At 47.6% G+C, this 142374-nt stretch overlaps 1 protein-coding gene, 1 long non-coding RNA gene, 1 other non-coding gene and 4 pseudogenes across 8 annotated transcripts; 4 read left to right on the plus strand and 3 right to left on the minus strand.

Moving 5' to 3' along the window:
- Positions 1 to 2230: 2230 nt before the first annotated feature.
- LOC118155371 (uncharacterized) lies at positions 2231 to 7644 on the plus strand. The gene is made up of 4 exons (XR_004745826.3): positions 2231 to 2350; positions 3744 to 3836; positions 4029 to 4156; positions 7176 to 7644. It is a non-coding gene; the product is annotated as an uncharacterized LOC118155371 (long non-coding RNA).
- Positions 7645 to 24644: 17000 nt separating this feature from the next.
- LOC100407573 (mitochondrial import receptor subunit TOM22 homolog pseudogene) lies at positions 24645 to 25077 on the minus strand (annotated as a pseudogene).
- A 6196-nt stretch (positions 25078 to 31273) lies between these two features.
- Positions 31274 to 75777, plus strand: RPS6KA1 (ribosomal protein S6 kinase A1). Of its 6 annotated transcripts, none has more exons than XM_035308267.3 (22): positions 31274 to 31490; positions 38058 to 38102; positions 47622 to 47738; positions 48505 to 48586; positions 52870 to 52950; positions 53106 to 53185; positions 54345 to 54451; positions 55493 to 55530; positions 55875 to 56017; positions 56422 to 56492; positions 57435 to 57523; positions 58548 to 58612; positions 58898 to 59000; positions 60351 to 60481; positions 62579 to 62704; positions 62902 to 62991; positions 63363 to 63521; positions 72248 to 72409; positions 72643 to 72719; positions 72953 to 73070; positions 73981 to 74118; positions 74833 to 75777. In XM_035308267.3, the coding sequence occupies exons 1-22, from the start codon at positions 31428 to 31430 to the stop codon at positions 74953 to 74955; spliced, it is 2208 nt and encodes a 735-aa protein (XP_035164158.1). In that variant the 5' UTR covers positions 31274 to 31427; the 3' UTR covers positions 74956 to 75777. The 6 variants fall into 6 exon arrangements, with proteins under 6 accessions (XP_035164158.1, XP_078186954.1, XP_035164159.1 ...); XM_078330828.1 differs by lacking the exons at positions 31274 to 31490; positions 38058 to 38102 and adding exons at positions 44491 to 44600; positions 51676 to 51910; XM_035308268.3 differs by lacking the exons at positions 31274 to 31490; positions 38058 to 38102 and adding an exon at positions 44491 to 44600.
- Positions 75778 to 82479: 6702 nt separating this feature from the next.
- Positions 82480 to 82591, minus strand: LOC118143452 (U8 small nucleolar RNA; annotated as a pseudogene).
- A 23204-nt stretch (positions 82592 to 105795) lies between these two features.
- LOC118143448 (U7 small nuclear RNA) lies at positions 105796 to 105834 on the plus strand (annotated as a pseudogene).
- Positions 105826 to 105891, minus strand: LOC118143449 (U7 small nuclear RNA; annotated as a pseudogene).
- Positions 105892 to 118708: 12817 nt separating this feature from the next.
- On the plus strand, positions 118709 to 118820 carry LOC118143316 (U5 spliceosomal RNA). Its single transcript, XR_004727543.1, has one exon. It is a non-coding gene; the product is annotated as a U5 spliceosomal RNA (small nuclear RNA).
- The last annotated feature ends 23554 nt before the right edge of the window (positions 118821 to 142374 follow it).

Genomic DNA, 142374 nt, shown 5'->3' on the forward strand with positions numbered 1-142374 from the left:
CCAGGTCCACAGAACATACATTTTTTTAGTATCACATTACACCAATTTTGAAAGTGACCACATAAATGGAAGCAAATCACTCTTCAGCATTTGCATAGCATTTCACAGGTTTAAATGAAATACTGGTTGGCTGTTTGTTATTTTCTTTCCTTATTCCTTCCTGTCTCCACTGTTAAGCACAATTATCGGCATAAAAGAGGTTTTTAATATCTACTTTTAGATTGCATTCCAGCCTGGGCAATAGAGCAAGACTCCTGTTCTCTCTCCCCCTTTTCTCTTTCTCTTTCTTTCTTTAAAAAAAAAAAAATACAAACATTAGCCCAGGCATGGTGGCACACGCCTGTGGTCCAGCTACTCTGGAGACTGAGGCAGGAGAATCACTTGAACCCAGGAGGTGGAGGTTGCAGTGAGCTGAGATCACACCACTGCACTCCAGCCTGGGTGACAGAGCGAAACTCTGTCTCAAAAACAAAAATCGTTTTTTAAATACAATTCAAATAATACAGGCATCCAGGAAGCCAGAGTGAAAATCTTCACCTCTCCAAGCCCACTCCTCCCAGAGGCAGATACCACCACTCTGGTATGGGCCCTTCCAGGTTTTTTTCTATTTACAAGCACAGAGGCAGTCTAGAGATCCTCCAAGGTCCCTTTGCCTCTCTGGATGTGACAGATTGGCTCAAACCTCCATCTCCATGAACCATGGGAAGTCCAAAGTTGCCTCCATATTTATTTCAGTCCTAAGAAAGGCAAGGCATGGGTGGGGGGTCTGTGTCGTGCCTCCTCACCTCCAGACCTTTGGTTCTGCTCTTTCCTCCCTTCTCTCTGACCCAGATAAGAAGCTCAGCCCCTTTCCAGATTCTATCTGAAAACATGCTCACTGAGCATTGGTGAGTCAAGTAGACTTTGCAGGAATTTTTTTTTTTTTTTGTAAACTGTGCTGCAATGAACATTCGTGTGCATGTGTCCTTATAGTAGAACAATTTATAATCCTTTGGATATATACCCAGTAATGGGATTGCTGGGTCAAATGGAATTTCTATTTCTAGGTCCTTGAGGAATCACCACTGTCTTCCACAATGGTTGAACTAATTTACACTCCCACCAACAGTGTAAAAGTGTTCCTATTTCTCCATATTTATTGTTTTGAGACAGGGTCTTGCTTTGTCATCAAGGCTGAAGTGCAGTGGCATGATCACAGCTTACTGCAGCCTCTACCTCCCAGGCTCAAGTGATCCACTTGCCTCAGCCCCTCAAGAAACTGAGACTACAGGAGCATGCCACCACACTTAGCTCTAAATTCTTTTTATTTTTTTTGAGACAGAGTTTCGCTCTTGTTACCCAGGCTGGAGTGCAATGGCGTGATCTCGGCTCACCGTAACCTCTACCTCCTGGGTTCAGGCAATTCTCCTGCCTCAGCCTCCCTAGTAGCTGGGATTACAGGCGTGTGCCACCATGTCCAGCTAATTTTTTGTATTTTTAGTAGAGACAGGGTTTCACCATGTTGACCAGGATGGTTTTGATCTCTTGACCTCATGATCCACCCACTTCGGCCTCCCAAAGTGCTGGGATTACAGGCGTGAGACACCGTATCCAGCTAAATTCTTAACTTTTATTTAATTTTAATTTAAATGTAAAATCAAAAATTTGGTTTTTTTCATTGAGACACAGTCTCACTCTGTTGACCAGGCTAAAGTGCAGTGGTGTGATCGTGGTTCACTACAACCTCCTGCTTCCGTGTTCAAGCGATTCTCCTGCCTCAGCCTCCCAAGTAACTGGAACTAAAGGCATGTGCCACCACATCTGGCTAATTTTTGTATTTTTTAGTAGAGATGGGGTTTTACTATATTGGACAGGCTGGTTTCGATCTCCTGACCTTATGCCACCTCGGCCTCCCAAAGTGTTGCAATTACAGGCGTGAGCCACTGTGCTCAGCCAAAAAATATCTATTAAACACAACTATAGGCAGGGCGTGGTGGCTCACGCCTGTAATCCCAGCCCTTTGGGAAACTGAGGCGGGTAGATCAGCTGAAGTCAAGAGTTCGAGACCAGCCTGGCCAACATGGTAAAACCCCATCTCTACTAAGAAACACAAAAATTAGCTGGGTGTGGTGGTGAGTGCCTGTAGTCCCAAGTCTGAGGTCATAAGCAGGGCCACAGGTGGGACAATGAGAGACATAAGCTGGGGGTGGGGCTTGGCTGGAAGGCATTGAAGAGACCATAAATAGCGGGCAGGAGAGGGCTGGTTTGTCACAGCAGCAGTGCCTGGTGGCAGTGGCCCAACAGGCTGAAGGAGGCATGTGGGATAGGACTGAAGTTTGGAGAGGAGGCTGCATGAAAGGTGCAGCACATGGTAAGGCCAGACACCAAGTAGAAGCACAGCAGGAGCCCCTGTGAGCCAGGCCCTTTGCTAACAAACCTCTAACAGGCATTTGGTCAGCCAGCCAGTCACTCAATAAATACAGGCTGAGTGTCTATGAGGCACCAATCTCAAGTCAACAACCTCAGAAGAGCTAACAGCCTAAGAGGGTTTTTCCCACACATTTTACAGCTGAATAACATGGGGATCAGAAAAGTGAAGTGACTTAGCCAAGGTAAATTAGTGAGGTAGTGGAGATCTGAATGCACCTGAAGCCACCTGGTTCCAGAACCCTTACCACCTGGGCCTGCCTTTGTGCTCCGACTTTCTCTCTCTGGCCATCCCGAGTCTACTGGAGGTTGGGGTGGAGTTGGGTCTATAACTAGCTACTAAGCTGCAGTTGCAGGCAGGCTCTGGCCCAGCATGGGAGATGCGAGGAGAGGGGTGACCCTCATTCCTGAATTTCTGGTTTGCTTTTTTGTTTTGAGACAATATCATTCTGTTGCCCAGGCTGGAATTCAGTGGTATGATCTCAGCTCACTGCAACCTCTGCCTCCCAGGTTCAAGCAGTTCTCCTGCCTCAGCCTCCCAAGTAGCTCGGATTACAGGCGCCCACCAGTACGCTCAGCTAATTTTTTGTATTTTTAGTAGAGGCGGGCTTTTACCATGTTGGCCAGGCTGGTTTTTGTAGTTTTAGTAGAGACAGGGTTTCGCCACGTTGGCCAGGCTGGTCTTGAACTCCTGACCTCAGGTGATCTGCCCGCCTTGGCCTCCCAAAGTACTGGGATTACAGGCATGAGCCACCGTGCCCGGCTGTTTTTTTCTGTTTGTTTGTTTTGAGACAGAGTCTCTGTCGCCCAGGCTGAATGCAGTGTCGCAATCTTGGCTCACTGCAACCTCCACCTCCCTGGTTCAAGCAATTCTCTTGCCTCAGCCTCCCCAGTAGCTGGGATTAGAGGCATGTGCCACCGTGCCTGGCTAATCTTTTTATTTTTAGTAAAGATGGGGTTTCACCATATTGGCCAGGCTGGTCTCAAACTCCTGACCTTAAATGATCTGCCCGCCTTGCCCTCCCAAGTTCTGGGATTACAGGCATGAGCCACCACAGCTGGCCTCATTCCTGGGTTTCTAAGGGAGTTAAGTGCATATCTTAGAGTTGGAAGAAGAGCATTGTGAATCTCCTGGTGAAGGAAATGTTCCCAACCTACCTACAGAGGGTTGGACAGCATGCTAGAGGCATAGTGGGAAGAGCCTAGGCTCAGGTTCTAATTCTGGCTCTGTCCCTGACTGTGTGACCTTGGGCAAGTCACCTCTCCTGAGGCCTGACTTCCTCATCTATTGAATGAAGATTGTAGGAAATTGTATTTCCTCTTATCTTCAATTACAGGCCAGAGCAAAGAAGAACCTCTACTTCCTCATGCCTACCACCGACCAGTCAGAGAAACAGTGGACCCTGACGGAGCAGAGAGGCTTCCGGAAGGTAAGCAAAAGCACTCAGAGCTTCTGCCCCTCATGCCCGGACTATGCCCTCTCTCTCCCGGGTTGTGACCATGCTGTCTCTGTGGTCTCCCCTCAGCCTCTTCCCTGTCCTACCATTTTTGCAAGATGACACTTAAACGTTTAGTTCACTCAACAACTATTTATTGAACCCTCTTCTCTGTGCCATGTCAAGTCCTAGGTGCTGGGGACACAAAGACAAGCAAAACAGGCAGGTTCCTTCGCTTGTGAAGCCTACACTCTATGGGGAAGTCTGACATTCAACACAGAACCCCACCAATGGCTGCACAACTGCAGACTGAGGTAAGAGTGCTGCAGGAAAAGAGCAGGTGTAAGAATTTGACTGTGGCCTCCTGAGGCCAAGACAGGCATGTGGAGTGGCCAGGGTGAAGGAGTGGGGCCAGGGAAAGGAAATGTGAGGCAGAGGGAAGTGCTTGAGTGGGGAGGTCAGAGTGGGGGGTGTGGTGGGAGACAGGCCAGAAAGTGGAGGGGCCTGATGACACAGGAAAGGATCTGCTGTCACCTGGTCATTCCCCTGCTTCCACACTCACAGCCCTCAGAGCATCCAGTCATCCTGGACTCCTCTTCCTCACCTACCATGCTCATTCCACAAGCATTTTGTACAATGTCTGTGGTGGCCAGGGACCATGTTAAGCTCTGGGTATGGGAACATCAGGGAACAAAATGGACATGGTGCCTGTCCTCCTGGAGGTCACAATCTCTCTAAACCCTAAATGGCTCCTTCTAGCTTTATAGCCATGACCTTTCCAACTGACCCCTCCCTCACCTTGATCTCAGTGGCTTCCTCACTGTCTCCCACAGTCCCTGCTTGTTCCTGGACAATCTCTTCTCTGCACAGCAGCACGATGCATATTTTATCTATCTATCTATCTATCTATCTATCTATCTATCTATCTATCTATCTATCTATTTATTTTTGAGTCAGGGTCTGGCTCTGTCGCCCAGACAGGAATGCAGTAAGACACATATTTAAAGACACAAATCTGCATTTCTCAAGTCTGAGTCATCCTGCCTGTTCTCATCTTGGCCCCCTATTTGTTTCCTTTATAGCTCTCACAGTCTGTAATCACTAATCTGTGTATTGGTTTAGGCAAGAATAGAGGCTCTGCAAATTATGGTAGATTGAACATACACATTCAATTTCACTCCCTCCCAAAACCTTGCTGGAACTACAGTAAAGACATTCTGTTTAAGGCATAAGCCCACTAACATGGGGAGGAGACCAGAGGGCAGCATTTGGAAACTGAGAAGCAGATGGTCAGGTGGTCATCACACAGCAAACCCATGAAAACTGTACCCTAAACTGGATGTGGGGAAGAGAAGAACCCATCCAGTCCAGATCACAGGCTCCCCCAAAGGCTCAGGCACCTGTTTATGAGGGTGAGGAGGAATAAAATAAGGAGGAGTTAGATGCTGCTGTTTAAGGGTGAAAATTTTTAGGTCCCTGGGTGGCTTCCCTAATCCTGGCAGAACACTGGAGGTTTCTTCTCTGAGAGGAGAAAACAGGATCACTGGACTGAGAGATCATAAGGGCAGGGGTATCCTCCCCACATCAGGTGACGAAGCGAACACACACACTGTGAATGCTGAGACCCCATGCCAATGCTGTTTCCCAAATTGGCTATCAGAGAGCTGGCCACCATGGCTTTGCTCCCTAGGCAGGAGAACAGGAAGTTTTGTCTAAAGGAAATCTGACCAGGCCAAGAGGAAAGACCTACTGTTAACATCATCAGAGATATAAGAGAAGATATTCCATCTATGATGCAAGAAGAGAATGTTATTTTGTTTATTTATTCTTTGGAGACAGCATCTTGCTCTGTTGCCCAGGCTGGAGTGCAATGGCACCAACTCGGCTCACTGCAACTTCCGCCTCCCAGGTTCAAGTGATTCTCTTGCCTCAGCCTCCCAAGTAGCTGGGATTACAGGCACATGCCAACACAGCCAGCTAATTTTTGTATTTTTTTTAGTAGTGACGGGGTTTCACCACGTTGGTCGGGCTGGTCTCGAAATACTGACCTCAGGTGATCTGCCCGTGTCAGCCTCCCAAAGTGCCGGGATTATAGGCATGAGCCACCACATGCTGCCGAAAAGGATGTTATTTTAGAAAGAAACAGTTGGCTGGGCATGGTGGCTCACACCACGTTCGAAACCAGTCTGAGAACATGGTGAAAAATACAAAAATTGTCTCTACAAAAAAATACAAAAATTAGCCCGGCATTATGGTATGCGCCTGTATCTCAGCTACTCAGAAAGCTGAGGCAGAAAAGTCGATTGAGCCTGGGAGGTCCAGGCTTCAGTGAGCCAAGATGGTGCCACTGCACTCTGGCCTGGGCAACAGAGCAAGACCCTGTTTCAATAAAAAATAATAACGGCTGGGTGCAGTGGCTCACGCCTGTAATCCCAGCCCTTTCGGGGGCCAAGGCAGGTGGATCACAAGGTCAAGAGATCAAGACCATCCTAGCCAATATGATGAAAATCCATCTGTGCTAAAAAATACAAAAATTAGCTGGGCATGGTGCTGCGCACCTGTAGTCCCAGCTACTCGGGAAGCTATGACAGGAGAATCACTTTAACCCAGGAGGCGGAGGTTGCAGTCAGCTGGGATCATGCCACTGCACTCCAGCCTGGCAACACAGTGAAACTCCATCTCAAATAATAATATTTTTTTAAAATTGGTCCTTGCTGGGCATGGTGGCTCAAGCCTATATCCCAGCACTTTCAGAGGCTGAGGTGGGCGGATCACCTGAGGTCAGGAGCTCAAGACCAGCCTGACCAACATGGTGAAACCCCGTCTGTAGTAAAAATACAAAATTAGCCAGGTGTGGTGGCTGGTGCCTATAGTCCCAGCTACTTGGGAGGTTGAGGCAGGAGAACTCGGGAGGTGGAGGTTGCAGTGAGCCAAGATCATGCCATTGCACTCCAGCCTGGGCAACAGAGAGAAATCCCGTCTCAGAAAAAAAAAAAAAAAAAGGCTTTAAAAAATTTTTTAAGAAAATTCCCAGAACTGAAGGACATGGGTTTCCATGTTGAAAGGTACCTGCAAGTGCTAAGTGTGACGGATGAATATAGTTCCATAGCAAGGCCACCATCATGAGATGTCAGGGTATACCCTGGGGACAGAGAGAGCATCCTACCGCTTCCAAAGTAGAAAAGAAATTCCATACTAAGCACCAGGAGGCAGGATGACTTTGGACTTCTCTATAATAACACTAAAGGAACATAATCTCCAGCCAGAACTTTCCATCACACTTCCTATGTGCCAGGCACTGTTCTAAGGCTTTTTCATATATTCTCTACCCAGCCAAATTATTAGGCGTGAGGACAGAATGAATAAGTCTGCAGATATTCACAGTCTCAAAACTGTCACCTCCCACACCCTCTTTCCAAGAAACTACTGGAGTAGGTGGTCCACCAAAAGAATGGAGCAAAATCAAGAAAGAGGAAAAGAAATCCAACAAGAAGAGAGGTGAGGAGAACCCTGAAGTGATGATGAAGGAGAGCCCAGGGTCAGAGGTGGACTCACTGTGAAGCCCCAGAAGCCTCATCAGGTTCCTGCACTTCCACAGGCCCCTGGAATGAGTGCATGAGTACTGGGGTTGTAGCAGGTCCTAGGCAGAAGCCAGGCTGCAGGCCAGACTGCCTGAGACCTCAGAAGAGAGGTTCCTGAGCTGCCAAGGGACCTGAAAAGCCAGGAATTTACTGATTTATCGTATCAAAATAAATAAAATATACCTAATTTTTTCTTTTCTTTCTTTTTTTTTTGGTCAATCAATGAGAGCATGTAACATTGGTCAGGTTGGCCTTGAACTCATGGCCTCGCCTCCTCAAGCGCCAGGACAACTGGCCAGAGCCACCATGGCCCCCCCTTTTTTTTTTTTATTGAGATGGAGTTTCGCTCTTGTTGCCCAGGCTGGAGTGCAATGGCGCGATCTCAGCTCACCTCAACCTCTGCCTCCTGGGTTCAGGCAAATCTCCTGCTTCAGCCTCCTGAGTAGCTGGGATTACAGGTAAGCGTCACCGTGCCCAGCTAATTTTTTGTATTTTTAGTAGAGATGGGGTTTCACCATGTTAACCAGGATGGTCTCGATCTCTTGACCTTGTGATCTACCTGCCTCGGCCTCCCAAAGTGCTGGGATTACAGGTGTGAGCCACCGTGCCCGGCCCTTTTTTTTTTTTTTCTGAGACGGAGTTTCGCTGTTGTTACCCAGGCTGGAGTGCAATGGCACCATCTCGGCTCACTGCAACCTCCGCCTTCTGGGTTCAAGCAATATTCCTGCCTCAGCCTTCCGAGTAGCTGGGACTACAGGCACGCGTCACCATGCCCAGCTAATTTTTGTATTTTTACTAGAGACGGGGTTTCACCTTGTTGACCAGGATGGTCTCGATTTCTTGACCTCGTGATCCACCCGCTTCGGCCTCCCAAAGTGCTGGGATTATAGGCGTGAGCCACCGTGCCCAGCCTCTTTTTTTTTTTTAAGGACCAGACACACTGGCTCACACTTGTAATCCCCGCACTATGAGAGGCCAAGGCAGGAGGATGCTTGAGCTCAGGAGTTCTAAGCCAGCCTGGCCAACATGGTGAAACCCTATCTTTACTAAAAATGCAAAAAACTAGCTGGGTGTGGTAGTGCATACCTGTGATCCCAGACACTCAGGAGGCTAAGGTGGGAGGACTGCTTAAGCCCAGGAGTTTGAGGCAGCAGTGAGCAGAGATCGCACCACTGAGATGCTGTCTTAAAAAAAAAAGGCCAGCAGTGGGTCACACCTGTAATCGCACTTTGTGAGGCTGAGGCAGGCAGTTCACTTGAGGCCTGGAGTTAAGAGAACAGCCTAGCCATCATGCTGAAACCTCATCTCTACTAAACATACAAAAGATTAGCCAGGCGTGGTGGTGCACGCCTATAATGCCAGCTACTTCGGAGGCTGAGGCATGAGAATCCTTTGAACCATGGAGGTGGAGGTTGCTGTGAGTCAAGATCCTGTCACTACACTCCAGCCTAGGTGACAGAGCCAGACTGTCTCACAAAAAAAAAAAAAAAAAAAAAAGACTCAAAAAAGTAAAAAAAAATTTTTTACTTTTTTGAGACAGAGTCTTACTCTGTCACCAGGCTGGAGTGCAGTGGCGCAATCTCGGCTCACTGCAACCTCCGCCTGGGTTCAAGCGATTCTTCCGCCTCAGCCTCCCGAGTAGCTGGGACCACAGGCGTGTGCCACCACACCCGGCTAATTTTTGTATTTTTAGTAGAGACAGGGTTTCACCATGGCCAGGATGGTCTTGATCTCTTGACCTCATGATCTGCCCGCCTCAGCCTCCCAAAGGGCTGGGATTACAGGTGTGAGCCACCACACCTGGCCTAGTAAAAACTTTTTTCTAAGAGACAAGGCCTCACTCTTTCACCCAGGCTGGAGTGTACTGGTGCAAACACTGCTCAATACAGCCTTGACCTCCTGAGCACAAGCAATCCTCCTGCCTCAACTTCCACCACACCCAGCTAATTTTGGATTGAGTGATTGATGGTAGAAAGGGGAGCTTGTTGGCTGGGCACAGTGGCTCACACCTGTAATCCCAGCACTTTGGGAGGCCAAGGCGGGCAGATCATGAGGTCAGGAATTGGAGACCAGCCTGGCCAACATAGTGAAACCCCGTCTCTACTAAAAATACAAAAAATTAGCCCAGCATGGTGGTGGTCACCTGTAATCCCAACTGCTCGGGAGGCTGAGGCAGGAGAATCACTTGAAACCAGGAGGTGGAGGTTGCAGTGAGACTCCACCTTAAAAAATAAACAAATACATAAAAAAGAAAGGAAGGGGGTCCTCCCAGAACTTTGGGAGGCTGAGGCAGGCAGATCACAAGGTCAGGAGTTTGAGACCAGCCTAGCCAACATAGTGAAACCCTGTCTCTACAAAAATTAGCCAGGGGAGGTGGCGGGTGCCTATAGTCCCAGCTACTCAGGAGGCTGAGGCAGGGGAATCACATGAACCCAGGAGGTGGAGATTGCAGTGAGCAGAGATTGCACCACTGCACTCCAGCCTAGACAACAGAATAAGACTGTCTAAAAAAAAAATAAAATATATTAAAAAAACATAAAAGTGATAGAATATTGATGTGGTAGTCATGGAGATAAGCCTCCCAGCCACCCCGTTCGAGTAAGAGCCTGCTGCCCAGATGCAGGAAGACAGCTGTCAGCTCCAGAGCTGGCCTCAGATACAGATACCCACCTCAGCCAAGGTCACATCCTTCCCCAGGGCAGCCCCCATCAGGTGACTGAGCCAGTCAATGGTATAAAGGCCTGGCCATTCCAGCCAGGCTTGGCCTACTCTGATGGGAAAAACTCACTCCAAAGCTCCCTGCTAGGTTGGCCTAGGCTTTGCCAGGCCTCCTCTGTAGTTTGACTTCTGCTCTAACCTGCTTCTGCCCACTTCCTTTCACAGGTGTCGATCCCTACAAACCTCTCCCTCTCCATACCTTCCAGAGAGACCAACCTGAGATACCTGATTTGTCTGACCGTCTTCCATCTTTTTTTGTACTGACTATGCTAGGCACTTATGGAGCATTTTATATTCATGATGTTACTGAATTCTCATCATAATCCTCTAAGGGTAGGCACTATTATTCTCATCTAACAGATGAGGAAATTGAGATTCAGAGAGGTTGACTAACCTGTCCAAAGTCACACAGTTAGCTAAGGATTGAATCTCTTTTTCATTTTTTTCTGAGACAGAGTCTTGCTCTCTATCACCTAGGCTGGAGTGCAGTGGTGTGATCTCGGCTCACGGCAACCTCCACTTCCAGGGTTCAAGCGATTCTCCTGCCTCAGCCTCCCGAGTAGCTGGGACTACAGGTGCGCACCACCATGCCCAGCTAATTTTTGTATTTTTAGTAGAGATGGGGTTTCACCTCGTTGACCAGGATGGTCTCCATCTCTTGACCTCGTGATCCACCCGCCTTGGCCTCCCAAAGTGCTGGGATTATAGGTGTGAGCCACCACGCCCGGCGCTAATTTTTTTTTATTTTAGTAGAGATTAGGTTTCACCATGTTGCCCAGGCTGGTCTCGAACTTCTGAGCTCAGTCAATCTGCTCGCCTCAGCCTCCCAAAGTGCTAGGATTACAGATGTGAGCCACCATGCCTATCTCTGAACATCTTGAGAAGACATTTAGATAGCTAGTGGGGAGTGAAATACACTAAGCAAGTGACAAAACAGGACAATTATGAGCTGCAGGGAAAACAAAAAGTTGCAGAGGAAAGGAATCACAGCGCCACAGAATAATGTAAACAATGAAAATTGAACAAAAAATTATGTTGGCAGTTTAGGAAGATGGGGATCATGTGTATGGCTGGTGAAAGGAAGAGTTAAAACTATCTTCCTCCAGCCTGGGCAACAAAAGTGAGATGCCACTTCTACAAAAAACAGAAAAAAATATTAGCCTGGCATAGTGGTGCACATATGCTGTCTCAGTTTCTCCAGAGGCTGAGCTGAGAGGATCACTTGAACCAGGAAGGTCGAGGCTGTAGTGAGTCATGGATGGCACCACTGCACTCCAGCCTGGAAAAAAGTGAGACCCTGTCTCAAAAAAACCCCAAAAATAAAACTATTTTCCAGCTGGGCGAGGTGGCTCATGCCTATAATCCCAGCACTTTGGGAGCCTGAGGGGGCAGATCACAAGGTTAGAAGATCAAGACCATCCTGGCTAACATGGTGAAACTCCGTTTCTACTAAAAATACAAAAATTAGCTGGATGTGGTGGTACATCCTGTAATCCCAGCTATTTGGGAGGCTGAGGCAGGAGAATTGCTTGAACCTGGGAGGCAGAGGTTGCAGGGAGCCAAGATCACACCACTGCACTCCAGCCTGGGCAACAGAGCAAGACCGTCTCCCAAAAAAAAAAAAAAAAAAGAAATTCAATTTATTGCTAGCTGTGTGACTTTGGACAGGTTAATCAACCTCTCCAAATCTCAATTTCCTCATCTGTTAGATGGGAATTATAGTGCCTACCCTTAGAAGATTATGGTGAGAATTCAGTAACATCATGAATATAAAACACTCCGTAAGAGCCTAGCATAGTCAGCCCTCCTTACAGTTACCTGTTGTCTTCAATAACCACAAATACAAGAGGGATTTCCCTACTTATTCACCTTTGTATGCTTGCCTCCTCCAGTGGTGCTGCCTCATAGTTAGGTGCTTAGAAAAGCTGGCTGGGAGGCTGGACGTGGTGGCTCACGCTTGTAATCCCAGCACTTTGAGAGGCCAAGGCGGGTGGATCGCTTGAGGCCAGGAGTTCAAGACCAGCCTGGCCAACATGGCAAAAACCCATCTCCACTAAAAATACAAAAATTAGATGTGTGGTGGCTAGTGCCTGTAGTCCCAGCTATTTGGGAGGTTGAGGCAGGAGAATTGCTTGAACATGGGAGGTGGAGGCTGCAGTAAGCGGAGATCATGTTGTGCACTCTAGCCTGGGCAGAGTGAGACTCTGTCCACCCCCCTTCCCCCCCCAAAAAAAATAAAATAAAAGCTGTTTGGGGCTGGGTACGGGGTCTCATGCCTGTAACCCCACAACTTCGGGAGGCCAAGACGGGAGGATTGCTTGAGGCCAGAGTTTGAGACCAGCCTGGTCAACAGAGAGAGACCTTATCTCTATTTTTTTAAAAAACAACACAACAAAAAAAAGCTGGTTGGTAATAGGGAGGCCTGGCTGCTTTTGGGAAGGAATTATAATCCTCGTTGACACCGGGTGATTCAGTGAGCAGGGTGGAGGCAGATGCTGGGTGTCCAAGTCCCGGCCCCACAGCAGCCAGAGGAAGATACCAGCCCATGCATCTGTCGCCATGGCAACCTCAACCCCACTCCTGGACCCTAGCTCGGAAGTGGGCAGGGTCTCGAAAGCCGATCGCTCAGAGGCTCACCAGTGCCGGTCCCATAGGGGTTCCCACCGTCAGCCCCGAGGAACTTCCCCGCGCCAAGTAGGCGCTGCCCCCTTCGCCCACACGGTGGCAGCTCAGAGCCGAGCTCCGCGCCCCACCTGGGAGGCAGCGCCCGCGGGATGGGCCTCCCCCACCCAGCTCCTCAGCCTCCACCAGGACAGGGCCGGACATCCAGGCCGAGAGGGCCGCTGGGGCTGAACCGTCGTCCCGAAGGCGTCCCTCCACTCCTAGAGCGGGGTCCCACATCCGCCATCCTCCGCCGGACCCCAACCCCTGCTTTAAAAGTGACTCTCCCGCCACCCTCGACGAACTCTCTTGGGGCCGCCCCGGCCTGCCGCAGGTCCCGCGCTGCGCACCTGGAGGGCACCAGGCCAGCCACCAGCTAGAGCCTGTCCCTGCTCAGGCTCGGCTCAACCCGGGACCGTCCCTGCTCCGAGCCCAGGCTGAGCGTCTGGTCCCGCTCCCAAGTGCGCCGGCTCGCGGGGAAGGAGGCAGGAGTGGGCTCCAGCGGTGTGGCCCTTGCTCTCCCGGCCCGGGGCCCTCTCCACCAAGGGGGAAGAAAGAGGCCTATGTCTCCACCTCTTTCCCTAAGCGGTGCCACCTTCATCCTAGCCCACCGACCGTGCGTCCCTGGGATTGCGCTTAGGGGTCGCCTTGCAGGCCCAGAGAAGCCGGGAGAGCACGCGCGCGCACGTGTCGGGGCGGGGCATCACCTGGGGCGGGGCCTTTGAGGGCGGGGTCGGCGGGCTCGGGTTCCCGCGGGGCGCGCGCGGGGTGACGGGAGCCGGGACTACGCGGAAATGGGGGTGGAGGCCGCGGGACGCGGAGGGGTGTACCCGGTACCCGCGAGTGGCCTGAGGGAGCACAAAGCCAACTAGGCCTGGGCGCTGGATGGGCGGCCTTTGCATTGGGTCCAGATTTGGGTCCCAGGTACTGAGCACAACCGGCCCGAGGGGAGGGGGGAAGAGACAGGAACTCCGCCCATTTTCCGGACCACGTTCTTGGAACCAGCCCGGAAATCCTGGGACTCAATTTGGGGGCCAGATTAGGAGGCGATGGATTTTCTAGAGACTGTCTGATGCAGCCCCAGTGTGTCATCGCACTCATTCCCCACATTCCAGGAGCGGTCCAGGCCTGTCCTTCAAGGGTTTGGGAACTCCGCGACTCCCTCTCTCCACATCTGCTGGGTGGACCGCACTCTGAAAACCCGGCAGGGCGATGGGAGTCCCTCAGAGCCCCTCCTTCATCTTCAGTTTCAACAGGGTGGAGCATTGGGGAGACCTTGGGACAGCAAGTCACATGGAGAAAGAGCCCCAGGTCGCAGGGCCTGGACTTGAGGGCAACTCGGCTGGCTTCTTTCTCGGGCAGTCTTTGCAAGTGAGGACCGGGTGGTGGCCAGGAGGGCACTTTGAGGGTTGAAGATCTCACACTGCACAGGGATAGGACCGAGGGGCAGAGGCCTTGGGGCCCTTTTTTCCCCTGCCGTGTCTTGTTCTGCCATCCGGCCTGGAAATAACCGGAAATTCTTCCTGCCTGTTTTCCCCCTCAAAAAGGTTTTTTGTTTTGTTTGTTTTTTAATGTAAAAGTGGCCAGGCACAGCTGTAATCCCAGCATTTTGGGAGGCCGAGGTGGGCGGATTGCTTGAGGCCAGGAGTTCGAGACCAGCCTGGGCAACATAGCCAGCTGCTATTTTCACTCAATGTATACTGTAGAGTTTTTTTGTGTGTGCCATTTTAATATTCCTCATGATTTTTGAAGGGTTCAGAATATTCCAGAAACTGGATACCGGTGGAATTCATTTAATCCTCTACTGATAAACATTTAGTTTATGCCTAGTTTAATCTCTAAGGTGTTTTTATTTTAAATTATAAATATGTGTTTATTGTAAAAAATTTTTTAAATATTGATAAAGTCAAAATGAAGCTCACTATATTCCTACCAGCTAGAGATAACTCTTATTTTGTAAGCTGTGCTTAATGCAACGCTTAGTATATGCCAGATACCATGCTAAGTAATTCATGGATCAGAAATCTGAGGTTTAGAGAAAACTCAAGTGAAGCTCAAGGTTGGACAAGGCTTGCTCAAGGTCACACAGCTAGAAAGGGGTGGAGCCAGGACCTGGGCCCAATTTTATCTGATTCCAAAGCTCTGCTGGCCTCTTACTGTTAACATTCTGGTGAATTTCCTTACAATCTTTTTTTTTCTATGCAGCAGGACAAAAAATATTCACATGGTTTTTCCTGCTCCCCAGAGCAGGAAAAATTCTAAGGAGTAATTCTAAGGAGTCTTTGTGAAGAGAGCAGAGGGAGAAGGATAGACCTAAGCAAAAAATGGAGTGACCCCAGGGGGATTTCCTCCCTGTCCCACCCCAGGAAAACTGCTACTGAGAGTGTCTGGGTGGTCAGGAAACTGGAAGAGAGAGAAAGGACAGGTTTGGAAGATACTCTGATAGCTTGGAACTCAGGATGATTTAGGATTTTGAAAGGATATCTCAGGCAGGCTCTGTGGCTCATGCCTATAATCCCAACACTTTGGGAACCTGAGGTAGGATTGCTTGAGGCCAGGAGTATGAGTCTAGTCTGGGCAACATTGCATGACCCTGTTTCTACAAGAAACAAACAAAATTTGCCAGGTGCTGGTATGCACCTGTAGTCCCAGCTACTCTGGAGGCTGGGATGGGAGGATCGCTTGAGCCCAGGAAATTGAGGCTGCAGTGAGCAGCCGCCACTCTATCCTGGATGACAGAGACCCTGTCTCTAAGATATGAATGAATGAATGAATGGACATCTTGTTGTGAGATATGTTGTGCAACCCCTTTGCAGAGTCCTCCAGAGAACTTTGGTAAAGGCTTTTGCTTTTTTTCAGTGCTTTTTGGAGTTGAATTGAGTATGTTTGGGTGTATGTGTATGTGTGCAAGAGGGAGAAAAAGACTGATATCATACATTTTGTATATTTTTCTTTTTGTGAGAATAGAATAGCCTCCCTGCCCTTGCTCATTTTGTACCCTCTACCCTGAATGCCCTGCCTTTTGATTCCTCCCCATCCTGTAAGGGCCACCTTTCTCCACCTCTTTTCCTTCCTTCTGTTGCCACCAGCTCTTTTCCAGTCCCTCATTATAGCCAAATAACAGGTGACTAGCCTTTCTACTGGTGAGCCAGTAGACCATATTGAGTGGGAATTTTGCTACCACCAGGATCCTTTTTTATTTATTAATTTTTTTTTTTGAGACAGAGTTTTGCTCTTATTGCCCAGGCTGGAGTGCAATGGCACGATATTGGCTCACTGCAACCTCCACCTCCCAGGTTCAAGTGATTCTCCTGCCTCAGCCTCCCGAATAGCTAGAGTTACAGGCATGTGCCATCATACTCTGCAAATTTAATATTTTTAGTAGAGACAGGGTTTCTCCATGTTGGTCAGGCTGGTCTTGAAATCCCAACCTCAGGTGATCTACCTGCCTTGGCCTCCCAAAGTGCTGGGATTATAGGTGATAACCACCACACCCGGTCCCAGAATCCTTTTGATTACGAGAAACTGCTGGTTTGTTGGTTTTATGATCTCTTGGCCAGCATGATTCTTGTTTCCCTCTTCGTTTTTGGTTGGTAAGAAGCTCAGAACTTTTCTGTATCTTTATTATTTTCTTTTTGTCCCAATTTTCTTCTTTTTTTGAGATGGAGTCTCCCTCTGTCACCCAGGCTAGAGTACAGTTGTGCAATCTGGGCTCACTGCAACCTCTGCCTCCCAGGTTCAAGCAATTCTCCTGCCTCAGCCTTCTGAGTAGATGGGATTACAGGCACATGCTGCCATGCCTGGCTAATTTTTATATTTTTAGTAAAGATGGGGTTTCACCATGTTGGCTAGGCTGGTCTCGAACTCCTGACCTCACGATCCACCTGCCTTGGCCTCCCAAAGTTCTGTGATTACAGACATGAGCCACCATGCTGGTTTTCGTTTTTTGTTTTTGTTTTTAGCAGAGGAGTCTTGCTATGTTGCCCAGGCTAGACTCGGATTCCTGGGCTCAAACAGTACTCCCAACTCAACCTCCCAAGCAGCTGACTATAGACACACACCTGGCTTGGCATAATAAAAATATTTTTTAAGGCTAAAAGTAAAGAATAAGCTCGATGCAGTGGTGCATGCCAAGAGTCTGATTATAGCCTAGGCAACATAGCAAGACACTGTCTCTCAAGAAATAAAAATAACACTTTTTGTTATGGAAATTTTCAAGCATGCATAAAAGTAGAGAAAATATAATAAATTATGATGTATCTATCACATACCTTCAATAATTAACATTTTGCCAATCTCATTTCATCTACTTCCCCACTTTTTCCTGTCTTTGAACCAAATACCAGACATCATATCAATTCACCTGAATTATTTCATTACCAATCTCAGATAAGATTTTTTACTCGGGAGGCTGAGGCAGGAGAATTGCCTGAACCCGGGAGGCGAAAGTTGCAATAAGCCGAGATTTTGCCACTACACTCCAGCCTGGGTAACGAGCGAAACTCTGTCTCAATTTTAGACACCGCGCCTGGCAATTTTTTTTTTTAAAGATGGAGTTTCACCATCATGGCCAGGCTGGTCTTGAACTCCTGACCTCAGGTGATCCACCCACCTCGGCCTCCCCAAAAAAAGATTTTTCAAACATAATTCCAATGCTTTTGTCACATCTAATTGACAGAATGTATGCAAATTCCCTAAAATCATTTAATACCTAGTCCATGATCAAATTTCTTTAATAATTGGTTTGTTCCAGGCCGGGCTCGGTGACTCAACACCTGTAATCACAGTACTTTAGGAGACCGAGGCAGGTGGATCACTTGAGGTTGGGAGTTCGAGACCAGCCTGACCAACATGAAGAAACCCTGTCTCTACTAAAAATGCAAAATTAGCCAAGCATGGTGGCACATGCCTATAATCCCAGCTAGTTGGGAGGCTGAGGCAGGAGACTCACTTGAACCCGGGAGGCAAAGGTTGCTGTGAGCCGAGATGGTGCCATTGCCTTCCAGCCTGGGCAACAGGAGCAAAACTCCGTCTCAGAAAACAAAAATAGTTGGTTTGCTTCAATCAGGATTCAACCAGATCCACACACATCACTTGGTTGATGTATCTCTTAAGTAACTTTCGATCAGTTCCACTTTTCTTTCCATATTTTAATGCTATTAATTTGTAGAAGAAACCAGAATATTTGTCCTGTTAAAGTTCCTGAATCCCAGATTTGGCTGATTGCTTTCCAGTAGTGTATTTTTTTCCAATTTTCTCATTATTTTTGCATTCATTAGTTCAGTATGAAGAACTTTTTGAGAACTTTTTTTTTTGAAACGGAGTCTTGCTCTGTCTCAGTCTCTCTCGAAATCTTGGCTCACTGCAATCTCTGCCTCCCAGGTTCAAGCAATTCTCCTGTCTCAGCCTCCCAAGGAGCTGGGATTACAGGCACCTGCCACTACGCCTGGCTAATTTATTGTATGTTTAGTAGAGACGTGGTTTCACCATGTTGGCCAGGCTAGTCTCAAACTCCTGACCTCAGGTGATCTACCCTCCTTGGCTTCCCAAAGTACTGGGATTACAGGCATGAGCCGCCGAGCCCAGACTCGGTAGTGTATTTTGTTTTTCTGTCCCTTGTATTTCCAGTAAACTGAAAGTTAAATCCAAAGGCTCAATTCGATTCAAGAATGCCTGAATATTTCTTTTTCTTTTTCTTTTTTTTTTGAGACAGGATCTCGCTCTGTCATCCAGGCTGATAGTACAGTGGTGCAGTCATGGCTTCCTACAGCCTTGACCTCCTGCATCAGCCTCCCAAGTAGCTGAGACTACAAGCACGCCATCACACCTGGCTATTTTTTTTGAGACGGAGTTTCGCTCTGTCACACAGGCTGGAGTACAGTGACGTGATTTTGACTCACTACAACCTCTGCCTCCTGGGTTCAAGCAATTCTTTTTTTTTTTTTTAATTTTTTTAAATTTTTATTATTTATTTATTTATTTTGATATGGAGTTTCACTGTTGTTACCCAGACTGGAGTGCAATGGCATGATCTCGGCTCACCACAACCTCCGCCTCCTGGGTTCAGGCAAATCTCCTGCCTCAGCCTCCTGAGCAGGTGGGATTACAGGCATGCGCCACCATGCCCAGCTAATTTTTTGTATTTTTAGTAGAGACGGGGTTTCACCATGTTGACCAGGATGGCCTCGATCTCTTGACCTCGTGATCCACCCGCCTCGGCCTCCCAAAGTGCTGGGATTACAGGCTTGAACCACCGCGCCCAGCCTTATTTTTCTTTTTTTTTGAGATGGGGTTTTGCTCTGTCACCCAGGCTGGAGTGCAGTGGCATGATCACCACTCACTGCAGCCTCAACTGGCTGGGCTCAAGCAATCCTCTCACCTCAGCCTCCCCAGTAACTAGGATCACAGGTACGAGGCACCAGTCCCAGCTAATTTTATTTTTTGTTTTTTTGTGTGGAGATGAGGTCTCTCTATGTTGCCCAGGCTGGTCTTGAACACATGGGCTCAAGCGATCCTCCCATTTTGGCCTCCCAAAGTGCTGGGACTCCAGGAATAAGTCACCATGCCCCACCAATATTTTGTTTTTAACAAATTGGTTTGTGGCAACCCCATGTTGAACAACTACAGGCGCAATTTTCTCTACATCATGTGTTCATATCATGTCTGTGTAATATCTTGGTAATTCTCACAATATTTCAGATTTCTTTGTTATTATGGTATCTGTGATCAGTGAGCTTTGATGTTACTATTGTGATTGTTCTGGGGTGCCACAAACTGTGCCCATATAAGATGGCAAACTTAAAAAATGGTGTGTTTTCTGACTATTCCACCCACCAGTGCCCTTCCCTCATCTCTCTCCCTCCCCTCTGGCCTTCCCTGAGATAAAACAATATTGAAATTAGGCCAATAAAAACCCTACAGTAGCCTCTAAATGTTCAAGTGAAAGGAGAGTCAAATGTCTCTTATTTTTAATCAAAAGCTAGAAATAATTTTAGTGAGGAAGGCCAAAAGCTAGGCCTCTTGTGTCAGTTAGCAAAGTTGTGAATGCAAAAGAAAAGTGTTTTTTTTTTTTTTTTTTTAGATGGAATCTCACTCTTGCTGCCCAGGCTGGAGTGCAGTGGCGTGATCTTGGCTCACTGCAACCTCTGCCTCCTGGGTTCAAGCGATTCTCTTGCGTCAGCCTCCCGAGTAGCTGGGATTACAGGCATGCACCACTACGCCTGGCTAATTTTGTATTTTTGGTGGACATGGGGTTTCTCCATGTTGGTCAGGATGGTCTCGAACTCCTGATCTCAGGTGATCCGCCCGTCTCTGCCTCCCAAAGTGCTGTGATTACAGGCATGAGCCACCGCGCCTGACAGAAAAGTTCTTAAAGGAGATTAAAAATGCTACTCCAGCGAACAGACGAATGATAAGAATATGGTACAGCTGGGCACCGTGGCTCACGCCTGTAATCCCAGCTCTTTGGGAGGCCAAGGTGGGCGGATTACTTGAGTCCAGGAGTTGGAGGCCAGCTTGGACAACATAGTGAGACTCTGCCTCTACAAAAATAAAAAGTGGCCAGCAGCTGTGGCTCATGCCTCTAATCCCAGCATTTTGAGAGGGTGAGGCAGGCAAATTACGAGGTCAGGTGTTCAAGACCAGCCTGACCAATATGGTAAAGCCCTGTCTCTACTAAAAATACAAAAATTAACTGGGCGTGATGGCATTCACCTGTATTCCCAGCTACTCTGGAGGCTGAGGCAGGGTAATGATTGAATCAGGAGGCAGAGGTTGCAGTGAGCCAAGATCTCACCACTACGCTCCAGCCTGGGCAACAGAGCGAGACTCCATCTCAAAAATAAAAAAAAACAAAAAAAAAAGTTGCCAGGGCCGGGTGCACTAGTTCACGTCTGTAATCCCAGCACTTTGGGAGGCCGAGGCAGGTAGATCTCTTGAGGTCAGGAATTCAAGACCAGCCTAACATGGCGAAACTCTACTAAAAATACAAAAAATTTAGCTGAGTCTGGTGGCGAATGCTTATAATCTCAGCTACTTGGGAAGCTGAGGCAGGAGAATCATTTGAACCCGAGAGGCGGAGGTTGCAGTGAACCTAGATGGTGTCATTGCCCTCCAGCCTGGGTGATGAGCAAAAATTTGTCTCTCAAAAAAAAAAAAAAAGGATGGGTGTGGTGGCTCACACATGTAATCCCAGCACTTTGGGAGGCAGAGGCAGGCAGATCACCTGAGATTGGGAGTTCAAGACCAGCCTAACCAACATGGTGAAACCCTGTCTCTACTAAAAATACAAAAATTAGCCAGGCATAGTGGTGGGCGCCTGTAATCCCAGCTACTGGGGAGGCTGAGGCAAAAGAATCACTTGAACCTGGGAGGCAAATGTTGCAGTGCTCTGAGATTGCCCATTGCACTGGAGCCTGGGTGACAGAGTGAGACTCCATCTTAAAAAAAAATACAAGGTGAAGCAGCAAGTGCTGACAGAGAGGATTCAGCAATAATCCAGAAGATCTAGCTATGATCATTGAGGAAGTTGGCTACACTAAACAACATATATTCTTTCCTTTTCTTTTTGTTTTTTTTGGAGACAGAGTCTCGCTCTATCACCCAGGCTGGAGTGCAGTGGTGAGATCTTGGCTCACTATAACCTCTGGCTCCCAAGTTCAAACGATTCTCCTGCCTCAGCCTCCCATGTCACTGGAATTACAGGCATGCACCACCATGCCTAGCTAATTTTTGTATTTTTAGTAGAGACGGGGTTTTACCATGTTGGCCAGGCTGGTCTTGAACTCCTGACCTCAAGCAGTCTGCCCACCTCAGCCTCCCAAAGTGCTAGGATTACAGGTGTGAGCCAGCCACATCCAGTCAACATATTTTCAATGTAGGTAAAACAGCCTTCAGTCTGGGCACAGTGGCTCATGCCTGTAATCCTGGCACTTTGGAAAGCCAAGGTGGGTGGATTGCTTGAGACCAGGAGTTCAAGACCAGCCTGGCCAACATGGTGAAACCCCGTCTCTACTGAAAATACAAAAATTAGCTGGGTGTGGTGGCAGGTGCTTGTAATCCCAACTACTGGGAAGGGCAAGGGAGGAGAATCCTTTGAACCCAAGAGGTGGAGGTTGTAGTGAGCCGAGATTGCGCATTGCACTCCAGCTTAGGTGACAAGAGTGAAACTACGTCTCAATAAAAAAAGAAAGAAAGAAAAAGGAAAAAAGAAATAGCATTGTATAAGATGCCATCTAGGACTTTCATAGCTAGAGAAAAGTCAATACCTGGCTTTAAACCTTCAAAGGACAGGCTGGCTCTCTTGTTAGAGGCTAATGCTGCTGGAAACTTGAATTTGAAGCCGGCACTCATTGACCATTCTGGAAATCCCAGGGACTTTAAAACTCACACTGAATCTACTCTTGGTGTTCTCTATAAATGTGACAACAAAGCCTGGATGACAACACATCTGTTTACAGCATGGTTTATGGAATAGTTTAGGCCCACTGTTGAGATTACTTCTTAGAAAATAGATTTCTTTTAGAATATTACTGCTCATTGACAATGCACCTGGTCACCCAAGAGCTCTGATGGAGATGTACAAGATTAATGCAGTTTTTGTGCCTGCTAACACAACATCCATTCTGTAGCCCATGGATCAGGGAGTAATTTTGCCTTTCAAGTCTTATTAAGAAATACATTTTAGGCTGGGCGCGGTGGCTCACACCTATAATCCCAGCACTTTGGGAGGCTGAGGAGGGTGGATCACAAGGTCAAGAGATTGAGACCATCCTGGTCAACATGGTGAAACCCTGTCTCTACTAAAAATACAAAAAAAATTAGCTGGGCATAATGGCACATGCCTGTAATCCCAGCTACTCAGGAAGCTGAGGCAGGAGAATCGCTTGAATCCAGGAGGCGGAGGTTCTGGGTGGTGAGCCGAGATCGTGCCATTGCTCTCTAGCCTGTGTAACAAGAGCAAAACTCCGTCTCAAAAAAAAGAAAGAAAGAAAGAAAGAAAGAAAGAAAGAAAGAAAGAAAGAAAGAAAGAAAGAAAGAAAGAAAGAAAAGAAAAGAAAGAAAGAAAGAAAGAAAAAGAAAGAAAGAAAAATACATTTTATAAGGCTACAGCTGCCATAGATAGTGATTCCTCTGATGGATGTTGGCAAAGTAAGTTGAAAAGGTTCTGGAAAGGATTCACCATTCTAAATGTCATTAACAACATCTGTGACACATGGGAGGAGGTCAAAATATCAACATTAATAGGAGTTTAGAAGTTGATTCCAACCCTTATGAATGACTTTGAGGGTTCAAGACTTCAGGGGAGGAAGTAACTGCAGATGTGGTGGAAATAGCAATAGAACTAGAAGTGGAGCCTGAAGTTGTGACTGAATTGCTGCAATCTTATGATAAAATTTTAACAGGCACTCCAGCCTGGGCAACACAGAGACTCTGTCTCAAAAACAACATTTTTTTTTTTAAATTAACAGATAAGGAGTTGCTTCTTATGAATAGGGAAAGAAAGTGGTTTCTTGGGCCAGACACGGTGGTTCATGCCTATAATCCCAGCACTTTAGGAGGCCGAGGTGGGCGGATCATGAGGTCAGGCATTCAAGACCCAGGCAGGACAACATAGTGCTCTACTAAAACCATAAAAAAAACAATTAGCCGGGCGTGGTGGTGGGCACCTGTAATCCCAGCTACTTGGGAGGCTGAGGCAGGAGAATTGCTTGAACCTGGGAGGCAGAGGCTGCAATAAGCTGAGATCGAGCCACTGCACTCCAGCCCAGATGACGGTGCAAGACTCCATCTCAAAAAAAAAAGAAAGAGAAAAAGAAAGTGGTTTCTTGAGAAGGAATCTAATTCTGGTTAGTATGCTGTAAATGTTGTTGTTTTCCGTTGGAATCATTTTTAATATTTAAATACAAAAAGTGAGCACTGACTTCTGGTTTTTTAAACCCATACACACAGGTCTAACAGCCAAAATGTGCAGAGAAAATCAGCCCCTGCTCCATCTTCCATAGTCCCCATTCTGTGGCTGAAGCTGCAGCCAGCCTCCTCTTATGCATAGGGATTCATGGTGGCCACTTTACACTACAAGTGTAATGCATTTTGTCTGTTTCACATTGTGTGCATTTCCCTCCCCAACAGCTCCATTCTTAAAAAAAGAAAGAAAGAAAGGCCAGGCACAGTGGTTCACGTCTGTAATCCCAGCACTTTGGGAGGCTGAGGCAGGCGGATCATGAGGCCAAAAGATTGAGACCATCCAGGCCAACATGGTGAAACCCCATCTCTACTAAAAAATGCAAAAATTAGCTGGTGTGGTGGCGTATGCCTATATTCCCAGCTACTTGGGAGGCTGAGGCAGGAGAATTGCTTGAACACAGGAGGCGGAGGTTACAGTGAGCCAAGATCATGTCACTGCATTCCAGCCTGGTGCCTGGTGCCTGGTGACAGAGTGAGACTCTGTCTCAAAAACAAAAAACAAAACAAAACAAAAAAGAGTCGTTAATGGTCAGGGGCACATCCCTCTCACTGGCATCGGTTCCTACTCCACAAAGGGAAAGTGAGATCTTCCGGTTAGGAGCAATTTGGTGAAAGGAGTGGGGTGGTCAGAGCTGGAATAACTGTCTGCATGGCTGCACTCTGGTATCAGAGTGAAGACAGAATAAGTCAGGATAGTGAGGAGGGCACGGTTGCAAGTTGAGTCTTTCCATGAGACAATGTGGGGACAACTCTCCCCACCAGGTTTAGGTAGATCAATTTGCCAAAGTTTAAAAAAAAAAATCCAAATAATCAGCAGTTCAAACACTATTGAATTTCAAATTTCTCCCACTGAGACAGCCCAAAGAGCAGTGACAATCTAGATCTTTCAAGGAAGTAAAGGTAGAGTCCCTGGTATTCCTCCTGAGAGTCCTGTGTTAGGCCCTAGAAGTATTTGCCGCTGCTGCAGTTGCTGCTGTAGCTCCATTTGCAACTTCTCAGGTCTCAAAGACAACTGGAAGAACCAGGATCATAAAAGAAGTGGTCCCAGTTCCCAAGGCTGCCCTGGAAAACCTGTACATTTTTTGAGCTACAAAGAGGGAGAAATCAAAAGTGGCTTCCGCCGCAGACCATACCCTCTCCAGAAACATCTCTGTCAGGCCCCATAGTGTCTCCAACAGGGTCTCATCTAGCTCCTCATCGGCGTCCTCCTCCTCCAGCTCCTCCTCAGTCTTCTCCCCGTCGCCTTTCGGGAACAATTTGTCTGGGGATGGGGGTTCCCCTGCACTGGCAACAGCGACGGCAGCAGCCATCTGTTTTTTTGTTTTTTGGAAACAGAGTCTCTCTCACCCAGGCTAGAGTGCAATGGTGGGATCTCAGCTCACTACAACCTTCACCTCCTGGATTCAAGCGATTCTCCTGCCTCAGCCTTCTGAGTAGCTGGGATTATAGGCGCACCACCATACCGGGCTAATTTTTTCTATTTTTAGTAGAGATGGGGTTTCACCATGTTGGTCAGGCTGGTCTCAAACTTCTGACCTCATGATCCTTCTGCGTTGCCTAGTACTGAGATTACAGGCATGAGCCACCGTGCCTGGCTATCAGCTTATCTCTTTAAGTCTGTTTCCTCAGGGTGGGCGTGGTGGCTCACAGCTCTTTGGAGGCCAAGGCGGGTCAGGAGTTCAAGACCAGCCTAACCAACATGGTGAAACCCATCTTAAAAAATAAAAAAATAGAAAAAGTCTGTTTCCTCATCTGGAAATGGAACTAACAATCCCTACCCATGCCTTAGCCCTGTGAGGACTTCATGAAGCAGTGGGTGAGAAGAGTGTTTTTAAAGAGGGGGCACCACCCAGGTGGCAAGTACACAGATGGCAGGCCTTGACAACAAAGGTGATCATGTTCCTCTGAGGTCACAAGCTGTTCCTGGATCCAGGATCTGGGAGAGGGGAAGGGGTCTGGTGAGTGCTAGACTTTGCAAATCAGTGAGTGAGGCTTTTTTCCTTCCAGAAAAAGGCTAGATCCTCTTGGCCAGGAGGCACGGGACTGATTACCATGACCTGAGCTGTTCTGCTGCTGTATCAGAGCCTGGCTGGATAGAGAAGTTCTCTTCCAGGGGAAGGTGGCCAAGAAGTAGGGTACAAAGAAACACTGAAACCAGCTGGCTCTTGTCCTGGGAAGCACCCAGAAAAAAGCTCACCTGCTTGTTCAATTGTCTTCCCCAAAGAAAATGTAACTTTTTTCTTTTCTTTTCTTTTCTTTTTCTTTTTCTTTTCTTTTTTTTTTTTTTTTTTTTTTTGAGACAGGGCCTCATTCTGTCTCCCAGACTGGAGTACAGCGCCATAGTCATTGCTTAGTGCAGCTTCAACATCCCAGGCTCAAGCTATCCTCCCGCCTCAGCCTCCTGAGTAGCTGGAACTACATGCATATGCCACCAGGCATTTTTTTATTTTTTGTAGAGATGGGGTCTCACTATGTTGCCCAGGCTGGTCTCGAACTCCCGGGCTCAAGCAATCTACCTGCCTCAATCTCCCAAATTGCAGAAATTACAGGCATGAGCCACCGTGTCTAGCCAGAGAATGTAACTTTCTAGAGTAGGGGTCAATAAACTTCTTTTTCTAAAGAGCCAGCTAGTAAATATTTTAGGCTTTTCAGGCCATATGGTCTCTGTTGCAACTATGCAACTCTGCTGTTGTAGTGAGAAAGCAGCCATAGACAATACGTAAATGGAGCATGGCTGTGTTCCAATAAAACTTTATTTATGGATACTACAATCTGAATTTCTTTTTTTTTTTTTTTTTTGAGACGGAGTTTCGCTCTTGTTACCCAGGCTGGAGCGCAATGGCACGATCTTGGCTCACCGCAACCTCTGCCTCCTGGGTTCAGGCAATTCTCCTGCCTCAGCCTCCCGAGTAGCTGGGATTACAGGCACACGCTACCATGCCCAGCTAATTTTTTGATTTTTAGTAGAGACGGGGTTTCACCATGTTGACCAGGATGGTCTCGATCTCTTGACCTCGTGATCCACCCGCCTCGGCCTCCCAAAGTGCTGGGATTACAGGCGTGAGCCACCGCGCCTGGCCTACAATCTGAATTTCATATAACTTTCACATGTCATGAAATATTCTTCTTTTGACTTTTAAAGTGATTTAAAAATCCAAAAACCATTCTTAGCCTGCAAGCATACAAACATAGTAGGCCAGATTTGTAGTGTGAGCCACAGTTCATGGGCCTCTATCCTAGAGGGCAGAGACTGTCTTCTCTGCTGTATTCCCAGTGCCTGGAACAGTGCCTGGCATGCAACTGGTGCTCAGTAACTATTTGTAGGTGACCAGCTGCTCCCTCTTCTGCCCCTTTTAACTCCAATTCCATCCCCAACTCTTCCTGCTACTGTGTCACCTCTGCTGTCACCTCCTATCCTCTCTAATGACAGCAACCAAAGTCGGCGTCATCCCCAGGCTCAGGTCAGTGGCACTGCTCTGTGGAGGAGCTCACTGCCCAATTCTCTGCCTTGCTCTCTTTGACCCTCTGCAGTCCCTGGACCGTCCCACCTGCATGCTTCTGTTCCTCCTCTTCCTCTCTGACTGCTCCTTCTTTTTGTTTGCAGTGGCGTCTCACTCTATGGCCCAGGCTGGAGTGCAGTGGCATGATCTCGGCTCATTGCAATCTCCACCTCCCGGGTTCAAGCAATTCTCCTGCTCAGACTTCCACGTAGCTGGGACTAAAGGCGTGAACCACCAAACCCTGCTAATTTTTGTATTTTTAGTAGAGATGGGGATTCACCATGTTGGCCAGGCCTGACCACTCCCGCTTTTGGCTTCATTCTCTACCGGCCCCTGATCACAGTCTGGGGAGTTATTCCAGGCTGAGGCCTCATGTCTTCACTGCACACGAATGCAGAACCCACTCAGTGAACTCCAGGCCCCAGTCTCTGGCTGTCCCCCTTCTTTGCGGGGGAAGAATTTGGAGGCAAGGAAGGAAGTCTGTGATTGTCACCCACCATTTCTATGGAGCACCCATCGTGTGCCAGGCACTGCACGAGTATTTTATTGCCTGATCTCACTTAATACTCGTAACCAGCTCTAGTTTTCCAAGGCATAAACTGAGGCTCAGAGGGGTTAACTGAAATACTGAGAGTCACACAGCTAGGAGGTAGCCGGACCAGGATTAGAGCCCGGGTTGGTGTGGCTCCATTCACAGGTATATTTTGAGGGCCTATGACATGTCAGATGTATCCAGAGAAATAGCAGTAAACAAAATAGACAAGTCCTGCCTCATGGAGCTTTGTTCTAGTGGGAGAAACAAACAGGCTACTAGCTAAAGAAAGCCATCCAGCCAGCCGGGTGCAGTGGCTCACGCCTGTAATCCCAGCATTTTGGGGGCGGATCGCGAGGTCAAGAGATCGAGACCATCCTGGCCAACATGGTGAAACCCCGTCTCTACTAAAAATTAGCTAGGTGTGGTGGAGCGCGCTGTTAGTCCCAGCTACTTGGGAGGCTGAGGCAGGAGAATTGCTTGAATCCAGGAGGTGGAGGTTGCAGTGAGCTGAGATCGCACTACTGCACTCCAGCCTGGCGCCTGGCGACAAAACAAGACTCTGTCTCAAAAAAATAAAAAAAGCCATCCAGCTGCAGTTTTTATTCTTTTCTCAGATTTAAATCTCTTGGTTACTCTAGGTGGCAATAAAGAAAGTTTCCAAGGACCAGAAGTCAGGCTTTGGTCTCTGCCTCCCGAGTTCAAGCAATTCTCCTGCCTCAGCCACCTGAGTAGTTGGGATTACAGGGTCATGCCACCATGCCCAGCTATTTTTTAATTTTTTGTAAAGATGGGGTGAAATATACAACAAGATTGTTAGTAGAGAGGAATGCCATGAAAAATAAAAAGATAACATAGGTTATAGCACTGATGGGGAGCAGTTTTTTTTTTTTTTTTTTTTTGAGATAGTCTCACTCTGTCACCCTGGCTGGAGTACAGTGGCACAATCTTAGCTCACTGCAACCTCCGCCTCTTGGGTTCAAGTGATTCTCCTGCTTCAGCCTCCTAAGAAGCTGGGACTACAGGCAGGCACACATGACACCACGGCCAGCTGATTTTTGTATTTTTAGTAGAGACGGGTTTCACCATGTCAGCCAGGCTGGTCTCAAACTCCTGGGCTCAAATGATCCATCCACCTGCCTCAGCCTCCCAAAGTGCTGGGATTACAGGCATGAGCCCCCATGCGTAGCCAAGTGGAGCTATTTTAGATAAGAAAAGAGAAGGCCGGGCGCAGTGGCTCATGCCTGTAGTCCCAGCACTTTGGGAGGCCGAGGTGGTTGGATCATGAGGTCAAGAGATTGAGACCATCCTGGCCAACATGGTGAAACCCTGTCTCTACTAAAAATACAAAAATTAGCTGGGCATGGTGGCACGTACCTGTAATCCCAGCTACTCAGGAGGCTGAGGCAGGTGAATTGCTTGAACCCAGAAGGCAGAGGTTGCAGTGAGCCAAGATCCTGCCACTGTACTCCTGTCTGGCGACAGAGTGAGACTCCTCCATCTCAATAATAATAATAAAAATAAGTGTTGGCTTGCAATACATGCTCACAAAGAGGGTCTGGTGTGTAATATATAGCCATAAATAAAACAGGTGTGGTGGCTCACACCTGTAATTCCAGCATTTTGGGAGGCAGGTGGATCACTTGAGGCCAGGAGTTTAAGACCAGCCTGGGCAAGATAGTGAGACCACATCTCTACAAAAACAAAACATATAAAAAATTAGCTGGGCATGGTGGCACACACCGGAAGTGCCAGCTACTTGTAGAAGGTGGGAGGATCGCTTGAGCCCAATAGTTCAAGGCTGCAGTGAGCTAGGATCTCACTGTAGCCTGGGCAACAGAGTGAGACCTAAAAAAAAAAAACTTTATATATGTATATGTATCCGTAAATAATTTATTGAATTAAAATGAATCTTGTCCTCACTATATACCTGAAAGATTGAGATTATAATACCCATTTTACTGATGGAGAAATTGAGGTTTAGAGCTATAAAATGAGTTTCCCAATGTTAAGGAGGTAGCAGAGTTGGAATTCAAACCCAGATTTCTTGGGTTCCAAAGTCCTTTCCACTCGAAATTCAGTTCAATGGCTGAGGTTGAACTGAATTTCGAGTGGAAAGGACTTTGGGAAAGCCATGGAAAAGAGGAAGCATGTGGATCAGGCGAAATCCTTATCCTTAACTTGGATTTTTAAAGCCCTAGTCTGTTCTCAACCTCTTATGTGACCTTGGGTAAGTCACTTCATCTTTCTGAGCCTGTTTCATGATTTGTAAACTAGGTGGTGATAATCACTCAAGGAAATCACATGGCTTGAAGGAAGCTTTTGATAAACATTCCTTCCCATCCCCCTGCCTTAGAACAGCTTTGCAAATAACTGACCAGTCTTCCTGCCTGCGAAACCAGAAAGCTTGTCCCTCCAGCAAGCTCGCTTCTCACACCTGACTACATCTCACCACACCTGGACCCCTAAGACTAAATCTCTCCTGGGGAACCAGTCTCCCTGGCCTTTCACTCCAAGTCCCACCAAGCCTTGGTTTATCCTGAGAGACTGATCCTCCTCAGAGAGTCGCAAACCCAAACCAGTCCAGAGCTGGGGCTGCAGGTGACTCCAGGGAGACCTGAAAGGACCCCCATCAAGAGATAGGGCAAAGCACAGATTGCAAAAACGTATATTAAGAAATCACTCTTGGCCAGGCGCGGTGGCTTATGCCTGTAATCACAGCACTTTGGGAGGCCGAGGCAGGAAGTTTGCTCCAGCCCAGGAGTTTAAGACCGGCCAAGGGAACACAGCGAAACTTCATGTCTCTCTCTCTCACTGTATACATACATACATATATATGTAATATTTATATATGTATATATGATAACATTTATATATAATATTTATATATGGATATATAATATTTATATCGATCAGTCAATCACTCTGTGGTGGCGCTGTGGGTCCTGATGGTGGTAACAGAACTGCTGGAGCCTGTCTGGGCCTGGGGCACAGTGTTAGCTTCGGTGTGGGGTAGAAATTAGTAGAGGACAGGGGATTTCCAGGGCTTGGTGAGGTGAGGGCCTGAGGGGGGCGGGTCCCAGGCTCCTTCCAAGCCTCAGCCTAGATCGGGCCCAGGAACCCAGTGAGAGGGTGTGTGCTGGGGGTGGGGATAGGGGGCTTCCCTTCCGTTGGAAGGAGAAGGAACATCTGGGCTGCGATTCCAAAAGAGCTGAGCGGGGGAGAACGGTGGCCCCAGCGTGGTGTGCGCAAGGGGACACCGCTGGGAGGGAGGAGCCAGCAGGGCCTCTCGGGCGGAGCCGAGCGCGGGCTGGGGGCTCGCAGCGGGGGCGGGGCCGGCGCTAGGGGCGGGGGTCCGCTCTGGGAATGCCGCGCCGCGGGGGCCGGGGCGGGGCTTCTCTGGCTCCGCCCCCGCGCAGGTAGCCAATGGGCGCGGCGGCTCCTGGTGACGGAGGGAGCCGAAGTGCTAGTACCGCGGCGGCGGCGGCGGCGGCGGCGGACGGCCCAGCCGGAGCGCTAGGGGCTCGGGGGGCGCGGCGGTTCGGGTTGCAGAGCCGGGGACCCCAGGACCCGGGAGGCGGCGCAGCCGCGGCCGCCGGAGGAGCGCGGGCGGCCCAGCGGCGGCGCGATGCCGCTCGCCCAGCTCAAGGAACCCTGGCCGCTCATGGAGCTGGTGCCGCTGGACCCGGAGGTGAGTGAGCGGGGCGGGGGACGCGCGCCCGCGGCCGGCTAGCCCGGATCCTCACAGGGGCGGGGCGGCCCGAAGCGCGGCTGCAGTCTGGCGGGCGCCCGCGAGGGCGCGAGTGCCCTCCGATCTCTTGCCCACTGTCCGGCTCCACCCCCCTATGCCCTGGGTGTGCGTGTGCCAGGGACAGTTTCGCCAAGCGCCGAGTACCTCCCCGCCATAGCCAGGAGAGGGGATCCTATGGGGCGCTGAGATCTGGCTCACTTCACCCTGTACCTAGGACCCATCCCAGCATCTGTCCGGAGCTGTCGGAGCTTCCTCCATTAGTGCAGACCTGGAAATCTTCAGTGCCAGATGTCTGGGTTTCTATCATAGACAGGGGTCATGGGACCCCCCACTTCTCCCGGTGACATCCCTCAAGAGATCCCTGCTTCTCGCTTCACCGCTGCTGAGCCTAGAAGGATTGCCCCTCTTGACCCCTGGCGGTTGTGGAATGTGGGATGGCACCACCCTTCTGGGGCTGGAACTCCTGGTTTTCTTTGCCCTGAGGCCAGGGCCAGAGGACACCTGTGTCCCCTACCCCGGGCTGTGGAGAAGAGAGTGGGAAAGAGCCCTTAGACCTTGTGAAGATGATTCCTGGCAGGGCGTGGGGGGACCTTGGTGCCTGCCTCCTTTCTTATGCCCCTTCCGGTAGGAAGGGCTGGGCCTTTGGGGGAGTTTGGCTTCTGCCAGCCCAGACTCCCCAGACAACCCAGTTCCTTCTCTCCCAGAAGCAGCTCCTGTCCTCCCTTGAGGGCTCTGTGGCTCCAGTCGCTAAGTGTGCGGAAAGCCAGCTCTTCCTGTGCCTTTTGACCCCACAGTCAAGGTCAAGCCCTGAACTAGCTCATGGAAAACTTCCTCCTTAGCCTCTTGCTGGGAAGGCGGCAGGTGATATTCCCCTTCCCAGGTGGCTGTTGGGGGTATGCAGGGAGGGAATGGAGACCTCATTTGAGCCCAGGAGCGGAGATGACTTTCTCCCAGCTTGGGCCTGGAGCTCCTGCCTCAGTCCCCTCCTCTGCCTTCTCTTACCTAGGGCAGCCACCACATGTCCTGTCTCTCAGGACCACAGGCTAAGATCAGAGTGAGCACTCAGGGTCCCCAGCCCCCAGGGTGTGCTGCCCCTTTAAAGGGATGGCGGACACTGGCTATCAGAGGGTGGGCGCGGCAGGATTAGGTAACCAACCTGAAGGCGCAATTTGGAGTAAATTGCTCTGGGATTCCTGCCATGGGGATTTTACAGGCACTGCTAGGCTGCTCAGAGGTTCTCTCGCTGACTCACCCTCTGAGGTGAGGAACACTGCCCTCTGCAGCCCCTATACTGCCACCCCCCTACTAGGACTGGGACACCAGGGCCTGGGGGTGGTGCTTAGAGTTGGATTCCTTTGCCCAGGCAAGCCCCTGGGACCAGGCCTCTAAAGGGAAAGGTAGGGCTGGGAGAGGCTGGGGAGAGACTTTATGCTGATAGGGAGGGTGGACACCCAGAAGCTCGATCCTCTGTCCAGGGCACCACTTCCTGTTTCTCCCTAGGGAATCCTGAAGCAGCTTCACCAGGAGCCCGGGTTTAACTGGGAAACTCATCTCAGTTTTGAGTTCTGTAACACCTGAACTCTGGGAGAGGTGAAGACCAGCAGACTTCCTGGGATTGGTGGGGCAGGGAGAGGCGATTTCCTCAGGAGCTTTGCCCCAGAAATGCTGTGTGATCCTCAGTCAGTCCTCAGCCTGTCTGGGCCTCTGCTTCTCCAGTGGCAAGTGCTAGGTTCTAGCCTCCACTTCCTGGGCCTGACAGGGTGCAGAGTGCTGAGTACTGTGGTCTGGTCCACTCTCCCGCAATTCTGGAGGTGCCAGGTGACTGGGTGTGATTGTTTGGGTAACAGGAGCCCCAGGGCAGCCATGGTGCAGGTTGGGCTGCTCTCACTGGAGAACAGGGCCTTGCTGTTTTTAGCCCAGGTGACATGTAAGCGATACAGCCACCTGACCTGCAGGTGTAGGCACCACTGCTGCTGGCAGCTCCTAGCCAGGAAGGAGGCAGGTGAGGGGCTGGTGGGGGGCTTTTCGCAGAGACCTAGCATTTGGACTGCCCTGCCCTCCCATCATGCTGCTGAAAATGGGCTGCTGGGAGGCAGGGCCTGGCCTGGGTGCAGCCTTGGTGGAGTAATCTATGGGAAGTGTGGGTGAGGATTCTGCCTGGGCCTTCCTTGGCCCTGTTGAAGGCAGCGGCCTTGTCCCCAGGCCCAGTTTTGCCACGTGCAGAGCTTTACTCTGTGCTATCCATGCTGCTTCACGAATGTCACCTCACTTTAATTCTCACAACAGCTTCTCAAGGTAGGGATTATTACCCCCGTTTTCAGATGGGACAACTGAACCAGGCATATGTGTTCATGTCAGAGCCAGGATTGGAACCAAGATCTCTCTCTGTCTTCCACCAAATGGGAGAGAGGCTCAGAGATGGGGAAGGATTAGAGCCACGCAAGCCCAGGTGGAAGGTGCTCCAAGAGAGGCTCCGGATGTTGGCAGACTCCTCTTATCCTGCAGGGCCCTTGTCCAGTCTTTGCCGAGGGCTGGCAGTGCCAGCTGGCCATGGCACCTGGCCCCCAGCCTCCAGCAGTGAGCAGAGCTGCTAATGCTGGGCTCAGAACCCAGCTCCTGTGGCTGCTTCCTGCTCCTGGGGCACGTGCTGTCCTTCTCCATCTGCTGCCCAGCTTCTCCAGATGCTGCCCTGGGCCCCTCTTACAAGACAGAGCTGCTTGGGTGGGAAGGAAGGATGCTGGTTGGAACCCCTTTCTGACATCTAGGAAGTGGGGACAGTGGTCTGTGGCCCTGGGCATCTGTCCTCATGAGCAGTGGTCTCTGAGAAAAAGGGAGGAGAGTGGGTCTCTATCCTCTAAGATGGCCAAAGGACTCCTAAGACAAGGTCCTTCATTCAGTACTCTGCAAGGACTGAATTGTCCCCATTCAGTCATTTATTTAGCACCTATGTGATAAGTACTATTTCAAACAACAAGGTGCAGATGTCAGCAAGACACACCTGCCCTCATGATACAGATGAGGAAACTGAGACTTTATATTTATTTATTTATTTATTTGAGACGGAGTCTCACTCTGTCACCAACCCGGAGTGCAGTGGCCTGATCTTGGCTCACTGCAACCTCCATCTCCTGGGTTCAAGTGATTCTACTGCCTCAGCCTCCTGAGTAGCTGGTATTACAGGTGCACGCCACCACGCTCAGCTAATTTTTGTATTTTTAGTAGAGACAGGGTTTCACCATGTTGGCCAGGATGGTCTCAATCTCTTGACTTCATGATTCGCCCACCTCGGCCTCCCAAAATGCTGGGATTACACGTATGAGCCACCGTGCCTGGCTGAAACTAAGACTTTAAAAAGTGATATGAGGCTCACGCCTGTAATCCTAGCACTTTGGGGGGCTGAGGAGGGTGGATCACCTGAGGTCAGGACCTCGTCTCTACTAAACCCCATCTCTACTAAAAATACAAAATTAGCCAGGCATGGTGGTGCACGCCTATAATCCCAGCTACTCGGGAGGCCAAGGCAGGGGAATTGCTTGAACCCAGGGCCGGGGGGTGGAGGCGGGGGGGTGGAGGTTGCAGTGATCCTAGATGGCACCACTTCACTCCAGCCTGGGTAAAAGATTGAAACTCTGTCTCAAAAAATAAATAAATAAAAATAAAAAGTGATATGACAGACCCAAGAGCAGAATAAGTAGCTGGCAGAGCTAGGATTAGTGACTGTATCTTTCTGGCTGCACAGCTGTGTTCTTTCCACCATCCTATGCAGCAGTCAGGCCAGAGGGGCAGATGACCCAGGACCCAGGCTCTGAGCAGAAAGCCCACACCTCCCAACCCTCCTACCCCCTACCAGTCTGTTCTCCAGCGCTGCCTGTTTCTCTGCTCTTACAGGTATGGAGTTCCATAAAGATGATACCCAAGCCAGAGATTCAGAGAATGGAGGCAGCCAGACTGCCCGAGGGGTCCCCTAAATCATCCAGGTCACTGCTTAAGAAACCCACACCTCTGGGTACACAATCCCTTCTCCCCTCCCTCAGTAGGCTTGCAGCCATGTGACTTTGGGTTATGGTCACATGTCTGCCACCTGCCTACTGAGGGACCTCGGGGGAGTCCCTTAATTCTCTGAGCCTCATCTGAAAAACAGGAGTAATAGAACCTGCTCTGGCCTCCTTGCTCTGTTTGCTGGGTTGAACTTTCGTTGGGTAAACCACATGCCAGAATCTGGCTGGGTGCCAAGGAGTTGATGATGGACAAACCATGGCTCCTTCCTGAGTTAACCTGCAGTGTGCTTGGTGCCATGGGGGTAGAGAGGAGGGAGGAAGGAACTTGAGGCTGTGTGGACAGGGGTGACATTTGAATTCAGTCCTGATAAAAGACCAGGACTTTGCCAAAGTGACAAGTCAGAAAAGCCTTTCTTGGTAGAGGGAACCCCCATACAAATGCTGGGGATATGAAATAGACTGTTCTCAGGGTCTGTCGTTGTTCAGTTTAGCTCAAAAATAGGGCCCAATGATAAGAATGGCTATTGTTTTTAGGTCAGTTACATGCCAAGTGTATGTATTTATAGGCATTATTTCATTTGCTTCTTGCAACCACCAATGAGGTACCTTACTTTGATCCTCATTTCACAGATGAGGAAACTGAAGCCCCAAGAAATGAACTAATCTTCTAGGGATCATGCAGGTGGTAGCAGCCAGAATCTGAACCCACAAGATCAGGTTGCAGAACCTACATTGCTAGTTATTGTGCTGAGCAGTTGAAGATGATGACCTTGAATTTTATGCTGAGGAGCTAGGACTTCATTCTACAGGCAACGGGGCAATGGAAGGGCTTGGGGCCTGGTATATAGAAGATTCTCAGCAAATGTTTACTGAGTTGAGTATAGCAGTTGCACTCGATTTTAGGAATGATGAGGGTTTGGAGTGGGGAAGTCTGAGGGGCAGGGAGCTGGTGGGTGGGCTGTTATGATCACCTGTAGGAATTATGTCAAGAGTCTAGGTGAAGTGAAGCTCAGTCTGTAAAAGCATCCCTACCCCAGCCCAGCCCCTGGGCCCTGACCAACCCATCCCTTCTCCCCAGGCTGCTGAGAGACGACAGTGTGTGTATGGATGTGTGTATGGAGGGGCCTGTAAAACATTTGGCCCCTGTGGAGAGATTAGAGGCGTTAAAGGGGCTCAGGGGGCAGGATGTCCTGGGAGTGGCAATGGGGAGCTAGCTGCTCCAGGGGCAGGGAGATTATGTAATGGGTAGAGCACAGCTGTGCCTGCTGCTGCCAAGCAGGGCTGCAGCTGCCCCATGGACCCAGCTCCTGGCTCCAAAGTCCAGACCTGATCTAGAGTGGGCCTTCCTAGCTGTTGGGAACCTCCCGTCAGCCTCACCACACTCTCCCTGTTTCAGGAGGGGTGGGGCGATTTCTTTCAGCTTCCAAATGCCCAGATAGGGTAGGTGACTCACCTCACATCACACAGGAAACAGAGGGGCTGGGTTTGATACACCCCAGTGTATTTAATAACCACCTGAGAGTGAAGTCTGGAAGCTGAAAAAGGCGAGACTGCCCAGAGTGGGGCTCTGGGCTGTTTTTCAGCTGACATTTTTTGAGCACCTCTGGATTTGGGATTGGATTTCAAATCCCCACTCACCAGCTGTGACCATAGGCATCATCACACAACTGGTGAGTGGGGATCCCCTCAGAGCCTCAGTTTCCTCCTCTGCCACATGGGGCTAAGGCCTACTTCCCAGGGCTGTGGTGAGGATTAAATGGTGCCACAGGTGTGAGGCACTGAGCCCAGTGCCTGCCATGTGGCAAAGGCTCGGAAGAGAGCAGCTGTTAGCACCAAGCCCTCATCTCTGCCCTCCTGCGACTCCCCGTTTATTAGGAAAGGCAGGCCTTTTTGTAAATAGTCCCTGCAGTGTGACAAGTGGAACAATGGAGCCTGAAGTAATGGAAGCAGCAGTCATTCTGCCTGTCTAGGTTAGGGAAGGGGGCGCAGAGTAGGGCAAGACAAGGGTAGCCACCATCTCTGGGCTGCACACTTCCTAGACTCTGTCTCTTTCTTGCAGCTACCCTTGCAGCAACTCTGGGAAGTCAGTGTAACTACCCCCATGTTACAGATGGGGAAACTGAGTCCTCTCACAGTTGACTTGTTTGCACAAGGTTTGTATCTGGCAGAGCTGGAAGCCACATATGACCGTTCTCCCTGGGAGGAGGTGACGTTTGAACTAAGTCTTCAAAGACAAAGTGTTTGCCAGGCAGATAGCATGAGGGACAGAATGCTGGCCCCTGAGAATGTTCTGCCTGAGTCAGGAGGGGCCATTGCCAGAATACTTGGTCCCTATGCCCTCACTGTGAAAGTGGAGGTGGAGGGGACCCACCCAGGACTCCTGCCCCTCAGCCATAGCCTCCACAGCTATTGGGAGCAACTAAGTTTGGGGGTACCCCACAGAGTCTGTCTTTCTCCCAAGCATGTTGAGTTCTGATGGTGTTCCCCCAATCTCCTTTCTCTTTTCTAGAATGGACAGACCTCAGTGGAAGAAGCTGGACTTCAGCTGTCCAAGGTGAGGACCAGGGCCAGTACCCTGGGAAGGGGTTGTGGAGGGTCCTGTTTGCATGGTCTTGGAGGAAGTTGAGGGCCCCAGGCTCTAGCCCCTTTGCCCAGCTCAACCATCCTTCTCAGGGCCCACCAAATCCTTGTGGCAGCCCTGGGCATAGAAATCACTTGTTTGAGCTAGGCATGGTGGCTCATGCCTGTAATCCCAGCACTTTGGGAGGCCGAGGCAGGTGGATCACGAGGTCAGGAGTTTGAGAACAACCTGACCAATATAGTGAAACCCCGTCTCTAGTCTCTACTAAAAATACAAAAAAAAATTAGCCAGGCATGGTGACGGGCACCTGTAGTCCCAGCTACTTGGGAGGCTGAAACAGGAGAATCACTTGAACCCAGAAGGCGGAGGTTTCAGTGAACGGAGATTGCACCACTGCACTCCAGCCTGGGTGACAGAAAAAAAAAAAAAAAAAGAAAGAAATCACTTGTTTCAACCTTCCTATTTTATAGGTGAGACAACTGTGGCCCAGAAAGGGTCAGGAACAGAATCCAGGCCAGGGCTCTGGTTCCCTATTACCCAGGCCAGGATGCCCCTGTGGTTTATTTACTCACAGAATTTGGGCTGGCTCTCAGGAGCAATGGGAGCGGCTCAGGCCAGCTGCACTGCTCCTTTTGGTAGAACTGTACTTGTCAGGTGCCTGGAAGTGAGCATCTGGGCATGTGAGCTGGAAAGGGGGTGCTGGTGGGCTCTCAGGACTCACCAGGCCCATCTTCTGGCATGTGGTACTCATGCCATTTCTTAGAGCTTCCACTTCCCAGTCTGAGGCTCATTCCCTCACTCCTGTTATCTCCACTTCCCCTGGGCCCCTTCCTGCAGCCCCTTAGCCCCTGTTCCTGGCTTTGTGTGCTGCCAAAAGCACCAGGGACTAGATGACAGCAGTGTGACCTTGGGGAGGTTCCTTGTACCCTCTGGGCCTTGGCTTTCTCATCTCTATATTGGAAAAGACCACATCCCCTTCACAGAGTGGCTGTGGGGTCACAGGAGATGCTGACTGTGGAGAGGCTTTGTAAGCTGCCGAGGCAGGGACACAGAGCATGGACTTTGGTGTTAGAGCAAATCTGGGTTCCAGTCCTGGCTCCATTCCCACCATTTAACCAGAAGCTCTTCTCTCTTCTGAGTCTCAGTTTCCTGAGCTGTAAGTTGGGGAAATAGTACCTGTCTCACAGGAGCAATGTGAAGGATGATGAGGTAATAACTGCCTGGCACACAGCGGCTTCGGCACCAGCACCGTGAATGCTGAGTATTGCTCAGCTCAGCTCTCTGTCAGCGGCTCCACCTTCCAGGCCTGGGTTGGCTTGAGCACCAGACCTGCCATAAGCTTGACCTTTGGGATGGATTCAGGATTAGTCCTGATGTTTACCTTGGCTCAGCTTCCTAAGATGAGGTGACTGAGCTGGGTAGGGTAGGGCAAGTGAGAGAAGTAGGTTCCCACCCACTTCTCTGTGGGTTACTGTGGCAACCTTGGACAAGGAGAGGCCAGTAAATAGTGCGGACTGGGCCCTTTGGTTTATCTCAGCAGTGTCTGGAGAATCTCCTCCCACAAAGTAGCTACCTCTTGTTGCCTAGTAACAAAATGAAGAAGCTGTAGGTTCCGAATGAAGAAACAGGGTGTTCAGATCTCGGGGCTGAGGTTCTGGGGGTTGCAGAGGACCTTCAGCATTTAGGGACCTGTGCTGAGTACAGCTTCTCACCTCAAGAACTAGAGGGACTGATTGGGAAATGGCAGGAGTTTCCCAGGCAGGTAACCTTTTGCTTCCAAGCCTATGACTCTTGCTGTAGAGCAGAAGATCCTGGGGTGAGAAGGGAGACAGGCCTGGAGGTGGATGGGACAGGAAAGAACTTAACCTATACCTGGCGTCATACCAGGGGCTTTCCATTTAGTTGTCACTACATCCTCGGAGGTAGATTGTTACTATTCCCATTTTACAGATGAGAAAGTTGAGGTTGGACATCACATAGCTGGTGGGCAATAAAGTCAAGTCTTGTTTGGCTTCAGGGTCATTTCTCAATCCAGAGAATCCTGAGTGCTGAAGAGGAGGAACATTGGCTTTCTGTGATCCCAAGGGGTACCAGTCCTGGGCACCTGCTCATCCGTCTGTCGCCCCAGCTGCCAGTGTCCCTAATGCCCACTTCTGGGCTTAATACACCAGGGGGCGCTCAATGTGTGGTCCGGACCTCATCACTTTGTGCAGTGGAATGAGCTGGCAATGGGCCACGTTATCCTTAATCAGACATTCAGTGCACCCTGTGGTACACGGGAGGTCCTAAAATGAAGTCAGCATCCCCCACTCTCCGGGAACTCCCAATCTTTGGGCAGAGGGTAGAGACAGGAAAGTCATGTGGTAGGTGCTATGATGGGGCAAGAGCACAGCTGTGGGCACACAGAAACTCTGCTCTGTGCCACGCCCTGTGTTGGGCAGACACATATACCACCACCTTCCAGGTGCCAATATTTCTCTCTAGCATGACAAGATGAGCATGTTCCTGGGAAACCCAGCTTATGGCATCTGAGTTCAGGGCTGAGTGTGGACGTGGTCATTGTTGTGCATGGCAGAGGAAGAAGAGCTGGGGTAGGCTCTAGGGCACAGGCCACATTCCCTGTAGAGCTGGCATTTGGCTGGGCCTCAAAAGGCAGGATTTGGGCAGCTGTAGAAAGAATTGGGCCTTCCAGGTGGAAAAGGGTCAGGGAAGGGAGTCAGGGATTCTGAGTTCAGAATCCTGCCCGTGTTTTTTGTTTGCCTTGTAACCTTGGGCAAGTCACTTGCCCTGCTGAGATTTCTTTCCTGAAAAATTAAAGGAGAGTAACACCTACTTCTCAGGCCCAAGAATGTGGTATATATAAATTAAAGTATCTAACAGGGCTTGTGGCACAATATCGCTGTTTAATGCTTGCTTATTTTATTCATTTCAGGCAGAAAGTAGGATTTGGGATTTGGGATTTGGGTTTTAGGAGCAATAGTGTGGACAGCCATCCAGGGTGAGAACTCTCTGGATTCCCTCAGCACCTGGTACCCTCAGGCACACCAGGGCTCCATTTGCCCTCCCTCCCTTCCTGGGAGTGAACTGGGCATCCCAGGCCCCCTCCCCCAGCTATCTCCGGAGCTGGACCCCTTTGCAGCGCCTGCAGGTCTATTTTGAGAGCTGAGCATCTCCCCTCCCCTCCTCTCTTCCTGTTTATGAAACCCTGATCCCTCCCGGATCCCTCATGCTCCCCTGGCCAGAGCTTAGGCAGGATGTGACTGTGGACTTCAGGGAGCCTCGGGCAGCCTCAGGTGTTGGGAGGAACTTCCCTTGGCCTGGCCAGAGAAGGCTAGCCGCCCTCCTAGTACCTGGGACCCTGTGGCTGGGCTCTGTCCCTTCAGCCTGTTCAGAGGAGACCCCACAAGACTATCTACGTAAACCTGGGAGAAGTTCTGTTTCCAACATCCCCTTGTCTCTGTGGCCATTTTGCTTCTAGAAACAATCTGAGAGTGGAGCATATTGTTCTGATGTTCATTTTACAGAGGAGGAAACTGAGGTTCAGACAGGGAAAGAGATTTGCCCTGAGCACTCAGCTAGTGAGTGGCCAGTTCTTCTGACTTCCCACCCTACCCTCCTGGCCTTAAGCCTCTTGCTCACACAGGTCTTTCTCTACATGGAGTGTCTTTTTTCCTCCTTGGCCAGCACCTGTTCATCCTCAGGACCCAGGTGGGCTGCCCCTCTCTGGAAGGTCTTTCCTGACCTTACCCACTGGCAGATAGTCACCACTTCTGGGCACCCACACACCTTGATTATGGATGTCTCGGGATAGTTGCGGTTTTTTGGGTTGGTTTTGTTTTGAGACAGGGCCTCCCTCTGTTGCCCGGACTGGACTCCAGTAGCGCAACCACAGCTCACTGTAGCCTTGACCTCCTAGGCTCAAGTGATCCTCCTGCCTGAGCCACCAGAGTAGCTGGGACTACAGGCGCAGGCCACCATGCCCAGGAGTTCAGCACCAGCCTGGGCAACACAGGGAGACCCAGCCTCTACAAAAATTTTTTTTAAAAAATTAGCTAGGGTCGTGCCGGGCGCGGTGGCTCACGCCTGTAATCCCAGCACTTTGGGAGGCCGAGGAGGGTGGATCATGAGGTCAAGAGATCAAGACCATCCTGGTCAACAAGGTGAAACCCCATCTCTACTAAAAATACAAAAAAAATTAGCTGGGCATGGTGGCACGTGCCTGTAATCCCAGCTACTCAGGAGGCTGAGGCAGGAGAATTGCCTGAACCCAGGAGGCGGAGGTTGCGGTGAGCCGAGATCGCGCCATTGCACTCCAGCCTGGGTAACAAGAGCGAAACTCCGTCTCAAAAAAAAAAACAACAAACAAACAAACAAAAAACAACAACAACAAAATTAGCTAGGTGTGGTGGTGCACACTTGTCCTCCCAGCTTACTCCTGAGGCTGAGGTGGGAGGATCACTTGAGCCCAAGAGGCTGCAGTGAACCAGGATTGTACCACTGCAGTCCAGCCTGGGCGACAGAGAGAAACTGTCCTAAAAAAAAAAAAAGCCAGGCACAGTGGCTCACACCTATAATTCCAGCACTTTGTGAGGCAAGGTGGGCGGATCACCTGAGCTCAGGAGTTGAAGACCACCCTGGGCAACATGGTGAAACCTTGTCTCTGCTAAAATACAGAAAAATTAGCCAGGTATTGTGGAGTGCGCCTGTAGTCTCAGCTACTCTGGAGGCTGAGGCACAAGAATCACTTGAGCCTGGGACGTAGAGGTTACAGTAAGCTGAGATCGCACCACTGTACTCCAGCCTGGGTGACAAGAGTGAAACTCCCTCTCAAAAGAAAGAAACAAAAACAAAGGCTGTGTGCAGTAACTGCTCCATCAGTAGGAGGCACACTTGCTAGCATCTCTCCATGTCAATCTTGACCTAGTGTGGGAGGCCGGCTCCCCCTCAAGGCTGCCAGGGAGCTGTGGACCCCTCCTCACCTGCCTGGAGGCATGCCGGAAGATGCATTGAGGACATCTCTCCCACCTGAGGGAGGGCCCTGAAAATGTTGCCAGCTGGGGAAGGGGCTGTTGGTGTCTGTTAGGGCCAGGATTAGCAGGTGGGCTTGGCTACAGCTGGCAGGGTGGGGACCCTGGAGACCAGGGATCAGGCTGGGGGTCTCTGAGCTTCTCTTCCAGCTGCCCTGTAGGAGGAAGTAAATAAAGAGGAAGTGCCTATGGGGGGATGGGGCAGGGACCAAGGGATGTGGGCTGGTGGCTGTCCTCCCCCCTCCCACCACCAGAGGCCTCATGGCCCACATAGCCTTCAGCAAAGGCAGTTCTGAGACTGTTTCCTTCCTGTTGCCCCTTCTGGTACCCTGCTGGCCACAGAGGCTAGTGTGCACCAGGCTCCTGGTGTATCTCCGCCTGTGACTGGAGAATCTCCTTCCACAAAGTAGCTACCTCTCTACCTTCTTTCTTTGCATCTGAGGGACCAGGGGTTGGTAGGGACGATGAGCTTTGGGGCTCCGAGGGCTGCCCCAGCCTCCAAACTGGTCAGAGGAAGCTGGAGAGCAATGAGAGGCTTGGCCTGAGGGAAGCTTCTTTCACAATCTCCCAGCAGCATCCACCCGCAAAGACACTGCAAGGACAGAGAAGGGGAAGTCGTGGAGGCATGGGGGCGTGTATTTCTGCATAGGGTTGTCTGTGGACAGGGTTTCTGACCATCAGCTTGAGTGTGTGTTTGTGTGCATGTCAGTTCCTGTGCTGTACTGGTGTGAGTGATGAAGTGAGGCCACATGGAAAGGGGCTGGGCCTGGTCAACCCCTGCCCCATAGCTGCCTCCTGCTCAGAGGTCTGAGAGGTTCTTGGTTGGGCTTTCTGCCCACCTCGCCCATCCTGGGGCTTGGTACTGGCAGCCTTCTTCAGGGCAGCTGAGCAGGGCGGGGCCGGGTACATTGGTGCCTGCTTTCTCAGCTGCCATTCTGGGCGGGTCTAGACAGGGAAGGATGCTATGGGGGATGTAGTATCTAAGCTCTGGGCTGGACAGTCAGACAGTAGCCTTTGCTGACTTTTGCCCCACGTTCTCTCACGCTCCCCCTCCCCCATGTGGATGTTTGCGGGCGCTGAGATGCTCACTGTGTCACCACCTTATCACCTTGTGACTTCTGTCTCTGCTCTTGTCTCTCCTCCTTAGAGTCAGAGGACATAGGGAAGAGCATGCCCCTGGACCTGTCCTGGGCTCATGGGCTTGGGGTCTGCAGTGTCCTCTCCTCTGCAGAGGAGCCTGATCCATCTTCTGTCCCTCCTCCCTGCAGAGGGAAGTGAGAAGGAGGGGGGCCAGGGACCCTGCCTTCTGGGCCAGGAAGGCTAAAAAAAAAAGCAGAAGTAAAACGAGTAACAGGGCCCTCTGGCCACTGGCTTGAGCCCCACCATGCAGACCCCGGCAGATTTCCCCAGGGTTGAGAGAGACTTGGTTCCCTGTCCCAGAAAGGTGAGCAGAAGAGTGGCCTGTCTCCAGCAGTGTCTGTCACTGTGACTCTGGGCAAGGAATGGGTTTAGGGGTGGCTCTGTCCCCTGGGGTTTCCGGGTGGTTTCCTGCCTCTGTCCCCAGGGAGTGCTCTCAGTCAGAGGCAGCCAGATGAGGTGGGGCTCAGATCTCAGGGTGGGGTGTGCAGTTATTGCTGTGTGGCCTTGGCCCCTCTCAGTCCCTCTCTGAGCCAGGCTTTCTGCCCGTCTCACCAGGAGGTTACACTCAGGGGTCTGATTTGACTGCAGCTTTCTGGTTTTTTTGTGGGCTTGTTCTACCCACTCCTCCATCTGAGAGGGTTAGGTATCTTCCCCTGAGATAAGATTGTGTCTCCGAGGGCCAGGACCTAGAGTGGGAGGTCCCAGATGGACCCTAGTGCTGAAGGAGGAGGGGGTTTGAGCAGACGTGATGGCAGGATGTGGTTCTGGGTGACTTACCTGCCCACCCTTTCCTGGCACTTGACGCCTGCTGACCCCATGCCGGGCAGAAGCAGGGGAGGTGCCTGGGTCCAAGCTGACTCTGCCACTGTTTGCTTTGAGCCTCGGTGAGTCACTGTCTTCTGGGCCTCAGTTTCCTGTTCCTGGAATGAGGATAACTGTTTTTAGGATATGATCAGAGTTAAGGATATCAGATTGCACTCAGGAGATAGTCCTCTCAGCCGATAGCTGGACCCCCTCAGGTCCTGGCATAGGAGGAAAATCCTAGGGAAACAGACAACCTCAGAGGTGGGTCTCCAAGAAATATCAGACTGCTCTCTTGAGTTTGCAGACTGTGCCCCTTCTTCTCTTTCCCCACCCCAAGTACAGCAGCAAGAACCCACAGTTCCATGCTTAACCCCTCCCTGGGGATCCCTGCCCTGCTGCCTGCCTGCCTGCCTGTGTGTCTGCCGGGCATCAGACCTATCTGTCCTAGGTGTCTGCCAGTCTACTTGGGCCTCACTGACACTGGCTGTTTCTCTTTGCTGCCTACCTGTGTCTGTTGTTGGATTACAATCTCTGTCTCCACTTGATAAGTACCTGCCTTCACCTGTTGGGCACATGTCACATGTTAGGTGCCTGTTGTTCATGTCCCCTTCTGTCTCTACCTGTTGGGTTTATGTCTTCATTTATCTCTGCCATTGGATACATGTCCCCTCTGTCTCTGCCTGTTGGGTACCTGTCCCCTTCTGTCTCTGCCTGTTGGGTTTATGTTCCCTTCTGTCATTGCCTGTTGGGTTCGTGTCCACTTCTGCCTCTGTCTGTTGGGTTCATGTCACCATCTGTTTCTGTGCTGTTGGATACATGGCCCCTTCTGTCATTGCCTGTTGGGTTTACGTCCCCTTCTGTCTTTGCCTGTTGGGTACATGTCCCCATCTGTCTCTGGCTGTTGGGTACATGTCCCTTTCTGTCTCTGCCTGTTGGGTTTGTGCCCCTATCTGCCTACACACATTGGGGATGAGCTTCTGTTCACCTCTGTCTGTTAGATATGAGTCCCTTCCTGCTGCTTCTTGTTGGGTACATGTCTCCATCTGTTTTCTACTGGGTATGAATTTCTCCTGCCTCTGCCTGTTGGATAGGTATCCTTATCCATCCCTGCCTGTTGGGTATGTGTTCCCTCCTGCCCCTGACTATTAGATGCCATTCTTATCTGTTTCCACCTCTTGGGTGCCTGCTTCTGCCTGTTGGGTGTCTCTCTTCGTCTGCCTCCACAAATCAGGCATCTGTCTTTGCCTGTTGGGTACCTATCTGCTGTTGGGTACCTGTCTGCTCAGCAGCTGCATTGGCAGGGGGCTTTCCCCTTGCAGGCCTCTGCAAAGGGAGGATGGGGGAATGGCCAGAGGGCAGCCCTCAGACACTGGGGAGTGGGGAGAGAGGAAGGGAACGTGGTGAGGGTGTAGGCCTGGAGCTGGGAAACCACAGACCCTGAGTGATTGGCTGCCCTGGGCCGGGCCCAGCCCCCGCCCTTACCCTGCACATCCGCCTTGGTCCGGGCCACCTCCGCGGCAGCCCTGGTCGCTGCCTGCTCCTGCCATGGTGCTGTGGCCCTGCTGGGCGGATGGAGCAGGATCCCAAGCCGCCCCGTCTGCGGCTCTGGGCCCTGCTCCCCTGGCTGCCCAGGAAGCACCGGCCCAGGATCAGCCAGACCTCTCTGCCTGTCCCTGGCCTTGGCTCTGGCTCCCAGCAGGACTTGGTGAGTGTGCCCGGATGTCTGGTCCTGGCCTGGCTGTGTCCCTCGCACAGGTGCCTGGGAAGCTAGCTTAATGCAAGTTGGCTTTGGTCTGTCCTGGCCCTGCCAGGGGTGACTGGACCCTGCCCAGACTTGCTTCCTGGGGAGGTGAAGAGGCACTTGAGGGCTTCAAGGTAATACCAGCAGATTGGAGGGAGGTTAGAGTCCTGGAACAGTGAGGCTCTGGCAAGGCACTTCTAATAGGTTTGTAGGAGGGAAGTTTGGGAAGATGAGCCATGCAATCTCCGGCCTTAACTCTGACCTGCCCCAGGCCAGCGCTGACCAAGTCGATGGGGGAGTTTGGGTGACTCTTGGGTCTTTGTGCACCTCAGCCCTGTCCTACTGACCAGAGGGATCCCTCTTCCCATCCTGACCAGGAATGAAGGCCCAGCTCTACCTCCCCATATGAGAACAAACCTACTTCCTATTGTGGCAAAACTAAAACAGCAGGGGGAGGGAAGCCCCACGGGCAGACCTGGGACAGGTCTCTGGGTCTCAGCCAAGTCGGGTTAGCTGAGCCTGGCCATGCCTGGGCATCCCTCTGGGCCATCCAGAGCATCAGGAGCAATAGGAGTGGTACCTTTTCTGGTTTGACCTCACCAACCTTTGAGGCCCTTTTGAAATTGATGTCCCTGGAGGCTAGCCCTTCAGGGAAGTCATCTGTTGGGCCTTTAGGTCCCATCTGCTGCGGTCTGGTGGGAAGGGACTTGGGCAGGGGGGATATGCCTCCTGCTGCCCAGATGGGGCCCACTGTGCCCACCAGCTCTATCCCTCCATCAGGATGAGGGCGTCCTCAAGGAGATCTCCATCACGCACCACGTCAAGGCTGGCTCTGAGAAGGCTGATCCATCCCATTTCGAGCTCCTCAAGGTTCTGGGCCAGGGATCCTTCGGCAAAGTGAGTCATGAGCCCATGGCTGTGAAGGCAACGTTGGTCATGTTGGAGGTGGGGATCAAGGCTCACCTATGGGCCCAAAGTATCAGAGGTCACCTTGGTACCCACGGAGAGCAAAAAGGTCAGCTTGGGGCTCAGAGAAGATACAGGTCATTGGCCAGGCGCAGTGGCTCATGCCTGTAGTCCCAGCACTTTGGGAGGCTGAGGTGGGTGAATCACAAGGTCAGGAGGTCAAGACCATCCTGACCAACATGGTGAAACCCTGTCTCTACTAAAATACAAAAAATTAGCTGGGTGTGGTGGTGGGCACCTGTAGTCCCAGCTACTTGGGAGGCTAAGGCAGGGGAATCACTTGAACCCAGGAGGTGGAGGTTGCAGTGAGCCGAGATTACGCCACTGCACTCCAGCCTGGTGACAGAGCAAGATTCTGTCTTAAAAAAGTAAAGAAAAAAAGAGGCTAGACATGGTGGCTTACGCCTGTAATCACAGCACTTTAGGAGGTTGAGGTGGGCAGATCACCTGAGGTCAGGAGTTCGAGACCAGCCTGACCAGCGTGGAGGAACCCCGTCTCTACTAAACATGCAAAATTAGCTGGGTGTGGTGGCGCATGCCCGTAATCCCAGCTACTTGGGAGGCTGAGGAAGGAGAATCGCTTGAACCTGGGAGGTGGTGGTTGTGGTGAGCTGAGACCACGCCATTGCACTCCAGCCTGGACTCAGCCCTCTCCCATCTCCCATCTTATCCCCTGCTTCCTGCTCTGCCTTCTCAGGTCTTCCTGGTGCGGAAAGTTACCCGGCCTGACAGTGGGCACCTGTATGCCATGAAGGTGCTGAAGAAGGCGACATTGAAAGGTGAGTAGGGACACCTCCCTGTGCAGAACCCAGGCTGGGCTGAGGGAGGCAGCCCACACTTCAGGGACCTTGGTTCTGGCAAGGAAGACAGCTCTGTCTTCAGAGCACCTAGTTCAAAAGCGGAGAGACAGGCCTATGTCTCAGCCATCCCTCCCCACCCAATCCCCTTCCCCTAAGCCAAGTGCCAATGACTGGCTGTGAAGGTCTGGAAGGTAGTAATAGGATAAATGCATGGCTGGGCGCAGTGGCTCACGCCTGTAATCCCAGCACTTTGGGTGGCTGAGGCGGGGGGATCACGAGGTCAGGAGTTTGAGACCAGCCTGGCCAAGACGGTGAAACCCCATCTCTACTAAAAATGCAAAAATTAGCCAGGCATGATGCCTGTAATCCCAGCTTCTCAGGAGGCTGAGGCAGGAGAATCGCTTGAATCTGGGAGGCGGAGACTGCACTCCAGCCTGGGCGACAGAGTGAGACTCTGTCTGAAAAAAAAAAAAAATTGGATAAATGCAATGTGTTTTTCAGGGGAGGGACCCTCAGATACCAAGCTGGTCTGGCAGAGGCGTTCTGACTATTGGCAGGGTTGCTTCATGATGCTAGAAGAGTCTGAGGGAGACCTCTGTGGCCTCTAACTCATGGGCCTGAGAGAACGGCATGAGTAAAGAGGCAGGGAGCCCAGGGAGGCAGCTGGGCAAGGCAAGAGAGGGTGAGTCCAAGCAGGACCACAGTGCTGGATAGCAGAGAGGTTCAGAAGGGAGCCCAAGTCAAGCTTAGAGTTCTGGGGACTCACAAAGGGTGTGAGGATAGTCGGTAGTGGGCTTTGGGTTGGGCACTGACCACCTGGCCTGGGAGCCAGTGTGATCAACGACCCGGTGGAGTCAGAGCCAACTGCCCTTCCTTGACCATCTGCCAAGTCTCCTTTTAATAAAAGTCAAGGCCAGGTGCAGTGGCTCACACCTGTAATCCCAGCTCTTTGGGAAGCCAAGGTGGGCAGATCACGAGGTCAGGAGATTGAGACCATCCTGGCCAACATGGTGAAACCCCATCTCTACTAAAATACAAAAAAATTAGCCAGGCGTGGTGGTGCATGCCTGTAATCCCAGCTACTTGGGAGGCTGAGGCTGGGGACTTGCTAGAACCTGGGAGGTGGAGGTTGCAGTGAGCTGAGATTACGCCACTGCACTCCAGCCTGGCGACAGAGACTCCATCTCAAAAAAAAAAAAAAAAGATCTGGGTATGGTGGCGTACACCTGTAATCCCAGTCAGAGCCAAGTCCTAGCTGGGGAGGTAGTGGGGGCAGTAGGAGGTGTCAGCTTTAAGGGTGTTATGGCTGGCTTTGGTATCTTAAGGCCAGCCTGGTGGGGATGGGAGTCATCCGCCAGGAGGTATGGTGGGAGCTTCAGAGGGAGGAGAAAGATGGAAAGCCTGGGTCCCTGCTGTGAAGAGCTCACAGGCTGGGCAGGAGAAGCTAAGCCCAGATGGTGCCCTGCAGCTGGTGCTGTGACTGGTATGCAAGGATGTCAACGGGCTGAGGAGCTAGGAGTGGTGGGGCCACCTCGCAGGGGGGGGGGGCCCAGAGGCCACGCGGACACCTAAGGAGCAGTAAGCCCCAAAGGAGGAGTGGACTTCTCCAGACCAAAAATGGTCGAGGAAGGGGAGCCTGGGAAGGAGAAGCTTTTGCCTGAGCTGAAGTGTAGAGGTGGTTTGAAAGTGTCAGGTAGGCAGGGCATGGTGGCTCACACCTGTAATCCTAGCACTTTGGGAGGCTGAGGTGGGTGGATCACTTGAGGTCAGGAGTTTGAGACCAGCCTGGCAAACATGACAAAACCCTGTCTCTACTAAAATCAAAAATTAGCTGGGTGTGCTGGGGTGCACCTGTAGTCCCAGCTACTCAGGAGGCTGAGGCATGAGAATTGCTTGAACCTGGTGGGTGGAGGTTGCAGTGGGCTGAGATCGTGCCACCACACTTTGGTCTGGATGACAGCAAGATTCCATCACAAAAAAAAAAAAAAAAAGAAAGAAAGAAAGAAAATGTAAGGTGACTAAAATAGTGAACTCTGGTGTGGTCCTTGTCATATCTAGTGAGGAAAATACAAAAAATAGAGGAAGGGGCCTCTGAAGTGAAAAGTGCTCTGAGGGAGCCAGCTCCTGCAGCCCTGGCGCTCACATGGAAGGTGTGTTGGAAGGCAGCTGCAGCTTCTGCTTGTAGCAAGACCCAAGGATTGTGTCTGGTACAAGACTCTGGAAAGACGTGCAGGAGGAGCACATTGGCCAGGTCTCCTAAGATAAGCAGCTATGAGCATCAATTCTGGATTGGCAGTGACTAATGAATAGAATTCCTACTAGATGGGTGGACTAGTGGAATCTTTGGGACTGTGAGGCTCTGGAGGAAACTGCCAATCCAGTACATGGACCAAAACAAGGCTTTAGTTTTGCACTGTGTGTTGCTCAGAAATTCTCTCTGGTCTTAGTAAGCACTCCCCAGCATCCCTTTTTAATAAAAGTCAAGGCCAGGGCAGTAGCTCATAGCTGTAATCCCAGCACTTTGGGAGGCCAAGGTGGGCAGATAATTTGAGGTCAGGAGTTCAAGACGAGCCTGGCCAACATGGTGAAACCCTGTCTCTACTACAAATACAAATATTAGCCAGTGTGGTGGTTTGCGCCTGTAGTCCCAGATATTTGGGAGGCTGAGGCACAAGAATCGCTTGAACCCAGGAGGCAGAGGTTGCAGTGAGCCAAGATTGTGCCACTGCACTTTAGCCTGGGTGACAGTCAGACCTTGTTTCAAAAAAAAAAAGTCAGAGGGCATGTGAGAGGTCTCAGTCAAAGGATAATCCACGTATCATCATTGTGGTAACCTTAGTTGAAACACAGTACCCAAAATGAACCTAGGCAGCCAAGTCCAAAAGCCTGTTTCCCCGCCCCAAGATGGAGTCTTGCTCTATTGCCCAGGCTGGAGTGCAGTGGTGCGATCTCGGCCCACTGCAACCTCCGCCCTCCAGGTTCAAGCGATTCTCCTGCCTCAGCCACCTGAGTAGCTGGGATTACAGGCACATGCCACTACGCCTGGCTAATTTTTGTATTTTTAACAGGGAGAAGGTTTCACCGTGTTGGCCAGGCTGGTCTCAAACTCCTGACCTCAAGTGATCTACCTGCTTCAGCCTCCCAAAGTGCTGGGATTACAGGCATGAGTCACTGCGCCCAGCCCAAAAGCCTGTTCTAATCAGACTAGTGAAATCAGTAAAACATGATGCTTGGTGGACTTCAATAAATTTAGAAGGCAACCTGAAAAAGAGAAAAGTACTCCGAAGGAGAAGCATAAACACTGTAAGACCCTAACTCAGTTTGGGAAATTAAGGAGTGCTTCCTGGAGGAGATGAGGCCTGATCTGAGTCAAAGAACCTGCTGAGAGTCAGAACTGCCCAACACCTTTTTTTTTTTTTTGAGACAGAGTCTCACTGTCACCAAGGCTGGAGTGCAGTAGCACAACCTCAGCTCACTCCAACCTCCACCTCCCGGGTTCAAGCGATTCTCCTGCCTCAGCCTCCCCAATAGCTGAGACTACAGGCACGTACCACCACACCTGGCAAATTTTTTATTTTTAGTAGAGACATGGTTTCACAATGTTGACCAGGCTGGTCTTGAACTCCTGACCTCATGTGATCCACCCATCTCAGCCTCCCAAAGTGTTCAGATTACAGGCATGAGCTACCTTGCCTGACCACACAACTTTTATTCTTTAAAAAAAAAAAAAGCAGATGTGAAGGGTAGCCACCCAGACACAAATCTATGCATGGTTCAGGATTTTAGGCCCAGGAAATCTGCCTCTCTAGCTCCCCAGGTAGCTGTTCTTACCAGCCTCCAGACTAGAATTTGGGAATTTTTATGCCACATGGAGAGCGGGGCTGGTGAAGACATGCCAGGACGAGGTGCAGAGGCAAAGTCTGAGGATCTGAAAAAACAGGGCACCCAGAGGAGCAGGTTGCTCAGACTGGCTGATTAACAGCCCTTGATGGGGAGTGGTGGGAGAAGGGACCAGAGCAATGGGCCGGGCTCCAAGGCCCCAGCTGTGGGCACTGCTGTGAGGGGTGGGGGCAAAGAGCCTACCTGGCTCCTGGGAAGGAAGGAAGAAACCTGAGGATTGAGTGTCCCCAAAGCCCTGAGTGAAGGGGCCTTAGGAGCTCAGATGTGGAGGAACAAGTGGAAAAGAGAGCCCTTAGTAGGGACTTGGGAGTGGCTGTGTTGAGTGTCTAGCTTCCTGGTGACTTCCTTTCTTGTCTATTCAGTACGTGACCGCGTTCGGACCAAGATGGAGAGAGACATCCTGGCTGATGTAAACCACCCATTTGTGGTGAAGCTGCACTATGGTAAAGCTGCAGGCCCCATCCCACTCATCCTTCACCCTTGCCTGTGGGTCTGTACACTGTCCCACCGCCTGCCTGGCAGGCCAAGGGAGACCGGGCTGGAGGAGCAGGTCACAAGGTCCCACTGACTCTACCATTGCCTTTTTCCCTCTCCCCAGCCTTCCAGACCGAGGGCAAGCTTTATCTCATTCTGGACTTCTTGCGTGGTGGGGACCTCTTCACACGGCTCTCAAAAGAGGTGAGCTGACATCTACTGCCAAAGAGCCCCGGGATAGAGCTGGGGAACGACAAGGCCCATCCAGGGCCCTGTACAGAATGTGTTCAATATGGCCTGAACCTGGAACCACCCAGGCCTGCCTAGCAGCCCCTGGCCTAGGAAATACCACTCACCCTGGGATGGAGGCCATATGCTGGCAGGGCCACTGAGAGTTTCTCCCAACAAAACTCTGGGGAGCTAAGGTTTCCTCTCACCTAAGCACGTGCATTCTTCCAGGGCTGCTCTGGACAGAGCTGTGAAGATTGAGGAGAAGCCCAAAGTCACCCAGAGAGCCAGAGACTCTAGCAGTCATGTCCCACATGTCATCCAAAAGGATTTTGAACCAGTAGAAAAGGATTTGAGCTAGAAAATGAGACCATTCATACAATTCAGACTTTGAAGAGAACCCAACTTTTAAAAAAGTTTTAAATTGTTATTTTAATGTGTGAATAGGTAATCTATATGATTCAAAATAAAAAAATATTCATGAAGAAGTCTTCCTCCCACCCCAGCCCCTCTATCCTCATCCATAGGTAAACATTTTTTTTATTGGTTTCTTTTTTTTTTTTTTAATAGAGACAGGGTTTCTCCATGTTGGTCAGGCCGGTCTCGAACTGACCTCAGGTGATCCACCCGCCTTGGCCTCCCAAAGTGCTGGGATTACAGGTGTGAGCCACTGTGCTGAGCTTTTTATTGGTTTCTTGTTTAACCTTCCCATGTTTCTTTTGCAAACAAATTCGATATATGTTCTGAATTCCTACCCCCACTTTCTTACGTAAAAAGTACTATTCTATATACATTGTTCTGTACCTTGATTTTTTTCAAGATAGTATATCTTGGAGCTCGCTCCATATCAGGACATGGAGAAAATCTTTGTTCTAGGTAATGGCTGCAAAGCACTCCATTATGCAGGAGAGACAGCTTATTCCCGCTTTTCCAGCCCTTTCTATTTCTGAACAATGCCACAATGAGTGACTTGCAGCTTAGTCATTTCATATTTCAAATCCTCTTGCGACAAGAAGGCTAAATGGCCTGGGTCCTCCCAGGGTGGCCCCTCAGGACCAGGAAGCTGCTGACTACCCAGTGCCCAGCTTTTAAGGAAAAGGAGGTCTCTGCTGAAGCCCCCTCCTGTCTGTTGCAGGTGATGTTCACAGAAGAGGATGTGAAGTTTTACCTGGCCGAGCTGGCCCTGGGCCTGGACCACCTGCACAGCCTGGGTATCATTTACAGAGACCTCAAGCCTGAGAAGTGAGTGAAGCCTCCATCCCCACCCAGTCTCCCCAGGGGAGGCCTCTTCTAGAACAGGGCCATCCTGAGGTGGGTGGACATGGCTTTCTCCAGGAACGTCCCCCTCTCTTGGGCAATCTGAGGAATGGGTGAGTGGGGTGGGTGGTAGTGGCAGCTGCCCAGTCACTAATGCTATCATTACCAAGGGCCAGGTACATTCCAAGCAGGTATGTTTCCCACCTTTTTTGCTAATTTAGTGTGACATCTGAGATGCTGCTACCTTTAAAGGTCTTTCCTTGATATAACCCTCTAGAATTTTCCCTAATAGCTAACTATCCTTGGCCAGGTGCAGTGGCTCATGCCTGTAATCCCAGCACTTTGGGAGGCTGAGGCAGGCAGATCAGCTGAGGTCAGGAGTTTGAGACCAGCCTGACCAACATGGAGAAACCCTGTCTCTACAAAAAATATAAAATTAGCTAGGCGTGGTGGCACATGCCTATAATCCCAGCTACACGGGAGGCTAAGGCAGGAGAATCACTTGAACCTGGGAGGTGGAGGTTGTGGTGAGCTGAGATTGTGCCATTGCACTCCAGCCTGGACAACAAGAGTGAAACTCTGTCTCAAAAAAAAAAGTGTGTGTGTCTGTATATATATATAGTTAAATGATAACTAAGGAGCCAGGGGCAGGTGGTGAGTTGGGGAATAAGATCTGGCTTTAGTGTTAGGCAGCCCTGTATTCAAATCCTGTCTCCACCTACTAGCTAGACTTACCAGCTCCATGACTGTAGAGCTACTTAACTGCCCTGAGCCCTAGTTTCCTCATTTGCAAAATGGAGCCCTAATAGTACCTACCTCACACAGTTGTTTCAAGAATTAGCAAAAATGATAGGCAACATACCTGCATGACACTGCCATCACCCTGCAACACCCACCCGGTCATCGGGGAGAACTGGGCGGAGCAGCTCCTCTGGGCTGAGCCCAGCTCCCACAGCCCTGTGGTGACACCACCACCCACACAGTGGCCACAGCTGAGGGGCCCTGACCCCCATTCCTCTATTACAGCATCCTTCTGGATGAGGAGGGTCACATCAAACTCACTGGTGAGTGGAGGACGCCTGCCCTTTTGGGCCCCAGGGGAGGGCAGAACAAGGTCCTGATAGGTCTGGGCTGAGTGCTGGGGGCTCATTCTTCCCGAGAGGCTGTGCCAGTTACTTGGAAGTGGTCAGAAACCCAGGCCTCAGACTTGGAACACCCTCGGTTGGAATCTCAGCCCCTCATTGTGTAACGTTGGGGAAGTCACCTGACCTCTCAGGGCCTTAGCTTCCTCCTGAGTGTCATGAGGGTTATGCCTTCCAGCCTCTGGGCACAGGGGTTGGGTGTGCAATGGGTGTCAGCAAGGAAGGCAGGGATCCTGAGATGTGTCCTCCTGCCCTCCTTGCTGTAGACTTTGGCCTGAGCAAGGAGGCCATTGACCACGAGAAGAAGGCCTACTCCTTCTGCGGGACAGTGGAGTACATGGCCCCCGAGGTCGTCAACCGCCAGGGCCACTCCCACAGTGCGGATTGGTGGTCCTATGGGGTATTGATGGTGAGTGCCCAGACAGGGATAAAGGATCCCACCCAAGCCTCTGGCCTCAGTCTCCCCGTCTGTACAGTGAGGGGGTTGATCATCTCTAGGGCTTTCCTCGTCTCCTCTCACAGCCATGCTGGCCTCACCCTACACGCAGCTGCAGTTTTCTTTCTTGGAAGGATCCCAGGCTTGACCCCATCTGGGACACGCCTAACTCAGTGCTGGGCTTCTCCCCAGCCTCGTGCCCCCACTGCTGCACCTACCTGGTGGTCTGGTTGTTGAGGCAAGAGGGACAGACATAATTCTTGCTCCAGGTGGACTTGGATGATCCTGGGACTAGGGCAGAGGGGCCTAGATGGGAGGAGGTGGGAGGTGTGGGGGAGTCAGGGATCAGCGCCTAAATAGACCCTTGTCCTCTGCAGTTTGAGATGCTGACGGGCTCCCTGCCCTTCCAGGGGAAGGACCGGAAGGAGACCATGACATTGATTCTGAAGTAAGCCCCAGCCCTGCCCTGATAACAATGGACTCTCCTGGCCGGGCGCAGTGGCTCACGCCTATAATCCCAGCACTTTGGGAGGCTGCAGGCGGGTGGATCACGAGGTCAAGAGATCGAGACCATCCTGGTCAACATGGTGAAACCCTGTCTCTACTAAAAATACAAAAATTAGCTGGGCATGGTGGTACACGTCTGTAGTCCCAGCTACTCGGGAGGCTGAGGCAAGAGAATTGCTTGAGCCCAGGAGGTGGAGGTTGCGGTGAGTCGAGATCGGGCCATTGCACTCCAGCCTGGGTAACGAGTGAAACTCTGTTTCAAAAAAAAAACAAACAACAATAGACTCTCCCAAGCGGCCCAGTCGGGGTCAGAATATTACCCTGTCCCTGCCTCAGATTCCCTCACTAATGAGACACTCCTCTGGATTAAATATTACACCTTCCAGGATGGGCGCAGTGGCTCCCGCCTGTAATCCCAGCACTTTAGGAGGCTGAGGCAGGCGGATCACAAGGTTAGGAGTTTAAGACCAGCCTGGCCAACATGGTGAAACCCCGTCTCTACTAAAAATACAAAAATTACCTGGGCATTACAGGTGGCACATGCCTGTAATCCCAGCTACTCATGAGGCTGAGGCAAGATAATTGCTTGAACTGGGACCCGGGAGGTGGAGGTTGCGGTGAGCTGAGATTGCGCCACTTGTACTCCAGCCTGGGCTACAGAGTGAGACTCCATCTCCAAAAACAAAAAACAAAAAAGATGATAACTTCCAGAGCCCCTCTTTCCTCCATGGGGGCCTGTGGGTGGGCTCCCTGAATTCTGTGGGAAGTAAATTAGCGGATGGCTTGTCTAGACTGAGCTGGGAACTGGGCCTGGACAGGGCTGGGGGAAGATGGGGCCTCTGGGGTGGGGCTCAGCCCTGATGAGTCCCGGGGGCTGTTTCAGGGCGAAGTTAGGCATGCCCCAGTTTCTGAGCACTGAAGCCCAGAGCCTCCTGCGGGCCCTGTTCAAGCGGAATCCTGCCAACCGGCTCGGTAAGTAGCCCCAGCTCAGGGGAGGGGATGTGGCGGTGGGGAGCTGGGTACAGCTGCAGCCTAGGCCACGGGGCCACATCTGGGCTGAAAGGGGCCGTTGTCCTTTGTGTGGGCAGACAATGCTGCGGGCCACCCTGCCTTCTGGCTCCATGTGTGGTGTTGTGGAGCGGGGGGTTGACCTGTGTGTAGGGGGAAGGCAGGAACTGAGTCATCCCTACTCCCTCTGGGGACAAGGACAGAGGCCCCCACACAGCTTCTCCGCCAAGGCTGCTGGCACAAGAGGAAGAGCATGAGCTCAGGAGTCAGAAGGCGCAGGTCCCAATCCCGCCTCTGTGTCAGGTCCCTACTGCCTGGCACGAAGCAGTCCCTCCATAAATATTTGTTAAACAAATGAGGCCATTTACAAACCAAGTGACTCTGGGCAGGTGACTTCACCTCTCTGCGCCCCAGGTCCCTCGTCTCAATGGGAGATGATGATCCCAAGCTTGCTTCAGGGCTCTGTTGATTACATGAGGTTGCGTGAGCACGCCTGGCATGTAGTAGGTGTTCAGTATGTGTTGACTTCCCTGGCTCCTGGGTTCATCTGGTTCATGACCAGCTACGTAAGGTCCAGTCCAGGCCCCTGGGGTCAAATGGAGTGATAGCCTGATCCATGGTTGAAAAGGTCAATGGGATAAGATGAACAGAGATGGGGCCTGCGTTGGAATGAGGTGGGGCTCTCTGTAGGTCTCAGAACAAGCTCAGCTTCTGTCCTGACAGTGTGGCCTTGGAGAAGTTGCCTAAACTCTCTGAGCCTTCCTTCTCCCATTAGTACATTGGAGCTTCTTCAGAAGCTCTAGAAAGTGGAAAATGCTGATGGGTGCCAGGCCTTAGGGTGATGGCTGGGCAGATTCGGGCAGGGTGAGCCCATTTTCCCCTCTGCTCCAGCAGCTGGTCCCAGAGCTCTATGAGACTGCTTGGTGGGCAGGGTGGTGTCTGGGAGTTGCACCATCCAGGGACAGACCCTTCATTTGGGCTCTTTCAGGCTCCGGCCCTGATGGGGCAGAGGAAATCAAACGGCATGTCTTCTACTCCACCATTGACTGGAATGTGAGTGTGTCCACCCATGCCAAGGCTCTGGCCAGGCCTCCAGCCATCTTGGCCACAGGAAGGGTGGTGGGAGGGGAGCCTCTGCCAGTGAGGGCCCCAGCTGCAGGAGCAGAGGGTAACAGCATCCCCTTGAAGACAAGGCTGGCCTCCTGAGGGCTAGTAATCATGCCCTTGTCTGCTGGGCAACATGGCCTATGTTCCAGGCCCAGCACCTCCTCCTGCCTGGGACTCCCGGTGGGCTGTTGGGGATGCTGTGGTGACCAGAGTGCCCACCCCACTGTGTAGAAGCTGTACCGTCGTGAGATCAAGCCACCTTTCAAGCCAGCAGTGGCTCAGCCTGATGACACCTTCTACTTTGACACTGAGTTCACGTCCCGCACACCCAAGGGTTCGTCCCTTATTTGTTTTGTCTGTCTTGAGCTGATACAAGAGGGAAGCTGGGAGTCGGTGGCAGCTTGAGGGGCAGAGATAGGGACAGTGACAGGCTGAGGTGTGTGGGTGGGCAGGTGGGTGAGTTTTTGGCTCTGTGGGACTCTGACTTTGTCCTTGTCTCACTCTGCCTGACTCTCTCACTCTGGGGCTCTGTGGATCTCTTTGTGTCTGGTGAGAGTGGGAGTGGGGGGTGTGGGTGGTGGAGGCCACAGTAGAAAAGTCAAGACCTCTGCCCCGGGCACCTTCCAGCCCATGGTGAAGACAAAACACACACACTTACCATCATGTCAGGGGTAAGGAATCTGACTCAGCCACACTGTGTGGTGGAAACAGTCTGGCTGAGCAGAGGTGACAGAGCCCATAGGTCAGGGACAGGCATGGGAATCAGCTTTGGCTGCTCTGACTGCTGGGCCTCAGTGTACTTATCTGGAACAAGGGCACAGCTACAAACCCATGCAGTCCCTGGGGTTTCTGCAAGACGCCAGTGAGGGAACTTCTGGGAAGGAGCCTGATAAATCGTAACTTTCTGGCCAGATATTGCCAGTGGGTTGTGGGTAGAGTGTTAGTTTTGGGAGGCCTCCCATTAGGGCATGTTTTAGGAGAGGGGGTGCTTTTCTCACTGCAGCTTGCACATCTCTGATGACCGGGAGCTCAGCACTTCTCCACATAGTCCACTGGGCAGTGTGACAGGTGCAGCTTCATGGGGGGTCAGGGACCAGAGGAGCGTCAGCCAAGGCTTCTCAAAGGAGGAGCGTGTGAGCTGTCTTGAAGGATAGGCAAGGAGTGGATGAGTTAAAGGGAACAGTGTATGCAAGGGTCAGAGATCCCTTTAAGGATCTGGGAAGTCCAGCGTGGCTCAGCTGTGGCGGGGAGAGAGAGATGAGGGTCACAAGGCTCTCCACTGCCAGACTCAGGAGCTGGGCTTACTCCCAAAAGCAGAGGGGAACCTTTGAAAGGTGCAGGTAGGGGGACAGATTTGTGCTTGGAACCTTCCCTCTGGCTGCTGTGCAGAGGTAGACCTGAAGGGGCTGACATAAGACAGGGAAGCTGGGGAGGAATATCCAGGAAGGGGTGAACTGTCAGCTGGTGGAGGTGGGAGTCTTTTATGTTCCTCATGGGTCAGGACTGGACTGGTCTAAACACATATGAGCAGTTAGGCTAATGTCTGGGATGGACGGGCCTCTTGCAGGCTCCCACGATGGCCAGCTACTGAGGCAGGTCTGGAGGCCCTGTGCTCCCCCTTTGCTGGGCTGGCTCAGGGTGGAGGGTACCTCCTCAGGCTCACATTCCCCTCCCGTCCCTACAGATTCCCCAGGCATCCCGCCTAGCGCTGGGGCCCATCAGCTGTTCCGGGGCTTCAGCTTCGTGGCCACTGGCCTGATGGAGGATGATGGCAAGCCTCGCGCCCCACAGGCACCCCTGCACTCAGTGGTACAGGTGAGGGGGTGGGGGTTCTGATCCATTCTCCTTTTTTAGCTCCCCACCAGAATGGCTGAGAATACAGGCTCTGACTTCGACAGAACCAGGTTCATAGCCTCATGCCACTGTGGGACCTGAAGGTCGTCCAACATAAAACAGGGACAGTAAGGCCCACACGGTGGCCCTGATCATTGGATAATGATATGGGTATACATTTCCCAGCACAAGGCCAGGGTCTGGGTATATGCCAGGGGGTTCCCAGGGTGGTGGTGCAGAGTGACTGTCATGTCTCTGGCAGGAGGGTGGCAAAGGACTTGTGTCTCTTCACACTAGTTCCCCATTTTTACACTTTCACTGCTTCATGGAAGTTTTGGGTTGAGAGGCAAGGATGTAGACTCCAGAGCTCATTGCATGGGTTCCAGATTCACAAGATAATGGACTTTGGGTTTTTTTTTTGTTTTTTTAAGAGACATAGTCTTGCTCTGTTGCCCAGGCTGGAGTGCAGTGGCACAAACTCAGCTCACTGCAACCTCCTCCTCAGCTTCAAGTGATTCTCCTGCCTCAGCCTCCTGAGTAGCTGGGACTGCAGAGGCACGCCGCCACACCATCTAGTTTTGTTTTTTGGTATTTTTAGTCCAGACAGGGTTTCACCATGTTGCCTAGGCTGGTGTCAAACTCTTGACCTCAAGTGATCCATCCACCTCAGCCTTTCAAAGTGCTGAGATTACAGACATGAGCACCTGGCCAGATAATGGATTTTGGATGAGACACTTCCCTTCCTGGTGCCTCAGTTTCCTCATCTGTAAATGGGGGAAATGATAGAAGCTTCCTCTAGAGAGTTGTTATGAGGATTATCAGAGTTAATACATGTAAAGTTAAGGTGGGCTGGGCATGGTGGCTCATGCCTGTAATCCCAGCACTTTGGGAGGCCAAGGTAGGTGGATTGCTTGAAGACAGGATTTTAAACAGACCAGTCTGGTCAACATGGTGAAACCTATCTCTACTAAAAATACAAAAATCAGCCGGGCATGTTGGCGCATGCTTACAATCTCATCTACTTGGGAGGCTGAGACACGAGAATCGCTTGAACCCAGGAGACAGAGGTTACAGTGAGCCAAGAATGCACCATGGCACTCCAGCCTGGGTGACAGAGCAAGACTCTGTATCAAAAAATAAATAAATAAAATTTAAAAATAAAGTTAAAGTGACTATGTCATTTATTTTCCAAACTGGGACATCTTTCTTTATCCAGGACAAATACTAAATCAGACTGGATGCAAGGACTACAGGCTCAAACCAGGGCTATCCATGGGGCGTGCAGTCACCTGATGAAAGTGCTTAGAATAGTACCAGGAACACAGCACACACTAAGCACCATTGAGCATTGTTATAGCTAATGTCCCAGAACCTTGAGATGAGCTGTGACACCCAGAAAGGGGAGGCAACTCACTCAAAGCTATAGTTAGTAGTAGAACTGGAACTCAGCTCAGGGCTCCTACATCCCTTCCAGGCCTCCTCAGGCTTTTTAGAACGAAAGACCTCTCCATGTATGTTGTGACCCTCTTACCCACTCCCTACACTGCCCTCTGACCACAGGCTGCAGTCCAGGCAGGCTGGGAGCCAGCGAGTATGCCCATCATATAGAATAGAAAACTGGTCGGGCGTGGTGGCTTCAGCCTGTAATCCCAGCACCTTGGGAGGCAGAGGAGGGTGGATCATAAGGTCAGGAGATTAAGACCATCCTGGCCATGGTAAAACCCCATCTCTACTAAAATAAAAAAATTAGCTGGGTGTGGTGGTGCGCGCCTGTAGTCCCAGCTACTCAGGAGGCTGAGTCAGGGGAATTGCCTGAATCCGGAGTCAGAGGTTGCAGTGAGCCAAGATTACACCACTGCACTCCAGCCTGGCAAAAGAACAAGACTCTATCTCAAAAAAAAAGAAAACTGAGGCCCAGAGAGGGGTAGGCTCTCACCTGCAGTCACATTGCCAGTACTCCACCCCAAGCCTCCTGGCTCTTTCCTGTTGCCATCTCTACTGAGCCAAGACCTTGGTGCTGTGGGATGACCCCTAGCACTCTGGAGCCAGGGGTCAGCCACAATTTTTGGTCTCCTACAGCAACTCCATGGGAAGAACGTGGTTTTTAGTGATGGCTACGTGGTAAAGGAGACAATCGGTGTGGGCTCCTACTCTGTGTGCAAGCGCTGTGTCCACAAGGCCACCAACATGGAGTATGCTGTCAAGGTGGGCCTCCTGAACATGTCTCAGCCAAGGCTGCCGGGCTGGGGGCAGGTCCCCATCTGGCGGGGAGGGGTGGTGCCTGAGCTCAGCAGATGGATGAAAGGTGTGTGGCTGAGACCTCCAGGCCTGCTCCTCTGTAGCAGGGGAGGACCCTGGAGCTTGTCACCCTGACACTGCCATGTGCATGCCCCTTTCTTCAGGTCATTGACAAGAGCAAGCGGGATCCTTCAGAAGAGATTGAGATTCTTCTGCGGTACGGCCAGCACCCCAACATCATCACTCTGAAAGATGTGAGTGGGGTCCTTGAGACTGGGGTGGGGACCAGGAACTTAACTCTCCAGGATTTGTCTCAGGTTTTCCATTCCTTTGACTTCTCATCCTCCTTCCAGTGCTCATGTGAAGGTGAAGGAGGACCCTTGGTCTCTGCAGTCTGGCCATACCCCAAGGGCCCTCCTTCAGACTCAAGCATTTTCTGAAGACCTTCTTGCCTATCAGGGGACCAGTGTCAGCATCCTCTTTTCGGGGAGGGCAGGGCCACTGAAGTGCACAGCAGAGCACATGCCTAAGGCTCATGTCATTCTTCCCTGCTCTCGGATGCTGCTGACTAGGATGCCCAGGCATGACACTGGGGAGAAGAGCCTAATGGTGAGGTCTTTGGCAGGTGTATGATGATGGCAAACACGTGTACCTGGTGACAGAGCTGATGCGGGGCGGGGAACTGCTGGACAAGATCCTGCGGCAGAAGTTCTTCTCGGAGCGGGAAGCCAGCTTCGTCCTGCACACCATCGGCAAAACTGTGGAGTATCTGCACTCACAGGGGGTGAGTCTGGATTCGGGGAGGTGGTAGGGGAATGCCAAGGGTTATACCATCAGCAGAGTACATGAACCACATACTGGCCCAGGAATGGCAGCCTCCAGCCAACTAAACTGAGGGGAGACTAGGGCTGTGTGGGTGGATTCGTGCAAAGGAGGGAGGGAGAGATGTGGCCAAATCGTGAAAGGGAAGGTATGGAAAGTTACTCAGTGTCTACTGTGTGCCAGTCACCATGGAAACATTTAGCGTAACATGAAGTTTCCACAGGCACAGTGGCTGACACCTGTGATCCCAGCACCTTGGGAGGTCAAGGCAGGCGGTTGAGGTCAGGAGTTCAAGACCAGGCTGGCCAACATGGTAAAAGCCCATCTCTACTAAAATATAAAAAAATTAGCTGGGCATGGTGGCAGGCGCCTGTAATCCCAGCTACTCAGAAGGCTAAAGCAGGAGAATGGCTTGAACCTGGGAGGTGGATGTTGCAGTGAGCCGAGATCATGCCGTTGCACTCCAGTGTGGGCAACAGAGCAAAATTCCGTCTAAAAGATAAATAAATAAATAAGATAAAATTTCCTTACATTATTTCAATTGATTTTCACAACAGCTCTGAGATAGATGCTATTATTGGCCCCACTTCATAGGTAAGAAGACTGGAGGTCAGAGATGAAAGGTCATTTGCTCTAGGTCACATAGCCAGGGAAGAATGGAAGGATTTCAAACTGAAGAATTTAGGTGGGAAGTGGCTTTTGAGTTAGGAAGCATCAGGTTCACTGTGGGGGAGCTGCAAGGCTTCAGGGAGGTGAATTTGACTATGGGTTCAGTTGCTAAGGCAGAGGAAATGCATGCTGGAGGGAATTCTGCTGGAAATGTAGCAGGGACTGCAGAAGAGGTGTAGGTCCAAATGGCAGAGTTCAGCCTTCATTACTGCACAAGGCCGGTGAGCACTAGATGCCAGTGAGGTAGGAAAGTTCGTTACAGTGTATTCAAGCTTAAAACGGTAGCATTAGCTTCTCTCTGTATGAGGTGTTTTAGGGTACTCCTGATCAGACAGCGTGGGGGTTAAGAATGCAGGCTCCAGAGTCCACGTGGCTGAGTCCAGGTCTTGGTGTATGAGGTTGTTACTTGTTTTCACATTGTACCCAGTCCATAGACACAGTTCTCCTACTGTCTTTTTTTTTTTTTTTTTCAGATGGAGTTTTGCTCTTGTTGCCCAGGCCGGAGTACAATGTTACTATCTTGGCTCACTGAAACCTCCGCCTCCTGGGTTCAAGTGATTCTCCTGCCACAGCCTCCCAAGTAGCTGGGACTACAGGGATGTGCCACATCGCCAGGCTAATTTTGTATTTTTAGTAGAGACAGGGTTTCTCCATGTTGGTCAGGCTGGTCTCAAACTCCTGACCTCAGGTGATCCACCTGCCTCAGCCTCCTAAAGTGCTGGGATTACAGGCATTAGCCACTGTGCCCAGCTTTTTTTTTTTAAATATTTAATGCCAGGCAGAGAATGATATTTTCTTTGTTTTTTGAGATGGAGTCTCGCTCTTGTTGCCCAAGCTGGAGTGCAGTGACATGATCTCTGCTCACTGCAACCTCTGCCTCCTGGATTCAGGTGATTCTCCTGCCTCAGCCTCCTGAGTAGCTGGATTACAGGCACCCACCACCATACCTGACAAATTTTTTTGTATTTTTTAGTAGAGACAAGGTTTTCGCCATGTTGGCCAGGCTGGTCTCACACTCCTGACCACAGGTGATCTGCCCACCTCGGCCTCCCAAAGTGCTGGGATTACAGGCATGAGCCACCACTCCCACCCGCTGTTGTGCTTTCAAAAACGTCTTTTTTAACTGATTTATTGAAATTACAATATCTGCAAGGTCCACACATTTCATTCAGTGGATAAGTCTCTCTCTTTTTTTGAGACAGGGTCTCACTCTGTTGCCCAGGCTGGAGTGCAATGACACAATCACGGTTCACTGCAGCCTCGACCTTGGGCTCAAGTGATCCTCCCACTTCAGCCTCCCAAATGGTGGGACCACAAGCATGCACCACCACACAAAATACAAAAAAAAAATACAAAAAATTTTGTATTTTTTGTAGAGATGGGGTTTGCCATGTTGCCCAGGCTTGTCTTGAACTCCTGAGCTCAAGCAATTGCCCACCTCAGCCTCCCACAGTGCTAGGATTACAGGTGTAAGCCATTTTACTTTTTAAAAAAAAAGAAAGGCTGGGCACAGTGGCTCACACCTGTAATCCCAGCATTTTGGGAAGCCAAAGTGGGAGGATCACGAAGTCAAGAGATCGAGACCATCCTGGCCAACATGGCGAAACCCCATCTCTACTAAAAAATACAAAAATTAGCTGGGTGTGGTGGCACATGCCTGTAGTCCCAGCTACTCGGGAGGCTGAGGCAGGAGAATTGCTTGAACCCAGGAGATGGAGATTGCAGTGAGCTGAGATTGTGCCACTGCACTCCAGCCTGGCACCTGGCGACAGAGCAAGGCTCTGTCTCGAAAAAAAAAAAAACCTGGAGGAAAATTCACATACAGTAGATTTCAAGGGTCCATTTTGATGACTTTTGTTAAATGTGTACACCCATGTCACCTCCAGAGTTAGACCTCCCTTTTTTCTGCCACTGACTTATTGAATATCAGTTCTGTGGAATGTCTCACATTCTGAATTTGTCCATTGGCTGCCTCCTGGCATCATTTACATTATTTCTCCATTGCCTATATTGCCTGTAAACTGCAAGTTGCTCTAACATAATTATTGGCTTTAGCTTTGTGGGGGGGATGGGAATAAGGTTCAGATGGCTAAGGTTGGGCCAAGCCTGGCGGCTCATACCTGTAATCCCAGTACTTTGGGAAGCCAAGGTGGGCAGATTACTTGAGGCCAAGAGTTCAAGACCAGTTTGGCCAATATGGTGAAACCCCATCTCTACCAAAAATACAAAAATTAACTGGGCATGGTGGCGTGTGCATGTAATCCCAGCTACTCCGATGGCTGAGGCACAAGAATCACTTGAATCTGGGAGGCAGAGGTTGCAGTGACCTGAAATCACACCAGTGCACTCCAGCCTGGATGACAGAGCAAAACCCTGTCTCAAATAAAAAATAAAAATAAAAAAGAAGGCCAAGATCATCCCCTCCATGGAGGTTCACATACTTCCACGGTGCACCACATCCACAAGCCCACAGTAGCACGCTGCCTCCCTTTAGTCATGGCAGGCGGTAACCGTCCAATCTCCTTATTGTAAAGATCCTTATCTAGGCCAGGTGTGGTGGCTCAGCCTGTGATCCCAGCACTTTGGGAGGCTGAGGCAGGCAGATCACAAGGTCAGGAGTTCAAGACCAGCCTGGCCAAGATGGTGAAACCCTGTCTCTACTAAAAATGTAAAAATTAGCCGGGTGTGGTGGCGCATGCTGTAATTCCAGCTACTCAGGAGGCTGCCAGAGAATCACTTGAACCCTGGAGGCGGAAGTTGCAGTGAGCCAAGACCATGCCATTACACTCCAGCCTGGGCAACAGAGTTGCCCATCTCAAAAAAAAAAAAAAAAGATTCTCATCTGATGGTTTCATCCTTTCAGAATCTTGGCTGAGTGGAGTATTTCAATGGGACCCTTTGTCAAAGTGGCAATGCCTGATTATGTCTCATTTTTTAGGAGAAATTCTGTGAAAAAGAACTTTACCTCTTAACCCAAAGCTCCAATTTGGTTATCCCCTGTGCATCATGTTTGAAGTGGCTTTGGTTTTTGAAATCCTAGTGCAATAGACTAATATTTAACATGTCAGGTCAGAGAATAAATGTGTTTCCTTTTTCTGTTTTGTTCTTAACTGAGTACTCATTAAACTTAAGAAGGTTTAGAAAACAGGCAAGCCAGTGTACCTGTGGGTCACCTGAAGCTCAGGGAAAGAGGAACTTGGTGAAGAGGCACTCTCCAGAAGCAGTGAGCCCTTTCCACTAGGGATGTGCAAAGCTCCAAGTATAGATAACCACTTGGTGAGGATGTTCTTGGAGGAAGTGGTCTCCTTCCCAAAGCTAGGAATGTATGTATCTGCAGAGTTGCTGGCTCTTTGCTCATATCGGAGCAGATGATGAGGAATGGGAAGCTCTTGTTGAGATATTTGGAGGGGTTACTCTGGGTTGGTTTGTCAGCAGCAGTAGCTGTGGTCTGTAAATGGGGAATCCCACAGGAGCTGAGATGGGAAGGGGATGACCAGGGAGCAGGGTCCATTCAGACCCTTATTTGTTTTAATATTGTCTTTGTATTGAAGCATTGCATAAACACCGAGAAGCACACAAATCATAACCGACAAGTCAACAAATTTTCAAAAGTGAATATAACTGTGTAACCAGTACCCAGATCAATAAACAGAGCCCTTTCAATTCTCCTAGAGCCCACCCACCCGAGAATAACCAGCCTAAGCTAAATTCTAATAGGTTCATTTTACACATTTGTTAATTTATTTTTTCTTTTTCTTTTTCTTTTTTTTTTTTTTTTTTTGAGATGGGGTTTTGCTCTTCTTGCCCAGGCTGGAGTGCAGTGGCGCTGGTCTCACCTCACTGCAACCTCCGCCTCCCAGGTTCAAACAATTCTCCCATCTCAGCCTCCCAAGTATTATAGGCACCCGCCACCACACCCCGCTAATATTTTGCATTTTTAGTAGAGACAAGATTTCACCATGTTGGCCAGGCTGGTCTCAAACTCCTGACCTCAAGTGATCCACCCACCTCAGCCTCCCAAAGTGCTGGGATTACAGGCGTGAGCCACTGTGCCTGGCCCCATTTTGAATTTCATAAAAACATTCTCTTTTCTCTCTGGCTTCTGCCATTCAGTGTTGTCTTTGACATCCATCTATGTTGTTTTGTGACTGCTATTCATTCATTTTCATTGCTGTGTAAAACTCTACAGACCACGATTCTGTTAATAGACACCGGATGGTTACCAGATTTTTGACGATTACAAATAATGTTGCTGTGACATTCTATCTTTTGGTGAACATATGTACATTTCAACGTTGGTTATATACCTAGCAGTGGAATTGCTGGGTCAGAGTGTTTGTGTTCATCTTTAGCAGATATTGCCAAACGGTTTTCCAGAGCGGTTTTACTAACTTATACTCCCAACAGAAGTGTGTGAGAGTTCTGGTACTTGCCAACAGTTGGTATTTTTAATCTCTTCAATCATTGCTATTCTGGTGGGTGTGGAGTGGTATCTCATTGTAGTTTTAATTTGCATTTTTCTGGTGATTAATGAAGAGCACTTCTTCATATGTGTACTGCCATTTGAGCAGTCTCTTTTATGAATGCCTCTTCAAGTCTTTTGTCCATTTTTCTTTTTTTTTTTTTAGATGGAGTTTCGCTCTTGTTACCCAGGCTGGAGTGCAATGGCGTAATCTCGGCTCACAGCAACCTCCACCTCCTGGGTTCAGGCAATTCTCCTGCCTCAGCCTCCTGAGTAGCTGGGATTACAGGCATGCGCCACCGTGTCCAGCTAATTTTTTGTGTTTTTAGTAGAGACGTGGTTTCACCATGTTGACCAGGATGGTCTTGATCTCTTGACCTTGTGATCCACCCACTTCGGCCTCCCAAAGTGCTGGGATTACAGGTGTGGTCTTTTGTCCATTTTTAAAAATCGGGTTGTCTGTCCTTTTCATCTTATGGTGCAGGAGTGAGAGGACTTCTCTCTTTAACCAGATGATTCACTTAGAACAACTTCACTTCTTTTTTGGCCAGGCACAGGTGCCTAAATACAAATCATTTCATGCTGCTGCTGAAGATGCTGCTGCCACTGCCGCTAATGGTGCTGATGCTACATGCCACTTTCCACAGGCCAGGCGGGGTTCTGTGCACTTTACATATTAACTCTTTTTTTTTTTTTTTTTTTTTTTGAGACAGTGTCTCACTCTGTCACCCAGTCTGGAGTACAGTGGCATGATCATGGCTCCCTGCAGCCTTGACCTCCCAAGCTCAATTGCTCCTCCCTCCTCAATAACCCCCACCCTGCATACATAGGACTACAGCCATGCCACTACACCTGGCAAATTGTTAAGTTTTTTTTTTGTAGAGACAGGGTCTCACCCTGTTGCCTCAAACTCCTGGGCTCAAGCAATTCTCCCACCTCAGCCTCCCAAACTGCTGAGATTACAGGCATGAGCCACTGCACCCAGCCTAGAACTGTGCTCCTTTTTTCTGAGATAGAGTCTCACTCTGTTGCCCAGGCTGGAGTGCAATGGCGTGATCTCGGCTCACTGCAACCTCCGCCTAACGGGTTCAAGAGATTCTCCTGCCTCAGCCTCCTAAGTAGCTGGGATTACAGGTACCCACCACCATGCCCGGCTGATTTTTTGTATTTTTTAGTAGAGATGGGGTTTTACCATGTTGGCCAGGCTGGTCATGAACTCCTGACTTCACGTGATCCACCTATCTCAGCCTCCCAGAGTGCTGGGCCATGTCTACCCTCTTCACAGGCTCCACGGGTGCTGCTGGAGGGCTTGGGGATCAATTGAGACTGTGAAAGGACTATCTGAATAAAACCAACTAACTGTGGCCAGGCACAGTGGCTCATGCCTATAATTCCAGCACTTTGGGAGGCCAAGGTGGGTGGATAACTTGAGGTCAGGAGTACAAGACCAGCCTGGCTAGCATGGGGAAAACCCCATCTCTACTAAATATACAAAAAAAAAAAAAAATTAGCCAGGCATGGTAGTGCACGCATGTAATCCCTCGGGAGGCTGAGGCAGGAGACTCACTTGAACCCAGGAGTTGGAGGTTGCAGTGAGCCAAGATTGTGCGACTGCACTCCAACCTGGCGGGTCAGAGCAAGACGCCATCTCAAAAAAAAGAAAAAACAAAAAACTGACCTGCAAAACTCTACTAATCTAACCTGCAAGGTGTCTCTGTGTTTCAGAGGTGTGATTTGTTCATTCTCTGCACAGAGTTCACTTAGCGTTTGCTCTGTGCTAGGCCCTGCACTGGGTATGGGCATTCCACAGATATATGTTATGGTTGTTACCAAAGGAGCCCCTGGACTCTGATCCCTGAGCTCTGGGCACCTGAGGGGATGCAATGGACAATGAGGCTGGAACAGATGATGGCTGTGCCTCCCATGTTAGGCGAGGGACTTTGGCTGGGACTTTGTCTTGCAGGTAGGGAGCCTTTTTGACAGGGTTTTTGACAATGCCCAGGGAGGTTCCATTAGCTCAGGGGAGAAGGAATAGGAAGATAAGGACATGAGGAGTTTAGTGTGGGATGTGTTGAATTTGAGGCTCTGTGGAACATCCCGTGATTGCCAAGTGGTAGGCAGCTGGATTTATGAGCCAAGACTCAGGTAAGTTCTAGACTAGGGTTAGAGATCTGAGAGGTATTGGTAATTGATAGTTAGAGGATTGACTATGAATAGAACTGTACAGGCCAGGCACAGTGACTCACACCTATAATCCCAGCATTTTGGGAGGCCCAGACAGAAGGATCACTTGAGCCCAGGAGTTCAAGACTAGCCTGGGCAACAAAGCGAGACCCTGTCTTTACAAAAAAATGTTTCAAAAATTAGCTAGGTGTGGTGACACACACCTCTAGTCCCAGCTACTCGGGAGGTTGAGGTGGGAGGATCACTTGAGCCGGAGGCTGTGGGTGCAGTGAGCCATGATCATGCTACTGTACTCCAGCCTGGGCAACAGAGACCCTGTCTCAAAAAAACACAAAACAACCTTACGGAGTGTGAGAAGGATAAGAATGAAATGTGGAGTGGTTCATCCCCTTCAAGTTAGAGATGAGCAAGCAGGGCCCAGAGGAAAGCTGTTTGCTTATGGCCTCAGCAGTAAGTGTCATTCATTCATTCATTCATTCATTCAACAGGTGTTCATTAAATACTTGCCATGTACTAGGAGCTAGTTTAACTGCTGGGATACAGCAGTGAGCAAAACACTCATGGAGTTTACATGCCAGTGGGCAGATTCCATAAACAAATTGAATATTATGTTAAGTGGTGGCAAATGCTACAGATCAATGTAAAGCAGTATATTCATAGATTATAAAGATTAGGAAAATAGGGCTGGGTTCCGTGGCTTATGCCTGTAATCCCAACACTTGGGAGGCCAAGATGGTGGATCACTTCAGGTCAGGAGTTTGGAACCAGACTGGCCAACATGGTGAAACCCCATCTCTTTTTTTTTTTTTTTTTTTTTTAATCATCCAGCCCAAAATGTCAGAAACCCTGTCTCTACTAAAAATACAAAAAATTATCCAGGCATCGTGGGGGGTGCCTGTAATCCCAGCTACTCTGGAGGCTGAGGCAGAGACTTATTTGATCCTGGGAGGCAGAGGCTACAGAAAGCTGAGATCTTGCCCCTGCACTCTAGCCTTGGTGACAGAGGGAGACTTGTCTCAAAAAAAAAAAAAAAAAAAAAAAGAATGACACACTTTTTAGATTTTGACCTAAGTAACAGGAAGGATGGAGTTGCCACGAGGTAAGATTGTGTGATGAGTAGTTTTGGGAGAATTGGGAGTTCAGCTTTGGACAGGTTGACTTAGAGCTACCTGTGGACACCTACACAGAGTTCAAGTGGGCAGTAGCAGCAGCAGTAAGGCCCTCATTTCAGCCCTTTCCCCTTCTCTCGGATTCCAGGTCTGTGCTCCCATCTCTCCACACCCTATCTGTGTAACTTTCTCATCCCTGGCAGCTGACCTGGGACACTAGCCACCTCCCTGCACTGAGAACTGATCCCAGCCCCCTGCCCCTAGGTTGTGCACAGGGACCTGAAGCCCAGCAACATCCTGTACGTGGACGAGTCCGGGAATCCTGAGTGCCTGCGCATCTGTGACTTTGGTTTTGCCAAACAGCTGCGGGCTGAGAATGGGCTCCTCATGACACCTTGCTACACAGCCAACTTCGTGGCACCCGAGGTGAGTGGCCCAGCCTCCTCAGCTATAAGAGAGGGGGAACCGGAGGCCTTGTGCCTTCTCCCAGAGGCCCCACATTGGCCAGGGCTCCAGTCTCTGTGACCTTGGCCCAGCTGGCAAGGGAAGATCTAGCCTGTGGCTGAGACCCTTGTCCTGCCCTTGAGAGCAGTAGCAGGAGCATCTGTGGCAACTTTCTGCTGCCCCCAGGCTGACCACCTGCCCTGCCCTGTTGCCAGGTGCTGAAGCGCCAGGGCTACGATGAAGGTTGTGACATCTGGAGCCTGGGCATTCTGCTCTACACCATGCTGGCGGGGTGAGTGCCCCTTGGCCTGGACCCTTCCCCACTCCTGCAGCCCTAGCATTTGGGCTGGTGGTGCTTGTCTGATAGGAAAGGCTCAGCCAGCCCTGCCTCAGGATGGTCTGGAAATAGAGACATGGTCCTACCTTGGGAGCACCCCTTCTGTGGGGAGACACAGTCTTCCACCAAGCCCCAGCCCCAGGATGGAGGCCAGAGTCTGTACCCAGACTGTGCGGGCTTTTCTGCAGATACACTCCATTTGCCAACGGGCCCAGTGACACACCAGAGGAAATCCTAACCCGCATCGGCAGTGGGAAGTTTACCCTCAGTGGGGGAAACTGGAACACAGTTTCAGAGACAGCCAAGGTGAGTCTGTAAGGCCTGCATGGCCTCATTTGGAGGAGGGAGGCAGGGTCCCGTCCCAGGGCTTTTCAGCTGTTCGTGAACGGCCTCATTTCTCCAAGTAGATGTTCTACAAATCCCTGTTGCTGTATTTCTCCAAGTGGAAGATTCCCAGGCAGACCACCCCCATGACCCCCGCACCATGTTAGGGTAACTTGGTGATCATTCACTGGCCCTTCTCATTCTGGGCCCTATAGGGCACAGAGGGCTGCATAACCACAGTCCCGGCCTCTGGCCTTGTGGAAACAGTGTAGTGAGGGATACAGGTTGGCACATAAGGAACAGCAGTGCCTGGCGGCCCAGATAGGTGGACCATCTTGGCCAGGGGTGTGGACCATGGAGACACAGAGCAGACTAAGCAGAGCCTCCTCCAAGGAGGTGGCTTGTGAGCTTCCAGTATTAACAACAGTTTTTGGTTATTGGGAATCTGTATTCCAGACAGAGTTGAGCCCTCTATGTGTGGCATCAACCTGTGAGGCGGGTGTGGTTATTCCTGTTTCTCAGCAGGGAAACTGAGGCTCAGAGAGTTGAAGCAACTTGCCCAGGGCACTCAATTGATGAGTACAAAAGGCAAGTTTTGAACCTGAGTCTGTCAAAGCCCAAACCTGAGGATTTTCCTACCTTCCCACATGGCTTTTTGGAGGTAAAGGAGAAATGGAAGGGTGTTCCAGGATGAAGGTTCTAGAGCAGCAAAGGCCCGGAGACAGGAACCTTGGCTGTGTGCGGGAGCCCTGAGCAGAGTGGAGAATGGATCACAGGGGCTGCTGCAAGGGTTCAGGCGGGAGCTAGCAGGAGATGGTTGTCTTCCTGTGCCCCATCAGGGGCCTGCTCCCATGCAGCCCTCCCACCAACCCCTTGCCCACTGTGTCCCCAGGACCTGGTGTCCAAGATGCTACACGTAGATCCCCACCAGCGCCTCACAGCCAAGCAGGTTCTGCAGCATCCGTGGGTCACCCAGAAAGACAAGCTTCCCCAAAGCCAGCTGTCCCATCAAGACCTGCAGCTTGTGAAGGTATGGCCATCCTTGGGCTGCTGGGCATCTGGGAGGTCAGCCTAAGGTGGCATGATCAGGGACTGGGGCAGAGCCAGAAAATGCCATGAGGTGAAAGGATGCCATGAGGTGAAATGCCATGAGGAGAGGAAGATACAGCCCTGCCATAAGGGAGCCTGTCTAACTGCCAGTGTCACAGTACACTCACAGCTCCCAGTCCTCTGGAAGACACAGCTGCTGACCTCTGAACCCTCCTGTCTGATGGGGGAGGCAGGACCCATGACCATAAAGGACCACTGAGGCTAGATTAACAATGGGCTATGGGACCAGGCACAGTGGCTCATTCCTATAATCCCAGCACTTTGGGAGGCCAAGGCAGGCGGAACACTTGAAGTCAGCAGTTTGAGACCAGCCTGGTCAACATGGTGAAACCCAGTCTCTACTAAAAATACAAAAATTAGCTGGGCATGGTGGTGGACACCTGTAATCCGAGTTACTTGGGAGGCAGAGGGAGGCGAATCACTTGAACCTGGGAGGTGGAGGTTGCAGTGAGCCAAGATCTTGCCATAGTACTCCAGCCTGGCAACAGAGCCGAGACTCCATCTCAAAAAAAAAGAAAAACAGTGGGCTGTGGAATACTGAGAGGGGCTGGCCTACCCTTGGGGCATGCATCCCCTCCCCGCTGCATCTCCCACCATTGTGAACTGACCTCCCCCTTCCACTGTTCTCTTTCAGGGAGCCATGGCAGCCACATACTCTGCACTCAACAGCTCCAAGCCCACCCCCCAGCTGAAGCCCATCGAGTCATCCATCCTGGCTCAGCGGCGAGTGAGAAAGTTGCCGTCCACCACCCTGTGAGGCACCAAGGCATTCAGGCCGCAGGGCAGTGCTAGCTTGATGGAGGCAGCATGCTTCCCAGAGGGAGCAGGCTGGAGTCACAGGGCCAGAGGGAGCTGGAACCCGAGGGGCCGGGGAAGCTGCCAGCCCAGACCACCCCTAGTGAGGGTGTGAGAAGTGCCTTCTCCTTCCCCAGGACGGACTCTTCTCGGCTCAGGCTCTGCTGGTGGAAAGATTCACTGTACAAACTCTTTTTTTATGGAAAAAATTGCATCAACCACCATGGATTTTTACAAGATCCATTTGCCTTTCTGGGAGCAGGAACAGCCAGTGCAGCCCCAGGAGGGGAACTGAGTCACACTGGGGTTCTCTGAGACTCTTTAAAGCAGTTTTGGGATCCCACCCTGGGGACCCCCACGATTGGCCATCTGTAGCCATCTGCACACACTTCCAAGGCAGTCCAGTGTCACCTCTCTCAGAGCCTCTGGCTGTTTAGCAGAACTCATTCGATCCCCAATCAGCTCCTTTTCCGTTCTGTTCTGCTGGGGGTTCTAGAACTACTTCCTACTACAGGAGGGGACTCACGCCCTGCTGGCTTCCAGCTTCAGGCACCAGCATCCACCTCGGCCCTGCCAGTGGACCCCCTGCGGTCACGCTGGGCAGCCCCAGAGAGAGGATGTGGAAAGCACTTTTTGGCTGACTTCTTTCAGGGTTGGCAAGGGGACAGAGTTCACAGGAGGCCAGTGGGCAGGCCATGAGGGGCGGGGCTTTTTTCATTTCTTCCTCAGCTGGTTACTCAGGGTTCATCTGTCCATGGCCTTTCTAATAAACTTTTGAGTTGAAGCATGCTCTCCTCCACTCTTCATCCCTGAATTTACCCTCTCTCTGCTATCAGATGTCGAGGACATTGTCAGTGACAGAAAATGGGCCAGGGCCAATTAGCCCAGCTGCTTGGAACCAGGTCGTCTGGGGAGTGTGTGGGAATCCCGCTGGCCCTGCCCACGAGTTCCTGCCGGGGGATTCCATTAGGGTATTGATAACAGTATTATTAACCACAGGTGACCGAGTGCCAGGCACTGTGCCTGGGGCTCACATGAATATCTCGTTTAATCTTAGCCCTGTGAGGTAGATGTTCTGTTATCCCTGTTTTATGGATGAGGAAACAGGCTCAAATTGGGGAATGACATTTGCTCATGCAGTATTTTCTGAGTACCTATTCTGGCCCTGTTCTGGCTGCTGATGAATCAGGTAAAAAACAAGCTCATTGTTTCCATGGGCCTTACCTCCCAGTAGGGGAGATGGACACTTAACAAGCCAAGGTCAACTACTGATAAGACACATGCAGAATTAAACTGGGGTGAGAGCCTGGGTGGTCAGGGAAGGCCTTTCTGGGAAGGTAACCTAGAAGCTGAGATCTGAATGGTGAGAAGGGGTCAGCCAAAACCGGAAGGCAGAGGGCAGTCAGGACAAAGGCCGTGAGGGGAAACGGGCTGGGTGAGCCTGGGATGAGTGGTTGATATAGCTGTGACCCCAGAGCCAGGCGTTTGCCCAAGACGCAGCTGGAAAGGAAGCAGAGGCCAGTTGTGCTAGGCATTGTAGGCCAGGATTAGACATCCATTTAATTCTAAGTGAGGTGCAAGCTCCTAAAAGAGTTTAATTGGAGAGAGATCCAAGATGGCTGATCACTAACAGCTCAGGATTGTAGCTCCCAGTGAAAGCTCAGAGACCGAGAGGATGCCACACTTTCAGACGAATTTTCGTCGCTCACAGACCAGCAGATTTCTAGTGGAGGAGCCCCACGGGTCGCCAGCGCGACTCTTGTGGCCGGCACAGCAGTTTTGCTGGCGCCTTGGCGTGGCAGCTCTTCATGCAGAGTAAACGGGACTGGTTCCCTTACTGACCGGTGTTTGGAGTTCCGGGAAGGCAGAGCCGCTTGTTGCGGACTCAAGAAGGAAGCCAGACCAGAGATTCCCGGGCAGAAGAGCACCATCAGTCTTATCGCTGCTATTTTGGCCGGCGCAGTGGGTTGCTTGAATCCCAGCACTGGGAATCAATAAATTGGACATCGACTCAGAAACCTAATTAGAAAGGCGGTAATTGTAAAGATGACAGATGGATAAATTTATAATAAAGGGAAAAAACCAGCCTAAGAAGGCCGAGCATACCCAAAATCAGAACCCCTCTCCCTCTACAGGGGATTGCAGTTCCTCATCAGCAACGGAACAAGCCGTGATGGAAAAGGACTGTGTTCCATTATCTGAAGTAGGCTTCAGAAGGTGGATGATAAGAAACTTCTGGGAATTAAAAGAACTTGTTCTAACCCAATGTAAAGAAACTAAGAACTCTGAAAAAAGGTTTGACAAAATGCTGAAAAGAATAGACAATATAGAGAGGAATATAAATGAACTAACGGAGTTGAAAAATACAACATGAGAACTTAGTGAAATATGCACAAGTTTAAATAGCAGAATGGATCAAGCAGAAGAAAGGATATCAGAGGTCGAAGACCAACTTAATGAAATAAAACGACAAGACAAGAATAGAGAAAAAAGTATGAAAAGGAATGAGCAAAGTCTCCAAGAAATATGGGACTATGTGAAAAGACCTAATATACGCTTGATTGGTGTACCTGAATGTGATGGAGAGAATGAATCCAAGCTGGAAAATACTTTTGAGGATATTATCCAGGAAAATTTTCCCAATCTAGCAAAGCAGGACACTATTCAACCCCAGGTAATACAGAGAACACCACAAAGATATTCCTCAAGAAGACCAACCCCAAGGCACATAATTGTTAGATTCACCAGGATCGAAACAAAGGAGAAAATACTAAGGGCAGCCAGAGAGAAAGGCCAGGTTACACATAAAGGGAAGCCTATTAGACTTACAGCAGATCTCTCAGCGGAAACCCTACAAGCCAGAAGAGAGTGGGGGCCAATATTCAACATACTTAAAGAACAGAACTTTCAGCCTAGAATCTCATATCCTGCCAAACTAAGCTTCACAATTGAAGGAAAAATAAAGTCTTTTATGAAAAAGCAAGTACTCAGAGATTTTATTACCACCAGGCCTGCTTTACAAGAACTTCTGAAAGAAGCATTATACATAGAAAGGAACAACCAGTATGAGCCTTTCTAAAAATATACCAAAAAGGAAAGAGCATCAACATAAAGAAGTTACATCAACGAATGGATAAAATAGCCAGTTAACATCAAATGGCAGTAACCCTAAATTTAAATCAACTAAATCCCCCAGTCAAAAGATACAGCCAAAACCTAACGGTATATCCAAAGATACACAAAGACTCAAAGGGTTGGAGAAAAATTTACCAACCAAATGGAGAGCAAAAATAAATAAATAAAAAGCAGGAGTTGCAATTCTCACATTTGATAAAATAGATTTCAAAGCAACAAAGACACAGTGGTAAAAGGATCAATGCAACAATAAGAGATCTTAATACCCAGATACATAAGACCCATAACGAGATTTAGACTCAACGAGACAGAAAATTAATAAAGATATCCAGGACTTCAATTCAGATCCAGAACAAGTAAACTCAATAAATATTTATAGAGTTCTCCATTTTAAATACACAAAATATTGATTGGCCATTATTAATACCCATTTTTAGAATGAAGCAATATTCCTGTTCTCTCTCCCTCTTTTTCTTCCTCTTTCTTCCTCTCCTTCTCTCCTTTTTTTACTTTTCAACATCCTAGAAAAAAAAAAAAAGAGTTTAATTAATCCCAGCACTTTGGGAGGCCAAAGCAAGCAGATCACTTGAGGTCAGGAGTTCAAGACCAGCCTGGCCAGCATGGTGAAACTCTGTCTCTACTAAAAATACAAAAATTAGCTGGGTATGGTGGTGCACACCTGTAGTCCCAGCAACTCACAAGGCTGAGGCAGGAGAATTGCTTGAACCTGGGAGGCAGAGGTTGCCTCTGAGTGGTGATCATGCCACTGCACTTCAGCCTGGGTGACAGAATGAGACTGTCTCAAAAAATAAGATTTCTCTGACTGCTCTGTAGAGTATTTGGGCCGGGAGGGGAGGCAGGAGGGAAGCAGGATGACCAAGTTGGTGGCTACTATAGCAGCACAGGCAAGAGATGTGGCTTGGATAGGGTGGTGGAGTGGGGGTCATCTCTACTCCATGCAGTGGACGGGGTCAGGATATGCTTTGGAGGTAAAGTAGATAGCACTTGCTGGCAGTTTGCATGCAGAGGATAAGTGAAAGGAGATTGAAAGACATCTTCTAGATTTTGGGGGAAAGAGTTTTGGAGGAAGCATTGGAGAGGAGTAGGTTTGAGGAAAGAGCTACTTTGGAAGCTCTCTGGAAGGTAACCTTTAAATATCCAAATGGAGATGTCAAATAAGAGTTGTAACTAGAAATTGGAGTTCTAGACTGGGCGTGGTGGTTCATGCCTGTAATCCCAACAGTTTGGAAGGCTGAGGTGGGCAGATCACCTGAGGTTGGGAGTTCAAGACCAGCCTGACCAACATGGAGAAACACCATCTCTACTAAAAATACAAAATTAGCCGGGCATGGTGATGCATGCCTGTAATCCCAGCTACTCAAGAGGCTGAGGCAGGAGAATTGCTTGAACCCAGGAGGCAGAGGTTGCGGTGAGCCGAGATCACACCATTGCATTCCAGCCCAGGCAACAAGAGCAAAACTCCATCTCAAAAAAAGAAAAAAAAAAAAAAAGAAGTTGGAGAGATCTGGACTGGAAATATAAGTTTGGGAGTCATTAGCCCGGAGAAAGTTTGCAAAGCCAAGAGACTGGGCTTCTCAGAGTGTGGTCCACAGACCAGCAGGATCAGCATCATCTGGGAGCCGAGTAGAAGTGCTGAGTCTCAGCCCTGCCTCCAAACCTGATTAATAGGACTCTATGTTATAACAAGATCTACATGTGATTTCTGTGCATATTCAAGTTTGAGATGTGCTGTTCCAGGGACTGAGTGAAGATGAGGTGGGGGGATCCCTGTGCTAAGCCCTAGAACACCAGCAAGGAAGACTTGGGGATGACAGCCAGAGGAACCCCAGTCTGGCAAGATTCCAAGCCTTATGAACAGACCTTGACTTCCAATACTTCTCAGCCTCTTCACTTTACAGGTAAGAAAGCCAGGGCCTTAGAGGTGAATAAGTCCTGTTATGATGGAAGGAGATTCTGATAACAGCAGCTCAGTTTTGGAGCTGGTCTAAGTGTGCAGATTCTAAACCTGGCAGCCTCCCCACAGGAGCAAGGAGGGTGGTGTTGGGGCCCCATGGGCTCAGAAACCCTCCTGTACACCCAGTGACACTTAATGTGGTACTTAGCCCCCATCCATGTCCTGTGTGTTTCACTTCTTGGAGACTTGGTTTCCCCATCTGTGGAAACAACATTTCCTGTCACGCCCATCTCCCAGGGTTGTCCCTCTGGACCCCATCACCCAGCTGGCATCCTGAGCACACTGCCTCCTTCCCCCTACTTCCCACATCCAGTCTGCATCCCAGCACCATCAATTCTGTTTCCTGACTATCTGGGGGATCCATCCCCTCCTCTCCATCCTCCCTGCCCTTCTCTTCTCTCTCTCTCTCTCTTTTTTTTTTTTTTTTTTTTTGAGGTGGAATTTCTCTTTTCGCCCAGGCTAAGGTGCAATGGCACCATCTTGGCTCACCGCAACCTCTGCCTCCCGGATCAAGTGATTCTCCTGCCTCAGCCTACCGAGTAGCTGGGATTACAGGCACGCACCACCATGCCTGGCTAACTTTGTATTTTTAATAGAGATGGGGTTTCACAGTATTGGTCAGGCTGGTCTTGAACTCCTGACCTCAGGTGATCTGCCCACCTCAGCCTCCCAAAGTGCTGGGATTACAGGCGTGAGCCACTGTTCCCGGCCGCCTTTCTCATTTTGTTCTTCCAGTAGCTTACTAAATCTCTCTAGACTTTTGTGTCCCAACATCCTCCATTTAGAAACACAAATCTGACCCAGCATCTGCTCTGAAGTGACTCCTCACTGTCTACAAGATAGAGCTGAGGCATCCTTGCTTGAATTCAGTGTCCTGTGTGATCTGGCCCCCACCAGAACCCCAGTGTCAGCTCTGTAATTTGTTCCCCAACTGCTCATGAGACCTAAACCTGCCGTGCTCCTGCCTCCACTGGATTCTGCTGCTACATGTGCCTTGCTAATTTCTCATCCTTCAGGATAACTCAAATGACACCTCCAGGGAACCAACTAGGACACCCAAACTGTTTGGTGACCTTCTTTGGAGATCCCCAGATCACCTTTCAGGCTCCATTTCTGTGTACACTACATGGTTTTGGAAACAGCTGATAATGTGTCTTCTCCCCACTGGTGTGTGAACCTGAGGGTGTGGGCAGTGCTTTGTTCATTCCATATCCTGTGCACCTGGCACACAGTTTTTTGGTCCTCAGCTAGCATTTGTTGAATGGGTGAGTGAACAAGAATGTAGGAGCAGACTTGATGGTTCTAGAGGAAGCATAGAGTTGAGGCCTGGAAAGGCATCTGAGGAGGAAGGGAAGCTGGTGCTCTGAGATACTGAGCAGTTAGTGTCTTGCCCCAGGCACCAGAGGGAAGATTCAAGAACCAGGAAATGCTGGGTGAGGTGGCTCACACCTGTAATCCCAGCACTTTGGAAGGCTGAGGCGTGGGATCATGAGGTCAGGAGTTCGAGACCAGCCTGACCAATATGGTAAAACCCCATCTCTACTAAAAACGCAAAAATTAGCTGGGTGTAGTGGCACACACCTGTAATCCTAGCTACTCAGGAGGCTGAAGCAGGAGAATCGCTTGAACCTCGGAGGTGGAGGTTGCAGTAAGCTGAGATCACGCCACTCACTGCACTCCAGCCTTGGCAACAGAGCCAGACTCTATCTAAAAAGTTAAAATAAAATGGCAGGACTGGTGGCTCATGCCTGTAATCCAAGCATTTTGGAGGCCAAGGTGGGCGGATCACCTGAGGTCGGGAGTTCAAGACCAGCCTGACCAACATGGTGAAACCCTGTCTTTAAAAAAAATAAAATAATAAAAATTTCCTGCTGAGCAGTCCAGGAAAAAAATAAATAAATAAAATAAAATAATCAGAAAATGATAGTGGATGGGTGGGTGGGGTGGGAATCCATAGGTTTCTCAGCAGCTAAACCCCAAAACCCAAGTACTTCACCTCTCTGGGCTTCAGTTTCCCCACTTGCTAAATGGGGTTAATGCCTGGCCACCTCACAGCATCACTTGAAGATCAAATGGGTGTGTGAATATGAATATGTTCAGGAAGGTAAAAATCTTTGCAGTTAAGCTTATTATAGTTTTCACAAGGTCTGGACAACCCCCCAAGAACTCACCAGACTCCAGAAATGCAGTTCCCAGCTACCAGCACCTCCAATAGGCACTTTCCTCTCTGAGTACTGACTGCCTGGACAAAACCCACTGATAGGTTGGGCATGGTGGATCATGCCTATAATCCCAGCACTTTGGGAGGCCAAAGCAGGAGGATCATTTGAGGCCAGGAGTTTGTCAACATAGTAAGACCCAAGAGGCTGTTTCTTTTTTAAAAAATTATTATTAATATAGATAAATTTAAACATTTCATGCATCTCTAATCATCATGTTCTATCTGCCCTCCAAAGGAGGAACAGGTAAGGATTATCCCACCAGCTGATAAGACCCTGTTTCTAATTAAAGAAAACTAAAAGTAAAAAAGTTTTTGGCCTGGAGCGGTGGCTCACACCTGTAATCACAGCACTTTGGGAGGCCAAGGCGGGTGGGTCACGAGGTCAGGAGATGGAGGCCAACATGGCGAAACCCCATCTCTACTAAAATACAAAAAAATTAGCCAGGTATGGTGGTGCATGTCTGTAGTCCTAGCTGTTTGGGAGGCTGAGGCAAAGGAATTGCTTGAACCCGAGAGGTGGAGGTTGCAGTGAGCCAAGATCACGCCACTGCACTCCAGCCTGGAGACAGAGGGAGACTGTCTCAAAAAAAAGTTAAAAAGCTTTTAAACCCACTAATGAAAGTGGTGTACATTCAGGCAACTTGAATCTATGTTCCCAGGAAATATATTTTAAATAAGAAAAAATACCACTAATAGCAATAACTCAGCTTGGGAAAACAAATGATCAGTCCTCGTGTACCCAGGTTCCAGAGTCACTCTTCCTTTTTTTTTGAGACTCTCACTCTGTCACCCAAGCTTGCTGCCACCTCTGCTGCATGGGCTCAGGTGATCCTCCCACCTCAGCCTAACAAGCTGGGACTAGAGGCATGCGCCACCATATCCAGCTAAGTTATTTTATTTTGTAGAAACAAGGTCTTGCTATGTTGCCCAGGCTAGCCACTCTGGCCTCTAACGCCCAGATAAGAAGCCCTGACATTCAGCCTGCAGAATGTCCCCTCCCATAAAATAGTGGCTCCCATCTATTCAGCAAATGCTCATGCAGGAGTGCTGGGCACCAAGTGCTTTCCTTGCTTTATTTCATTTCATTCTCATTATAAGGGAGATGTAATCATTTCATATACAAGAAAATTGAGAATTGGAAATTAAAGACTTGCCAGAGGACCCAGCTAAGAGGCAGAGCAGGACTCAAATGGAGATCACTGTGTTTCTGAAACTCACACTTCACCAGTGTGCTGTCCAGCCTCTCTGCTTCTGAAAATGCCCAAGACCTACTCACATGTTCCATGGCTCTGTCTGAGGACCACCCTTCCCCTCAGCCAGCCAGGGGGTCATGAAGTTCCCATAACATTGGGGTCTGGTCTCAATTAGAGGATATATTTGTTGGAAAGTTTTATTTCCCAGCTGGCAAGCCGTAGAAAACAAGAAGGGGGAATTTGGGGAGTTTCCTACAGACATTCTCAGAAGGTAGAGAGTTCCCATTACCTGGGCTGCACACGCAGAGAATTAATGATATGTTGAGGTCTTAGAGGAGATTCCTCTTCCCACAGGGGACTGTTTAGATGATCTCACATATCCCCTTTGGGCCAGAGATTCAGATTCTCAGTTGTTGGGGCAGACATCAAAATCCCTGAGCATTTTTTGCATTTTACCCACTTATATATCATGTTTTCCATGATTATTTCAGAAACAGGCCCTCACAGAGAAAAGGCTGGTTTCCTATATATGTTAAATAAGTCAACCAGTTAGCACCTCAGTTAACACATAGATTTCATTCACTCACTTGCCCTGTAATGAAAGGCCACCAAGAACACGCCAATCCATGACTGGTCGTTTGTTTAATGGCCATGGTGGGCACAATGTCTTGAGTTCCTTCTTTAACCAGGCAGAGTATACACATCATCCCTAATACTTGAAGCAAGCTAATGAGGGAGCTACTACAATGCCAGGCTGGAGTGCAGTGGCACGATCTCGGCTCACGGCAACCTCCAACTCCTGGGTTCAAGCGATTCTCCTGCCTCAGCCTCCTGAGTAGCTAAGACTACAGGCATGCACTACCACGCCAGGCTAATTTTTGTATTTTCAGTAGAGATAGGGTTTCACCATATTGACCAAGCTACTCTTGAACTCCTGACCTCGTGCTCCGCACGCCTCAGCCCAAAAGTGCTGGGATTACAGGCTGAGCCACTGTGCCCAGCCTCCATTTTATGATAAGGAAACTGAGGCTAAGGGAGGAAACTTGCCCATAGTCACCAAGTAAGGAAGTGGCTCAGCCAGGTTTTGAACCCAGGCCTATCTGGCTCTAAGCTCATGTGTGTCCTACTATTCAACCAACCCTGGTGCACAGGCTCAATTTCTTCCCACTGTGACTCATAAAATCTCAGTCAGAAGGGCTCTAAAGGCCTCCGCCCACTATAGGAATCTCCCACAGATGGTTTCCACTTTCTGTTCGACCACCACCAGTGATGGAGAATCCACCACATCACAGGGCAGTCCCCCACACAGTTGGAAAGTTCCTCCACTTTGAACTGAGGTCTTCTGAGTAGCTTCCACTTCTTGTGGGGGTTCCCACTAACTCCTGGGGACCCAAGGGAGAAATGACTCAACAGTAGCAGGAGAGAGATCTAAATGAGCACCCCACCCCCAGTGGAGGCAGCTGGAGGTGGCAGGCAAAGGAGTGGTACTAAGGCTATGCCAAGGAGAGGGAAAGATCCAGAGAAGTAATCAGGAGGCCCTCATGGGCCATCATCCCCCAGGGCCTTTGCAGTAGCTCCCACCATTTCCCTCCCACCTCAACTCCTACTCAACCATCTATGAAGGTAGCAGTGGGTAATGGGAACCGGCAGAGTTAGAGAGACCTTCGATCACTCCCCAGCCCTAATGCTGACCTGCTGTGTGACCTTGGGCAAGTCCCTTCACTGTTCTGACATTTCAACTGTCAAACAGAGCAATAGTGAGCATTAAAGGAGAGGGTGGCTGGGCGCGGTGGCCCAAGCCTGTAATCCCAGCACTTTGGGAGGCCGAGGCGGGTGGATCATGAGGTCAAGAGATCGAGACCATCCAGGTCAACATGGTGAAACCCTGCCTCTACTAAAAATACAAAAAATTAGTTGGGCATGGTGGCGCGTGCCTGTAATCCCAGCTATTCAGGAGGCTGAGGCAGGAGAATTGCCTGAACCCAGGAGGCGGAGGTTGCGGTGAGCCGAGATCGTGCCATTGCACTCCAGCCTGGGTAACAAAAGCAAAACTCTGTCTCAAAAAAATAAATAAGTAAATAAATAAAGGAGAGGGTGTTGACCGGATAAGGTGGCTCATGCCTGTAATCCCAGCACTTCGGGAGGCCAAGGCTGGCAGATGGTTTGAGGCCAGGAGTTCGAGACCAGCCTGGCCAACATGGCAAAACCCCGTCTCTACTAACAATATACATACAAAAAAAAAAATTAGCTAGGCATGGTGGCAAATGCCTGTAGTCCCAGACACTTGGGAGTCTGAGACACAAGAATTGCTTGAACTTGAGAGGCAGAGGCTGCAGTAAGCCGAGATTGCACCACTACACTCCAGCCTGGGGGACAGAGCAAGACTCTGCCTCAAAATAAAAAAAAATAAAATAAAAATTAAAGGGAGAGCATGTGAAGTGTGTATGGAGCTGCTCAGTTATAAGCAAACAGCACTAGGACACAGGAAGCAGGCTAGAGTAGTGTGGTTAAGTGCAGACCTGGGGTTAGGCTGTCCTGGTTTTATTATTTAACGTTTCTCTGTCTTTCTTTTCTTTTTTGTTTTGTTTTGTTTTGCTGAGACGGAGTTTTGCTCTCGTTGCCCAGGCTGGAGTGCAATGGCGCAATCTCAGCTCACCACAACCTCTGCCTCCCAGGTTCAAGCAATTCTCCTGCCTCAGCCTCCCAAGTAGCTGGGATTACAGGTATGAGCCACCAAACCTGGCTAATTTTTTTGTACTTTTAGTAGAGACAAGGTTTCTTCCTGTTGATCAGGCTGGTCTCGATCTCCTGACCTCAGGTGATCTGCCTGCCTTGGCCTCCCAAAGTGCTGGGATTACAGGCATGAGCCACCACACCCGGCCAACTTTTTCCTTCAAAGACAAACAGCCCTGGCTTACAATCCAACTTTGACCACTTGCTTGTGTACCTTGGGAAAGCCATTTAATCTCTCTACCTTGATTTACTCATATTATTTATTTATTTACATTTTAGAGACAGGGTTTTACTCTGTCTTGTTACCCAGGCTGGAGTGCAGTGGTATGAACATGGATCACTGTAACCTAGACCTCCCAGGCTCAAGCAATCCTCCTGCTTCAGCCTCCTTAGTAGCTGAGACCACAGGCATGGGGCAACATGCCTGGCTTATTTTATTTTTCATAGAGATGGGTTCTCGCCCCATGTTGCCTGGACTGGTCTTGAACTTCTAGGCTCAAGTGATCCTCCTGCCTCAGCCACCCAAAGTGCTGTGATTACAGTTCTGAGCCAATGCACCTGGCCTTCCTGCTGTTTTAAGTAGAAGGAATCACATCCAGAACTTGGACAGGTCAGCTCATTTAAGCATTCTTGCCCCAAGAAAAGAGGGAACCCTTTCATGATAACCTTTTCTTTCTTTCCAGAACCTCTCTCTGAGTTATAACTCATGTTTATGACTCAGTTTGAGACTTCTTTTTATAATTTCCTCTGTTTCTCCTTCCTTCTTCAGCTCCACCCCCACCCCCATCCCCTGCTGTGGGCTGAGTTGAGAAATCAAGGGGTGGATGACGCATGTCTAAGCTGGGCATGAGGCCTGCACTTAGGATGGGCTGGGGTCACTCATCGGTTGCAGAATCTTCTTACCAGACCTGGACTTGGGCAAAGCCATTCCCACAGGCATTAGGGAGATTTGGGTCCTTTGTGGGCTTCTGTGAATGCAGGGTTGGAAACAGAAAGCACAAACGAGGTCAAATCTCAACAGCAGCCATCACTAACTGTGTGATCTTGGGCAAGTCACTTGGCCTAAGTCTTGTTTCCCTCATCTGCAGACCATCATCCGAGAGTTATGAAGGAGATAAAAAGAAATAATGAGAATAAAGGCTCGGGCGGAAATCAGATACAGAACAAATGGTGGCTGAATTGCAAGAATGCTTGATAGAACCTTCAGCCCTAAGTGAGATGCTCCAGAGCCAAGGGATGTTAATTTAGGGTCCATGGCATCCCAGGCATGAGGAAATATGGAAAATGACCTGTATATGTATATCTTCCTGGGAGGAGAGGGTACAGGATTTTCATCAGATTCTCAAAGGGATTCAAGATCTCCTAAATGTTAAGAAATATTTTCTCTAGGGGAGCAGATAACTAACACTTTTACTTTTCAAGCATATAGAATAGCAGTCCTGCCCCAGCACTGTGCAGTAGTTCATTCAGTAGACTATGTTCCAGGCTGGGCATGGTAGCTCACACCTATAACCCCAACACTTTGGGAGGCCGAGGCGGGTGCATTGCTTGAGCCCAGGAGTTTGAGACCAGCCTGGACAACATGGTGAAACCCCCTCCATTCCAAAAATACAAAAAAATTAGCCGGGCATGATGGCATGTGCCTATGGTCCCAGTTATTTGGGAAGCTGAGGTAGGAGGATCCCTGGGGCCAGGGAAGTCAAGGCTGTAGCGAGCCATGATTGCACCACTGCACTCCAGCCTGGGCAACAGAGAGAGACGAGACATCAAAAAACATTAAATTAAAAAAACACAAAAATAAGAAACTTATGTCCCAGACACAGATGATACTAAAATAAGAGCAATTGGCTCCTTGCCTTTCTGGAGCGCTGAATTTCAGGGAGGTTAAATGAGGTCACACAGTGCTGAAGGAAGCCTGATGCTGGAATTGGACCCCCAAATCTCTGACTGCAAAGTTGAGCACGTTGTGTCTTGATAGAGGAGCCCTCCCAAGGGTCAAGTTCCTTCTGGTTGGCTGAGACCAGCAAGATCAGCATTCTGTAAGGCCTGGGAATGGTCATTGGTTGGGGTCAGAATGAGAGCCTCTGCCAGGGAGATGAGTTTGAACTGCCAGCTCACCTCCTGGGGGTTCTGATGAGCTGCCTGCAGATTAACTGGCTGGTGTTGTTAATCACCCATGATTCAAGGAGAAGGGGTTATCTTGCTAACTGCAGGCTGACAGACCATGAGGGAACTCCACGTGTGTATTTATATCAACAATACTGAGGTTTAATTTACATACAATAAAATATATAGATTTTAAATGTACAATTGAATGAGTTTGGACAAACTCATACACCTGTGAAACCCACACCACTCTCAAGGTATAGAACATTTTCATTATCCAGAGAATTCCTTGTGTCCCCTCTCAATTCCTTCAGTGCCAGAGGCAATCGCTGTTCTGATTTTTGTCACCATAAGTTAGTTTTGCCTGTTCTAGAACACAATAAAAATGGAATCATCCAGTGTATATTCTTTTTGTGTCTGACTTTTTCCATTCAACATAACATCCATGAAGATTCCTCCATCTTGTTGTAAGTCAGTAGCTCATTCTCTTTAGTTGCTGAAGGGAATTCTATTGAATGAAAATGCCATAGCAGGCCATGCGCAGTGGCTCACGCCTGTAATCCAGCACTTTTGGAGGCCGAGCCCAGTGGATCATGAGGTCAGAAGATCAAGTCCATCCTGGCTAACATGGTGAATCCCTCTCTCTAATAAAAATACAAAAAAATTAGCCAGGCATGGTGGCACACACCTGTAGTCCCAGCTACTCAGGAGGCTGAGGCAGGAGAATCACTTGAACCTGGGAGGCAGAGGTTACAGTGAGCTGAAATCGCACCACTGCACTCTAGCCTAGACTCTGTCTCAAAAAAAAAAAAAAAGAAAAAGAAAATGCCAAAGCTTAATCCTTTCATCTGTTGATGGACATTCTTTTTTCCCCCTAGTTTTTGGCTAATGTAAACATTTATGTACGTCTTCGTGTAGACACAAGTTTATATTTCTCTTTGGTAAATAAAAGTGGTATTGTTGTGTCACAGGATAGGTGAATGTTTAATTACATAAAAAGTTACTAGGCTGGGTGCAGTGGCTCATGCCTACAATCCCAGCACTTTGGGAGGCTGAGGCAGATGGATTGCTTGAGCTCAGGAGTCGAGACCAGCTTTGGCAACATGGTGAAACCCCATTTCTACAAACAACAACAACAAGCCACAAATAAAAATACAAAAATTACCGAGCATGGTGACGAACCTGTAGTCCCGTAGTCCTTACTACTCAAGAGGCTGAGGTAGGAGAATTGCTTGAGCCAGGAGGTTGAGGCCGCAGTGAGCCATGATCACACAACTGCACTCCAGCCTGGCCAACAGAGTGACACCCTGTCTCAAAAAGAAAAAAAATTACTAAATTATTTTCCAAAGCAGTTGTGCCATTTTACACTCCCACCAGGAATGTATGACAGTTCCTGTTGCTTCATACCCTTGCCAACCTTTGGTACTAGAAATCTTTTTTTTCTTTTTGAGATGGAGTTTTTCAATCTTGTTGCCCAGGCTGGAGCGCAGTGGTGCAATCTCAGCTCACTGGAACCTCTGCCTCTCAGATTCAAGCAATTCTCCTGCCTCAGCCTCCTGAGTAGCTGGGATTACAGATGCACACCACCACACCCTGCTAATTTTTTTGTATTTTCAGTAAAGACAGAGTTTCACCATGTTGGCCAGGCTGGTTTCCAACTTCTGATCTCAGGTGATCCACCTGCCTCGGCCTCCAAAGTGCTGGGATTACAGGTGTGAGCCACCACGCCTGGCCAACTTACTTAGTTTTAATAGCTATTTTTAGAATCCTTAGAATTTTCTAGAAATAAATTTTTTATTTTATTTTTTTTAAAGTCTTGCTCTGTTGCCCAGGCTGGAGTGCTGGAGTGCAGTGAAGCAATCTTAGCTCATTGCAACCGCCACCTCCCACATTCAAACGATTCTCCTGCCTCAGCGTTCCTAGTAGCTGAGACTATAGGTGAATGCCACCATGCCCAGCTAATTTTTGTAATTTTAGTAGTGACGAAGTTTCACCATATTGGTCAGATTGGTCTCAAACTCCTGACCTCAAGTGATCCACCACCTTGGCCTCCCAAAGTGCTGGGATTACAGGCATGAGCCACCATGCCTGGCCAAGATATTCTTGTTCTTTGCAAAACAGTATAGTTTTACCTATTCCTTTCAAATCTATATGCCTTTTATTTCTTTTGCTAGCCTTATTGCACTGGCTAGAATTGCTAGTACAATATTAAACAAAACATCTTTGCCTTCCTGATATTAGGAGGAACACATTCAATCTTTCATCATTAAGTGTAACGTTATCTGTAGTATTCTAAATACTCTCTATTAGGCTAAAGAAGTTTCTTTCTCTTCCTACTTTGCTGAAAATTTTTATCATAAATAAACGTTGAATTTTCTCAAATGCTTTTTTTCTGGACTTAAGATGATTATAAGTTTTGTTTTGTTTTTTAGTTGGTTAATGAGGTGAATTACATAGATAGATTTAAAATGTTAAACCATCATTTAATTCCTGAGTTATATAGCTATTCAGGTTATTTCTTCTCTTCTTCCTTTTTTTTTTTTTTTTTTTAAACAGGTTCTCACTCTGTCCCCAAGGCTGGACTGCAGTGGCACAATAATAGTATCCTGCAGCTTCAACCTCCTGGGCTCAAGTAGTCCTCCTACCTCAGCCTCGAAAAGCACTAAGATTACAGAGTGAGCCGCCTGGTATGCAACATGTTTTATTTATTTATTTATTTTAATTTTTTTGGAGACAGAGCCTTGCTTTATCCCCTAGGCTGGGGTGCAGTGGTGTGATCTTGGCTCACTGCAACCTCTGTCTCCTGGATTCAAGCAATTCTCATGCCTCAGCCTGGGATTATAGGCACTTGCCACCATGCCTGGCTAATTGTGTATTTTTAGTAGAGACAGGATTTCGCCATGTTGGCCAGCCTGGTGTCAAACTCTTGACCTCAGGTGATCTACCCGCCTAAACCTCCGAAAGTGCTAGGATTACAGGTGTGAGCCGGCAACATGTTTTAGAAAACTAAAATTAGCTGGGCGTGGTGGTTCACACCTGTAATCCCAGCACTTTGGGAGGCTAAGGCAGGTGGAATGCTTTAGCTCAGGAGTTTGAGACTAGCCTGGGCAACATGGCAAAACAAAAAAATTAAAAAGTTAACTGGGGCTGGCCGTTGTGGCTCACGCCTGTAATCCTAGCACTTTGGGAGGCCGAGGTGGGTGGATCACCTGAGGTCAGGAGTTCAAGACCAGCCTGGCCATCATGGTGAAACTTCATCTTAAAAAAAGAAAGAAAGAAAGAAAATAAATAAATAAAAAGTTAACTGGGCATGGTGGCACTTAGCTGTAGTCCCAGCTACTTGGGAAGCTGAGGTGGGAGGATTGCTTGAGTCTGGGAGGTTGAGGCTGCAGTGAGCCAAGATCCCATCACTGCACTCCAGCCTCAGCAGCACAGCAAGATCCTGTTCCAAAGAAAAAAAAGAAAGAACAATAAAATTTACTTAGTGAGGCTGGGTATGGTGGCTCATGCCTGTAATCCCAACACTTTGGAAAGCTGAGGCGGGCAGATCACACATGCCCAGGAATTCAAGACCAGCCTGGCCAACATGGCAAAACCCCGTCTCTACTAAAAATACAAAAATTAGCTGGGCGTGGTAGTGCATGCCTGTAATCCCAGCTACTCCAGTGGCTGAGGCAGGAGCACTGTTTGAACCTGGGAGGTGCAAGTTGCAGAGAGCTGAGATCACACCACTGCACTCCAGCTGGGACTACAGAGTGAGAGTCTGTCTTAAAAGAAAGAAAGAAAAGAAATAAATTTATTTATTACACCATATACTGCAGTGATGGCATCTGCTCATTTGTCATTCAAAGAACATTTCTTGAGCACTCACCTGGCATGTAATTTTTTGGAGGAAAAAATTATGACTTTGGTTTGCGGTTTGTCAAAAGGCACTCTGTTTCTTCCTCGCATTTACCATATGCTAAGCAGTTTACTAGAAGCTTTAAATGCTCTGACTCATTTAATCATCAAAACAACCTAGCTAAGTAGTTATTATTTCCTTTTATACATGAATAAAGTGGAAGATCAGGTAACGTAAATCAAATGGAATCAACTTAAATCAAAAAACTTAAATCCCTTAATCAATAGTTTACATTTATTGAGTGCTAATCAGATGCCAAGCACTGTAATAAATGCTTTATAAGTATTATTGCCTCTATTTACTTATGGAGTGAAGGCTTTGATTATACTCATTTTACTAATGAGTATGAGATTAAATTACTTACTACCCAAGGTCACCCTTCTAGAGCTGGTATCAGCACCGTACTTCTCATTAGAAAACCTGTGTTCACATCTTGTTTTTACAGTGTGATCTTGTGATCTTACCGCCATTGAACAGCTCTGAGCTTTAGTTTCGTTTGTTTTTTAGCTTTAAGTTTTTTAATGAGTAAAATGGGGATAATATCACCTCAAAAGATTGTTTTAAAGGCCTGAAAGGAATTCCTATACCTGGAAACACTGCACATGTATTATTCAAACAAACATTGGTCACCAATTATGTGAAAAACATATACTAGGTATTAGAAGATGCATTAAAAATGATTTATTATTATTATGTGGTTTATATAGATTAGATATAAATATTAATAAAGACCACAGACAAAAAGAAATCCCCTTCCATGACTAAACTGGGCTCTCCTACATTGGGCTCTGAAATCAGACAGATCCAGATTTGAAACCTCAGCTTCACCACCCACTGGCTGTTTAACTTTGAGCAAATTACCCAAACTTTCCGAACCATGCCTTTTTTCTTTCTATCCTCCCTCTCCTCCTCCTCCCTCTCAGCCTCCACCTCCTCCTCCTCCTTCACTTTCTCCTCTTCCTCCTTTTTCTTCTTCTTTTTTTTTGAAACAGGGTCTCACTCTGTCACCCAGGCTGGAATGCAGTAGTGCAGTCTGAGTTCACTGCAACCTCCACCTCCCAGGCTCAAGCGATTCTCCCACCTCAGCCTCGCAAGGAGCTAAGACTACAGGCATGCACCACCATACCTGGTTAATGTTTGTATTTTTTGTGCAGATGGGGTTTCATCATGTTGCCCAGGCTGGTCTCGAACTCCTGGGCTCAAGCAGTCCATCTGCCTTGCTTCCCAAAGTGCTGGGATTACAGGCATGAGCCACCACACCTGGCCCTGGTTTTTTTTCTCTTTATCATCCTACTTCGAAGAGGTATAGTGGAACTGAATAAATTAAGCAAGGTGCCTAGCTCCATGTTTGGCACAAAGCAGATGTTCAATCAGTGGTAATTATTTTATGCATTAAGTTCTGTGAGCAAGGTGCCTTCTTTCTACTTGTGCTCCCCTAGTCTACTTCCCTTTCTTCCGGGACATGCTAGACTACATTTACATGCACCCTTGCTCTTAGGTGTGACCATGCAGATGAATTCTAGCTAATGGGATGGAGCGGGTGTGATTTGTCCAAAAATCCTCCCAAGCTCACCTGCTTATGCTCTTTCTTTGTTTTTGAGACAGAGTTTTCGATCTTGTTGCTCAGGCTGGAGTGCTGTGGCGCAATCTCAGTTCACTGCAAACTCCGCCGCCCAGGTTCAAGCAATTCTCCTCCCTCAGCCCCCGAGTAGCTCGGATTACAGGCATGCACCACCAGGCCCGGCTAATTTTGTTTTTTAGTAGAGAGGGTGGTCTCAAACTCCTGACCTCAGGTGATCCGCCTGCCTCGGCCTCCCAAAGTGCTGGGATTACAGGTGTGAGGCACCGCATCCAGCTCCTTGTGCTCTTTCTTCTTCCTCTTTTGATAAGTATGACCATTTTGGAGTCATGTAGGCAGAGCCATGAAGTAGAAGGAGTCTGGGTTGTTGAATCACACCATTCAGAAGGTCACTCTTCAATCAGGGACACATGTTTTGGACTTCATATTAGCAAGAAATAAACTCATTTTCTGGGTTTATTTGAAACAGCAGCAAGTACCCTCTTAAGAGATCAATGAAAAGCCTATTCTTATTTTTGGCCATCAGTAGCCTTCCAGCCTCCCACGACTTGTCTATGTACCCAAGAAACCCACACAAAGGGCCCATTTCATTCTTTGCACTCTGACTAAGTAGACAAAGGTTACCAAATGATAGAAGAGAAAATGGCTTAACTCTTCATTCCATGTGTTGGTAGTAGGACCCCTGAGGACCATATGGTCTCGACTTAAAAAATTAAGGCTCCGGCTGGGCATGATGGCTCATGCCTGTAATCCCAGCACTTTGGGAGGCCGAGGCAGTCAGACCACCTGAGATCAGGAGTTTGAGAGCAGCCTGACCAACATGGAGAAACCCTGTCCACCAAAAATACAAAATTAGCTGGGTGTAGTGGCGCATGACCATCCCAGCTACTTGGGAGGCTGAGGCAGGAGAATCTTTTTTTTTCTTTTTTTTTGAGACAGAGTCTCCCTCTGTCACCAGGCTAGAGTGCAGTGGCACATTCTCAGCTCACTGCAACCTCCAACTCCCTGGTTTAAGCGATTCTCCTGCCTCAGCCTCTGGAGTAGCTTGGATTACAGGCACGCACCACCACACTCAGCTAATTTTTTTGTATTTTTAGTAGAGACCATGTTGGCCGGGATGCTCTCGATCTCCTGACCGCAGGTGATCTGCCCGCCTCGGCCTTCCAAAGTGCTGGGATTACAGGCGTGAGCCACCACGCCCAACCAGGAGAATCTCTTGAACCCGGGAGGTAGAGGTTGTGATGAGCTGAGATCGCGCCACTGCGCTCCAGCCTGGGCAACAAGAACAAAACTCCATCTCAAAAAAAAAGTGAGGGCTCCACTGATCTAAAATAAATAAGGCTCCAATTTTGGGATTGGCAGACTTCCAGAGGAAACAACTCTGAATGGCTTGGTGGGGTGCCTCCCATATCATACTCCTATGAAGTCCACCTGCTCCCTCATAACAACCCTCTTTCTCACAAACCTCCCTATGACTGTCCTTCCAGGCTTCCCATCAAGTCCTGCCTCCTCCAGAAAACTGTTTTTGATTAGTCCAATTGCATCTTCCTGTCTCCTTTCATTTGTGTTGCTTGCAACACAGCTTTGTCTATTGCTTTTCCATCTCTTTTCTTACTCTTTGCTTTACTCAACTCTTTGAGTTACTTTTTTTTCGAGATGGAGTCTCACTCTGTCACCCAGGCTGGAGTGCAGTGGTGTGATCTTGGCTCACTGCAACCTCCACTTCCTGGGTTCAAGCAATTCTCCTGCCTCAGCCTCCCAAGTAGCTGGGATTACAGGCATGCACCACCACATCCAGCTAATTTTTGTATTTTTAGTAGAGATGAGGTCTCGACATATTGGCCAGGCTGGTCTCGAATTCCTGACCTCAAGTGATCCATCTGCCTTGGCCTCCCAAAGTGCTGGGGTTATAGGCGTGAACCACGACACCAAGTCTTTCTTTCTTACTTCTTTTTTTCTTGAGATAGGGTCTCACTTTGTCACTCAGGCTGGAGTGCAGTGGTGCAAACAGGGCTCACTGCAGCCATGGCTTCCCAGGCCCAAGTGATCCTCCCACCTTAGCCTCCCGTGTAGCTGGGACTACAGGCAAGCATCACCATGCTCGGCGAATTTTTGTATTTTTTGTACAGACAAGGTTTCACTATGTTGCCCAGGCCAGTCTCGAACTCCTGAGCCCAAGCAATTCTTAGCTTCCCAAAGCATTAAAATTACAGGCATGAACTACCTTGCCCAGCTGTTACTTATCTCAGCCACCACACCCAGCTGACTGTCTAGTTATTGAGTTGATGAATTCTTCACATATTCCAGATATAGATCCCTTGTCAAAACTATGTATTACAAATATTTTTCCCAGTCTGGAGCTTGCCTTTTTCTTTCTTTCTTTCTTTCTTTTCTTTTTTTTTTTTTTTTTTTTTTTGAGACAGGGTCTCACTCTGTCATCCAGGCTGGAGTGCAGTGGTGTGATCTCGGCTCACTGCAATCTCCGCCTCTAGGTTTCAAGCAATTCTCTGCCTCAGCCTCCCGAGTAGTTGGGGTTACAGGTACCCGCCACCACATCCAGCTAATTTTTCTGTATTTTTAGTCAAGACAGGGTTTCATTATCTCTGGTCTTGAACTCCTGACCTTGTGATCCACCCGCCTTGGCCTCCCAAAGAACTGGGATTACAGGCATAAGCCACCTCGCCCAGACTGCCTTTTCACTTTTTTTTTTTTGAGACAGAGTTTCACTCTTGTTGCCCAGGCTGGAGTGCAATGGCGCAATCTCAGCTCACAGCAACCTCTGCCTCCTGGGTTCAAGTAATTCTCCTGCCTCAGCCTCCTGAGTAGCTGGAATTATAGGCATATGCCACCACACCCAGCTAATTTTGTATTTTTATAGAGATGGGGTTTCTCCTTGTTGGTCAGGGTGGTCTTGAACTCCCGACCTTAGGTGATCCGCCCACCTTGGCCTCTCAAAGTGCCAGGATTACAGGCGTGAGCCACTGCGCCTGGCCAACTTTTCACTTTTTTAATGGTATCTATAGAAGAACATAATATTAGCCAGGCATGGTGGCTCACACCTATAATCCCAGCACTTTGGGAGGCCAAGGCTGGTGTATCACAAGGTCAAGAAATCGAAACCATCCTGGTCAACATGGTGAAACCCCATCTCTACTAAAAATACAAAAATTAGCTGGGTGTTGGTGGCACGTGTCTGTAGTTCCAGCTACTCCAGAGGCTGAGGCAGAAGAATCGCTTGAACCCGGGAGGCAAAGGTTGCAGTGAGCCGGAGGTTATAGTGAGTCGAGATCGCACCACTGCACTCCAGCCTGGTGACATAGCAAGACTCCATCTCAAAAAAAGAAGAAGAAGAATAGAATATTTAATGTCAATAAAGTCCAATTTATCATGTTTTTGTCTTAAGGTTAATTTAATTTTCTTTTTTATTCTAAGAAAGCTGGTGGGGCATGATGTCTCACGCCTATAATCCCAGCACTTTGGGAAGCTGAGGTGGGTGGATCATGAGGTCAGGAGATGGAGATCATTCTGGAAAACACAGTGAGACCCCATCTCTACTAAAAATATAAGAAAAATTAAGGGCCGGGCACGGTGGCTCAAGCCTGTAATCCCAGCACTTTGGGAGGCCGAGGCGGGTGGATCACAAGGTCAAGAGACCGAGACCATCCTGGTCAACGTGGTGAAACCCCATCTCTACTAAAAATATAAAAAATTAGCTGGGCACTGTGGCGCATGCCTGTAACCCCAGCAACTCAGTAGGCTGAGGCAGGAGAATTACCTGAACCCAGGAGGCAGAGGTTGTGGTGAGCCAAGATCACGCCATTGCACTCCAGCCTGGGTAACAAAAGCGAAACTCCATCTCAAAAAAAAAAAAAAAGCCAGGCATGGTGGCACATGCCTTTAGTCCCAGCTACTTGGTAGTCTGAGGCAGGAGAACTGCTTGAACATGCGAGGCTGAGGTGCCGAGACCATGCCACTATACTCCAGCCTGGGCAACAGAGTAAGACTCTGTCTCAAAAAGAAAAGAAAAGAAAAAGAAAGCTTTTTCTACCCAAAGTTGTCAAAGATTTTTCTCTTGTTTTCTTGCAACAGTTTTAGCTTTTATGATCAGGTCTATGATCCATTTCAATTTAATTTTTATGGTATCATATACTATATGAGTATGATAGAAGAGTTAAAAAAAAGAGAAGAGTTGAAAATTGTCTTTTCTTTATGGATATCTAATTGTTTCTGCATCATTAGAAAAGACTATCCTTTCTTAACACCTTTGTTGAAAATCAACTTACCATATGTGAGTCTGTTCCTGAACTCTCTATTCTGTTATGTTGACCTATAGATCTTTCTAATAGCACAGTTTTGATTACCATAGCTTTATAGTGCTTACAACTAAGTCTTAAAACTGGGTAGCTTAAGTCCTCCTCTCTCTCATCTTTTTTTTTGTGTGTGTGAGGTAGAGATAGGATCTCCCTACATTACTCAGGTTGGTCTCGAACTTCTAGGCTCAAGCAATTCTCTCGCCTTGGCCTCCCAAAGTGCTGAGATTACAGGCATGAGCTATCATGCCCTTGCCCCCTGCCTTTTTATTTTAAGAGACAGGGTCTCACTATGTTATCCAGGCCAGAGTGCAGTGGCTATTCACAGGCACAGTTTTACTACTGATCAGCACAGGAGTTTTAACCTGCTCAGATTCCAACCTGGGCTAATTCACCACTCCTTAGTCAACCTGGTGGTCCCCCAGCTCCCAGGAGGGCACCATATGGATGCAAAACTTAGTGTGAACAGACACCTGATGGACATAGTGCACTATGGCCCAGAACTCTTGGACTCAAGCCATCCTCCTGCCTCAGTGTCCCACGGAGCTGGGATAACAGGGTGCGCCACTGCACCCAGCTCGTTTATTTTTTAAATTTTATCTCTCCCCCTTGATTTTGTGCAGTTTCATTATAATAAGCTTCTTCTCTCTCTCTCTCTTTTTTTTTTTTTTTGAGACAGAGTATTTTTTTTGTGTTTTTTGTTTTTTTTGAGACAGAGTTTTGCTTTTTCGCCAGGCACCAGGCTGGAGTGTGGTGGTGCAATCTTGGCTCACTGCAACCTCCACCTCCCGGGTTCAAGCAAGTCTCCTGCCTCAGCCTCCTGAGTAGCTGGGACTACAGGCGTGTGCCACCACACCCAGCTAATTTTTGTATTTTTTAGTAGAGACAGAGTTTCACCATGTTGGGCAGGATGGTCTCGATCTCTTTACCTCGTGATCCACCTGCCTCGGCCTCCCAAAGTGCTGGGATGGGATTACAGGCATGAGCCACCGTGCCTGGCCTGAGACAGAGTTTTGCTCTTGTTGCCCACGCTGGAGTGCAATGACGTGCTCTTCACTCACTGCAATCTCTGCCCCCTGGATTCAAGCAATTCTCCTGGCTCAACCTCCTGGCTCAACCTCCTGAGTAGCTGGGATTACAAGGATGCGCCACCACGGCCAGCTAAATTTTTTGTATTTTTAATAGAGAAGGAGTTTCACCATATTGGCCAGGTTGGTCTCAAACTCCTGACCTCAAGTGATCTAGAGTGCTGGGATTACAGGCATGAGCCACTGCGCCCAGCTTTTCTTTTCTTTCTTTCTTTCTTTTTTTTTTTAATAAGGGTAGTCAAGTGGAGCAGTGGGAATAGGGAAGAAACAAAGAAATCCGTAACTGTTTGTGATCAATTGGAAACACCATTGCACTTGGACCAGCTATCTTCTTTTCAAATATCAACCTAGGAGCAGAATAATTGGCACAGAAACTATTGTCAAAATTAATTTGAGTACGTACTGGCTGATTGCTCTCCAGAATGGCTGCACTAATCTATACTACCACCAGGGTCCCTCTATACTTCATTTTGGCTAACACTTAGCATTACCCAGCTTTCTAACTTTTGCCAATCTAATGGTATAATAATGTGATATATCCATGTTGTTTCTGTAAGCAGCTTTATTGAACTGACATACAATAAACTGCAAAGGGTACAATCTGATGAGTTTTGACATTTGCATACACCTGTGAAAACTATCTTTACAATAAAGATTATGAGCGTATCCATCATCCCCCAAAGCTTCCTCAAGCTCCTTTGATTGTTCTTGGGCTTTTCTGTTTTTTGTATTTTTGTTGAGACTGAGTCTAGCTCGGTCGCTCAGGCTAGAGTGCAGTGGTGCTATCTCAGCTTACCACTGCCTCCCAGGCTTAAGTGAGTCTACTGCCTCCGCCTTTTGAGTAGCTGGGATTACAGGCACCTGTCACCATGCCGGGCTAATTTTTGTATTTTTAGTAGAGATGGGGTTTCACCATGTTGGCCAGGCTGGTCTCGAACTCCTGACCTCAAGTGATCTCCTTGCCTCAGCCTCCCAAAGTGCTGAGATTACAGGCATGAACCATTGCACCCAGGCCCTCATCTCCCTTAGAGTCTGAGCTTTTCCATCTGCAAAGTGCAGCTTAGTTATGCGGATGTATGATGTTAGCTTACCTTGGGCCCTGGCACACAGAAAGCACTGGGGAAATGGAGCTCATATTACTGTAAACATACAGCTGGGTAGTTAAGTATATAGGCCCTAAAGCCAGACTGCCTGGGTTCAAACCTTATTCACTTCCTTACAAGTTATTCAAAGTCTCTGTGAACCAAATTCTCTATCTGTAAAATGGTAATGATTATATGGTACCTACCTCAAAGGGTTGTTAGGATTAAAAAAGTTAATAACTGTAAAAATATTTTTCTTCATTTTCATAAGTAATTGAATGATTTTTGCCATATTTTTTGAAATTTTGAAAGGATTCATTAGCACCTTCTCTGACATGTAGGAATTTGGAACTCCCACTTGGGAGCTTCTGAATTAAGGGTAGTTTCTCAGTGGTCTCCTTGCAGATTTGGTACGGTAAGCTCTCTGTTCTGATTAAAGCAGTACTGGCAATTCTTGGAGTCACCACAAGAGGGAACAGAAATTTAGTCTTGTGGTTTGTGAGGATGATTCAATTATATTTCTGATATACCCACTTGGAAATAACAATTTGATATCTGAGCAGCCAGCCCTTTATATGCTACATGTGGGACTTACGCAAGTGACTCAGTGTTAGTGTTTTGACGATCCTGAGTCTCTGCGGTTGAGCACTATAACACACATACAAACAAAAGGACTTTCATCCTTTGGGGTATAACCTGTTTACAAGTAGCAGAAGTACTAAAATAATAATAATGGCAACATTTATTAAGCGAACACATGTTGGGCGCTATTCTGTTTCTCATTAATCTATCCTATTATGGTAGGTATTCTTTTTTTTTTTTTTTTTTTTTTTGAGATGGAGGCTTATCTTGCTGTGTCATCAGAGCTCTGTCGCCACTGCTCTGGAGTGCAGTGGCACGATCTCGGCTCACTGCAACCTCCCTCTCCCAGGTTCAAGCGATTCTCCTGCCTCAGCCTCCTGAGTAGCTGGGATTACAGGCGTGCATCACCACGCCCAGCTAACTTTTTTATATTTTTTAGTAGACACAGGGTTTCACCATGTTGGCCAGGATGGTCTCCATCTCTTGACCTTGTGATCTGCCCCCCTCAGCCTCCCAATGTGCTGGGATTACAGGCATGAGCCATCATACCCAGCTGTGGTAGGTATTCTTATTATCTTATTTCCTCACTTTAAAGGTAAAAATATTGGGGTCTAGGCTGGGCATGGTGGCTCACACCTGTAATCCCAGCACTTTGGGAGGCCAAGGTGGGCAGATCACGAGGTCAAGAGATCGAGACCATCCTGGCCAACATAGTGAAACCCTGTCTCTACTAAAAATACAAAAATTAGCTGGGCATGGTGATGCGTGCCTGTAGTCCCAGCTACTCAGGAGGCTATGGCAGGAGAATTGCTTGAACCCGGGAGGTGGAGGTTGCAGTGAGCCGAGATCGTGCCACTGCACTCCAGCCTGGTGCCTGGCGATGGAGCAAGACTCTGTCTCAAAAAAAATACTGGGGTCTAGAGGTAAGAAAACTTGCCAAAGATCAGTGGTCATTAGAACGACTTATAGTTAATGAAAGATAATTTCAGAGGAGAAAAAAGAGACTATTTTAATGAAGGTTTCTTTTTTTGACGCAGTCTTGCTCTCAAAAAACAAGTCTTGCTCTCATAAATACATGTACTTTACTCTTAGAGAGTTTGTATAAATAAATAGCTTTTGCAAAAGCACCTGACAAGTTCTGACATATAGTAGGAAGTAAGGAGACACTTAGTTGGATGCCTGGGGAACCTTGGAAGCAGAGCCTGAAACAGGATTGCTCAGTAAGAGATGTTTATTTGTTTGTTGTTTGTTTGGAGACAGAGTCTCTCCATCACCCAGGCTGGAATGCGGTAGCATAATCACGATTCTGCAGTTAGCCTTGACTCCCAGGTCAATTGATCCTCCTGCCTCAGCCACCCGAGTCTGGGACTATAGGCATGTGCCACCACACCCGGCTAATTTTCTTAATTTTTGTAGAGCTGAAATCTCACTGTGTTGCCCGAGCAGGTCTTAAACTTCTGGGCTCAAGCAATCCTCACCTTGGCCTCTCAAAGTGCTGGGATTACGGGCATGAGCCACTGTGCCCAGCCTTTTCTTTTTTTTGTGGGGAGGGGAGGAGACAGAGTCTTAAGGAAATGCTCCAAGGAGAAGTCAGTAGGGCATAGGAGAAGTTGTCCTGGGAAGGGAAAAAGCAAAAAGCCAAGCAAAGGTGAGATTTCAGGCAGTCCTAGAGAGAGTAGTTTAATCCCTAAAGAAATTTAATACCTGAGAGAGCTCAGGAGTATAAATTCCACCCAGAGGCAAGAATGCTGGTCTTTCAGACTCCCGCATCTAATCAGTCATTTGCTAGAGACCAGGGAATAGGGAAAAATCAAAACCATTCTAGTAACTTGAGGACCTTCCTCTTTTGAAATGTCTCAGGAGCTGGTCATTGGAAGCAAAAACAAACAGAAGCCAAGGAAGGGTCAGGAGGAACTGGTAGGAGATCTGAGAGGATCTGGGCAGAGCAACAGTACACAGACAGGGTCATGGTTTTCTCCTCTCAGAAAAACTGGGCTCAGATTCTTGCTTTGCCACTTACCAGCTGTTTGCTGTTTCCCTTTCTTCATCCATAAAATGGTCACAGTAATTAATACCTGCTCTTACTTCCTCACATGATCAAAAAAGATCAAATGGAACAATGCAGTGAAAACTCTGGAAGTTAAAATGCTAGGCTGGACGTTGTGGCTCATGCCTGTAAACCCAGTACTTTGGGAGGCCAAGGCAGGTGAATTGCTTGATCCCAGGGGTTCCAGACCAGCCTGGGCAACATGGCAAAACCCCATCTTTACTAAAAATACAAAAATTAGCCAAGTATAGTGGTGGGTGCCTGTAGTCCTAGCTACTCAGGAGGCTGAGGTAGGAGAATTATCTGAGCCCAAGAGGTCAAGGCTGTAGTGAGCTATGATTGTGCCACTGCACTCCAGCCTGGGTGACAGAGTGAGACCCTGACTCAAAAATAAGTAAATTAATTAAATTTAAAAAAACAAACAAGAAAAAAAGTTAAAATGCTGGATAAATTTGACATGATTTGTTCCACAAATGTTTACTAAGCACCTACTATAAACCAGGCACAGTTCTAGGTGCTGAAATGCACAACCTAGGAAATTCATAAGCTATTAAGGAGCTTTTATTCTAGTGAGGGAGAGAGATAATAGAAAATTACATACCCTTGGGATAAGTGATGTCATTAAAATATGTTGAGGGAGGGGAGCCAGTGGCAGAAAAGAGGATATGACCAGTTCTACCAAGGAGCAGAGAATCAGGAGAGGTTTCCAGAGGAGCTGACGTCTAGCTACCCAAAAGATGGACATGGGTTTGTCATGTATATATGGCCAGAAAGGACATTTCTGGCAGGGACACAGCACAAGCAAAATCAAAGAGGTATAAAATAGCCTGATAAATCAGGAACTTAAATTTAACCCAGAGGCCTTCAATGCCAGGACTAGGATCTTGAACTTAATCCTGTAAGAAAGTGAGAGTCACTGAATGATTCTGAGCTGGGCAATGGCTTGACCAATTTTGCATTGGAAAATGATTACTCTGACTGGCAGTGTTGTGAACAATGCCCTGGAGAAAGGAAGACCAGATCGGAGACAATTAGAGTGGGTAGACAATGAAGAGCCCAGGGAAGCATTCATAATGACTCAGATTACTGAGTTGAGAATGAGCCTTTTAACAGGATTATAAATCTTATTATTTTGCGAAGAGTGAGGGAAAATTAAAGTTTTCATATTTTCCCTATTAATCCCGAGGAAGAAACCAGGGATATGGGTAAGACTGGGGAGAACCAGCCGGGCACAGTGGCTAATGCCTGTAATCCCAGTACTTTGGGAGGCCGAGGCGGGTGGACTACCTGAGGTTAGGAGTTCAAGGTCACCCTGGCCAACATGTGAAAACCCCATCTCTACTAAAAATACAAAAAAATCAGCAGGGCATGGTGGCACATGCCTGTAGCTACTCAGGAGGCTGAGGCAGGAAAATCGCTTGAACCTGGGGCAGAGCTTGTAGTGAGCTGAGATCGCACCACTGCACTGAAGCCTGGATAACAGAGTGAGATTCTGTCTCAAGCAAAACAAACAAACAAAGATTGAGAGAACCCATAGACAAAATAAAATATTAATAATAAATCAGGGCAAGGAGCTGTGGCTCACACCTGTAATCTCAGTACTTTGGGAGGCTGAGGTGGGCAGATCACCTGAGGTAGGGAGTTCAAGACCAGCCTGGCCAACATGGCGAAATCCCATCTCTACTAAAAATACAAAAATTAGCCAGGTGTGGTGGCACACACCTGTAATCCCAGATACTTGGGATGCTGAGGCAGGAGAATTGCTTGAACCCAGGAGGCAGAGGTTGCAGTGAGCTGAGATGGAGCCATTGCACTACAGCCTGGGAAAAAGAGTAAGTCTCAAAATAATAAATAAATAAATAAATCAGGCCATGCACAGTGGTTCATGCCTGTATTCCCAGTACTTTGGGAGGCTGAAGCAGAAGGATCACTTGAGCCCAGGAGGTTGAGACCAGCCTGGGCAACACAGGGAGACACTATCTCTACAAAAATCATAAAAAGTGGCCGGGTGCTGTGGTTCACGCCTGTTATCCTAGCACTTTGGGAGACCAAGGTGGGTGGATCACCTGAGGTCAGGAGTTTAAGACCAGCCTGGCCATCATGGTGAAACCCCATCTTAAAAAAAAAAAGTAAAAAAAAAATTATAAAAAGTAGCTGAGCGTAGTGGTGTAGACCCAGCTACTTGGGAGGCTGAGATCAGAGGATCACTTGAGTCTGGGAGGTCGAGTCTGCAGTGAGCCATGATCGCACCACTGCACTCCAGCATGGGCAACAGAGTAAACCCTGTTTCAAAAAATTTTTTTAATAAAAATAAAAATTAGCTGGGTGTGGTGGTGCACATCTGTGGTCCCAGCTACTTGGAAGGCTGAGGTGGGAGGATCACTTGACTTTAGGAGTTTGAGGCTGCAGTGAGCCATGATGGTGCCTCTGTACTCCAGCTTGGGCAACAGAGAGAACCCTATCTCAAAAAAATTAAATAAATACAAAGTGAGGGCGGGTGCAGTGGCTCACACCTGTAATCCTAGCACTTTAGGAGGTTTAGGTGGGCGGATCACCTGAGATCAAGAGTTTGAGACCAGCCTGGCCAACATAGTGAAATCCCGTAAAAATACAAAAATTAGCGTGGAATTGTGGCACACGCCTATAATCCCAGCTACTCAGGAGGCTGAGGCAGGAGAATCATTTGATCCCTGGACGCAGAGATTACAGTGAGCTGAGATTGCACCACTGGGCAACAGAGTGACACTCCATCTCTAAAGAAAAGAAAGAAAGAGAGATCTTTTTTAAAAAAATTTTTTAAAGGAATCTTTTTGTTTTTCCTGTGGGAAGGTTTTCTGAAGAAACCATCTTCAGTGTTACAGCTCTTTTAGAATTTGTCTAAGAGACAAATTCATCAGTGAACACTGGAAAACCTGATAGACAAATTCTAAAAGAGGTGTAACACTGAAAATTTCAACTATACCAATACCCATAATCAACTGATGGACATCTGGGAGCTAAGCTTTCCAGCATTTTACTTCCTCTGTCCGGTTCTCTGCTGTTGTTTCTCTTCCGAACAGCAGATGGCAGGATAATCCCACAACAGGTGGTCATGATTTAATTTAATTCCAAGGAGAAGAAAATTGTTTCTTTTCCCACATGTATTCTTTCCAAAGACAAACAGCACACAGGGCATCTGCCTCTTTACTGGAAATAAGATATGTAAGAAGGTAGCTTTTCAGCAAAGAATATCAAGGTAGCTAACATAAATTCTGAGCCTTAGGTTATTACACTGTGCAAAAACAAGTTTCTCAGAAAGGAGCAAATGGAGGTTGAAAGCCAACTGTTAAAATTCCACATATTCTAGGTTTCCTCAGTTAATAATCATAAAAAGTTTATGGCCAGAAAGTCACAGAGGCCCTTCTGTTGTAATTGTTAGGGTTTCGAGTCAGTGGGAACACCCTTCTCACCCAGGGGATTTTAAAAGCCAATCCCACCCCCTCCCCACAATCCTTTCCTCTAACACTCATTTCCCATCCCCTCACAAAATTACCAGGGTAATTGACTCTTAGATGAGATGAGTTTGACTTTCAACCCTGATTTTGTAACAGAAGTTCTTTTGGTGAGGTTCTTTGTTTGAAAATGCACAATAAAAATGGCTTTAGAATGACTTCAGAGGACTCTTTCTTTTTCTGGTGCCAATAACAGATTCCAAAGCAGCTATTATTCGAGGTGGGTGATAGGATCCCTTGAGACTGTTTAAGTATCAGTTTTCAAAGTGCTTAGGAACCTGAAATGTCCGTATGGTATATTTGCAGGTGCATAATTGGCCAAGTGCTCCAGGGGTTATAAAGATTGCCTTCCTGTAGTTGGAATAGACAGATTTAGCCTGTTACTGAAATTGAAGGCTGCAATGTCGATAACAAATCTGATTCTAACTCTCCTGTGTCACTTCAGCCCAAAGGTGCCTTTGTCTCCCAGGAGAAAGAGGTTAGAGGTAAGTGAATGGCCCTTAACCAGAGCCATGTAGAAAACATTGCTAAGGAAGACTTCTGTCCTGAGAGTGGAGGTTTAGGGCTGTTGTGTATGAAGCAAATTTGCTTTGTTCACAGCCAATCTGACTGAATGCAAGTATTGCTGAGGTGACTGGAGCTGAGGAGCAGCAAACTGCTTTAAAAGCAGCTTTCAGTGGGAAACTTTAGGCATACAATGACTTTATTTTTGTTAAACATAATTCTCCAACCTTGCTTTTTTTATTGCACTCACCAAAATAAATCTGAATAAACTTAAAAGGCTGCCTTGAAGTCAGTAGGAAAATGGATATTGTCTCTCCCGAAAGTGTTTGAATGGTAGTACATAATCCTAGCTACATCCAGATAAGAATACACCTCCGCCTGTAGAAAGCTTTCCTGGAACGGAGTATCACCAAGAGTATTCACTTTGGGGCTTGATGGTTCCAGCCTGTCTTACTAAATCTTCTAAAGAAATAGTTTGCCTGCTCTTTCAGTCTTCCATTTGTAGTTAATACTTATGTCTATTTAGTGGTGTTCTGAACTCCTTTTATTTCTCAAGGCCCCTGGCATTTGATGATACCTGTGCAGCAGGAGCTTTCAGCATACCAAGCACAGGGTGGTGCTTAGTGGAGAAGGGGCCAGGAGAGAGGAAAAAATCCTAGGCTTTTCCCTAAGTTACTTAACTTGGGAAACCAGTGGGCCCATTTTAAGATTAAATGTTTCTTTAAAATACTAGGATCTTCAGTTATGAAGATATGGGCGAAACTGCTTCCCCCAGACAAACCTGAGGTGGGGCATGTAGGTGTCACATTCAAATCAAAAAGGTGCCTCTCAACAGGAAAGATTTAATCAGCTCTCCTTCCCAGGATCAGCTGCCAGGTTTGAACATTTACTTGTCTGTGTTCCAGGCAGGAGACACTGCTAATTATGGGAGCAATTCCCATGACTACAGAGAACTGTCTGAGCTGGGAGTCAAAGCTCTGATCAAGAGGGCACTGAGAAGAAAAAAGCCCCCAACATTCTCAGAGAAAATTCTGGAGCTGACAAGATACATGCCTTCTCTGCAGAAATGCCTCCTATATCTGGCATTGAAGATCTAGGAACATCCTTCCCTTCACCTTCCTAACATGTATTAAGAATTCCTTTGACAAATAGAATTTTCAAAGCAGTTTATTTCATTCAAACACTACCTGATAAGTTTGTTTTGGAAAAAACAAAAACAAAATGAAGACTTTACTAAGAGTGATTCTCACAAATGATGGTACCTGAAAAGAGGCAAACAAATCAGGGAGGCCAAAATGGCACAAGCATTTGGAATCTGTTGCCTCATCCTTGGCAGAGACACCACCGGATCCTTTCTGCTCTATGTAAAGTAAGCTGTGGCAAAGTTTACTTTTCTTGTGGCACAAAATCTAGACTCACAGTGAGCTTCTTCAACATTAGCTTCAATTTATATTCTGCCTCTCTTCTTTGTCCATTATTCAGGGCACCTGCTCCCTGTCCCTCCCCCACTCCTCCAGCTGTCTGTCTGTCTCATTTGTGTCAATTAGGAATTCAATACTGCTTGATTTAATTGAATGACTTTCCCGGTACAGAATCCCAACTACAGACAGGGCATCAACCATCACTCCCATTGCCCAGAATAAAAACTCTAAAAGGTCAAAAGCATGTAAGGATGCCTTAGAAAAGAGCAAGAAATTCTTGCTAGCTTTGCCAGTGAGCCCAAGAAAGATGGCAAGACTGGGTTTCCTGACACGCAGTTATGTATTTGGTGGCCTATCAAGAGTCAGCATTGCATCCAAGATCATTTGAGTCTACTCCATTTAGTAAAGATTTTCAAAGAGGATCTTAAGGCTAAGAAACCAACCAGAAAAAATAAAGTTTTATACCACTTCCTAGTTTATAACGTGCTTTCCCATCCTTGGAAGAATAACTTTGTCTTTCTGTTAATTCAGTCATTGAATACATAGGTCCTGTTCTTTAGTCAACTGCCTCTATCCACCTACTATGTACCAGGCAGTGTTACCGGAGGTGAAAACAGTGTTCTTTTTTTTTTTTGAGACAGTCTCACTCTGTCGCCAGGTGCCAGTCTGGAGTGCAGTGGCACAATCTTGGCTCACTGCAACCTCTGCCTCCCGGGTTCAAGCAATTCTCCTGCCTCAGCCTCCTGAGTAGCTGGGACTACAGGCTCACACCACCACAGCCAGCTAATTTTTGTATTTTCAGTAGAGATGTGGTTTCACCATGTTGGCCAGGATGGTCTTGATCTCTTGACCTCATGATCCGCCTGCCTCGGCCTCCCAAAGTGCTGGGATTACAGTCTTGAGCCACGGCGCCTGGCCGAAAACAGCGTTCTAAGAACAGAAAATAAAATCAAGTTCTTATTCTCATGGGACTTACATTCCTATGGGAAGCATCAAAAAAATAAATAAGTAAACCTACGGTGTATTAAATGGTAATGAGGGTATTGAGAATCATAAAGCAGTGTTAAGGGAGACAGAAATTATAGTTTCAGCAAGTTTTTTAGTTTATAAAGGGTAGGCAGAAAGAACTCAGTGAAGAGGTGATTTTGAGCTGAGACATAAGAGAGAGAACAAGCCATACAAATATGAGGGAGAAGCATGCCAGGCAGAAGATACAGCAAATGCACAGGTCCTGACACAGGAGTTTCCTTGTTGAAGGAGACCAGTGTAGCTAAATAGAATAAGCCAAGGAAAGATGTAAGAGAGGTCAGGAAAGTGTCAGTGGAGGGGACAGACTTGTAAGACCTTGTAAATCTTTGTAGGGTCTTTTGTTTTGTTTTGTTTTGTTTTGTTTTGTTTTGTTTTGTTTTGTTTTGTTTTAGACAGATTCTCACTCTGTCACCCAGGCTGGAGCGCAGTGGCACGATCTTGGCTCACTGCAACCTCCACCTCTCTGGTCAAGCAATTCTCCTGCCTCAGCCTCCTGAGTAGCTGGGATCACAGGTGTGCACCACCACTCCCAGCTAACTTTTGTATTTTTAGTTGAGACAGGGTTTCACCATGTTGACCAGGCTAATCTTGAACTCCTGGGCTCAAGTCATCCTCCTGCCTTGGCCTCCCAAAATATTGAGATTACAGGTGTGAGTCACAGTGCCTGACCTCTCTGGGTTCTTTTTATTCTGAGTGAGGTGAGAAGCCACTGGAGGGTTTTTAATAGGGGAAAGACATGATACGACATACTTTTTTTTTTTTTTACAACAGGGTCATCAAGGCTGGAGTATAGTGGCACAGTCATAGCTCACTGCAGCCTTAAACTCCTGGGCTCAAGTGATCCTCCTGCCTCAGCCTCCTAAGTAGCTAGGACTACAGGTATGAACAACCACGCCCAACTAATTTTTAAATTTTTTTTGAGAGACCGGGTTTCACTATGTTGCCCAGACTGGCCTCAAACCCCTGGCCTCAAGCAATCCTCCTGCCTTGGCCTCCCAAAACACTGGGGTTACAGGCACAGGCCACCACACTCAGCCTTTAAAAAAATTATGGATACATATAGTTGTAAATGTGATGTATGTTTTAAAAGGATTATTATGGCTGCTATGTAGAAAATAGAAGATAGGGATGCAAAAGCTGAAGCAGGGAGACCAGTGAGGAGGCAATTGTGGGAATCAAAGCAAGAAATAATGGTGGCTTGGCTCAGGGTGGTAGCAGTGCAAGTGGTAACAAGCAGTCATATTTTGGAGGTATAGGTCCCAGGATCTGCTGATGGATATGACGAGGAATATATAAGAAATAGAGAGGAATTAAGAATATTGTGAAGCTTTTGGCCCAAGCAACAACTAGATAATCTATCGGAAAGAACAGAGTCCTTGAACCAGAGGCTATGAGACTAAATCTCAATTCCATGGTTTCTGGATTGTGTAATCTTGGGCAAGTCACTGAACCTCTCTGAGCATCAGTTTCTTCATCAGTGAGAAACATTTTGAAATACTGTGGCTCTAGGATTTTCTCAATTCTCTCTTTGTTAACATATCATTCTCTAGTGGCTTACCACTGTGTTTAGAATAAAATACAAACTCCTTTGAGGTCCAAGAAAGCCCTGTATGGACTGGCCTCACCTACCTCTCCAACCTGCCCGCCACATTGATCTTCTGTTTGTGTTCAGCTGGTAAGTAATAGAACCTGGTAAATTTCTTTTCTTTTTCTTTTCCTTCCTTCTTTCCCTCTTTCCTTCCTTCCTTCCTTCCTCTTTCTTTTTTTTTCAGGATCTTGCTCTGTCACTAAGGCTGAAGTGCAGAAGTGAGATCAGAGATCATGTCACAGGTCACTGCAGGCTTGACCTCCCACCCTCAAGCAATCCTCCCACCTCAGCCTCTTGAATTACTGGGACTATAGGCAGGCACAAACTACCACACTCGGCTAATTTTTTTTTTTTTAATTGTAGGCTGGGCACAGTGGTTCACACCTGTAATCCCAGCACTTCTGGAGGCTGAAGAAGGCAAATCACTTAAGGCAAGGAGTTTGAGGCCAGCCTGGCCAACATGGTGAAATCCCATATCTACTAAATATACAAAATATTAGCTGGGTGTGGTGGTGTGCACCCATAGCTCCAGCTACTCTGCAGGCTAAGGTAGGAGACTCACTTGAACCCAAGAGGTGGAGGTTGCAGTGAGCTGAGATTGTTCCATAGCAGTCCAGTCTGAGTGACAGAGCGAGACTATATATATACATATACATATACATACACACACACACACACACACACACACACACATACACATATATATGTTTAACGTATAAAGAGACTGGGGAGTCTCCTTATGTTGCCCAGTTGAATTCCTGGGCTCAAGCAATCCTCCCAACTTGGCTGTCGAAAGTGCTGGGATTATAGGCATGAGCCACCAAACCCAGCCAGAATTTGATAACCTTCCATTTTAAGAACTATCACTGGCTAGGCACAGTGGCTCACACCTGTAATCCCAGCACTTTGGGAGGCTGAGACGGGTGGATCACCAGAGGTCAAGAGTTCAAGACCAGTCTGGCCAACATGGTGAAACCCCATGTCTATTAAAAATACAAAAATTAGGCAAGCGGACACGCCTGTAATTCCAGTTACTCAGGAGGCTGAGGCAGGAGAATCACCTGAACCCAGGAGGTGGAGGTTGCAGCAAGCTGTGATGGCACCACTGCACTCCAGCCTAGATGAAAAAAAAAAAAAAACAACAACTATCACATACTCTCTTCTCTCTGCCTGGAATGGCCCTCACCCTGGTGCCTTCTCATCCTGCAAGAAATTTTACTTCCTCAGAGTGGCCTTTCCTGACCATCAATCTTGAAGTAGCTTCCTTCCATTATTTTCTCTTTCAGGATTTGTTCTTTTTATTTAGAAAAGTTCATCACAATTTATAATTCTGTTTACCTGTTTATTGTCTGTTTCTTCCTTTAGACTGTAAGTTCCATGAAAGCAGGGAACACCAAGTGTATATCCAATAAGGCTCTTATTGGTATTCTCTTGCTGTTTTTTTTTTTTTTTTCCTAAACTCCCAAGCTGGAGTACAGTGTTGTGATCACAGCTCACTGTAGCCTCAACCTCCTGGGCTCAAGCAATCCTCCCACCTCAGCCTCCTGAGTAGCTGGAACTACAGGCACATACCACATCTGGCTAATTTTTTTTTTAACTTTTATTTAGGTTCAGGGGTACATGTGCAGGTTTGCTATACAGGTAAATTCATGTCACAGAGGTTTGTTGTATATTGTTTTATCACCCCAGTACTAAGCCTAGTACACATCAGTTATTTTTTCTGCTCCTCTCTCTCCTCCCACCCTCCACTCTTAGGTAGACCCCAGTGTCTATTGTTCCCTCTTTGTTTCCATGTGTTCTCATCATTTAGCTCCCACTTATGAGGGAGAATGTGCTCCATTAGTTTTCTGTTCCTATGTTAGTTTGCTAAGGATAATGGCCTCCAGCTCCATCCGTAGGACATAATCTCATTCCTGCAAAGGACATAATCTCATTCTTTATTATGGTTGTGTAGTATTCATTGGTGAATATGCACCACATTTTCATTATCCAGTCTACCATTGATGGGCATTTAGTTGATTCCATGTGTTTGCTATTGTGAAGCGTGCTGCAATGAACATAGGTGTGCATGTGTCCAAAGGTGGAATGATTTATATTCCTTTGGGTATATACCGAGTAATGGGACAAATGGTAGTTCTGTTTTTAGCTCTTTGAGGAACTGCCACACTGCTTTCCACAATGGTTGAATGGTTGAACTGATTTGCACTCCCACCAACAGTGTATAAGCATTCCCTTTTCTGTGTAGCCTCACTGGCATCTGTTATTTTTTGACTTAAAAAAAAATTTTTTTTGAGATGGAATCTCACTCTGTTAAGCAGGCTGGAATGCAGTGGCATGATCTTGGCTCACTGCAACCTCTGCCTCCTGGGTTGAAGCAATTCTTCTGCCTCAGTCTCCCGAGTAATTGGGACTACAGGAGTGTACCAGAATTCCTGGCTTTTTTTTTTTTTTTTTTTTGCATTTTAGGTTTTGTGGTACATGTGAAGAACATGCAAGATTGTTCCACAGGTATACACATGGCAGTGTGATTTGCCCACCTGGCTAATTTGTAATTTTGTATTTTGTAGAGACAGGGTCTATGTTTTCCAGGCTGGTCTTGAACTCCTGGGCTCAAGTGACTGTCCTGCCTGAGCCTCCCAAAGTGCTGGGATTAGAGGAATGAGCCACAATGCCTGGTCTGGTATTTTTTTACTTTAAAAAAAAAAAACCCTCAAAACTAATTTTCTCTGCATTTACTCAATTCAGTATTATATTTCACCGCTGAGCAGAAATACTTCTCCCAAATCAGAAAAGCCCTGAATCTTCTTCTTTTATGTACACTATATTGGGTTTAATGTATATGTACAATACTAACATGAATTTCTATTTCTATTTTTTGTACTCACTTTTCCAGGCTATGCTTATCTTTAGAGTCAGGTGACAAAAGAATAGGGTCTAACTTTCAGATCATCTAAGTATCCTCAGTCTTATCCATCCAAAGTTCTTGTATAGGCAAAGGGAGTGGGGAGGGCATTCAAAGAAAGGAAACAGAGTCATCAAAGGCATGCAACATGTTGTGTGGGGGATGACTAAGAAACACACACATGGTCTTTGGTGTTTGCAGTATAGGTGGCAAAGGTCAGGTTGGCTAGAGAATGTCTAATAAGTTATAAATGTTTCCTCCTCCTCTATTTTCTGAAAGAATTTGTGTAAGATTGGTCTTAGTTTACCAGTAAAATCATCTGGGCCTACAGCTTGCTTTAGGGAAGATTCTTGATACCAAATTCAATTTCTTTAACAGATATAGGACAACTCTGATTTTCTGTTTCATCTTGTGTCAGTTTTAGTAAGTTGTGTCAGATAAGAAAGGTCGTCAATGCTAGACTGGATCTTATTTTCCTGAAATGAACTATACTTTGGAGCCATTAAATGTGTTTATGGGCCAGACATGGTGGCTTATGCCTATAACCCCAGCACTTTGAGAGGCTGAGGTGGGCAAATCAGGAGGTCAGGAGTTTGAGACCAGCCTGGCCAACAAGGTGAAACCCCATCTCTACTAAAAATACAAAAATTAGCCAGATGTGGTGGAGGGCATCTGTAGTCCCAGCTTCTCTGGAGGCTGAGGCAGGAGAATCACTTGAACCTGGGAGGCAGAGGTTGTAGTGAGCTGAGATCACACCACTGCACTCCAGCCTGGGTGATAGAGCGAGACTCCATAAAAGAGAAGAGAAGAGAAGAGGAGAGGAAAGAAACGTGTTTATGAAGAATGTTCAATAAGGATTCTGGGCTGGGCAAGGTGGTTCATACCTGTGATCCAGCTTTGGAGGATCGAGGCAGGAGGATTACTTGAGCCCAGGAGCTTAAGGCTGCAGTGAACTAGGACCATATCACTACACTTGCACTCCAGCCTGTGCAACAGAGTGAAACACTGTCTCTAAGAAAAAAAAAAAAAGAGAGAGAGAGAGAGAAGGATTTGGGAAAGAGGTCAGGAAAAAGGAAAAACAAGAGAGACAGAAGTGAGAGAACCAAGATAGTAGACTTTTATAGAAATGTGAGGAATAAGTAACAAGAGTGCAATAATTTAAAAAAGAACCAAATTTAAGAACTACAACCAGTTCTTTATCTCCTTTTGCCACTAATTCAGGCATTCATAAATGAAATATTGTACTGCTTCTCAGCATCTACTCTGCCCAAGGTGGAAAGCATTCCTTGTACCAGAGCCCAGTGGTAGAAAGGGATAACATTTCTGTTGTGAGTTAGACTTCCAGCCTTTAAGACCTATGCCTTAGAAACTGGTGCCACCTGTCTATCATTTTGGTTTTAAGTTTAATTTTACAACTAGCTTTTCCAATACACTGTTGATATATATATATATATATATATATATATATATATATGACTATATATATATATATATATATGACTATATATATATATACATATGACTATATATATATATGACAATATATATATATACATATGACAATATATATATATATGACTATATATATATATATATATATATATATGACAGATGTGGTTTCACAGGGCATCTAGAGGTTGCTTAAAATGGGTAAGTAAATACTGTGGTGTAGTTGTTTTCCTAATCTGGCAACTGAAAAGGTAACTATGATAGAAGAGACATGGGATTTAAAGTCAAAAGACCTGAGTTTTAACACTTGGCTGAATCACCTTTTTCAGCTGTGTGGCCTGAGGCAAAACAATCCCTCTGAGACACAGCATTCTCATGTATAAACTGAGCATAATACTAGTTGTGTGTATTTCACATTGTCATTCTGAGAACCAAATTAGAAAAACTTTCCATTAAAAAAAAAAAAAAAATAGCTGAGGCTGGGCAGGGTGGCTCACGCCTGTAATTCCAGCACTTTAGGAGGCTGAGGCAGGTGGATCATGAGGTCAGAAGTTTGAGACCAGCCTGACCAACATGGTGAAACCCCATCTCTACTAAAAATACAAAAATTATCTGGACCTAGTGGTGCGTGTCTGTAATCCTAGCTACTCACGAGGCTGAGGCAGAAGAATCAGTTGATACGGGTAGGTGGAGGTTGCAGTGAGCCAAGATTGCACCACTGCACCCACTAGCCTGGGCGACAGAGCGAGTCTCCATCTCAAAATAATAATAATAATAATAATAATAATAATAATAATAAACCAGATAGCTGGAGATGGTGAGTCAAGCCTGTAATCCCAGCACTTTGGGAGGCCGAGGTGGGCAGGTCACCTGAGGTCGGGAGTTCAAGACCAGCCTGAGCAACATGGAGAAACCCTGTCTCTACTAAAAATATGAAAAATTAGCCTTGCGTGGTGGTGCCTGCCTATAATGCCAGCTACTCTGGAGGCTGAGGCAGGAGAATCGGTTGAATCCAGGAGGCGGAGGTTTCAGTGAGCTGAGATTGCACCATTGCACTCCAGCCTGGGCAACAAGAGTGAACCTCCGGTCCCACCCCCCTGCAAAAAAAAATCCAATGTCTAATTTTTCTTGTGATTGTTTTTTTCGTTGAAGTAATTAACAGAAATGAGACGCTTTCATGTGAAAATCACAATGAATTTTTTTTTTCTTTTCTCCTGGATAGACTCTATTCCTCAACATTACTGTGGTAGTACTACTTGGCTTTCAAAAAAAATAAAATAAAATTGGCTGGGCACAGTGACTTACTCCTGTAATCCCAGCACTTTGGGAGGCTAAAGCAGGTGGATCGCCTGAGCTCATGGGTTTGAGACCACCCTAGGCAACACGGTGAAACCCCATCTCTACTAAAATACAAAAAATTAGCTGGGTATGGTGGCCTGTGCCTATAGTCCCAGCTACTCTGGGGGTTGATTCATGAGAATAGCTTAAGTCCTGGAGGTAGAGGTTGTAGTGAGCCAAGACTGCACCACTACACTTCAGCTTGGGCAACAGAATGAGACTCCATCTCAACAAAAAGAGAAAAAGAAAATTTATTTTTTTTTTTTTTAATTTTTTTTTTTGAGACGGAGTTTCACTCTTGTTACCCAGGCTGGAGTGCAATGGCGCAATCTCGGCTCACCGCAACCTCCGCCTCCTGGGTTCAGGCAATTCTCCTGCCTCAGCCTCCCGAGTAGCTGGGACTACAGGCACACGCCACCATGCCCAGCTAATTTTTTGTAATTTTAGTAGAGACAGGGTTTCACCATGTTGGCCAGGCTGGTCTTGACCTCCTGACCTCAGGTGGTCTGCCCACCTTGGCCTCCCAAAGTGCTGGGATTACCAGCGTAAGCCACTGCATCCAGCCAAAATTTACTTTTTGATATGAAATTTTCAACTAAGACTTATGGTACTTTATATTTTTGATGACTGAGTAGCTTTCAAAGGGGAAATTATTATGCATTTAGTGATGGTACTAGAATTAGATTCAGATTAACAAATTATAAATCTTAACCTAGGATCTGAGAGCTCTTAAACCAGTTAGGAATTTTGTTTTCTCAGATATGTGCATGGCTTCTTGGCTTCCTCACCCTCTTCAAGTCTTTACTACAGTGTCACCTTCTCAGTGAGATCTTCCCTGCCCATTCAATTTAAAATTTAAACCCTCCCCCAACACTCATTTCCATTCTCTGCTTATTTCTCCTCCACAGCACTTATCATTTAACATATATCATTATTTTGTTTATATATATATCTCTCTCTCTCATCACCCCTTCACCACCTCTCCCATAATGTAACCTCCATGAATTTTGTTCATAGTTTTATCTCTAGCATATAGGACAATACTTGAAACATAATAGGCACTCAATATTTGCTGAACAAATATAAAGAACACTCATGAGTTTTCTCTTTGAATATAATAGCATAAGAATATTGAAAATCCGTGATACAGTATTTTAGCAAAACAGTGATGGGACTTTGCAACCCAGATGATTCATCTAACAACACTCAGAGCAGACCAGCATGTCCACACGTAAACTGAAAGGGTCCTATTTGCTCAGCTCTCAGAATAATGGAAACTTTTTTAGTCACTGTTCATTTTACTTAGAATTGTAAACTATAGGAAGAAGCAGAGTGGTGTCCAGGGGATCATCCTGTAAGAGAATGCTCTACCAAATCTCGGGCTCTGGGCAGTCTGCCTAACAAGTAAGGTTGGGGGTCATTAAGATAATCCTCTCCTCTCACTTCCATAGGATTCCCTTTAAAAACACAAGTACCCCAGGAGGGGAATCACAGCTTAATCCTTCATCATTTAACACTTGAGCTGGATTTAGAAATATGAGGTGAGGAGTAGACAGGAAGATTCATTTTACTAATTTTGTAATGCCTGGGGCTGAATTTGACCAGCTTTTTCCCACATCAAAGTCTCCTTCCCCCTAAATATTAATCCACAAACAAATGCTATAGACTGCAACTGATTGAGAATAGGAAACTGTTTTTAATCAGCTACAATTCTATCAACCTGTTCTACTCTGCAATTGTAATTACCAAGCCATCACAGACCTAGAGGAGATTCTGCTTCCAAACATAGCAAACCCATGCCACAGAGAGTAAACCAGATTATCTGCCTTTCAATTTGTGCCCTAAATTGTAGATTTGGTTGTAGAGTGCCTATCCATGAGGTCACATGTAATATAAATAAGTATATACTTTTATGTAGTCTACACCCAAATGTTTCTACTCAAGTTGAGTGTCTTCTATGGCAAGTGCTATGAGCAGTGATTCCCCAACTCCTATCAGGATATTAGTTAGGTACCTGAGTGCATGCAAAAAATACAGATTCTTACTCTGGTTTCTCTTCAGATCATACAAATCTTTTGCCTTTAAGATTTCCGTGAAGAGGAACAGTTATGAGTCTTTTTCCAATTTTGTGAGGCCTCGTTTTTCAAGAGGCTAAAAAAAAAAAAAATACAGATTCCTTAACCCATCTTAGTTCTAACAAAACAAAATCTCTGGGAGGATACAACCTCATCATCTATTTTTTAAACAAGCACCCAGTGATTATCATGAATGGCCAGCAAGGAACCCCTGTGAGGGATACCCAAGAAACACCTGACTCTAGGTACTTTATATGTTTCATTTGGAAAGTTAGACCTGAGATATGAAATAACTAAACATGATTTTCACCAGAGTGGTCAACAATTTGATATATTACATAATGCTATTGATGTGAAGACAGGAAGGGAGAAATTAGTGGTGGGGAAGACTGAGTAGAGGAAATAAAACCCTGGTGGGCCTCAAGGTTCAGATAGGATTTGAATAAAGGAGAGAAAAGCACGTGGAGGAAAATCAGAGGGAAATGAACAAAGGTTCAGAGGCAGTAACATAGGGGCATGTTCTTAGAACACTGTGTTTGGCCAAATTAGAATATACACTTTAATGAAGAGTTAGAAATAGTGACTGATAAGTAGGTTTGGAACAGAATATACAAGGTCTTGGAAGTGAGGCAAAAATCTTTAACGTGACTGAGATGGGAAAATGGGAAGTAAAATCAAAAAACCAACTGAGTAAATTACATTCTGAGTGGCAGAAAGGGCATGGGTTTTGGTACACACTTGAGTTAAGCCAGCTAGGCTTACACCTGTAATCCCAGCACTTTGGGAGGCTGAAGCAGGCAGATCACCTGAGGTTAGGAGTTTGAGACCAATCTGGCCAACATAGTGAAGCTCCATCTCTACCAAAAATACAAAAATTACCTGGGCATAGTGGTACACGCCTATAGTCCCAGCTGCCTGGGAAGCCGAGGTAGGAGAATCGCTTAAACCCTGGAGGTGGAGGTTGCAGTGAGCTGAGATTGTGCCACTGCACTCCAGCCTGGGCAACAGAGCAAGACCCTGTCTCTAAAAAAAAAAAAAGTTAAGCCTACCCCTTTTTCCTCTTAACTGAGGTACTCTCCAGTAAGGGAAAACTTATCAGAGGGACCTGTCATAGAATACCTGTTGTCTGTCTTCTGGGCCAAGTCTCAAGTACAAACCTCTTCAATCTCTGATACAAATTCCCTTTGCCTCTTCCTATTGAAATCAGTGGAAAAGTTTCCAGGGAAGCTGAAAGCTGCTTCACAACTTAGAGCAATACTTACTTCAAATGTTAGAAACCCATCTGGGTCTGCTTGTAACCTTAAAGTAGTTTTCTAAATCTTAAACATATATTGGCCTGGAAATTCCCCATAGCTCACAAAGCATTTACCTACACTGAATATGAAGGTTTTGCTTCCAATTCTCTTGATATAATAACTTGTGGGGCTGGGCACAGTACCTCGCCCTATAATCCCAGCACTTTGGGAGACAAAGATGATTGGATCACTTGAGGCTGCGTTTTTGAGACCAGCTTGGGCAATAGAGCAAGATCCTGTACCTCCCCACCCCTACCCCCAAACAAAGGGTGGGCACCGTGGCTCACGCCTGTAATCTCAGCACTTTGGGAGGCCAAGGCAGGAGGATCACTTGAGGCCACGAGTTCAATACCAGCCTAGACAACATAAGGAGACTCCCCCATCTGTACAAATAATTTAAAAATTAGCCCGGCATTGTGGTGTGCACCTGTGGTTCCAGCTACTCAAGGAGCTGAGGTGGGAGGATTGTCTGAGCCTGGGGGATTGAAGCTGCAGTGAGTTGTGACTCTAGCCTGGGAAACATAGACCCTGTCTCTAACCAAAAAAAAAAAAAAAAAGAAAGAAAGAAAGAAAAAGAAGGCCAGCCATGGTGGCTTATGCCTGTAATCCCAGTACTTTGGGAGGCTGAGGCGGGTGGATCACCTGAGGTCAGGAGTTCGAGATCAGGCTGGCCAACATGGTGAAACCCCATCTCTACTAAAAATACAAAAATTAGCCGGATGTGGTGGCAGGTGCCTGTAATCTCAGCCACTTGGGAGGCTGAGGCAGGAGAATCTCTTGAACCCAGGAGGTGGAGTTGCCATGAGCTGAGATCACGTCATTTCCCGCCTGGGCGACAGAAAAGACTCTATCTTAAAAAAATAAAATAAAATAAGAAGAAATTGTGAACTATGATCCTACAGAAAAACGTTTTGAAGATAGATGGGCACAGGAGGTATGGTATGTACCTAAGTAGTTAGGCTTTTTCCCTTTTTCTTCTGTTTCTTTGGTCACTCAACAAAAAGTTTCAGAAGTCAATGCTGAAGCCAGAAAGCCAAGCTTCTGGGTGATTGAGGATTTTCTGGTTTCAAATTAAACAGAAAACTAAATTAGCAAATTAATTGTTGAATGTATTTTCCTGGGCCCTTCATCAGCTGCTGCAGGACGAGTAACCAATGAAAGATGACTTCTGGCTGCCCTGGAGAGGGGGCAGGGTTCAGAATCAGGTTCTGCTAGCTACCAAGTGTCAGACATGTTAATTTCAAATTACTTTTGTATGGCTTGGTGTCAAAATGATTAAAGCATGAAGAAAAAAACAGAGCCAAAGGAGAAAGAAGGGAAATCGTTTACCTTGCATTTGGAGCAAGAACACTAGCAATTTCATTTCAGCTGGCTTTATCCCACAAGTTATAGAAATTCTAAGCTTTAGTTAGGCTCTTTGATGATCTCCTAAGATACAAGGGTTGTGTGGTGGTCATGGCACTCCGTTTCCTTTGTGCAATGTCACTATCTCTAAATGGCGGAGTATATATGTACGTATGTGTGTGTATATATATATATATATAAATAATAAACACTAATATGGTCACATTTTCTTCCCCTTTCCCCCCAATAAAACTTTATTCTGATAACACTGGACTCTATATGTCAGGAACTGTACTAAGTATACCTTACATTTAAAACATCAAATAATCCTTGTTTTATGCTATGCATTATTATTATTCCCATTTACAGGTGACAAAGCTGAGGCTTGGAGAGGTAAATCACTTGCTCTAGTCACTTAGCAGAGGCAGAGGTGGGATTCTAGTCTCAGATTTCTCTGGCTACAAAGCCTTACTGCTTCCTCTCAATTTTCCCTTTTAGATGTGAGGAACCAAGAATTTGAGTAAGTCTGATTGTTAAGACAACTTCACTGTTTTTTTTTTTTTTGAGACGGAGTTTCGCTCTTGTTACCCAGGCTGGAGTGCAATGGCGCGATCTCGGCTCACCGCAACCTCCGCCTCCTGGGTTCAGGCAATTCTCCTGCCTCAGCCTCCCGAGTAGCTGGGATTACAGGCACGCGCCACCATGCCCAGCTAATTTTTTGTATTTTTGGTAGAGACAGGGTTTCACCATGTTGACCAGGACGGTCTTGATCTCTTGACCTCGTGATCCACCCGCCTCGGCCTCCCAAAGTGCTGGGATTACAGGCTTGAGCCACCGCGCCCGGCCTTCACTGTTTCTTTTAACAGCCATGGGTGTCTTCTTTTTGTCTAAAGATGCTGCTGAGGTCAGCCTTATTTTCCATAAAATAGTAGTTTTTACAGAACCAGTTTCCCAGGGTGAACAGGTAAGCTCACTGGTTGGCTTGTCTTTGTCTCCCAGTACCCAGCTTTTCCAGTTGTTTTCATGGGGTTCATGACACTTTTTACTGAAGATGAGTCATCTCGTCTGATTTTTGTATGTGAAGTATAAGGCTGAGCGCAGTTGCTACTGCTTTTCAAACATCAACGCAAAGCTGCACTGCTTGAGTTCTCTCAGTCTGCCAGATTTGATTATTTTCCTCACCCTTCCTAAAGCCACTCACTTCTCATTATCTTATTGCTTTTTTATTTTTGATAGAGAGAGAGAGAGAGACTCACTCTGTTGCCCAGGCTGGAGTGTGGTGGCACAATCTTGGCTCACTGCAACCACCACCTCCTGGGTTCAAGAAATTCTTGGCCACTTCACATTACCTTTCTTTTTTTTTTGAGACACAGTCTCACTCTGTCCCCTAAGCTGGAGTGCAGTGGCACAATCTCAGCTCACTGCAACCCTGGTTGAAGTGATTCTCCTGCCTCAGCCTCTGGAGTAGCTGAGACTACAGGAGTGTGGTACCATGCCTGGCTAATTTTTTTATTTTTAGTAGAGACAGAGTTTCACTATGTTGTCTAGGCTAGTCTCCAACTCCTGACCTCACGATTTGTCTGCCTTGGCCTCCCAAAGTGCTTGGATTACAGGCATGAACCACTGTGCCTGGCCGCAATTCAATTTTTAAGATTCTAGTAATGCAGAAGTCACAATATTGCTCCCTGGACACTACTAAGTAAGTTTTAGGCACAAGAATATCCCAAGGATGCTGAGTGATACCAAAGCCACCATTCAGAATAATATTGATAATGTCAGCGAAGTGATTTATAAACACAAGATAAAATAACTGCCCACTGATACATTTTTATATATATATATATAATTTTTTTTTTTTTTTTTTTTTTTTTTTTGAGACAGAGACTTGTTCTGTTGCCAGGCTGGAGTGCAGTGGTATGATCTTGGCTCACTGCAACCTCCTCCTCCTGGGTTCAGGCGATTCTCCTGCCTCAGCCTCCAAGCAGCTGGGACTACAGATGGGTACCATCATGCCCAGCTAATCTTTGTATTTTTAGTAGAGATGAGGTTTCACCATGTTAGCCAGGATGGTCTCAATCTCTTGACCTCATGATCAAGGCCCCTCGTGGGGCCTCAGCCCCCAAAGTGCTAGGATTAAAGGTGTGAGCCACGTCAGGCTAAATTTAGAAATATTGAACCTTAGAACTTCAAGAATGTTATCAGCTGACTTTTGGAGAGTGCTGGGTGCTTTTCAACAACCTAATGAGGTAGGTTACATTATTTTCCCTCTCTTTCCAGTGTCCAGGTGAACCACAGAATAAGGATGAAAGGGCCAGGCATGGTGGCACCCTGCCTGCAATCCCAGCACTATGAGAGGCTAAGGTAGGTGGATCACGAGGTCAGGAGTTCAAGACCAGCCTGGCCAAGATGGTGAAATCTCATCTCTACTAAAAATACAAAATTAGCCAGGCTGAGGCAGAGAATTGTTTGAACCCAGAAAGTGGAGGCTGCTATAAGCCAAGACTGCATCACTGCACTCCAGCAGCCTGGGCAACAGAGCAAGACTCCAACTCAAAAAAAGAATATGGATGAAAGGCACCTTAAACATTATATAGGACAGTGACAAGGCATGCTTTGAATGCCTCCACTGAGTGCTGTGCAGCTTACCACATTCTAAGGCAGCCTATTTCATATTTACATTACTTCTTCCATATTCTGAGCTAAAAGTTTCTGAAGTTCCTGTCTCTCAGTTCTGGAGCCTTGGGGCCTCCCAGGACAAGTCTAATTCCTTTGTAATTAATAGTCCATCAGGTGTTTCAAGATGGTTTTTGATCAATCATGAATTCTTAACTCTTCTTCAAAAGCCAGAGTTTATGAAGTTCTCTCACCATCTCAGTTGGTCATTCTATTACATCCTTCTAAAAGAGAATGTTTTCCATGTTCCAGGTGCTATATTTCTATCAACCCAGGCTAAAATTTGAATTTCTCTTTTTTTCTTTTGGCCCCATCTTCTAATACCATCACTTATTTGAAGAAAACCACCAACCTGACTCCCCACCACCTCCCCTTGCCATGCACTTGATTTTCATGTTTATGCTCCTTTTCTAGTTGTCATAACACACCCACACATATCTCTTTTGCATGACCTTGATCCTCATTCTTTGCAGTGTGAGGTACTGATCTCTCCATGTGCACATGTTACACTTATTTTCTCTCAGCTTCCTTCCATCACCTTCTCTCATCCCATTTCACCTCCTGGTTTCTACCTTTCCAACATCAGAGAATCCAAGTCAGAAAAACTGTCTTACTTCTTTATAATGTAAGGTAGGCGTGTACTGAAACATTTCTGTCTTTTCTGAGACAGAGTTTCGCTCTGTCATGCAGGCAGAAGTGTAGTGGCACCATCTCTGCTCACTGCAACCTCTGCCTCCCAGACTTCAAGCAATTCTCATGCCTCAGCCTTCCGAGTAGTGGGACTACAGGTACATGTCACCACATCCGGCTAATTTTTTGATTCTTAGTAGAGATGGGTTTCCACCATGTTGGCCAGGCTGGTCTTGAACTCCTTGGCTTCAAGGGACCTGCAAGCCTCAGCCTCCCAAAGTGTCAGGATTACAGGCGTAAGCCACTGTGCCCAGCTCGAAACATTAACCAGCGAGGCTGGATCTTGTCTTGGTTAGCACTTATAATGCATATGCTTATAGTCTGAGACTGGCTTCCAAGAGAGTAATCTGATTTGCAAATGCTTTTCCTAAGTAGATCTCCACATATTTCACTATACTGGAGTTCCAGAGGAAAAAATTTGGCCCCAGACTTAGTCACATAGGAGATATCCTGAATGCAAAAGGTGGTAAATTAATGACTCTTCACTCTATGGACATTTAAACTTATAAACAGCTTGGGTGATGTGGAAACATAATGGAAACTGGGTGGGTTAAAATCCTAGCTCTGTTGCTTCCAGGCTAGGTGTTCTTGGGCCAGTTTACTTCTCTGTGTCTCTATGACCTTATCTGTAAAACAGTGGCAACAACTGTACTCACTTCTTAGCCCTGTTTAGCTAATTAAATAATTTTTATTTTTATTTTTTTTTGAGACAGGGTCTTCCTTTGTCGCCCAGGCTGAATGCAGTGGCACCAACCTGGCTCACTGCAGCTCTCAGGCTCAAACAATTCTCCTGCCTCAGCCTCCTGAGTAAGCTGGGACCACAGGCACCCACCTCCACACCTGAGTAACATTTTATTTATTATTATTTTTTGAGACGGAGTTTTGCTTATTTCCCTGGATGGAGTGCAGTGGTGCGATCTCAGTTCACTGCAAACCCTGCCTCCTGGATTCAAGTGATTCTTCCGCCTCAGCCTCCTGAGTAGCTAGAATTACAGGCCGCTGCCACCACGCCCAGATAATTTTTTGTATTTTTAGTAGAGACAGTGTTTCACTATGTTGGCTAGGCTGGTCTCGAACTCCCAACCTCAGGTGGTCCACCCACCTCGGCCTCCCAAAGTGCTGGGATTACAGGCATGAGCCACAGTGCCCGGCCAACTTTTTATTTTTAATAGAGAGAAGGTCTCACTGTGTTGCCCAGGCTATTCTTGAACTCCTGGGCTCAAGCGATTTGAGGAGTTAATTCTTACTTAGTTCTAAGTTAAGGGCTTAGAACAAACAGTGCCTGGCTCACAGCTATTTCTGCATGTTTGTAATATAACTTAAAGGTAGAACAAAAAAATTTTTTCTTCCAGGCAGTTGGGTTTTTTTTCCTTTTCTTTTCTTTTCTTTTTTTTTGAGACCGAGTTTTGTTCTTGTTGCCCAGGCTGGAGTGCAGTGGGGGGATGTCAGCTCACCGCAACCTCTACCTCCCAGGTTCAAGCGATTCTGCTGCCTCCACCTGGAGTAGCTGGAATTACAGGCATGCGCCATCATGCCCGGCTAATTTTGTATTTTTATTAGAGACGGGGTTTCTCCATGTTGGTCAGGCTGGTCTTCGAACTCCCGACCTCAGGTGATCGGCCCGCCTTTACCTCCCAGAGTGCTGGGATTACAGGCACAAGCCACCTCGCCCAAATGCACTTGGGTTTTCTGCCTGCATCTTCACAAGCCTGAATTCTTGAAGCCTTGGTACAGAGGTTTTGGCTTTATAAGGAAACAGACATTCAGAAAGAGGCTCAAGATGAATGCCCCTCAATCTGGGGTTGGTGAGGAGCACGGTAGAACTGTTATTTAAAAGGGAGAGTAAAGGCCATAAGAATCATAATCTATCAGGAGATGATATCCAGCATGTCTTCCTTTCCTTCCTATTGAAAAAAAAAATCTGACAAAAATGAGTAATTGTGGCTCCTAGATGATCTAACAGAATTCAGTGGTCTACGTGGCCAATATTTTTGTGCTTTTTAAATCTCTGAATTAAAAAACAAAACAAAATATGAAAACATGACCTGCTTCCAATCCCCGCGCCCCCCCCCAAATAAAACCCCACTTTTTCAGTTTTGGTCATATAGCAGTTTAGTACAGAATTCTACAAAATGTCATGGGTTCCACAGAAACTTGTTTGGTTATACTCTATGGTCTACAATGTAGTCGCTACACTAACACTGAAGAAATTAGTTTAGGTTGTGTCAAATCGTGTTAAAACACATTAAATAAATGCAAAGAGCCCAGAACAAAGAAAGTGATTAAGCTGGTTTAACTGCATTCAGCCCACTATGCTAAATCCCCTTAGGGTGCTCAAGTTAAACAACAAATTTGGTTTGTTGGCCTAAATCTTTTTCTTCAAAGAAATTTTCCTGTGATTCTGATGTTTGTTTTCATCGACTTCATTTTTCAGTCCCAAGGGAAGTTAGCGTGAAAAGAACCTGACTGGAGTTGCATTTGAGGAAGAGATGTACTAGAAAACACAATAGAGGGCGACGGGTTATAGGGTTCCTCGGACGAACTGAGGCATGGGAGACTTGTGATTGCTCAGCCCCAGAAAAAGGCCAGCTAGTGACACCCGGGATGAGAATTTCATCCGGCAGTGAATCAAATAAGACTGCGAGAGAGATAATAAGGTGTAATTATAGCAGTGCTGTTAGTGCCTGTTTATGGGGTCTGGCAGCAATTTGGTTGATCACCCCTCATTTTGAGAAATTTGTAATTTGGCAGTAAGAATTCTTGCCTTCAAATTTGGCATAAATCCTCACAGTTTAATATTGCAAAATCTGGGAAATGTTGAAATGTGGCTGCTATTCTAATTGAACCTTTTCAGGCTCTTTCGAATTCGTGTTTTTCCTGTTGGATTCAGAAACAAACGCCTCTCTTGAAAAGTTCATGAGGTTTTTAAAAATCACAAGCTCAAGTAAGCTTACAAGCGAATGTACTGCTGTAAAAAAAACTCTCGTGACTTAAATCTTGGTGTACAGAAGGGGGGAAAAGCTGTCATTCGAAAAACCCTAGTTCCTTCTCTTGGTAGCCCTTTAAAAATTCTCCACAATCAATTTCATTTGACTAAGAGCAGAGCAACACCACGGTTTTACCAACTGACCGCTTCCCCCAAGATTACTCCCCGTTGTTTTAAAAGTAGGAGGGTCACTAGGCGAGTGAAATGTGGCTCACGCAGGCTGGGACAAGTTGGCCCAACGGGCCTTTCTAAAGTAACTAGAAGTTTTCTGACAGGAGACTGGTCAGTTCCTGTGCCTCTCCGCTCCGGTTCCCACGGCCTCCGCGGCTGCGGCGCCCCAAACGCCCCTCTCGGAGCCTGGCAGGGGCGTATAGCACTGTGGGCGGCAGGGGGCAGCAGCGGGAACCCGTTGTTCTAGAGGCGGGGGACGGGGCGGGAAGCCGCCCCCCCTCCGTTTCCGCGCCCCACTCCCTCCCCTCCCCCGCTTGCTCCCTACCTCCCCTCCACGGAGAGAAGGGCGGGGGCGCGGAGCCCTCCCCCGGGACAGGGGGCGTGTGCATCCCCTCCGCCACCCTTCCCCCAGTCCGGCTCTCCAGGCTCCCCGAGGCGGGAGTTTCCAGGAAGAGCTCAGAGCGCGGCCGCACCACCGAGCGCACGGAGACATCAAGTAGTCCCTCAGAGCAACCGTGTTAGAGGGGAATTCTAGCTGCGAGGGGCTGTCGGACTTGGAACTCCGAAGAGATAAGGGATGGCGGCCCAGCCAGAAAGATCTCAGGGAGTGAGGTCTGAGCGCCCATTTCCATTTCTGGAGAAGGATGTGTGGGGGAGGCGAACGAGTTCCGGCGGAGGGTTCGGGCGCGTCCGGTGGAGTGAAGCGCCGCGCGGTCGAAGCGCTCTCGGAGTTGAGGTGGGCGGGAAAACCCGGAGCGGACTTACTCCGACACGCCCAGGACCTCCTGCCCCATTCTTCGTGGGGGAGGGGAATGAAAAAAGCAAAAAAGAGCAACGTGTTCCGTTCCCCGTCTTCCTAAATCCCTACGGAGGAGGCAGGAGTCCGCCCGCTACCTCAAGGGACGCCCTGCGGGACTCTCGGATCCCGCGCAGCTGCCGTTCTAGCGTCCGCACCGTCGGCGCTAAGCGCGCGCGGGCTAGAAACGCTGGGCGCGCGCATGCGTGCGGTGGGCGCGCGCTTCCCGCCCCTTTCCTGTGCGCGTTCGCCTCCCCCCCCTCCCCCCGCACCTACGTTCCTCAGTCGCCACCTCAGAGCCTTCCCCGCATCCAGCTCTGTTTTCGTGAGAGGCGGCCCGTCTTGCGAATTGACTGGCTAACCCCTTCACCCCAGTTTCGCCCCGCCTTTCCTGAGCTTCGGTACAAACTCCGCGACTAGAGCTCAGCTTTCACATTCCCGCCTCCGCCCTGTCTTCCCTCCCAACCCTGAAGCACTTCCTGCAAACTGCCTTGTGCTCGCTTGTCTCGGAGCCGCCGCCTCCTTGCGCTTACTTGATTATCTGCTCTCATGTTGGTGGGACGGCGGGTTAGGATCCTGTATTTCTGCCTTAGAGAGCAGCCGCCTGCCCCGTTTTACAGATGGGGACCGTTTAAGGTCCACGGTTCTGACGGGCTGACCCCTAAAGGCTCCTCGAGTTCCCGAAATCCAGCACCGTCACCGCCGCTGGAAGGATAAATCCTCGACTTTCTCTTTCCAAGCAACCTTGGAAAGCCAGCGCCTAAGCCTTCCGCTTGGGACCCTCAAGCTTTCTGACCAAACCACACCAGCCCAGTTAGCAAAAGCCGTAGAAATCATTTACCCCTAATCAGCTGTGTACAGATGAACGTTAGAAGGGCCAGTGAGAGGTTTTAGCTGGCACACGGGATTTTAGACGTGAGACAGGTTATTTGTTAAACGTAAAGTCGTTTTTAAACAAGATGCGTAATGCTTTCGCTTAGATTTTGTAATTATCCTATTCTCTGTCCCGCTCAACACTTCCTAAGGTTTTGGAAATATGAAATGTGACCCCTCCAAAAACTAAAGTACCATTTTAAAAGATACCTTTTCCTTTTTGATTAATATCGTTGGCTTCATGATCCTGAATCTCCCCAAACTCCAAATTCAATTATTCTCTGGGCTTCAGCTCTGATTAAAGTTACAAGACCATGAGAGGCCTGCAAGAGAGATGATGGATGCTGTAGAGAATCTTGAAACATTGCCTCTGTAAACCTCTGTGTACCAGAAACTAAAAAGCTAGAACCAGGAATTCAAGGAAACAGGAGATATATGTCGTTTTATGTACATTTAAAGAGCATTTCAGATTTAAATGTTTTGATGTTTTCATTCCAAACATTGTAAATAAGGATCTGCGTAAGTGTTTTTTTTTTTTTTTTTTTTGAGACGGAGTTTCGCTCTTGTTACCCAGGCTGGAGTGCAATGGCGCGATCTTGGCTCACCGCAACCTCCGCCTTCTGGATTCAGGCAATTCTCCTGCCTCAGCCTCCTGAGTGGCTGGGATTACAGGCATGCGCCACCATGCCCAGCTAATTTTTGTATTTTTAGTAGAGACGGGGTTTCACCATGTTGACCAGGATGGTCTCGATCTCTTGACCTCGTGATCCACCCGCCTCGGCCTCCCAAAGTGCTGGAATTACAGGCGTGAGACACCGCGCCCGGCGTGACTGGTTTTTTTAATAGAGATTGGGGTCTCACTGTACTGCCCAGGCTGGTTTGAGACTCTATCTCAAACTCCTGGGCTCAAGCGCTCTACCTGCCTTGGCCTCCCAATGTGTTGGGATTACAGACGTGGGCCACTGAATACCTCCATGACAGCTTTTTATTATGATTTTTCTCTATTGCAAGTATTCCTAAATGATTTATTGGGATGATGCCTTTTAAGCATAAAGATGATCTGAAGAACCAGTCTAGATTTGTTACAAGATAGTTCGTGTTGAGTAGATTGAGAGTACTGGATTCTAACATTTTGTGAACGTTGGTTCAGTAAATGAACGTATTTTTTGTGCATAGCACTATGTTAGGTCTTCCGTGGGATTTAAAGTTCGACAAAATAGGCCAAATCTTAATAAGCAATCTAGCTGCTTCTCTACGAAGTTCATATATATATATGTAATTTTAAAAAATAATTTTCTTTAAAAAAGGAGCAGTCTCAAGTCACTAAAAAATAAGAAACAAACAAAAGATTTAAAACAATAAAAAGTAAGCCTGGGCACGGTGGCTCAGGCCTGTAATCCCAGCACTTTGGGAGGCCAAAGCGGGTGAATCACTAGGTCAGGAGTTCGAGACCAGCCTGACCAACATGGTGAAACCCGGTCTCTACTAAAAATACAAAAATTAGCCAGGCATGGTGGCACACGCCTGTAATCCCAGCTGCTCAGGAGGCTGAGGCAGGAGAATCGCTTGAACCCGGGAGGAAGAGGTTGCAGTAAGCCAATATCATGCCACCAAACTCCATCCTGGGCAACAGAATGAGACTGTCTCAATAAATAAATTAATTAATTAATAGTAATCCATCTAGTGGTAGATATAAAACCACCACAGGCTCAAATCGGTAAAAATTCATTGTTTTTTTTCTAGAGTATTTCAATATTTTTTTTTCTTATTTTATTTTATTTTTTTGAGATGGAGTCTCCCTCTGTTGCCCAGGCTGGAGTGCAGTGGTGTGGTCTCAGCTCACTGCAACCTCCACCTCCCGGGCTGAAGCAATTCTCCTGCCTCAGCCTCCCAAGTAGCTGGGATTACAGGTGTGCACCACCATGCCCGGCTAACTTTTGTATTTTTAGTAGAGACGGATTTTCACCATGTTGGTCAGGCTGGTCTCAAACTCATGACCTCAGGTGATTGGCCCATCTTGACCTCCCAAAGTGCTGCGATTACAGTTGTGAGCCACCGTGCCCAACCTTAGTATTTCATTATTATTTTATCATTTAAGTTATATATTAATTGGAGGTTTCCAAAATGCTTTTTTCTCTCCTTAAGTGCTGCTCTCAGGTTCTAAATATGTAGGTCAAGACACAGGAGCAGTAAATAGCTAAGAGTTGTCTAAACAGAAAGAAATAGGAGTAGGCAGTGATAGAATAGGAATATGAAGAATGATGACACAGTCCAATATTAAAAATAAGATGAGGAATGAACGGCAGGAAAGAGAAATGTAAGTGTAAGGGTGGCCAACTCTCCAAACTTTTTAAATTTTTTCTATTTTAGGGACAGGATCTCTCTTTGATGCTCAGGCTGGAGAAAAATGGCACAATCATAACTCATGCTCAGCTAATTTAAAAAATTTTTTGATAGAGATTATGGGGAGCTGTGCCAAGCTGCCCAGGCTTATCTCCAACCCCTGGCCTCAAGCAATCCTCCTGCCTCGGCCTTCCAAAGTTCTGGGATCACAGGCATGAGCCACCATGCCCAGCTCAGATTCAAAATACTGAAGAAAGATGGTAAAGCCTTAGGAATTATGTACTATTTAGCTTTACATGTGTGTTCAGATACATAGCTTTTAATTCAAGAAGGATGAAATTGTCTCGCATTTAAGCACTTCCCTACATACATAGATTTGATGAGGAGTTTAAAGAAAGACCAGTAGTAGAGAAGTAAAGTCCAGTTTACACTAAATTTTAAACTTCCTAAAGTAGGAAGTGGGGAGAACCCTTTGATTTAGGTTAGACGGGCCCAAAACTCTTTTTTTTGAGACAGTTCAGCTCTTGTTGCCCCGGCTGGAGTGCAATGGTGTCATCTCTGCTCACTACAACCTCCGCCTCCCAGTTTCAAGCAATTCTCCTGTATCAACTGGGATTACAGGCACCTGCCACCATGCCCAGCTAATTTTTTGTATTTTCAGTACAGATGGGTTTCACTATGTTGGCCAGGCTCTTCTCAAACTCCTGACCTCAGGTGATCCACCTGCCTCAGCCTCCCTATGTGCTGGGATTACAAGTGTGAGCCACCACATCCGGTTGACCCCAGACTCTTATCCATTCACCCCTCCAAGAAAACCACTTTACAGGCCAGGCACAGTGATTCATGCCTGGAATCCTATTTTGGGAGGCCAAGGTAGGAGGGTCACTTAAGCCCGGGAGTTTGAGATATGCTTAGGTGACATAGCAAGACCCTGTCTCTACAAAAAATAAAATAAAAGATAAAATCAGCTGGGTATGGTGGTGCTCACCTATAGTACTAGCTAATTGGGAGGCTGAGGCATGAGAATTACTTGCACTCAGGAGTTGGAAGCTGCAGTGAACTATGATCACACCACCGCAATCCCCCCAGCTTGAGACCCTGTCTCTATAAAAAATAAAGAGCCGGGGGCAATGGCTCATGCCTGTAATCCCAGCACTTTGGGAGGCTGAGGTAAGTGGATCACCTGAGGTCAGGAGTTCAAAACCAGCCTGGTCAACACAGTGAAACCCTTTCTCTACTAAAATACAAAATTAGTTGGACATGGTGGCAGGTGTAATCCCAGCTACTTGGGAGGCTGAGGCAGGAGAATCACTTGAACCTGGGAAGCGGAGGTTATAGTGAGCCGAGATTGCACCACTGCGGTCCAGCCTGGGTGACAGAGCAAGACTCCATCTCCAAAAAAAAAAAAAACAAAAAAAAACGAAGTGTTACATTTGAACTGTAGTTTTCAAATTTACCTTTCTGATGTGACCTTATAAGCTTTAGTTTCTTTCGGATTCTTTAAAATATTTCTGCCAAGCTCCTGTCTCTGCCTCCTGAGTTCACTGCAAACTCAACCTCATTGTTACATCTTGGTCTGCAAATTAATGTCTCTTACGGGGTTAGTGCTATAAGATAATGTAGCTAGGTTTTCAATCCTGTTTTATTTCTGATATTTAAATTCAGAGCTTAAATTGGAAGAACCCTAAGAACATTGTCTTTCTTAAGTAAAATGAAAAAATTACATGTGAAAATGTGTTACCTCTTATTAAATCTAAGGTTAATTTTTAGAACTGTATTGATATTCATACCCTACAATAGTGCCCCATGGACATTAGAGTCAAAATGCTGTGGTTTATGTTTTACTGAACTGGAGAACAGTGGCACTATTTAATTTCTTGAGGGAAAATCACATTGTAGACCAACACCCATAGAAAAATTGATAGCAATTGTCAGCTTTATCATAGTGGAATTCAAATATTTCCTTTATCATCAGCCTCTGGGTGAATAATAATATAAATATAGGGAAAGAGCAAGCTTTTACTTGAATAGGATGACAACTAATAAATATAGATAGAATGATGGGGTAAGAAACTTATTCGTGGATGTTAAAACTAGCAGGTGACAGTTCGATAAGGAGAGGGATATTTACATAGGAAAGTATCTGTCCATAAGTTGCTTAATAGTTACAAAGGGAAATAGTGGAGAAACCTCATTACCACTGCTTTAACCAAGTAATGAAAGCTAACATCACTGATATTGGGACAAACTGACTTCCATGTGCCTCCTAATAATAAGCACTGAGGACATAATATTGCTTCAATGGTAATCCTGCCCAAAATGCACAAGCTGAATCTAATCCTGAGAAAATCTCAGAGACCAACTCAAATTGAGGGCTGTTTTATAAAATAACTGACCTGTACAAATGTCAAGGTCAGAAAACAGAAAAGACTGAGGAACTAGTACAGATTAAGGTAGACAAAGGAGACAGGACAGCTAAAGGCAATATGTGATCTTGGATTTTATTGTAGACTAGGAAAAAAATAGCCTTAAATCTTTTTTTTTTTTTTTTTTTTTTTAAAGACGGGGTTTCACCATGTTGGTCAGGCTGGTCTTGAACTCCTGACCTCAGGTGATCCACCCGCCTTGGCCTCCAAAGTGCTTGGATTGATTACAGGCGTGAGCCACCATGCCTGGCCCCCCTTTTTTTAAATTGTATTTTAGATTTTGGGATACATGTGAAGAACATGCAAGATTGTTGCATAGGTACACACATGGCAGTGTGATTTGCTGCCTTCCTCCCCATCACTTATATCTGGCATTTCTCCCCATGCTATCTCTCCCCAACTCCCCACCCCACGCTGTCCCTCCCCTATTTCCCCCCCAACAGACCCCAGTGTGTGATGCTCCCCTCCCTGTGTCCATGTGCTCTCATTGTTCAACACCCACCTATTTTTTTTTTTTTTGAAACGGAGTCTCGCACTGTCACCCAGGCTGTAGTGCAGTGGTGCAATCTCGGCTCACTGCAATCTCCACCTCCTAGGTTCAAGCAATTCTCCTGCTTCAGCCTCCTGAGTAGCTGGGACCACAGGCATGTGCCACCACGCCCAGCTAATTTTTTTGTATTTTTAGTAGAGATGGGCTTTCACCATGTTGGCCAAGATGGTCTCAATTTCCTGACCTTGTGATCCATTTGCCTCAGCCTCCCAAGGTGCTGGGATTACAGGCATGAGCCACCATGCCCAGCCCTAGCCTTAAATCATGTTTTTAGGGCTCATGCCTATAACCCCAGCACTTTGGGAGGCTGAAGCAGGAGGATCTCTCGAGGCCAGGAATTGGAGACCAGCCTAGGCAATACAATGAGACCTAGTCTCTATAAAAAAATTTCATAAGTTAGCCTGATTTGGTGGCACGTGCCTATAGTCCTAGCTACTTGGGAGGCAAGAGGATTGCTTGAGCCCAGGAGTTTGAAGTTGCAGTGAACTGTGATTAAGCCATTGCATGCCAGCTAGGCAACAGAACAAGACTCTGTCTCTATCAAAATAATAATAATATTTTTAGGACAACTAACAACATTTAATATGGACTACGAATTAGTTAACAGTATGGCATCAGTGTTAAATGTTCTGATTTTTATATCTATACCGTGGTAACATAAGACAATGAACTTGTTCTTAAGAAATACACTCAGGAGTAATGAGTCTCAAATATATCTCAAATGTTTCAGGAAAAAAAAAGTCCATATATTTATAACTATGTATGTAAAGAGAGAATAATAAAGCAAATTGAGTAAAATGTAAATCATTTATGAATTTGAATAAAGGATTTCTGGGAGTTTCTTGTGCTGTTCTTGAAATTTTTCTGTAAGTTTGAAATTATATTGTTTTAGATCATTTGTTCCACACCTTCATTTTGAAGAGGTGAAAATTCAGATTTTTTTTTTTTTTTTTTTTTTGAGACGGAGTCTTGCTCTTTCGCCAGGCTGGAGTGGAGTTTCATGATCTCGGCTCACTGCAACCTCCGTCTCCCGTATTCAAGCAATTCCCCTGCTTCAGCCTCCTGAGTAGCTGGGACTACAGGTGTGTGACACCACACCTGGCTAATTTTTTGTATTTTAGTAGAGACAGGATTTCACCATGGCCAGGATGATCTCGATGTCCTGACCTCATGATCCGCCTGCCTCGGCCTCCCCAAAGTACTGGGATTACAGGCGTGAGCTACCACGCCCGGCCTAAAATTCAGATTTTGAAAAATGAAGATTTGCTGAAGGTCACCCCATAATTTAGTGACAGAGTTAGGGCCAAAACACAGATCTCCAGAGTCAGCCCTCCTTTTACAACACCAACTGAATCCTTTGTTAGGATGGCAAAGGTTGAGCCACCCCTTTTTACTTCTCTTTTTTAGTTTTTTAGTTCCTTAGAGCTAGTTCCTTTTACTAGGGAACCAGAGTAACGTAACTAAATGCTTCTTTCAGTTCCTTCATGATTAGGCAAGGATCAGTTTGAAGTTTTTGAGCTGTGCAGTTTGGAATATCCCTTTCCTTTTGTAGGCTCAATGTCTCTCTTCTTGCCAAGCTTTTCCTGCATATGGTTTGTTTCTTTTATATGGTATTATTTGTATTGCCTCTCTCATAGAATGGTGTATTACTATTTAAACTTCTTTCTATAGGGCACTGCATTTCAAGGTCTCATAAATACTATCTACTCTAAAGATAATAGTCTGGGTGTGGTGGCTCACATCTGTAATTCCAGTACTTTGGAAGGCCAAGACAGGAGGATCACTTGACGTCCAGCGTTCAAGACCAGCCTGGTCAACATGGTGAAACTCTGTCTCTACTAAAATTACAAAAAAAATCTGGGTGTGGTGGCGCACACCTGTAGTCCCAGCTACCTGGGAAGCTGAGGCAGGAAAATTGCTTGAACCCGGGAGGTGGAGGTTGCAGTGAGCTGAGATCATGCCACTACACTCCAGCCTGGGTGACAGAGTGAGACTCCATCTCAGAAAAAAAAAATCAGAATCACTTGAACCCAGGAGGTGGAGGTTGCAGTGAGTCAAGATGGTGCCACTGCACTCCAGCCTGGGCAACAGAGAGTGATTCTGTCTCAAAAAATAAATAAAATAAAAAGATAATTGCATGGTTTTCATTTCTGTGATTCTATGACTCAGTTTCCTTAATTGGTAGAAAACTAAGGCATAATATACTGGAAAAAAAGGAGAATAGCATCTCAGAATTATATATTTTTTTAAAACTTTTATTTTAGGTTTGGGGATACATGTAAATGTCGGTTACATAGGTAAACTCATGTCATGGGGATTTGTTGTACAGATTACTTCATCACCCAGGATGAAACCAGTATCTAACAGTTATCTTTTCTGCTTAAACCCAGTACCTAATACTTATCTTTTCTACTCCTCTCCCTCCTCCCACCGTCCACCCTCAAATAGACCCCAGTATCTCTTGTTTCCATCTCTGTGTTCTTAAGTTCTCATTATTTAGCTCCCACTTATAGTGAGAATATGCAGTGTCTGGTTTTCTGTTCCTGCGTTAGTTTGCTGAGGATAATAGCCTCCACTTCCATCTATGTTCCCAAAAAAGACATGATCGTGTTTTTGTTTGTTTTGAGACAGGGTCTCGCTCTGTCACCTAGGCTGGAGAGCAGTGGCACAATCTTGGCTCACTGCAACCTCTGCCTCCTGGGTTCAAGCAATTCTCCTGCCTCAGCCTTCCAAGTATCTGGCACTACAGGCGTGAACCACCATGCTGGCTTATATTTGTATTTGTAGTAGAGACGGGGTTTCACCATGTTGGCCAGGCTGGTCTTGAACTCCTGACCTCAGGTGACCCACCTGCCTCAACCTCCCAAAGTGCTGGGATTACATGAGTGAGCCACCATGTCCAACAATGGTGTTCTTTTTTATGGCTGCATCAAAATTATTTTCTTTCTTTTTTTTTTTTTTTAAGACGGAGTTTCACTCTTGTTACCCAGTCTGGAGTGCAATGGCATGATCTTAGCTCACCGCAACCTCCGCCTCCTGGGTTCGGGCAATTCTCCTGCCTCAGCCTCCTGAGTAGCTGGGACTACAGGCACTTGCCACCATGCCCAGTTGATTTTTCGTATTTTTAGTAGAGACGGGGTCTCACCATGTTGACCAGGATGGTCTCGATCTCTTGACCTTGTGATCCACCCGCCTCGGCTTCCCAAAGTGCTGTGATTACAGGAGTGAGCCACCACGCCTGGCCCCAAAATTATTTTCTTAAAGGGTTTGATCTAATCACAATAATAGAACTTAATAGTTTTGGTGGCTGAGTAATATCAGCTTTGCCAAAAATTAAGAAATCAAATCTATCATATTCCACATAAATCAGCTAATTGCTAATTGTCATCAGTGTGAGCACTCCTTGTCTCCAAATGAGATAATGTAAAATATTAAATTGAAACATATGAATTGTCATTTTCTAGCAATCAAATATCAACAATTTCATATGATTTAAGCTAGTAGCAGTAATCATATTATGAGGTAGTGGCATATTTTCTCTTCTCTTACTTCATTGGTAGAAGCACTTAAACATGGCTGAACAGTTATTTGCTCATGATTCTTCAACTTCTCAGTTTTCTTTTCCTACCTTGGCTGTTCTTCCATACTGACAATCTCTGTGAGATTCTTGCTAGGCTTCAGATTCCTCTAAATTTCCATCTTGGCTTATATTAGTTTTCACCACCTGGGAGCCTTCTAGGGATTCACAGAAAGAGAGAGATGGAATATCAGAGATAATTTGTTCGATCTTCTTATAAGGCCGATGATGAAACAGAGGCTAACAGAGTTTGAATAACCTGCATAGCATCACAAAGCTGATTATTTCATGGTATGGCAAGAATGCACTATTCTGACTTCCAGTATAGTGGTCTTTCCATCTCAGTACCCACATTCTTTTTCTTTTCTTTTCTTTTCTTTTTTTTTTTGAGACGAAGTCTTGCCGTGTCCCCCAGGCTGGAGTGCAGTGGTGCAATCTTGGCTCACTGCAACCTCCACCTTCCAGGTTCAAGCGATTCTCCTGCTTCAGCCTCCCAAGTAGCTGGGATTACAGGTGTCCACTACCAAACCCAGCTAATTTTTGTATTTTCAGTAGAGTTGGGGTTTTACCATCTTGGCCAGGCTGGTCTTGAACTCCTGACCTCATGATCCACCTGCCTCGGCCTCCCAAAGTGCTGGGATTACAGGCGTGAGCCACCTTGCCCAGCCTCTCAGCACCAACATTCTATCTGGACCTTAGATTTTCTATCTATCTATCTATCTATCTATCTACCTACCTACCTACCTACCTACCTATCTATCATCTATCTATAATGCAGTCTCACTCTGTTGCCTTGGCTAGAGTGTAGCAGTGTGATCATGGCTCACTGCAGCCTGACCTCCTGGGCTCAGGTGATCCTCCCAACTCAGCCTCCCAGGTAGCTGGGACCACAGGTGTGCACTACCATGCCCAACTCATTTTTTTTTTCTTTGAGGCAGGTGCTTGCTCCATCACCCAGGTGGGAGTGCAGTGGCATGATCATGGCTCACTGCAACCTCAACCTCCTGGTCTCAAGCAATCCTTCCACCTCATTTTTAAATTTTTTTGTAGAGACAGGGTCTCACTATATTTCCCAGGCTGGTATTGAACCCCTGGGCTCAATCGATCCACCCACCTCAGCTTCCCAAAGTGCTCGGATTAAAGAACTGAGCCACCGAGCCTGGCCTGGACCTTAGATTTTCCTACAGCCTAATTATATGGACTTGTATCTGTCAATCTCTCTGTCTCTCTTTTTCCTTTCCTTATCTTTTTCTTAACTTTTTTTTTTTTTTTTTAGTCAGAGTTTTGCTCTTGTTGCCCAAACTGGAGAGCAATAGTGCTATCTTGGCCCACCTCCATCTCCTGGGTTCAAAAGATTCTCCTGCCTCAGCCTCCCGAGAGTAGCTGGGATTATAGGCATGCACCACCAAGCCTAGCTGATTTTTGCGTTTTTAGTAGAGACGGGGTTTCTCCATGTTGGTCAGGCTGGTCTCGAATTCCCGAACCCAGGTGATCTGCCGGCCTCGGCCTTCCAAAGTGCTGGGATTATGGGCGTGAAGCGCCTCTCCCGGCTTTTCTTAGCTCTTATTTATTTATTTATTTATTTATTTATTTATTTATTTATTTATTTATTTTGAGACAATCTTGCCTTGTCACCCAGGTTGTGATTTCAGCTCACTGCAACCTCCACCTTCTGGGTTCAAGTGATTCTCCTGCCTCAGCCTCCTGAGTAGCTGGGATTTCAGGCACGTGCCACCACGCCTGGCTAATTTTTTTTTTTTTCTGTATTTATAGTAGAGACAGGGTTTCACCATGTTGGCCAGGTGGGTCTCAAACTCCTGACCTCAAGAGATCTGCCTGCCTCAGCCTCCTAAAGTGCTGGGATTACAGGTGTGAGCCACCACGCCCGGCCTAGCTCTTAATCCTTGTCAGTCACCTGGATCTTCCTTATTTCCTCAGTCTTGGCTTTTTCCCATTTAAGAGCAGCTGCCACTTCTGCATTCTATCTTTCTCTTTTTATCTTTGCCATTGCTGAAAAGTGAAGAAATAATTATATTCCCTGATTTTTACTTCCTGGGGTAGGTGATATGATGGAGAAGTAGCTGGGACCCTCTCTGTGGAGAATCTAAAAACAGATATTTCCAGCAAAAAAAAAAGAGAGAGAGAGAGAAGTAGCTGGGATAATTATATATTTAAAATAACCAAAGACACCATTGTATATTTGTATATTTATTGTGCATGATTTTATACATTCAGAATATTTTGAAAATAATTTAAGAAAATACAGTAGTTGATAATGTCTGTCTCTACTATGAAAATTCCCATAGCCTAATGGAAACAATGGAAAGGAATCAATTATTACTATTATTATTATTAGAGATGGCGTCTCCTTATGTTGCCCAGGGTGGTCTTGAACACCTTTTCTCAAAGTAATCATTCTGCCTCAGCCTCTTGGGTAGCTGGGTCTACCTTGCCAGCCAGGCTTTTTTTTTTAGGCAGAGTCTTATTCTGTCACCCAGGCTAGAGTGCAGCAGCGAAATCTCGGCTCACTTCAACCTCAGCCTCTCAAGTAGCTGGGATTACAGGTGCCCACCACCACGCCCAACTAATTTTTGTATTTTTAGTAGAGATGGGGTTTCACCACATTGGTCAGGTTGGTCTCGAACTTCTGACCTCAGGTGATCCCCCATCTCGGCCTCCCAAAGTGCTGGGATTACAGGCCTGAGCCAGCGCACCTGGCCTCAGGCCATTATATTTCAATGAATGAATGACCTTTTATCAAGCCGGAAGAGTGAAGTCTTGAATTACCTTTGACTCTGCTGCAGATATACCATATCTTTGTTCCTAAAATAACGACTTGTTTATTTGAAAAGACCTTTGTGAACCATGTTAGGAGAACAGAGTAAAATATCAGTGAAAAAAATTTAGTTTGGGAGGCTGAGGGAGGAGGAATGCTTGAGCCCAAGAGTTTGAGACCAGTCTGAGCAATATAGTGAGACCCACCCCCCCACCCCCCACTCTACAGAAACATTTTTTGAATTAGCCAGGGGTGGTGGTGCGTGCCTGTAGTCCTAGTTACTGCAGAGGCTGTGATGGAGGATTGACTGAGTGCAGGAGTTCGAGGCTGCAGGGAGCTATGACCACCACCACTGTACTCCAGCCTGGATGACAGAGCAAGACCCTGTTTCTTCTTATTATTATTGTTACTTTGAGATGGAGTCTCACTCTGTCACCCAGGTTGGGTGCAGTGGCGCAATCTTGGCTCACTGCAACCCCGCCTCCTGGGTTCAAGTGATTCTCCTACCTGAGCCTCCTGAGTAGCTGGGACTACTGGTGTATGCCACCATGCCTGGCTAATGTTTTTATATTTTCAATAGAGACGGGGTTTCACTGTGTTAGCCAGGATGGTCTCAATCTCCTAACTTCGTGATCTGTCCACCTCGGCCTCCCAAAGTGTTGGGATCACAGGCATGAGCCACCGTGCCTGGCCAACAGAGCAAGACCCTGTCTCTTAAAAAAATCTTTAGCATGAAGGATGTGAAAGAGTTTGGGGCAATAAACAAATATTTGGGTTCTATGAATATATTAATAATTTTTAAAGGAAGAGTTTCGGTCAATTGCTTTCTTATAGTTCAGTAGGCCAAGTGCGGTGGCTCACGCCTGTAATCCTAAAACTTTGGGAGGCTAAGGCAGGCAGATCACCTGAGGTCAGGAGCTTGAGAATAGCCTGACCAACATGGAGAAACCCCATCTCTACTAAAAATACAAAATTAGCTGGGCATGGTGGTGCATACTTGTAATCCCAGCTACTTGGGGGGCTGAGACAGGAGAATCACTTGAACCCTGGAGGCAGAGATTGCGGTGAGCTGAGATTATGCTATTACACTCCATTCTGGGCAACCAGAGTGAAACGCCATCTCAAAACAACC

Source organism: Callithrix jacchus, chromosome 7, assembly GCF_049354715.1.
Source record: "Callithrix jacchus isolate 240 chromosome 7, calJac240_pri, whole genome shotgun sequence".
In the NCBI taxonomy this organism is placed as follows: Eukaryota; Metazoa; Chordata; class Mammalia; order Primates; family Cebidae; genus Callithrix; species Callithrix jacchus.

What these genes read in the sequence shown, in the direction of transcription:
- RPS6KA1 (XM_035308266.3), top strand. Translation starts at nt 46,671, where the DNA reads ATGGAGCAGGATCCCAAGCCGCCCCGTCTGCGGCTCTGGGCCCTGCTC. An exon ending in GGTCCTATGGGGTATTGATG is followed by an intron (nt 56,018 to 56,421) that starts GTGAGTGCCCAG and finishes TGTCCTCTGCAG; the next exon opens with TTTGAGATGCTGACGGGCTC. An exon ending in CCCTGCACTCAGTGGTACAG is followed by an intron (nt 60,482 to 62,578) that starts GTGAGGGGGTGG and finishes GGTCTCCTACAG; the next exon opens with CAACTCCATGGGAAGAACGT.